Source organism: Rousettus aegyptiacus, unplaced genomic scaffold (genome assembly GCF_014176215.1).
Source record: "Rousettus aegyptiacus isolate mRouAeg1 unplaced genomic scaffold, mRouAeg1.p scaffold_m13_p_3, whole genome shotgun sequence".
NCBI classification, from domain to species: domain Eukaryota; kingdom Metazoa; phylum Chordata; class Mammalia; order Chiroptera; family Pteropodidae; genus Rousettus; species Rousettus aegyptiacus.
Genome location: NW_023416306.1, coordinates 86,963,459 through 87,107,637, shown reverse-complemented (window position 1 = coordinate 87,107,637; position 144,179 = coordinate 86,963,459).

The window sequence follows — 144,179 nt, the reverse complement described above, 5'->3', positions numbered from 1 at the left end:
GCTTTACTTAATAAAATCTTGCACAATAAATAATATTTAAATTAGCATCTGTGTTTTTCTGAAAGTATAAGCTTTTGTAATTTTTTTCAGAAAAGATGAAATCTTACTCTTTTTCTTTTAGCTGAAAGTACATAACATATACATTATAAGTATGCTATATTCTCTCTTTTAAAGAGATTGAGAATTTTCTTCTCATTTAAGTCAATAGTTTCGGCCATAAAAATAAAAGGAGGAAACCTTACTATTTGTGACAACTGGGCAGACCTTGAGGACATTATGCTAAGTGAAATAAGTCAGAGAAAGACAAATACCAAAGGATCTCACATATGGAATCTAACCTACCTCCCCCACCCCAATCAAAAAATAAATGCTTCTTAGAACAGATCGGTGGTTGCCAGAAGAATGGGGTATGAAGAGTGGGCAAACAATTATAATGTTATGTCATTTATATCCCAGTTTTTTTAAAAAAATGAACAGTTTCTAGTTGTCCACTCGATTTTTCTACTAGGAAGTATTAATCACAACTTAGACATAACATGTTCCAAAGGTGAATCCATCATCTTCTCAACAAGCATGTCTTTCTCCAACATTTTAATATGGTTTTCTATTTCCCTTGAAGTTAAAAACAAAGCTTGTCACATTGCCATGTTACTCCTTAAGATTTATCTCCTCTAATCACAATATTTCTTAAATTTCTCAAGCAATATTATATACTTTCTTGTGCAAGCTCACCACAATTCCTGTAGCTTCAGGAATTAAAACTTTGCAAAGGCTCTTTCCTTAGTCTCCTTTTTCCTGCCTTCTACCCATTGACTTAGTGAACTTGTACTAATCCTTTGGATCTCTGTTCAAAATTTATGTTTTCATTATTTAAAACTTCTATGCCAAATCAAATACTTGGATTTTTTTTCATGGCAATTATCAGTTTTAATTAAATATTTCATAATGTTTTTTCTCCTTGTAAAATCTCCTTGAAGGCTGTTTATGTAATAAATCTCAATAAACTAGTACAGTTAATAATAGTTAATAAAAGATTAAATGACTCAAAAGTTCATAAATAATGTGTATTATTGAGTCAAAAATTTCTGGTCTTTGGTTGACATAGCAAAATAATAAATGGTCTTTGTAACAATTTTTTTCCCATTCATTTTTTAAATTTTTTTTGGGGGGGAGTTAATTTTTTCAATTATAGTTGACATTGAACATTATTTTATATTAGTTTCAGGTGTACATTCATTTTTTATTTGTTATAAACACCTGAAATTATTTCAAATAGTTAAGTTTGCTTGGATTTGGATTCCATGAGTTCAAAATATACTCATAAATGTCTAAATCATTATCTTGCTAAATACTATAATAGCATAATAGCCTATTTCTTGAATTGCAAATCAACCCAGGTTAGCATAATGAATGAGAATCCTTGGCTGTATAAATATTCACAGTAGTCCCTCCCTATTTATAGTTTCACTTTTTACAGTTTCTATTACCTTAGGTCAAGGGCTATCCAAAAATATTAAATGGAAAATTCCAGAAATAAACAATTCCTAAGTTTTAAATTGCAAGCCGTTCTAAGTAGTGTGAAGAAATCCCATGCTGTTCCATCCAGGATGTGAAGCATCCCTTTGTCCAGTGTATCCATGCTGTATGTGTTATCTATCCATTAGTCACTTAGTCGCTGTCTTGATTATTAGATCGGTTGTCAGATATTTTGATAGAGAGGGAGATTGCATTCACATAATCTGTATTACAGTATATTGTTATAATTGTTCCATTTCATTATTACTTATTGTTGTTATTCTCTTACTGTTTCTCTTACTGTTTCTAATTTATAAATTAAACTGTATCATAAGTATTATGTATAGAAAAAATAGTATATATAGTATATATAGAATTCTATATGTTACATATATATATATATATATATATATATATATATATATATATATATATTACACATAGAATTCATTACTACTTGCAGTTTCAGGTATCCACTAGGGGTCTTGGAACATATTCCCTGCAAATAAGGAGAACTACTGTATATTAATCATTAGATTCATTTATTTATTTTTTATGGGCAAATAAAAGAGGTCCCTCTTTATAAGTCTAATATACTTATTATTCAATGTTATGCTTCTATATAACTACCACTCGATTACATAATGAAAGCCATTGTTATAAAGTGTGCAACTAAATTATAAAATCAATTTCTATCTAAGTGAAACAAAGATTTGGAAATATTTGTCATATAATTCATAAACCAATAAACTTTGAATTTAGAAGGCATGTTATAGATACATTGCCTGTTACCTTATTGATGAGGAAATGAAATCTGTGAGTAGTTAAAGGCTTCCCTAAAGTCACCCAATTGTCTAATAATACATTTCTAGATCCAAGACTTATAATTTTAAGTCTTTTGTTCTTTCTACTGGATATTATCTTTTATCTAAAATTTTAGTTGTCCCAGAACATTATAGATACTTGTTTTAATTCACTTTTCTGGTTCATGACATCATGATAATTGCCATCCTTACACCTAGGGTCAAGATTTAATCACAGCATACAAAATTGTAATCAGCAATTGTCGAAAACATCTTAATTTCAGAATTTATTTTATAAAAATAATTAACTGATCTCTCCATTTTCAGCATACTTGATTTTTAGAGTAGATTTTAAAGTGTGGATCTACTACTTAATGAGGGAAAAAAACACACAAGTTTCCATTCTTCAAGTACAAAACTCTTGAAAGAATTGCACATCAGCTACATTTCAGCTAATAAGATAACTATGCAAAGTATGAGGAGACATGAGTGGTACATAATGGATGTAGATAAGAGAAGAATAGAATAGGGTATGAAATGACAGAAGCATATAGTATGAGAGAAGAAATAAGAAAAATCAGAAAAACAACACATTTTTATAATATTGATAAAATTATTAGAATAACAATTTATCTTCTGGCGGTCAGTTTGCCTTGTGTAATGAAACAGATCAGCAGGTAACATCTAGAGCCTTGGTTTTCTCTAAACTCATGTTTTCTTTTTTCTGTGCATTATTTTTAAGTAGATGGAAGGGTATCTGAAAAACTAGAAATAGATTGGAAATTCTAGAATGAGACATCATTAAATATTAGCTTTAAAATATTTTTATTTTTACTTAATCTTTTATAGCTCTGTCATATAATTGAACCACTAAATCCAATGACAATGGCATTCTTCAGCTATAGAGAAATAAGTCTGGTGATTGGATTACTTTACTGCACTAGAGTTTATTTATTTACCGATAATGAAAACAGTAGGCATGAGTTTGTTAAGTTATACCACATAGTGATTAAAGAGACATTGGTACCTATAAAGAATGAAAACAAGCATATTTTCTACTTCCTATAGGTAAAAACCAATAACAAGTGATTCAGTGCTAATAGACGTCTCTTTCCCTAAGCCTTGTTAGATACTCAGTAATTCACAACTGAATTTTCTGAGAAACAGGCAGGAAGACTGAAACAGCAAGTACTTCATTCATTTTCTAGCCTGAGTCGAACTAAGTAGCTCCATGCTGGCACAGCTTTGTGAAAAAACTTGTAACTTATATCGCTTTCCAAAGAGTTTGGAACTCCCTATGGAATACTGAGTTGCTGATACAAAAAAAGAAAGGCCTCATTAGCTAAGCTGGAGAGACAAGTCTGCATTTTAGAAATCAAGTAAACATTTTCAGTTTTTTGTGGCATTTCCTGAATATACTGTAATTTTATTTTAAGAAGAGTTCTGTAGTGTTCTCTGGACTATTCTATAAGTTTTCCTTATAGGCAACCTTACAGGCTCAGAGAGGGAGGGAGGGAGGGAGGAAGGGAGGGAGGGAGAGAGAGAGAGAGAGAGAGAGAGAGAGAGAGAGAGAGAGAGAGAGAGAGTGTGTGTGTGTGTGTGTGTGTGTAGATAGACAGAGAGACAGACAGATAGATAGATATAGAGGGAGGGGCTCACATAGGCTTTAGAATTTGACCCCATGTGATGATGGTGAGTGTTAACAGTCTCTTTGTATCTTGCAATATTTATGCCTATGTTGGATTTCAGACTCCCAGTGCCGTTTGAGCTGCCCAGGAGCACTATCTGTAATAGAGCAGGCATTTGGGGAGACAAGGCTCAGTGGAATCATGGAAGATATCTCTCAAACATAATAGATATAGGTTTTCCGATTCCAGTTTGTGCATTGTTGTTTCTATCTGTGTGATCTTAGACACATTACTTAACTTTCTTTGCCTCTGTTTCTTCAGACTCCAGGTTAAGTGACTGCCCTGGGAGAAAGAATAATGTAACTATATGAAGGACTTTGTTGGTGTTTGACAGAAAATATTTCCTATGGGATGCACTCCATAGGAATACATTCTAAAGTTTTCGGAGAGACAAATATCTCAAAAATACCAGAAGGTACATATTTTTCATGTACAGTTGGGATTTTAAATCCAAATACAGAATAATTAAGTGTTTATTTTAGAAAATCTTGAGATAGTATTTTCCAAATACCTCCCATTACATTGACCAGGATTCTTTCATCAAAGTCTAAAGTGACCATAAGGAAAAAACAATTGCCATATATCCTGTGATTCTAAGGGTCAATTCTGACAATGCATTTTAGACTTTACTATGTCTATTTATTGCTGCCATTTCCTCCTTATAGGACTCAGAATCAGCCTTTGTTTAAGTAGACGAAGCACTTAGTAATGCCATAAAACACAACTTCTTTTCCCACACTCCAATTCTTTTATTAAATTATTTTATCTTTCGATTTTTGTCTGCTTCCTTGCTCCCACCTCACTGACAGCAAGGTTGCTATACAGTTATACAGTTTGTGCACTGCACAAAGGGACCTGCCCAAGGGAGTAGCTATACTCCTCTAACCAAGCAATGTTCCCAGGAATGAAGACATGTTTTTTAAACAATTAAATAGAGTAGAAAATAGCTCACAAAACACTCTAAATACCTTTTTACATTGTAGTGGGAGAGAATGACCAATTAATAAGATCTCAAAATGAAAATTAAAAGGAAATCCTAAAATTCCACAGGATAAAAGAGGACTAATTTATGTGTGTATACATATATACATATATATGTTATATATATATATATATTATGTAATTTTCCATTCTATGGAATTATAGATCTTCATCATCCCTTATTTTATTCTCTTTCCCATGAAAAACCAAATGAGGCCTAGGAAAAGACTAAAATTCACAGGCTTATTTTAGCTAAAACCCAATCTCCCAGGGCCTCTGAAAAATGTTAGTTTTTATGCATGTCTAGTGTTTGATGAACACCAGCAATACTTTAGCAAAGTTTCCTGTCAGACTTATGTATATACTATAATGAAAGTAAAATATTTAAATCTTTAGCTGTATGGTGAGCTCTCTTTTTAAATTAACTGGTAGAAATCCCATAAAGATATTTCATCTATTCATAAAAGATGAAAAGTAGGCTTGGGCCATTTGATATTCTGAAATGTGGTATTTGGCTTGCAAATAAGATTCTTTTAATTCAAGCCATGAAACCACTCACATAGAGTCAAAGACTAATATCTTAAATTTCTTATCTTTGGCTGCATTTTTAGAATTTTTGGAGCAGCAGAGGAAAGCACTCCAAAACTAACAGTTCCAAAACTTGGGAGTCATCATTTCTCCCTCACTCATTGGTTTACAGGGCACATACCTCCAGCTGCAAGTAGAAAAAGGAATTTGAACCATGAAACATTGAAAGTCAGACTCCAGTGCTTAAATTCTTAACAATTTAATAAAGATTTTCTCCTCGTGCATCATTGCACCTTCGTGGTTCTCACGCAGTGACTTCAGAAAGAACGGGTGATACTGTTGAAGAAAATATTCTGGCCAAACTACAGGGGCCCTTTTATTTCATAATCACTGATTGGCTTGTTCAAAGTGGAGATTTCACTTTTTGCTCTGAAACTTTTTTATGCTTTGTGATATAGGTGCAGCAGAAATGATTTTTGACATTATCTGCCATTTATCGTGGCATTTTAAGACCCGAAAGATATCAAATGCTAAGACATTGATTACAGCACAATGCTTGACACTGGACTACTTAGATGATTTACACCTATCCACATAGCTTTGAAAATCGAGATAACTAAATAGGTAAATGTATCAAAATATTTCCTTTCAAAGAAAAAGTTAACTTTGAAAGAGGAGAGGAGAAACCTCTCATTAATCATCTATGTCAAACTACTCATTATGTTATTGCACCAAACCTTATAGCCTTTTACATTTGTACTGTTAATCATAGGTTGTACTGCCAGTATAGCATGGATATATATTTCATGGATGTAAAGAAAAATATTTTTACTTTTCTTGGCATATTCCTGAAAACTGAAAATTAAAATTATCTAGATGGCTTTGTTTTTTTTTTCATGTATATTCCAGGGGAAAATAATTGATACTTTTAAAGAATCATTCACATGGGTGCTATTTCATAAAGTGTAAACATTGTTTTATTTGTCTAGAATTATATTGTTTCCAGTTGAAATTGTATTATTTCTTGAGAAAACTCAAAAACATTTGAAATTGTCACATAATTAGGATTGGGTATTTCCCAAAATTATTTCATGAGAGCAATAAATGCTTTATATTTTTTGAAAAAGCATTTAATATTAATATTGGTATTCATTTAAAACATTGCAATATTAATAGGTACTGTGAAGCAAATGACAGTGTTCAATTATGAAAAGTAAATATTTTATTAATAGCAATCAAGCTGCCTACTTATTCCTAGAAATCTGCTGTAATCCTTTAAAAAAAAACAACCTTGGGTTGTGAGTAAATGTACAACTGATGATAAAGATATCTGGCACAAAAGAAAATGAAGTCATTAGAGTGGTCAAGGTTCGTAAATATATCAAATATATTGAACTTATTTCATTGCTATCAATTATCTACAGTCCTCTCTTACTAAAAGATTTTATGTAAAACGTCATCTCCTCTCTCTACATTACAAAAAAAAAAAAAAAAAAATCCAAGAGTCTATACTCAATTTTCCAAAGTTTATGGAATACACTCTCTGACAGTTATTAAATCAGTGAATTTCAAATGAAACTTCTGAGGAATGAGCAATTCAACTGTACAAAAAAACATGGCCTGATCAACTCTATTATGCTCTGATACAAAGATGGAATTTGTGACCCATGAACTTCCTTTGAAACAGAATACCTCAATTTCTATAATTAAACTAGAATATTCTGATGGCTATCTATTTTCAAGTCTTCTGTGAACACAATTTAGAATTAAAATGCTGAATTTCAATTGAGCTTTTTAAGAAGGGAAAACTAAAATGTTAATATGTACCCACCTATGAACTGACTTGAATATCTAAATTTGGCAGGTCGAGAATCAAATGCAAATTTAATCACAAGTAACCTGAGTAATTTGTTCCCACACATATACAGTATGAATAAAAGTCATGATTTAATGAAGTCAGATAAATTTTGTATGCCAATTTTAATTTTTGTTGAACAAATATCTAGTGAGTGCTAACTATGTTCCTAGAAGATTAGAAGATTCAGAAGCAGAATAAAACAAAATCCAAACTTTAAAAAAAATTAGAGTTTTATTGTTGGAAGTTTATAGGAGTATTTCTGAATTGTATGCAGACATGTATGCTAATTGAGCACTCTCAGAGTCAGTATTGACAGTCCCAGAAATCATAATTTGCTTGTGATCATTAAAGGCATTGAATTTCAAGGATATCAGCCCCGTGAAATATAGTGGAACAAGTGTGTCTACTTTTTAGTGAAGGGAGTAAACTAATTTACATGTTGATTCCGAAGTTGTCATCCATCGTGTAATAATTTTATGTCTCAACTTGACTGGCCCCTAGGTGCCCAGATTAAACATTATTTCTGGGTACATCTCTGAGAGTGTCCCCAGATAAGGTTAGCCTTTGAATCAGTGGGCTCAGTAAAGTGGATTGCCCTCCCCGATGTTGGCACACCTTATCCAATCCATTGAGAGCCTGAATAGAACAAAAGGTGGAGAGAGGAGAAATTTGCCATTTCATCTCATCTTCTCCAGTTCTTAAACTGGGGGTTACACCCTTGGTTTCGCTGATTCTCGGGTCTTCAGATTCAGATTTAATTATACCGCTAGCTTTCCTGGATCTTCTGCTCATAACGATAAATTTTCTCATTTATAATCAATTACTATACCTCTCTTTTCTGTCCTCTTTCTCTAGATATAGATATAAATATAGATATAGACCTTCCTACTGGTTCTATTTCTCTGGAGAATACTAAAACATATGCTGAAACTCATCAGTTGAACCTGGGCCAAAAATTTCATGCCACCTGTTTTCTAAAAAGCCCATGCTTGTACTGTCCTAAATGAATCCCACCTGTAAAAAACTGCAGTTAATATTCACTGTCTTTTCTAATTTACTTAGCTGCTTGTTCTGGTAGAAACTAGATAGGATATCATGTAGATTTTTCCTGGGAGGTCCATAGTGAAAAAAGTTCTATTCAGGCCTAAAACAGTACCTAGTCTAGGGGCTCAATACATATTTGTTGAATAGGCCAATATTTTTCACTTCCCTATCAAAATTGAGCTCACAAAAGAATTTTATTAGTGAGATTAGGGAATACAAATTTAAGGAGAACAGAATAATAATTACATTATTAGCTACATTCTTGTCCTTGTGTATAAACATTTATTTAATTGGTGTATGATTTCCTCCTTCCCTTCCTTCTTTAAAGCATAGGTTGTATTTATTCAGTGAATAAAATATATTTCAGCTAGTTATTAAAAACAATAGACTCATTGTATTATAGCTGTGTGCTACACTTAACACTGTCTTTTTGGGTGATTGCCTTCCTTTATTAGTTTCTTTGGAAACTAATTTATGGATCATTTGCATTAGGCTGTGAAAATAGAGTTGCCAGGATTTGACCCAGAGTTTTGATTGACATATGTTACTTAGTGCATGAGGGCAGCTGCCTATATATAAAACAAACACGTACACCTGAGGTTGGTTTCAGTGTAAAAATGACATCGAAACTTGAGTGCTATAAATGATATGCACTGTAAAGACTTGTTAATCTCTTCAGAATACCTGTCCTGATTTAATTAAATAGGAACTCTTCCTGCTTAATGGAGCTTTTGTTGTTTCAAGAACTCAGTCTTCTACCTCTGAAATCTCTGAGTGACTACCAGATACAGACCCAGGTTTGCTTCTTGGCCTTGCTGTGGAGTCACTGGATGAATTGGTCAAATCTGAGCTTGTGCCTGTGTTCTTCAACCCAAAACAAAACATGGTTATCTAAACATTAATGACTAAGTAATTAAACATGAGACTATTTTCAGATATTAAGGAGCTCAGTAAAGCAAATGTTATTTTAACCCATTTCTCATTTAAAAAAAAAAAAAAAGTGCAGCTCTCTCCCAGTGTTAACTTAATTTTACATAAACGCACTTTTTGAGGCTGAAGGAAATTTGACTGGTTTCAATGTGAAAATAAAATATAAAAACTTCTTGGAGTTATTTCAAAACAGAACTTGCCTCTAATCCTAATATAACAGAATTGTATATGTAGATACGACTCATCAAATGAATCCTTGGCTAATAACCATTCGAGAATGAGTTAACATCATACGTAGGAATGCTACCTTTTCTAGGATTTGACATTTTCAGTGATCAAGAATTACTATATTTTGTAAATAGAATTACCACTACTAAAAACAGAATGCTACAAATAGAATGATGTCACCTGTTTCCAAAGACTATTGACATACTAGAGCAATGCAAAACTAATAAAAGTGTGATATTTCATGGCAAATTTGGGAGGTAAGGTTAGGACTACAATACACGAGTTATTTTGGGGTAAATGCGTGGCCACAAGAGCTACTACTGAGTATTCCCTGGGCAAATGGGAAATGGTTTAATAAATATTTCTAAAATTAAAGGCTTTAAAAGCAAATTTATTTTTACTATAGAAATTTATAAGCACAAGTTGCAGTCCTCTTTGCAGAAAGATATGTTGTAGCTGCCTCTTTCTACTAACAAGAAATTGTTAAATTTTCAGGAATTTTATCCGGTGGTAAAACAATTTGCAGCTTGAATTTTGCCAGGAAGGCCGTATTTCCACCATGGAATCTGGCAAACACTACCAATCAGGGCTTTCTTTCTTCCCTTCCTTCTTTCCTTCCTTCTTTTTCCTTTTTTTGGTTGGGGGAGGAGGTTGTTTTGTTTTGTTTCCTTTGTTCCTATAAAGTTGGTTGGTAAACATTTACCAGCATTGTACTGGGCTTAAGTCAGCAATTTAGTAACAGTTTCTTGAAAACTGAAATCAATTTCTATATACAACCAATACTCATTTGGGTGTCTTCTAAATGCTTGACATAGCCAATTGTTCTTGCCTTGAATTCTAAACGTCATGTTTTTATTTCGCTCAGTTCAAAAGAGAAATGGAAAGGAAAGTGTATGTTCTCTCCCTTTTAAGGACATTTCTCACAAATTCCTCTGCATAATTCTCATTGATCAGAACTTGGTCACTTGCACACTTAGCCAGAAGTTAAGGAAGTACAGTATTTTAGCTAGTGGCAATACATAAAGGGATTAAGAAGTAGCTTTCTGTTAAGAAAGAAGAGAATAACTATATAGTATTTTTAGGGGATTGGCTATATGTAGGAAATAGGAGACCAGTTACCTGAGAAAATCACAGTGTTGTAGCACCTGAGGCATGGACATTCAGTCATGGAGTAACAGTGCTGAAAGTAATACTGAAGAAAGGAGTGTTTTCTGTCAGCCTCTGAGGACACACAGTTGTCCGGGACAGTGAACCAGAACCTGAACCAGTGGCTGTAACAGAAGAGTAGGTCCTGGGAATAGCTGGAGCAAATGGCATGATAAAGGCCACATCTCAGCAGGTTCTTGGGTTTCAGCAAGAGCAACACAGAGCCTCTAGGGCCCAGGAGGAAGTAAGTGGGACACCACATCAATAAGGTAATCAAAGAATTCTTAAATACATTAGAGAAGGCAGTAGACAACCACCCTCTTCCAGAGGGTCCATGCTAATGACAGCATTTGAGGACTCTCTTGGCTGTGAGGAACAGATCCAGTCCTGCTCCTCTTGCAAACAGGTGAGAATCTCTGGCAGGTGCCTGGAGGTTACAGAAATCTAGGGGTGAGAGGTTAGGGGAGGATTGGACCTTTCTTCATTTGGCAAGTAAGGGCTCAGAGTGAGATAATTTGGATTACCAAAGTAAATGTTATTTTGCTTCTTCCTGATTTGGTGAAATTTGTATCAGTTTCAGTAAATAGAAACTCTAAATGCTCGACTCTCAGAGAACAGCAAGAGATTATGGGTTTTTTTCACCCCTACTATCTCTGAATTTCTTCTCCTTTTTTTTTTTTTCTTATTATAAATGGAAAATATTGCCAATTGAATGAGAGGCGAATCTAGTCTTTGTTTCAACCAACATCAATGAAAATATAAGAATTTCAGATTGTATCATTTTCTTATTTAGTAAACTGTTAACCAAATACCATGAACTTTAGAGAAATAATTTGAAAGTTTTCTGTTTTTTCCTCAAATAAAAAATTCTGTGAAAAAAAATCAAATGTCTGGTCTGAATATAAAATCAATCATCCATGTACTAATGTGCTGAAATTCAAAGCACAGTAAAATACAATACAGTATTTTATATAGGTATATGTATACCCTAGTGGTTAACTTTGAGGGAAGATGGCACTTATCTTGAAATCCAACTTTTGCATTCATTAGCAGTGTGATTAGAGACAAGCTTGCTTGTCTTTTCTGTTTCCATGTCTATAAATGAGAATTATACTAGTAGTAGTTTGGTAATTTTATGTATGAATTCATTCATTTGCTTATTCAGAAATATTTATTGAGATCCTACTATATTCAAGACATACTTCTAGGTTATTAAAACACACCAGCAAACAAGAGAGCATGAAACACCTGCCCTCATGGAGCCTACTATCTAGGTGGAGATTCGCTGAGATAATATGTTTAAAGCATATTTCCTGGAATATGGTAAACATTCTCTAAGACCATAGCTGCCATTTTTTCCATTACTTATGAAATAGCTGGATGACTCAGAATGTTGTTTCATTAGTCTTATAGCAGTCAAGACTGCTATTCTTCAGCTAGCTCTAGTCATAATACTTCTTAATAAAATGTGAGGTGCATTGAACTTAATTCACTCAAAGTTCATTAGTATTTGTTACCTTATTTTTTATTTCTAGGACACAAATATGTAGTACATATTTTAATTTTTCAGCTGAAAAGCTTGAGTGGCATGTACTTTCCCATCAGAATTACTTGGTACTAAATGCTTAACTCAAGTACCCTACTGCATGATTTTGATTGAGGAGACATTTTTCATTTGTTTCTGTTTGCAGAAATTATATACTTTATTACTTCTAAACTACTTTTCCTTATTATCAGAATTAGATTATACTTTATTAAATCAAGTTTATGTTAATTTGATCTAAGTAGAGTATATTAAAATTATACTATATCACATGAGCTAATTTGGTTTATTTAAAACAAATATTGCCAATATTTATTCAATTTTTCTCTTTTGAGATTTAAGAAGTAATATTTATTTGCCATGTATATGACTCTTTATATGTTGAAAATGATATATCTGTTTTGTACCATGGTATAATAATACATGGATAAATCTTGTAGGAGAAACAAAAATGGACACAATATTATATGTGGTTTATGACCCGCTGTTTAGAAAAATGTTTTGTTAGGAAATAATCAGTGGTATCTTTGTATAGTAACCACACAAAAGGAAGTAAATCCAAGTAACCAGTATCCATCAGGCCTATAAGAATCAAAATTTAGTAGTGGAAGCCTGTCTCTTCTTATAATTACCTCAGATCCTTTTGAGATGGTTGGATGAGAATCTTAAGAAAATTAAAGGTCTGCTAAAGCATATCATCAAAGCCAAGAGCTCCTGGGCCCTTTTGAAAGCTGCCCCTTATCACTGACAGTTATGTCAGGCAGTATGCAGGAAAGAGGCAATTCAACAGGGTTTGGATGCTCGCTGTGCAGTAAAGAGTTAACGTAATGGAATTAGGTTGTTCATTCCAAAGAAAGGACTGGCCTTTGACCAGCTACTGGGAGATAATCATTAAACTATTGGACTATCCTACCTAATAAGAATGTCTTTGTATACCTGAGCCATGCCAGAGAGTTTATATTAACAATCGTGGGGACCTAGGGCCATGATGTATTAATTTGATTGCTGGAGGGGTGAGAGATTAAGTAACTCAGATCAATCATGCTGTTGTTCCATGTCGACATGACTATGCCACTCCACTGCTGTGAAAATCTCTCTCTGTACAGATTCAGTGAGCTTCCTTTGTTTGGCAGTACTTCATGCATATTGTTGCATGTCTTTGCCAGGAGAAATTAAGCACTGTCTATATGACTTGTCTAGTTGAGGACAGCTGAAAGCTCATGGCTGGTCTCTCTTGGATTGTGCCCTGTTACCTTTTTCTTTGGTGATTTGATTCCATATCCTTTCACTGTAATAAATTGTAATTGTGATTTTTTTTAATTCTAATGAATCACTGAATCTGAGGGTGGTCCTGTGGACTCTTGACACAAGCGATGTTCAGAGGAGAATAGTGACCTGGAAGTCAGGGATCCTTGAGTCTATTTCACCACGTACTCCCTTTGCTAGATTCTAGTGTCTTTATCTACTGTATAAGTTTAACCTATGTGATTTCTATATTCAATTCCATGTCTGATATTCTGTGATTCTAAATATACGATTTACTATTATGCTTCTGTCTAGGACTTCAAAGACAGTAACACACTCAAGTCCTGGATTTTTGAAGAGAACCACGTGAGAATACTTAGTGCCAATGGTAGGTTGGTTTGTCTGTTTGTTTTCATCTCCTGCCTATTATTTGCTATTCAGAGGTGGCACTGCTTAAGAAATCAACAATATTTGGAGCCTCCTATTAGTATAACAATGTGTTAGGCACTGTGGACAATGTATATTTTTACATGAAATCATAACTATATCCTTCATTGTCATTGGGAAACATAAATTTTAAAATAGTGAATTATTTTTCTCAAAGATGAAGACTATAAAGCTTTCAAGGAAATAGAAAATATCTTCTAGTTAAACTTTGAACAATCTCAAAAACATATTTATTAGAGTAACTGCACTTGATGGGTAGTGAATCTCCTTAGAATATAGTGTCTGTTTTCTAGGTTCCATATTAACCAATTCTTATATTCTCCGTAAAGGTTGGAGGAACAGGTACTTGCTTGTTACATAGCCATAAGTCTTTTTAATGATTATTAGCTTTTCACCTACAGATGCTTTTCAGATTCAAAGAAATAGAATAAGTTTCAACCCCAAGGGGCTTGAAACAATATAACAACATAGAAAGATTAAATAAACATAGTTATCTAAATCCTTAAATATACTTTTTAAAAATTGTTCAGTTGTATGAAAGGAGGGCAAGAATAAATAGAAACATCAAAAGTTAAAACAGGAAGTTAATTATACTCATTGTTCTTGTGATAATAAGGTCACACATTTAAAAAGGTAGGATTTCTTGGAGCTTCAATTATTTAACTATTTTTTGAGTAGTGACTATTTCTGACTACTTTTTTTTTGTATTTTTCTTTGAAATTAATAATGATTTTATTTAACTCTGTGGATAATCTTAATCAGAATTAGCAATTTGGATTTAAAGCCAAGGAGGATAGAATGAATTGAAGCCTTTGCCTAGTGCAAACTATTTCATCTGGCCTTAAATGTATTTTCCTCATCTTTTGAAGAACTTATGTGGATATCACAAAAGATATCCAAGTGCTCCTTTTTTTAAGATAAGAGAATAAGGAAACGTTTCTTTGTTTTACAAATACAGGACATTTTCTTTTCTCTTGCCTCTTCTTCACCTATGCATTCCTGTTCCAGTTACAACTCATTAGTCAATTCCTCATGAGACACTTCTACGTCATCCTTGTCTACACTCAGCTAAAGTTGTTGGCCATCTCAACCACAGCTTTGTTGATTTTTGCAAACTTTGCACTATGATGTCACTAGGCAAAAAAATTTTTTCAGCTCCATTGTATCTTTTAGGACCACCATCTTACATATGGTCATTCGTTGACCCAAAACATTGAGATATATATGTAGAAAGAGATGCATATATGATAAATATATATATATATATCTTTAAAAATAAATTCTGAGGCCTCAGAATAAATTTTAAAACAATAAATATCAAGATCTTTTTTCTATTTTTCTTAGGAAATATTTAATTTTCCTGAATTAATTTAACAAAAAGATAAGATAAATTTAATTAGTACATATTTAAAAGTGTTTTGTTAAAACAGTTGCATTTTATTTTAATTCATAAAATGGATTTTTAATGATCTAAAAAGTTAAATATTTGTCAAATATGAGTGAGAACAGGCAAAAATTGTTCCCTACTCCATTTTCATCTGAGCTGAATGGGAAATCGATATATCTCAGTTACAGAATACTGTATTAACAGGCTGATATAGAATGTGGTAAGCATGATTTTTAAAATAAATTTTTTTAAGTATGAAAGAAATTATTGCAATGGGCCTGTTTCTTTAATAGTTACTATTTCTGTTATAATAACCATATGTTAAATTCTCAAAATAATTATTTCTCCTTTTTGTTTGTTTTTCTCAGAACTTATTTCAAGGGCCTCTTAGAGGTTCAAAATAGACATCATATTTTCCCAAGAATCACAAAGAAAAAGAAAGAAATCTTTATAGAATTTTAGAGAATAAAGAAGGAAAATTATATTTAAATGAAAAGTCATAAAGCACATTTTTTATCTCTTAGAGAATTAAAGAACAATAGGTCAAAGAATACTAATTTTAAAATCTTTAATAGACTTTACTTGTCGAAGTTACCGAGTGACTTATAATTTCTTTCATTTCCTTTTTCAAATTCTTTTTGTATAAGAAGTTTGTGTAGAAAGACCATACCTTCATATTAGTATTACCCAATGGAAAATTAGAACAGTAGTCATTTAATGGGGCATGAACAAAGCAAGTAATTACACACTTGGTCTCTGCCTTTCAGTAAAATCACTCTCAAACATGAAAAAACACAGAAGAGTCAACTCATGGCTATGATTATCTATACATAGATGCAATTGACAGGCCTACATATAGAATAAATTACAAAATTTTGAGTGCAATTAGATTCAAAGTACTCCCTCACCAAAATACATAATGTTTTATTCTAAGCATATAATTATGAAATTGAGATAAATTTACAGTATTGGCATATGAATTAAAGTCCTTTATTGAAGTGAGAAATTCCAAGAGCCCTATAACTCAGTATTTTAATGTCAATTTCAATGAGTATGCCTGATGCATTTAATTTATACTATTTTTAATCATCTCCTTTTTTCCTTATTTACTTTCTATAAAATAATATTTTTTTAAAAAAAGAAACATTTTCTCCCAAATCATGGGATCTCTGTTCAAGGGTTGCTATACAAAGTCTGGTGATGTTTTAACAATATGAAACAGAAAAACGTGGTTAGAAGCAATGTGGTGTTCAAACTGTGAATACCCAAGCTGGTAAATAATGTTTCCAATGACATATCAGATAACTCATGAATGCTGGTCTACACTGTTTTGGAACAAATTATTTTTGATCTTAGAGGACAATAATTGAATCAAAAAAAGGTAATGTGTTGGAAATAGTTTTCCTAGTTAAGCTTCACACATTAAACAGAACAATGCCATTGGAGCTAGATAGTTAGGATATGCCACTTCTTGTCTTTGCAATTTTTACTACAGCCGTTATCTATTTGTTTGTTTTGTACCCTTGTAGCCACTCATTACTCCATTATTTGAATGATACAATTAAAAAGAGTATTCTGTGTGTCTCTTAAGTAGATTATGCCGATTGTACTTTGAATTCTAGTTATAAAATTTAAGCATTATTATATGAACTGTTTGCAAAAAAAAAAAAATGTTTATAAAGGCAAGTTGGGCATTTTGAAAAAAAAAAGAGCTGATATAGATAATTGTCTTAATTACATCACACTGCAAATACCATAATTGTGTGACTTAAACAGTAATTTGTTTCTTGTCATTTTGTAGTCTGGGAAGTCCAAGAGCAAGGTTCTGGCATATCCAGTATCTGGTGAGTACATTCTTCCTGGTTTGCAGAATACCATCTTCCAATTGTATCCTCACATCAGAGAGAGAGAAAGAGAGAGAAATGAAAGGAGGAGGGAAAGAGTGAGAGGGAGGTGGAGAGGGGGATGGAAAGAGGGGGAGAAGAGGGAAGGAAAGGGAAAGGTGAAGGAGAGACAGCTCTGGTCACTTCATCCTCTTATAAAGACTAATCCTATTCATAAGGGCTCCAGCCTCATAGCTCCACCCTACTGATCTAATTATTTCCAAAAAGTTCTACCTCTTAATATAACATTGGGGATTAGGATTTCAACATGTGAATTTGGGGGAACATAAACATTCGGTCCATAGCATATGTTATACTAATGGATGGATGAGACTAACATAAGTGATTGTAAATAAAGGTTAACCTCTAAAAGAATTCTGCCTCTAGTCTGCACAGTAATTACGTTTCTGTATTTAAAAAAGAGAATAAAAATTAGTATAATTAATATAAACCATATTTTCCTAAAATATATAACTAGTATAAGATAATATACTTTAGATTTTAGGTTAAAATAAAATGTTTATATTACATACCTATTAGTTTTTTATGATTCACTGCTTTGGGTTTTAAACAAACTGGCCAACAGAATTTCTATTGTCTCTATGTTTTCATTTCATGACTAAACAAGTGTATAAATAATGCCCTCATGTATGGGGAAGTTAAGATATTAAGGTAGCTAGAAACGTATGTTTAAGATGACATGTTTCTGTCATTTTTACTTTTCTAAACTACAAAGCTCTCATAGATGTAGTTAATTTTTCAGTCCCTCATCAAATGTATACTGGAATGACAAAAAAAAAGTAATCATTCTTTGACCATAGAAGCATTCTGGCCTTATTAAATAAACATTATATTTTATTAATTTTCATTGTCAATTCAAATAATAATATAACAATACAGAGAACAACAACAATAATAATCTGGTTTTAGTTGGTCCATTTACCTACAAATGTATCTGCAATATTCTCAAATAGCATTAGCAGTAGACCTTCTTAAATAGATCAGTTATTCGAATAACATTGTTTTATTCAAAATCATTTTATTATAACATTGATAAGGTGCCTTAGAAACTGAACCCTCATTAAATCAATTAGCCTATGGTCAAAGTTGTTTTATATGTTGTTTCACTTAAAGTCATGGAATCTATCGCTGTTAAGTGAGGACTACTGTATAAGAAATTAAATTTATGTATAGGTAAGTGCTTTCCTTCTGCATTCATGTAGGAATCAGGTACAGAATCTTTGTCAGGTGCAATGAAAGTTTTGTCTACATTCTACCCGAGGCAGTAGTGGAAATATATTATCATGATCAAGAGTCAGACTGCGTGACTTGTGCTCTGCATATGGGTGCTGGGCAGATGTGTGTTGCAGAACCATGCCCCTGGGGCTAAGTCCGCTCCAAGGAAGGAAAGTTTGTTTTGTTTTGTTTTCTAATTTTTACAGAGAGGACTGATAAGTTAGCAATGTCCCAGCAGGAGGCAATGATTCTATTATTTCTTAGAGATTGGAAACCTATTTGAACTGCTTATAATTATAATCATCTTAGTAGTATCATTATTTGTCAGTGAAATGAATCCTTGGGGTTCTTCATGCATTCGCCTACTACAACATATTGCTTACATGCCCTGGTGTAACAATAACTTATAAAAGAGTATTTCTCTTCATTAAATTCTACAGTAGAAATGCAATTATTTATCTTTTATTGTATTTATTCTGCTATGATTTTATATTGAAATACTCTTTTCAAACTTGGATTAATGGCTTGAAAACAGAACTGCATCTCAGCATTTGCCTTTACTTCTTTTAATTATCTAGAGATACCATTTAAGGATGGCTACATTTAACTAATGGATATTTGCAAGATCTAATCCTCAACTTTTCCTAAACTGGTAATAGATTGGGTGAACAGATTATTTTAGCAGTCTTTCTGACCTTTTCAAAACCTATGTCCTTTGTTTATTTTGGTTCTTATTTATTGTTTTACTGTGTAAAATTTTGATCTTTACTTGAAACTCTTAGTTCCCAATTGCCTATTTTTAGAGTACTCATACAAACAGAAAACTAACAATCACACTAGAGTGGAAAAATTCTGCAAGGGTCATAAGACAGAATATATTTCTCTAAAAAGTAAAATGGAATGTATGTGCGGATGATGCTTTGTCTGATGATTTGTTCTACCAGAATCTGGTTTAAATTATATGTCCCTCAGGAGGCAGTTTTTCCTTCCCCTTTTACCTCTCTGATTTTCAATTTCACTTTTGTTTGTCCTTGTTTGCACATATGGCTCCTAGACTCTTAATATTCTAACTGACTTGGTTTATGTAGAAAGATTAAAAACCATGCATACACAAAAATGCATACAGACTCACTGGGAGGAAGTTGCTTGTGCATTGTATATTTTATCTTTGCTTATGTAAGGCTTTATGTCAGAGCCCATTTTGCCTCAGGTCCCGTAGAACAACAGCACTGGCATCTCAATATTCTCAGATCAGCCCAGGTATAAGCATAAAACATAACTGAATATGCAGCAGATATGTCAATTAAGCCACTCACTGGTGCTAAAATCTTTGAAATTCAATTACTTTGTCACTGGGAGTGAGTCCAGGAAGAAATAACACCTTTTTTTTTTTTTTTTTTATCTTGACTCTTTAGACCTTTTGTTGTATTTTAAAATCATTTTCTATTGTGGAGTATTGTCTACTCTAAATTATTCTTTACCTGATGATTTTTTTTAAGGAAATTTGGTTTTCTGATTGATTTCTTTAAGGAACCAATAAACATATATATACATATATGTTTTTTATATATACACCACATAATTCAGGTTTTGATTCTAGAAAAGTATTGATTAGAAAAGAGTGAACAGAGAGACTTTTTGTTTTGAATAATTCTATGTCAACAGTGATTCTGTTGATGATTTTTGCTGTTTTTATTCCCTTCACATTTATATATTCACTAGACAGGAGGTTTGATATTCTTCAGAAGAGACAGCAAGGCTAAGAAACATACTGAATTCATTTATCCAGTAAATTTTTACTGAGTATCTACTCTGTATATACTATGAAAATACTGATAAGACAATGGTGAGGAAACTCTAAGTTGTTACCTTACAATCCAGTGCAAGGCTTAAACATTAATATTTGCAATGTCTAATCATCGTCTCGATGAAATAAAGGGTTTCTGTGGAGGTGTGAGTGCCAACTCTTCTGAGGTCAGGAAAAGCTTTCTAAGGAATTTGAAGAAGGGATTTACAGTTAGTAGGATAAAAGGATCATTCTAAGAAGAGCATATGCAACAGTTCTGACGAAGGAAGAATGTGACTTCTTATAAAAAAAAAAACAGGATAAAATTCAAAAATTACTTAAAGAAATAACTTTTTATTCCAACACCAAGTTGTAAGAAAATGTTAATTTTTGTTTTTCAGTTAGAGTTGACATTCAATATTAGTTTACATTAGTTTCAGGTGTACAGCATAGTGGTGAGACATTTTTATAATTTATGAAGTGATCCTCTGATTAGTCTAGTGCCCACCAGGCACTACACATAGTTATTACAATATTATTGACTATATTCCCCATGCTGTAGTTCACATCTCTGTGACTATTTTGTAACTACTTATTTGTACTTCTTCATTCCTTCACCTTTTTCTCCCAGCCTCCTGCCTCTCCTCCCATCCAATAATCACCAATTTGTTCTGTGTCTGAGTCACTTTTTATTTTGTTGGTTTGTTTATTTTGTTCTTTACATGCCATATATAAGTGAAATTATGCAAAATTTATCTTTGACTAATTTTACTCAGCATAATACCTTCTAGGTCCATCCATCCATGTCATTGCAAATTGTAAGATTTCATTCTTTTTTATGGCTGAAAAATATTCCATTGTATATATGAACCACAACTTCTTTACGTAATCATCTATTGACAGACACTTAGATTTATTCCTTATCTTGGCTATTATAAATTACACCGTAGTGAATATAGGGGTGCATATATCTTTTTGAATTAGTGTTTTAGTTTTCTTTGGGTTAAACACCCAGAAGTGCAATTGCTGAGTCATATGGTAGTTTTATTTTTAATTTTTAGAGGAAACTCCAAACTGTTTTCCATAGCAGCTGTACCAATTTGCTATCTCACCAACAGTGCATGAGAATTCCCTTTTCTCCACATCCTTGCTAACACTTTTTCGTTGATTTATTGATGATGGCCATTTTGACAGGTGTGAGGTGATATCTTATTGTGGTTTTAATTTGCATTTCTCTGATGTTGAGAATCTTTTCATTCATCTATCGGCCATCTGTATGTCCTCTTTGGAGAAATGCCTATTCAGGTCATATCCTACTTTTTAATTGGATTTTTTTTTTCTGATGTTGAGTTTTATAAGTTCTTTATAAATTTTGGATATTAACCCCTTACCAGATGTATCATAGGCAAATATCCTCTCCCATTTAATAGGTGCCTCTTTGTTTTGTTGATGGTGTTCTTTGTTGTGCAAAGACTTAACTTGATGTCAATCCATTTGTTTATTTTTTCTTGTAAGAAATTTTTTATAGAAAAAATTATGAGAGAAAGAAACATGTTAAATTTTATAAACTTTCAATTACAGGATCAGGTATCCATTTGTAAAAGCCTTGTAAATTTTGATTTGTTCAAATGCTGCATCAATTTGATTTAGTAAACCTTTTATTTCAATAGACCTTGTTGCTTTGACTTTCCCAGTTGATAAAGTGTATTTCAACTCTCACATTTAGCAATCTGAAGTTGTTACTCTTAATAGCTTCTCATACAGTTCAATCTATAGCAAACTAAAAGCTAAATCAATTTTATCTTATCTATTTGTTCAAGAATTTGCTATTAAAATAAAATGGGAAAGTTTTGTCTCCATATCCTCTCATGTTCTATTGTGTTCTTTTTTATTACCTTCCACTAAATATTCTCCTCTATCAACATTGTCTTTAGTTTTACATCATGTTTCTGCTATTGGTTCTTTACTTTTTTGAGTCTGCTGCTTATTTATGACTATATTCTATTAGCTTCTCATATCATCCTGGAGGAAAGTAATTTTTCCAAATGATTTTGTTCCAGATGCTTAATACAGTGCTTAGAACATGTTAGATGTTTAAAAAATATACTCATGTAATTTCCAGAAATGTCAATGTGAACCCTTCTCCCTTCTTCCTATTTTCTTTTGAGGGGGTTGTTTAAAGGAGGCTCCATGACGGCAGGAAATTTTTTGTTTTAATTTTTCTTTGTGCCTATTCAGGCTAGTATCTGGCATATAGTAGGCATTAAATACTCATTCGATTAAGTAATAATTTCATTAATTAAATGTTAATATTTTAAAGCATTATATATTAATTCAGAAAAATTGAATATTGATGGTAGTGCAAAAAATTATATCAAAAAATTTAAGGCAAATGCTAAAATGACACACAATTTACTTTCAAATACTTTCCTATCATATAGCAAACTCTATGTACTGTGCAACTTTATAGCATCACTACACAAAACTTATATAGTGAAGGATACTGTTGAGTAATTAAAATATACCTGAAAAAAAAAAACATTTCAATTCAAGATTAGACTGCTATGAGATATTTAAGTGACTACATTTACTGATGATGTTGAGTATGGTCCTAATGTAAAATATTAGGGTTATTAAATATACTTGTTAGCATCTGATATGCAAATTATTGTTTAAAGAAAAAGTTCTTGACATTGCAAGAGTTATTTCAATCATTGCTGTTACAGTGTGCCAAACTTCTTTCCTTGCCATAAATAAATAAATATTACATAATGCTATGACAGCAGAAATTGAATAAATATTATCATTTAAATATGATAACTGCCTATGGAATAACAGCTCATGCTGGTAAAAAGGCAGCTCAAAAACTCTTATGTCAAGAGAATCACTCACTATTACTTTAGTAAGGGGTCTGTGCACTCTTGGAGGTAATACAATCAGGATAACCACTGCAATGTAAGAGAAAGTGATTGATAATAATTCTAGGCTACTTAGTTCAAGCTGTCATCTATAAACAACTAAAGAATGATTCCTTGCAGAAATCATACTCTGATATCTCAATTTTCTAGCTTTAGAAATTCAACACATAGTAATAAAATACTCTTAGGGAGATAGTCAGTTATATATCTAAAGAAATTTTTTGTATTTTGATTCAAATAAAAAATACCATAAAAATAAGGCAACTGGACTTAGAAAAATACAACCTTCCTAGACAGAATCAAGAAGAACTAGAAAATCTAAGTAGACCGATCAGCAGTATGGAAATTGAAACAATCATCAAAAAACTACCAAAAAGTAAAAGTCCAGGACCAGGTAGTTTCACCAGTGAATTCTAACAAACATTCTAAGAAGATTTAATACATATTCTCCTTAAACTCTCCCAAAAAATCAAAGAGGAAGCAATACTTCCCAACTCATTTTATGAGGCCAATATTACCCTGATACCAAAAACCTTGTAAAGGTAACACACAAAAAAAAACTACAGACTGATATCTCTCATGAACATAGATGCAAAAATCCTAAATAAGATACTAGCTAACTAAATAAAGCAACATATTAAAAAGATTATATACCACAATCAAGTGAGCTTCATCCCAGGGGCACAAGGATGGTTCAACATATGCAAATCAATTAATGTGATACACCACATAAACAAATTAAAAAATAAGAATCATATGATAATATCAATAGATGCAGAAAAAGCATTCAACAAGATACAGCACCCATTTATGATCAAAACACTTAACAAATAAGTATAGGAGGAAAGTACCTTAAAATAATAACAGCCATCTATGACAAGCCCTCAGCCAACATTATAGTTAATGGTGAAAAATTAAAAACTTCCTTCTAAGATCAAGAACAAGGCAAGGCTGTACACTATCACCACTGTTATTCAACATAACATTGGAGGTCCTAGTGAGTGCAATCAGACAAGAGAAAGATATAAAAAGCATCCAGATAGGAAACAAAGAAGCTAAACTGTCACTATTTTCAGATGACCTGATTCTCTATATAGAAAACCCTAAAGACTCTATAAGAACACTACTAGAAACTATAAGCAAATTCAGTAAAGTCTCTGGATACAAAATCAACATTCAAAAATTCATAGCATTCTTTTACTCTAATAATGAAGTGTCAGAAAAAGAAGTGAAAAAAATAATTCTTTTTGCAATTGCAACAACAAAAAAAATACTTAAAAATAAGTTTAACAGAACTAGTGAAGAACCTATATAATGAAAATTATAAGACCCTATTAAAAGAAATCAAAGAAGATACAAAGAAATGGAAAGATATTCCATGTTGTTGGATTGGAAGAATCAACATAGTTTAAATGACCATATTACCTAAACCATTATACAGATTTAATGCAATCTCCATCAAAATCCCATCACCATTTTTTAAAGAATTAGAACAAAAAATCATTAGATTTGTATGGAAACACAAAAGATTTTGATTTGCCAAAGCCATCCTGAGAAAAAAGAACAAGACTGGAGACATCACTCTGCCCAACTTCAAATTATACTACAAAGTATACTACAAACCATTATGGTATTGGCAGAAAAACAGACACATGGACCAGTGGGACAGAATCGAGAGTCCAGAAGTAAACTCATATTAATATGGGCAAATAATTTTTGACAAAGAAGCCAAAAACATACAGTAGAGAAAGGGAAGCCTCTTTATTACATGGTACTGGGAAAACTGGAAGCCACCTGCAAAAGAATGAAACTAGGCTGTTGTCTGTTACCACACACCAAAATTAACTCAAAATGGAACTAAACTCAAGGACCTTGGACTTAAAGAAGATTTTATGAATTTGACCTGAAAAGCAAGGGAATTAAACGCTAAAATAAATGAATGGAACTACATCAAACTAAAAAGCTTTTGCACAGCAAAAGAAATCATCAACAAAGTAAAGAGACAACCATCCAAATGGAAAACTATATTTGCAAGCAACATGTTCGATAAAGGCCTAATATCCAAAATATACAAAGAACTCATACAACTCAATAACAACAACAACAACAAAAACCCAAATGATCTATTCAAAAAATGGGCAGAGGACTTAAACAGACACTTCTCCCTAGAGGACATAGAAATGGCCAACAAACATGAAAAGATGCTTAACGTCACTAGCTATTAGGGAAATGCAAATCAAAACCACAATGAGATATCATGTCACACCTGTTAGAATAGCTATAGTCAACAGGACAAGTAATAACAAATGTTGGAGAGGATGCGGAGAAAAAGGAACCCTCATGCACTGCTGGTGGGACTGCAAATTGGTACGGCCACGATGGAAACTGTATGGAGTTTCCTCTAAAAACTAAGAATTGATCAACCATATGATCCAGCAATCCCTCTAGTGGGTATTTTCCCCAAAGACTTGAAAATCCATATGCGAAAAGATATTTGCACACTGATGCTCATAGCAGCATTATTCACGGTGGCCAGGACATGGAAGCAACTGAAGTGTCCTACGATAGATGATTGGCTAAAGAAGCTGTGGTACATATATACAATAGAATATTACTCAGCCATAAAATGAGATGAAATACTGCAATTTGCTACAACATGGATAGACCTCGAGATAATCATGCTAAGCAAAATAAGCCAGACAGAAAAAGTGGAAAATCACATGATATCACTTATATGGGCTATAAAAGCCTAAAAGCAACAAATGAACAGGACAAACAAACAGAGACTCATGGACACGGACTATAGGCTAGTAGTTACCAGAGGACTACAGACCAGTGGTTACTAGTGGGATGGGGGAGGAGGGAGGTGGTAGACCAAGTAAAGAGGGTCAAATATAGGGTTTAAGGGGAGGGTGAAGTGAGTAAAGGAGATAAAATATATGGTAGCCGAAGGACACTGGACTTTGGGTGGTAAACACACAATAGAATATACAGATGTCAAATGATAATGTATACCTGAAAATTATATAATTATATTAACCAATGTTACCCAATAAACATCATTTAAAAAAAATGGAAAATAAGGCTTCTGGGAAAATGTGAATACTGAGTAGATTTACATATTAAATTATTGTTTTCTTTATATAAATGTGATAATGACATTCTCACTATGTTCTTAAAATGATTCACTTGTTTAGTAATTCACACTGACATATTTACAAATTAAACTTATGATGTTTAGGATATGCTTCACGGTGATCCAGTAAGGGAATGGCGAGAATAGATATGTATATAAATGAAACATGATTGGTGTTGAGGCAATAATTATTAAAACTAGGTGATGAGTTCATAAGGTTCATTTTAGTAACCTTTTTTCTTTTGTGTTTTACTTTTCTATGATAATAATTTAAAACAAAAAAGAGAAGCAAAATCATCTTACATAGGAAAGAAATGACTAAGGAGATAAATATGTCTTTCAATGTAAAGACAAATTAATTCTGCCTACATAGAGCTTTCTCTTCTTAACCTATGTTGCTTACAGTAAGGAAATTATCTGTTTAAGGCAAATATTTTAATATTTTTTTAGTTAATTGAAGGAACCTACTTTCTCTTAAAATGCTTTTGTATCCTCTACGATATAGAAAAGCAAAAACCATATACTTAATTTTGAAAGTGTGCTGTTTATTATAATTTTTAACTAAGAAAATTAAAGTAAAATGGAAATTTTTTGTCTTCAGTAACCATAGTATTCAAATTAAAACTGAGGACAATGTCAATGAATGACTAGATTAAGCAGATAAAAATTCAGGAAAGATTTTATTTTAGCAAACTACCCCAAACCATAAAGCGGTAAACAAAACAGAAAAATGTCTCAAAAAGAAGGGTAGGTGGTCAAAGGAAGACATGTAAGCATAGTAAGAGAAAATTAAGTGGAGGACACCGAAAGTTGACAAAATACGATTGGAGAAATGGAAGAAAATATTTATTCAATTTCTACTATGTGTCAGGCACTATTATAAGAAATAGGTCTAAAGCAGCCAATAAAACAAAATCCCTGTCTTCATGGAACCTTTTCTTTTCAGCTTTATTAAGATGTAATTTACAAAGTTGTAAGATTTTTAAAAGATATGACATGATGATTGGAAAGGATTCCCCCCATCATGTTAACACATCCATCACCTCACATATTTACCTTATTTTCTCCCTTGGTAAGAACATTTAAGTTCTATTCTCTTAACACACTTCAACTATATAATACACTGTTATCAAACTTAGTCACCATGTTTTATACATGACATCCTCAGACCTCATTCATCTTATAGCTAAAAGTTTGCATCCTTTTACAACCTCTCCCTTCTTTCCCATCTTCCAGCCCCTAGCAACCACTTTTCTACTTTCAGTTTCTATGTTTGATTTTTTAAAAAACATTCCATATACAAATGATACCAGTCAGTATTTGCCTTTCCCTGTCTGGCTTATTTTACTTGGCATAATGCCCTCTGAGTTCATCCATCTTGTTACAAATGACAAGATTTCCTTCTTAATAAAAGCTGAATATTTCAGTGATATGTGTATGTGTGTATACATACATACGTAACAGTTATATATAAACACATAAACACACACATATAATTACATTTTCTTGATCCATTTAGTGCTTTGATGACACCTACGTTGTGTCCATACCTTGGCTATTGTGAATGATGCTGTAATAAACATGGGAGCACAGGAATCTCTGAAATAATGGTGTCATTTTCTTTGATATATACCCAGAAGTTGGATTGCTGAATCATACTGTAGTTCTATTTTTAATTTCTTGAGAAATCTCCATATTGCTTTTCTTATTGACTGTATCAGTTTACCTTCAAACCAACCGTGTATGACAGTTTCTTTTTCCCCGTATCTTCACCAGTATTTTTAATTCTCTTTTTAATAAAAGCCATCCTAATAGATATAAGGTGGTATATCTCATTGTGATTTTGATTTGCATTTCCCTGGTGATTAGTGATGTTGAGCAATTTTTCATGTACCTGTTGGCCATTTGCATGTGTTCTTTGGAAAAATGTCAATTCAGGTCCTTTACTATTTTTTAACTGAGTTATTTTTGTTGTTGTTTTTTATTATTAAGTATATGAATTCTTTGTATATTTTAAATATTAACTCCTCATTGCCTATGTGGTTCAAAAGTATTTTCTCCCATTCCATAGGTTATCTTTTCTTTTTGTTAATGGTTTTCTTTGCTGAGCAGAAGCTTTTTACCTTGATGTTGTTGCACTTGTTTATTTTTGCTCTCAGTCTCAAATAAAAAAATATTGTGAAAACCAAAGTCAGAAAGCTCATCTCCTATGTTTTTTTCTCAGAGTTTTACAGTTTCAGGCCCTACATTCCAGTCTTTAATCTATTTCTAGTTGATTCTTGTGTATGGTACAAGATAGGAGTCCAGTTTCATTCTTTTGCATGTGTATGTCCACCATTTATTCAAGAGACTATCATTTCCCCACCGTATATATTGACTCCTTTGTCCATAATTAATTTCCCATATATAGTGAGTAAATTTCTTGGATCTCTATTCTGTTTCATTGATCTGTGTGTCTGTTTTTATGCCAAAACAGCACTATTTTGATTACCATAGCTTTGTGTTATAGTTTAAAATCAGGAAGTGTGATGCATTCAGCTTTGTTCTTTCTCAAGATTGTTTACCTCTCAAATATCACATAACTAATAAGTGTAGGAGTAAGGATCAGCATTGTATCTTCAATACCAATGACATTCCCTTTTCTCCTTTGAGGTTCTTTTTCTTTGAAGGCGGCTCTTTTGTCCATATGCTACATGCTAACATGTGCACATGATTTTTATGCCTTCCTTCTGTGTGAGCCTGGGTGAGAGAGGCAAGAGGAGCAAAGCTGAAAAAGTAGACCCAGTAACAGAGGGCCACACACACAAAAACATTTTTCAATAGTGGTGGTGCTACTCGGTGCTTTATTATTGGTGAGCATTGCTTGCTATTCAGCTATGAAGCCATGGCCTATTCACTGCACCCTTTTATTACTTGTCTATAAGATGAGTGATCTTCCAGTTCTGGATTCTTTGAATTCTGGATACCATTTCCCACAATCCCCTGTTTCAGGCCTGCTCACGTAATTTCAACATATATTTGGTCTGTCTTTTATCTATTCAATTTTGCCAAGATTGATAAGCTCTCTGTTTAAATGAAGTGATGATAATCAATTTACCAATTATAGGATACCTTACATCATAACAATTGAGTATCTCTCTGAAGACGGACTTCTTGATGGGGAGTATACACTAGCATATGAAAGTGGATAGGAAGTAGTTCTTTGTGGAAATAGTTTAAGCTTTCTCCTGGCTTGACTGATTTAAAGACAGTATATAATATCAATAAAATACATCAGATAACCTATTTGCTTCTCTTTGAGGTATAACTGGAATATCTCTGTAGTGTCTAAGGAAATTGGTTAATTTACTGGGAAGGAAAATAATGATGATGAAGAAGTAAAGGAAAGAGGAGATGATTTTTGAAACTATGTAGAGCTCGACTATATATTAGATCTAAAGATAAAAACCTGATGCCCTGGGACTACCTCAGATGAATTATATTAGAGTTTCTTATGGCAGAACTCAGGCACTTTGTGCAGTCAAGTTAGAGAACAAATAATGTAAACAGCCCAGTCATTTACTGGAGTTTCCACTTCTCGGTAAGCTTTAAATAGTGTATTTGGATCAATTAAAATACTATGATTCTTATTTGTTCTCTTACCACCATTTAGAATCTATACGAACTTGGTCAATTTATCTCTCCATTCCGAGAATCGGTTTTCCAGTCTAAAAGTCTAAAAGCTTGAGATGCTGCCATGTTTCTTCAGGGTGGTTTGGGGCATCAAATGAGTTAATGTATGTGTAGTACATGTCACACTATTCAGAACATACTAATCACAAATAAATAGAGACTAATAAATTAACTCCTCTTCTTTAAATCTACACTAGTCTAATTTTGTACTTTAGAAAAAGTGAAAAAATGGTCACTCGAATAATTTTTTGAATTCAGATGATGAGTCTAGGTTGAGAACTTTTACTGTTATAGACAATTTTTCCAGGTTTTGAAATCAGAGAGTCTTACATTTAAACTGAACTATCCATTTACTAGCTTTGTGTCCTTGAAAATGTTACTTCCTTTTTCTAAGCTTCAGTTAGTTCATCTACAAACTAGAGATAATAAGACCTTTGGGGTTGTAAGAAATCAAATTAATGTATGGTAACTATATAACATAATAAATAGCATGTAGCAAGTTCTTATGACATATGGCTATTATTTTATAATAATTATTACTTGTATACTTTTAGAATTTTTTTGTCCAATACAACTGATGAAGCTAGTGTTATAGTATTAAAAGATTTGGCAAAAGCATAATAGCAGTACAAAAAAAAGAAAGATAGTATAACTCGTGGCTTTATCTTTGTTTTTTGACACTCAACATTTTGATTTTCCTATATTTTAATAAGTAAAGATGATTTGAATTATGAAATTAACAAATTAGACAAAAGAAATATCTAACACCATTATAACTGATGAGGTATAAAAATCATTTAAGAAATTCTCCACCTCATAATAACATAAGTGCATAATCCTGAATACTGAATTTGTAAAACTGATATTTATAGATATAAAAATAAATGTTCCTAGTAGATATAGACATGACTGCTTATTTTTAATTTTTATAATTTACTGAGACATTGCCCTTTCTGATAGTTCACAAAACACTAAAATTTTTTCTCTTCCTTTGGAGCTCAATATAGTTGTTTTTAACATAAAAAGTTGATTACAAGCTATTATAAGCTTCTCTAATTTTAAATTATGGATAATATCTCATATAATTTTTGTCATATTAACAATGACATAAATATTTTTTGCCTTTATAAATAACAGATTTGCTGAATTCGCTAAATATTCATTGCATAATGCATTATTTTCCAATTTGCTAATCAAATATAATTTCTCATTTTTTTGAAAATTTAATTGCATCTTGATTGGTCAGAAGATAGAGTAAAACATTTTCTATTATAGTGCTAAGAGCTAAGAGTTACACAGTTCTAAAAGATTTTAGTAATTGTACTTTTAAATTTTTTTTGTTTTTAATTTTTTCATTACAGTCGACATACAATATTATATCAGATTCAGATGTACAATATATTGATTAGATATTTATATACCTTATGAAGTGATAACCCTGATAAGTCTAACACCCATCTGACACAAAACATACTTATTACAATATTATTGATTATATTCTCTAAGCTCTACTTTACATCCCCATGGCTATTTTTATAACTGGCAATTTGTACTCTTAATCCTTCTCACCTTTTTCACTCATCCCCTCAAATCCCTCCCATCTGGTGACCATTAATTTATTCTCCATATCTATGAGTTTTTCTTTGTTCATATATTTTGTGTTTTAGATTTCACATATAAGTGAAATCACAAAGTATTTGTCTTTTTCTAATTTATTTCACTTAACATAATATCTTCTATGTCCATCTATGTTGTTGCAAATAGCAAAATTTCATTTTTCATTCCATTACATATATGTACCACCTCTTCTTTATCCTTTTGCCTATCAGTGGATACTTAAGTTACTTCCATATCTTGGCTGTTGTAAATAATGCTGCAATAAACATGGGGGTACATATATCTTTTCAAATTAGTGTTTTAGATTTTTTCAGGTACCCAGAAGTGGGATTTTTGGGTTATATGGTAGTCTATTTTTAATTTTCTGAGGAACATCTATACTGTTTTCCACAGAGGCTGTACCAAATTACAATCTCACTCACAGTTAACAAAGATTCCTTTTTTTCCACATCCTCTTCAACATTTGTTTGTTGATTTATTGGTGATAGCCATTCTGACAGGTGTGAGGCAATATCTCATTGTGGTTTTAATTTGCACTTCTCTGATGATTAGTAATGTTGGGCATCTTCTCATATGTCTGTTGGCCATCTGTATGTCCTCTCTGGAGAAATGTCTATTTAGGTTCTCTTCCCATTTTTTAATTGGATTTTTTTTTTTTTTGGTGTTAAGTTTTATGAGTTTCTTATATATTTTTGGATATTAACCCTTTATCAGATATATCATTGGTGAATATCTTCTCCCACTCAGTAGGTTTTTTCATTTTAGTCATGTTGTCCTTCACCGTGCAAAAATTTTTGTTGATGTAGTCCCGTTTTTCATTTTTTCATTTCCCTTGCCCAAGGAGACATATCTAAAAAAAAAAAAAAAAAAAAAAAAGTATTGCTAAGAGATGTCAAGTTTATTGCATATGTTTCCTTCTAAGAATTTTATGGTTTTGGGTCTTACATTTAAGTCTTTAATCTATTTGAGTTTATTTTTATATATGGTACAAGAAAGTGGTTGTTTTATATTTTTTGCATATATCTGTCCAGTTTCCCAACATTTATTGAAGAGATTATTTTTACCCCATTGTATATTCTCATCTCCTTTGTCATAGATTAACTGACCATGTAGGTATGGGTTTATATCTGGTCTCTCTATTCTCTTCCATTTTTTATAATATTGACTTATTGGTAATGAACTTCTTTCACTTTTTCTTGTTTGTGGAAATTCATTATCTCTTTTTCTATTCTAAATGATAGCCTTGCTGGCTAGAGTAATTTTGCCTTTTACCTTTCATCACTGAATATTTGGTGCCAATCCTTTCTGGCCTGCAAAATTTCTGTTGAAAAGTCAGCTGACAGTCTTATGGGAGCTCCTTTGTAGGTAACTAACTGCTTTTCTCTTGCTACATTTAAATTTTTCTTATTGTCTTTAACCTTTGGCACTTTAATTATGATATGTCTTGGTGTGGGCCTCTTTGGGTTCATTTCGTTTATGACTCTGGGCTACCTGGGCTTGTATGGCTATTTCCTTCACCAGATTAGGAAAGTTTTTAGTTATTATTTCTTTAAATAGGATCTTAATCTTCTGCTCTTCTTTCTCCTTCCATTACCCCTTTGATGCGAATGTTGATATACTTGATATTATCCCAGAAGCCCCTTAAACTATATTCATTTTTGGTAGGGGTTCTTTTTTCTTTTTGCTCTTCCAATTGTTTTCTGCAATCTTTTCTTCCAGATCACTGATTTGATCTTCTGGTTCAGTTAATCTTTTGTCGATTCCCTTTATTCTTCTTTGCAGTTATTGTATTCTTCATTCCTGAATGGTTCTTTGTTTTCTATCTTTTTGCATAAGTTCTCTCAGTTTATTTTCCCCCTAAGTTTGTTGAGCATCCTTATAACTAGTGTTTTGAACATTGTATATGGTACATCGTTTGTCTCCTTTAATTTAGTCCTTTTTGGGGGGAATTTTATCCTATTCTTTCATTTGGGACATGATTCCTTGCCTCCTCACTTTGGCCAACTCCTGATGTTAATTTTTATGTATTAAGTAGATCTACATCTCCCAGTCTTGATAGAGTGGCTTTATGAAGAAGGTGTGCTATGGGGCCCAGTGGTGCAGTCTCCCTAGTCAGATGAGCTGAATGCTCTGGAGGGTCCCCCTATGTAGGTTTTGTATGCCCTCCCATTGTAGTTGGGCCTCAGACTGAGAGGGTGTGAAGGCTGACTGTGACTACAGTGAATAAGCATTTGTGGGGCAGCTGACAAGAGAAGTTGTCTTAGCAGGGCTCTGGTGCCAGCCAAGCTGTCCTCTGGATATTTGAGTTATAGAGCTGGTTGGGTGGTGTTCTGATGTAGTCTAAAGCTGGTCACCAAGTGTGTTGGGTCTGGGGCCTTTGGGGAAGGGCCTCTAGTACAAGCAAATGTCAGGAGCCATTTGTACCAGTTTGGGGAAACTTGGTAGGAGCTACAAAGTTATTTGTAGTTTGTTGTCACTTGTGCTAAGCCTAGAGGTGCTTGAGAAAGGCTATGCTATAAACTGAGCTCTGCTGCCACTTGTGCCAAGCTTTGGACACTGGTGAACTGAGGCCAGCTGCTATTTTTGCCAGATTTATGGCTGCTTCATTGGACCTACTTTCCAGGCCAATTCTGGCCACCACTCAGGCCAGGTTTGGGGTTACTTAGCAAGAGCTACAAGGCAAACCAAGGCTGGCCACTCTTGGAGGAGCTGTTAGAAGAGGCTCAGGCAGACAACTGAGTTGAGTGGGGTGAGGTTTTAAGGAATCACCAGACCAGAGCAAGCAAGTTTTAGCCAGAGTAATGGAGAACAGAATTTGATACCCTTCTTCACCTGACTGTCTGTGTGAGATGAGAGCTCCACAAAGAAACAATCATGCTTGCCAGTGCTTTCAGCTAGGAGAGAGTTGTCCCAATCCCTTCCCCACCAGCTTTTGCCCTGTAGTCAATTTAGTTTCTGTTCCTGTGCTGGAGCTTAGAGCCAGTGAGTTCGTGATCGTCAGTTTATGCGCCTGCTTTTTAAGGGCAGTGTGTCTTGGTCTCCTACAGCCCTTTGTTTTTCTCAGATGCAATCCCTGCTGGATATTACAACCAAATATTATACAAATTCCTCTTCCTGGCATTGGTTCCCTGGTCTGATGCTGTGACTCCTTGCTCCTCAGGAGAAATCTCTACAGCTGAGATATCCTTCCTATTTCTTAATCACCACACTGGGTATGGGAATTGCCCATCCTACATTTCTGCTCCTCCTACCAGTCTCAACATGGCTTCCTTATATCCTTAGTTATAGGACTTCTATTCACCTAGTCTCCAGGTGATTCTCAGTGATGGTTGTTCTATAATTTTGTTGTGGTCATGGGTATAGATGAGTTCAGAGTTTACCTATTCTACCTTCTTGACTGGAAGTATTCCTGCTCTATTAATTGTTCTTAAGTGGTAAACTGTCAAGGTAGGTAATTCTGCTATAGACCAGGTCTGAGACTTCATTAGTGGTGACTAGCAGAACAAAACTGAAAAAGGTGATAAGGCTCCAGACTTCCCAAATAAAACTATCCAAAACTGGTGAGTTTCATGCTCAGTACTTTTCCTGTACTCTTGTGTTATTTACTCCATTTTATTTATTCTTGACATTTACCTTTTTATTTTTACATATTGGATTTTTAGAAGAGGTGAAAAAACAGTAAAAAAATTCCCTATAATCTTTAAATTCCCCTAATGTTAATATTTTATCACATTTGCTAATCTTTTACTCCTTATCTTTCTCCTTTTTTCCTTCTCTCTCTTCCTTAAGCTCTCTCCCTTTCTCTGCTGTTGAGGAAATATAATTTCAAGCAATATCTCCCTCCAACCCAGAAAACTCTCTTCACGAAGGTTGAAGAGGAAAGTATTATTATTCTTATTAAGTTAGCATAGTGCCCTGTGATACTCTTCACAGGGAATCTGCTAAGAGATTGCCTAGACAGAAATATAATTCTTATATATCCAAGCAGATGCAATCCATTTGCAACTTGGATCCTTGGACTCACCCAAGTAGGTTTTTCCCTTCCCTCAGAAAGTTGGAAATAGGGGCACTATCTTTATAGATGATTACAATTCAAAGAGATGGCTCCCAGGTCTTTGAGAAAGACATTTCTGCATTTAAAGCTGTCAAAAGGCCTATTTAGCTTTTAAAATGTTTTTATGTATTTCAAAGATAACGAGACCGAACATATAATACAAGTTGTCTAAAGTACATGCTCTAAGCAAAGGAAGGAGAGAAATCTTTTCCCTTATTTTCAACATGGAGAATTAAGCTTTTATTTTTAATTTGTATTTGCTCTTATAACACACACAAATACAATTTTTGTTCTGAACATTTTGAGATTAAGTTCAGACATCTATAATATATTTACTAATTAACTTACTCCTAAAATATACAGAAAGTAATTTGAGAATTCCTAACCTATTCCACTAACAAAGCATATCTACTAACTGGGGTTCAATATTTACTAATGGTTCTATAAATATTATTCAAAAGTTAGGGTTTTTTCCTCCTCTCTTCATTGAGGATTCATGTAAAATATGGCTTGATTCATTTGTTTTCGCTTTTATAGTTTTTACCTACTTGGCTTTTAACAATTATTTTCAGTGTGTGAAACATTAACATGGCTCCAAAAGTCAAACTGTAGAAAAGGTACATTTAGAGAACTGTCTTCAGCCTCTCCTCACGTTTCTTCTTTTACACCTTGTTCTCACCCTCTAAGCAACAACTTCCTAGTCTCTAGTTTTTTTTTCATATATTTCTATGAAAATGAGCAGGTATCTGTACATTTTTCTATTTCCTCTTGTTTCTTACAAAAAGATAGCATACTAAAAATACTCTTTCTTATTTTGCTTTTCAACAACACTTAGTGTATCCTAGGTATCACTCTATATTGGTTTGTAGAATCTTTTCCATCTTTTAAAAAAAGAAATGTAGTAGTGTTTCATTGTGTGTTTATAATAGATTTTTTTACTCTCCCCCCAACATAAGGTCATATAGGAGATTACAAACCAGTATAAATAATGCTGTGATGAATAGCTGTACATGTATAATTTTGTATTGTTGGGTGTTTCTTAGAGTAAATTTGTAGAAATGGCATTGCTGGATGAAAAGGTAAACATGTATGTAGTTAAATCAAATATTGCCATATTTACCTCTATAGATTTTGTACAAATTTGAATTCTCACCAGCGTCGTATGAGAGAACTTATTTCTTTATAGCTTTGACAAAATTTGTACTTTTAAATGTTGTCACTCTGATTTTAGATTTTGTCAATATGATTAATGAAAGTAAAAGAGAAATTTTTATTAGGATAGTCTAAAACTTTACTTCCTGGTACGATATTACAAAACTTCAAACTACTTTTAGGCATTAAATGCTTAAAATATAATTTGATATATAATGAATGAAATATTTAAAAGCAAATTTACAATTATGTATCATTTTCTACTCTAAAAAATCTAACCATATGCCATTGTTTTGTTCTATTTACTCTCCAACTGGATAGTATCGCATTTTTTGTATGCTGTATCTTTGAGTTTGCTAATGATTTTTTTTTTCCTTTGTGAATATTTGTACTCTGTGTTAAAAATTCTGCCTGGAAATCTATTTAGTTTTGTAGAACACTATTAAGACTATGATTGGAAAGACTAGCATTTGTGTTTTTGCTGTGTTCTTTGAAATGTAAATAGCATAGTATCCTTCTCCTGGTTACAGAGTTAATGGGAAAACCAGGACTTTTCTTGTTTGCCACATATATTCTTGTCTAAATTTTTAAGCCACATTTAGAAAATATAATAACTTCTAATATTTCATTGCTAGATATTTTGCTAAATTCTTTATGATCTCATTTAAATCCTCACCATTATTCTAAAATGTATGTTTCTTTCTTGAAGATAGAAAAAATTAAATGCCCTTCTAAGAGTTAGAGCTGAGATTTCAACAGAACTCTTTCTGACCTTGGAATGAAGTATTAACGATGCTATTAAGCAGTTTTATATACCCACCCTTGTTGGTTGGGAGTAGTTAATCTATTTAAAAGAAAATAGCAATAAACTCCTAGTTAACTGAAGGTGTACCTTTGTTTTAAAATCACATGTCAATGACAGTAAACCTTTCAGGGGTAAAATGTCAGTAAACCCCAATGTTGAATGTTTAAAGATGGGGGTAAACTAAACTTATGGGAAATAAAAGCCAAACTAAGAAAAACTCAGAAGAATTTTCCAGTACAAAGCTTTTCAACATACAACTGGATAGAACCGAAGGCACTGAACTCTTCTCCCCATGCTATGCTCATATTAACCAAATGTAATGTATATCCAGGCTTCATATTTACTGACATCATTGAAAAAATCATAGTGCAAGTATTGCAAGAGTAAAATTAAAAACCTTAGGAATAATTTTATTAGCAAACAAATGACACCTGTGTGACAATAATATTGCAGTGAAATAAATGTGCCTCTGAATCATCCTCCGTGATTGATTCTGCTACCCTTCAATGGAGCTGAAACAGAGTGGGCTATTTTAATCTTTCCCATGGCTGCCTTCCCAGGCATGTCAAGTACTCTCAAATTTCAGATTCATCAGTACGAATTTCTTCTGCAGTAGTTGTTCATTTTAGGCCTCATAAGCTAACAGAGATGTGCCTGTCACAAAATATGAATGGATGCTCCTTTTCCTTTTTTTTCCCCCTCGCTGCAGCTGTTATTTCTGAAACCTTGATGCATTCAGGATATCTATTGCAGTGATTCACCTCCTACATAAGCTGGTTTCATGCATGAAAAAGCAAAATGCTTTGTTTAAAATATTGTAAGTAGAATGAAATTACAGTAAGTACTAAATGCTTTCATTATAGAAAAGGTATATATACCTTCTTGAATCTCAAAAATAAAATCCCCAATCTTCTCTTTTCTTTTTTAAACAATACAAATTGCTCACGAAATAAGACAGGTACAAAAAATGCAATCTCATTTCTACAGAATAAAATTAAACAGAATATTTTTATAGTGGATTTTTCACCCATCATAAGACACCACAATCTACCTCTCTTGGGAGTTTAAATTTTCATTGTCATTGTTTTGAAAAAAAAAATGATAACCTTGTAAATCTTATAATAAGAGATAGAATACTAACACTTATATAAGAAAATTCAGAGACTATTCATTCTGTCCTTGAAATTCTGTTATCTAAACATTTGATACTGTAAAACTTACATGGCTAAGAATCAAGTAAATTTGAATTTTCTTAATATCAACAAATACTTATTGGGAACCTACTTTGGAGTAGTAGCATAGTGATTTATATGTTTACTGTATAAATATTTCTTTTATATAAGCTTCATTTTAGACAAATACAAACTCTCCGTGAAGTGATACCTACCCTATTTTGTCCTAGGTAAGCAAAAGATTCTGATTTCTCCCTCATGATTAAGCAGTTGATGGGCAGATTTCTATAAGGTTATGGCTTTATTAGTGAGTAAAACATTGATATGGGAAGTCACAATTTAGAAGGAAATATAAAATAGAAGTAGTTATTGTTGGTTTTCATTAGAACACAAATGGAACATTATTAGCCATTGTGTCAACTCATGTCTCTATTACTTTTAGTCATTTATTCCTTCTGAGTTCTTAGTTGTATGTAGTCATTCTTTAGAATTTAACAGTTATTGGTTTAGTTTCTTCCATGACTCAATTTGCTGCCTTCTATAACGTCAGGTGCTGACAGAGAAAAATATGATTGTTTCTACTCCATAATCAATACCAAAACTAGGCCATATTAGGTATATTGAAATTCACCTACAGTTCCTTTTGGAAAACAATTTTACTTAGTTCATTCTTTGAAGTAAATGCCTATCTGTGACATTTCTAAATGTTTTATGGCAGCCAGTTTTCTGAAACTCATATTAAATAAAATTATATATATCTATATATATCTACACACACATGTGTGTAGATATATATGTGTATATATACATTATTATATATAATATATATAATATACATAATTATATATATACATATATATAAAAGATATGATTGTATGAGTCTTCAACCTTTAGAGTGGGATTGGAGACAAAAATATAATCCAAAAATGATAATCTTAATTAGGTTTCTGTAGTAGAAATGCTGAATCTTCAGTTATAGGAACACACAGACTGAAAGGCAAGAGATTGAAAAAGAGAGTCTATACATGTGTAAACCAAAAAAAACTATACTTATATCAGAAAAAAAAAAGCAGATTTAATAACATGGTTATAAACAAATGAGTCAAAGAAGAAATCAAAAAACAAATTAAAAAATACATTGAGACAAATTAAAATGGAAAACCAACATATTAAAACTTATGGGGTACAACAAAAGCAGTCCTAAAAGGGAAAGTTCATAACAATAAATGCCTTTATAAAAAAAAAATCTCAAATATAGAAACTAACTTTACAACTCAAAGAATTAGAAAAAGAATAAAGACCATAGTAGAAAGGAAATAGAGACCAGAGCAGAAATAAATGAATAGAGACTAAAAAATCAATAGAAAAGGTCAATGAAACTCAGAGTTGGTAGTTTGAAAAGATAAACAAAATTGACAAACAATTAGCTACACTCACCAAAGAAAAAAGAGAAAGGATTCAAATAAAATTAGAAATGAAAGAGAAGATATTACAACAGATATACAAAGGATCATAAGAGATTACCATGAAGAATCATACACAAATTAGAAAACATATAAATGGATAAATTCCTAGAAACACACAAGCTACCAAGATTAAATCATCAATAAATAGAAAATCTAAACAGGTTGATGACTACTAAGAAGATTGAATCAGTATTCAAAAACGAAAACCTCTCAACAAACAAAAGTTCAAGATCAGATGACTTCACTGGTGAATTCTACCAAACTTTTAAAGAAGAATTAACACCAACCCTTCTCAAACTCCTCCAAGAAATAGTGTAGGAGGAAACAGTTCCAAACTTGTTTTACAAGGCTAGTATTAACCTGACTAAAAAACAAAAAACAAAAACAGATAACACTACAATAAAAGAAAATTACGGGCCAATATTCCTGATAAACATAGGTGCAAAAATCCTCAAACCAAATTCAACAAGATGTTAAAAGGATCATATGCTATAATCAAATGATATTTATTCCAAGATTAAAGAATGGTTTGACACCTGCAGACCAGTGTGATATACCACATTAATTTAGGTGGACAAAAATCATATAATTATCTCAATGCATACATAAAAAGCTTTAGACAAAATTCAACATCAATTTATGATAAAAATCTTCATGATGCTGGTATAGAGGGAACATAGCTCAATAATACTTTTACAATTAAGTCCTAGGACTGGTCCTCAGGTTTTTCTGTCTCCAAAGTATAGAAAATGAAAATTCTTCTGTATGCAATCAAGAGGTTCTCTTTGCTTTTTTGCAACTTAGTTTTTAACTGATTAACTACTTCTAGCTTCCTAAATAAAAATATTTTAAAGTATCCATTGAGATTAATATTAACCTCCCAATTTCATTTTTCTTATACATTTTTCTCCAAATTTCTCAAAGGTCTAATCTATATTGTCAGCAATAGCATTACCTTCTACCAGGATACCACTGCAGTTCAACACCTGTGATAGTTTAACAATGGGACTGCTACCTTGTAGAATCCATCTGACCTTCACCTACCTCCTATACCAAGGATGGATCACTGTTAGATGAGTGGCAGATGATCCAGATACAAAATTCCATCCCCATGGCTACTTTTTTGGGCCATTCCTCACACCAGCCAGGTTGGGTTCTTTGGAAACAGGTACTGAGCTGGAGATTATCATACAGCAGATTTGTTAAGGAATGCTCCTGGGGTCAGAAAAACTGGCCAGAAAGAAGCAAAACAGGTCAGAAAGAAGAGTTAAGATCTAATGCAGTCTCTACAGAAGCCTTAGCCTACTCTTTTGAGAGTTCTGAAAATGAGACGATCCTTTGAGTCTTTTCCAAATGGCAATAAAAAAGCCAGGCCTTTATATCCCTAAATGAATCAGTTATTGGATATAGGCAACTCCAGGAAGGTCTCTGAAGAGGGCTGTCAGCTAAGAGCTGTCTATAGCCCTCTTGGCAGCTGTGATATTAAATCCTCATTTCTGAAGATAAATTTGTGTGGCAGCATCTACCATAGTGTTATATCAGAAAATAATAAAACAAGTAACAAACACAAGCATAAAGATATAAATAATTAAAAGATAACACTATAGATTTGATATGAATAGATTACTGTACATAACAATGGCAGAATATTTATCCATGTTGATTTAACTAGATTGTTTAAATACTGGGTAATAAGGCACATTTCTACAGATTTCACAGAATTATAGAATATATTCTCTGATTACAGTATAATTAGCTAGAAATTAATAAACAAAACCATGACCAGAAAAAATCTACATTTGTTAGGCTAAATGCATCTAAATAATCCAAGGGTCAAATAATGGGTTGGATAAAAAGTACAAGTTGGTCATATTTTGAACTGAATATAATGAAAACATGACCTATCCCAACCACTGTTAAATGTTGCTAAAACGACTCTTATGAGAAAATGTTCAATCTTAAATGTAAATATTAGAAGAAAGTCTGACCACTCATTTCAAGTTTAAAAAAAGAGAAAATTAAACTTATTTTTAGAGATGAAAACATTGTGATTATGTTTGTCTTTTAGAGATATGTAGTGAAATATTTAAAAATAAAGTGATATGATTCCTTGGACTTGCTTTATATAACTCTAAGTGGAGATAGGAGGAGTAGTTTTATTAGAAATATGCATAAGGAGATATAAATGATACAAGATGGCCCATATTTATTAAGCTGGTTGATGAGTATCTGGGATTTATTATACTGTTCTCTATACTATGCTTAAAATGTTTTACAATATATAGGTTAAAAAATAGTGCAAATCTAATTCTTAAATTCCAATAATAAAAAAAAACATTAATAGAAAAATTGGCGAAGAGTACAAATATGTAGAATTATAAGGCAGTGTAATAATCAATAAAAATTATACTTGAGGTGAAATATTTTTAAAGAATAGGTTATAAATTAAAGACATTTTTGCCAGAAACTAGCTATAAAGCAATTTCACTAAAATTAACAGGAACTTTAATAAGTAGTTTATGGTAGATAGCATTTTCACTTTGAACATATTCTTATGGCCCTTAAAAGTGATATCAGGACTTTTTATGGAAATGACATTCCAAAGCTGGTTAATTCTCATGCTTCATGAGCATGTATTAAAGATCCATGTGGTAGATTTGACTCAGGTACATGCAGATTTGAAACAAACAAACCTATTATAATAGTTTATGTCTAATTTCTTTTAATGCCATAATAAAATTTATACTCAGAAAAATAGGTAGAAAAAGTTTAAGAAATTTCCAGGAAATAAATACATCATTACAGTCATTTGCTGCATAACTATGTTTCAGTCAACAATGGACCACATATATGATGGTGGTCCCATAAGATGATAATGGAACTGAAAATTTTCTGTTGCCTAATAATATTATAATGTCACAGCATAACATATTACATGTTTGTGATGATTCTGGTGAACAGTGTCTACGAAGTCTACAGTAGTGTATGGTAATGTTCTAGGCCTTCACATTCACCCACAGACTCACTCAGAGCAATTTCCAGTCCCGCAGACTTTATTCATGGTAAGTGCCCTAGACAGCTGTACCATTTTTTGTCTTTTGTACCATATTTTCACCGTATCTCTTTTATGTCTAGATGTGTTTTGATACACAATTACTATTATGTTACAATTGCTTACAGTAACATTCTCCAACCTTTTTGGCACCAAGGACAACTGCTCTTATGAGAATCTAATGCCTATTGATCTAAAGTGGAGCTGAGGCAGTGATGCTAGCACTGGGGAGTGGCTGAAAATACAGACAAAGCTTTACTCATTCATTCACTGCTTACCTTCTGCTGTGCGGCCCAGTTCCTAACAGAGGTTGGGGATCCCTGGCCTACAGTACTCAGTATAGCAACATGCTGTATAGGCTTTCATATAGCCTTGGTGTGTAATAGGCTATGCCATCTAGGTTTGTGTAAGCACACTCTATGTTGCTCGCACAATGACAAAATTACCCTGTTGATGAGTGATACACCACTGTGTTCACAAATGACATGTTTGTGATTATAGGAAATCAAAAATAGCTACGAATTATTACTATTTAGCAAGGTCCATGGACACAAGATCAACATGCAAAAGTAAATTGTATTTAAATATAACAGAAACGAAAATTTAGAAAATGAAATTTAAAATGAACAATCTTTTATGATTTATCAAGAAACATTAAGATAGGTAAAAACTGAATAAGATTTCACAGAAACTATGAAATATTGAGAAAAATCAAAGACCACATGCAGGTAAGTAATGATGTGCAGTTTGCAAAGAACGGCTTATAAGGCAGCAAGAGTGGGAAGAGAGATACCAGTTAGTTCAAAGAGATACGAATTTGGCCTAGCGCAATGATAGTGGAGATGGAGAAAAATTAACTAATTTAAGACACAATTTAGAAATAGAACTATCATGATTTATTGATGAACTAAATATGAGGGCAAGGAAGAAACAAAGTAAAATCCAGGTTTTGGGCTTGGGAAGAACAATATTACTGTATGTTACCAGACGGTCGTCAAGACACCAAATTTCTTTCCAGTAATTATATTGCACAAATAGTTTCCTGACAGTGCAGAGACAATAAAACACAACATAACAAGCAATTAATTATGAGTTAAAATTTTGGTAGCTAATTGCTATACAAGGCTTTTTTCAAACCAAAACTTATAAAAATAACAACCAAATAATTGTGAAAATTAAATGAGATAACATAGGCAAAAATAACCAGCACACTACTACCACATAGTATTCAATAAGTATTGGTTAAATCTTAATATAGATACATTCTGATTACCTTGATAAATGATGGAGGATATCCTAGACCCTTTGGCTATTTTTTTTTTACCCTTTTTTAATCTCAGAGTTAGAGACAGAGAAACACTGTATTCTAAAAATGTATATACTTATTTATGTCTTCAAGAAGTTTACTTCTTCAGATATTAACCTTCTCCAGTTTAATATCAAATGTATTTAGCTTTACTTAAAGAGGTTAATTTGTAAATACTACAATGAAAACAGAGTTCCAGAGATAATAGCATATGTAAATTCCTAAGCTGGGAATAAGCTTAAATTTCTGGAGGAAAATAAAAAAGTTAAAGTGTACAGAAAAGAGGAAACAGGGTAGAGAATACTATGGGAAGAGGTATAAGAGTAGGCAGGGGTCAGATCATTTATGATTGCATAAGCTATGGAAAGTAATTTGTATTTTCTTTTAGCATGATATTAAATGGTTAGACGATTTTAAGCAATAGAGCTACATACTTTAAAATAACCAACTGGTAAAGAAGCAAAAGATAAACAGATTATTTAGAAGCTAGTAATCATGGAGGCAGTAATCATGGAAAAGGTGAAAAGCAAAATAATTTGGAAAATATATTATATTTTGAATGTTGACAGAAATTGCTAATGGATTAGATGTACAGAAAAGGGAAGACAATGGTGACTCCTATATAGATTTTCAGTAATTGGGTGAAAAGCAGCATCATTTATTGAGATGTAGAAGGCTAGGACAGGAGCCAGATGATGGAAGTGAGGGATGAAGCCAAAATTGAGAGTACTGTTTCAGAAAAATGAAGTTTAGACTACCTATTATACATCTATATATAGTTGTTGCAAAGGTAAGATTGTCAGGTATGTCATTCTTAACCTCAAAGATTGGAGCTGATATATACTCAATAGCCATAAGCATAAAATAGTGTTAAAAGTCACGTCTACATCAGATTGTATAAGGAGAGGGTGTGAACACAAAAATACTGCTGAGAATTTCTAACTTGAGAAACAAGAATTGACCACTGTACTTATAAGATGGAAGTTTTTGGTGACTTCGACAAAACAGTTTCAGTAGGTTGATGACCAAAAAGTTTAACCTCAATGTATTGAAAAGAGAATGGGAGGAGAGAAAAGTAAAAGCAGTGTATCAAATAGGTTTGTTTGAAAAGAGTAGAAAAATGGGGTGGGAGCTAGAGGAATATGTGAGGACTATGATTTATTTTTGAGAGAGATAATACATTTTTTTATGATGATGGAAATTTTCAGGTAGAAGAAATGAAATTGATTATGAAAAGAACTAAGCTATAACTATAGAAGCAAAATTCTTCAGTAGATTATGGGCAAGAGATCTAATTACCAAGTAGAAAAAATTGACTTCTCATGGGCACAGTGTTTCACTAATTTCAACAGAAAAAAAAGGAAGGTACATGGGTACAGATGGTAAGTGTATCAATGTCTATTCGCAAATATCTGTCTCAACCTCCTCCCTCTACAAGAGTTAGCTGAGTATAGTGTAAAAGTGTTGGCTGTGGAGTCCTATTGACTTAGTTCAAATCTTGGCTCAGTGTGACCATGAAAGAGCTATTTATCTGTGTCTCAGACTCATCTATAAAATGGTATAAAAATAGTACCTACTGAAGGTACTGTTGAGGTAACTCAAATAAAGCTTTAAAATCCACAGTTGAGAGAGAGTACAAAATACGTGTCACTATTGCCATTCCTATTATTGTGGTGTTGTTATCTTACTACATACGACTGCTTATTCTAGATCTCTATTTAGATTTCTAGATATCTATATACCAAGCACCTCAAGCACAGCAGATTTAAAGCTAAATATGTAATATCCTAAACTTGCTGATACAAAGCAAAAAAACAAGAGTATTCTGAACCAGCATCTAGGTTTTATTTGTCTGAATTTATTTCCTTCATCTTTCCTCTTTTATCTTCTCTTTCAGTAGCAATAATAAATATTACTTCTAAAATGTGTTTTACAATTTAAGGCACTATTTTAATACTGTAAATTAATGTGTTGTCAAAATATAAAGTAATAACAATTCAGAAAACATTTTGATTTTCCACCTTTTTTTTCCATTCATAGTTAATCCAAATATCCTAATAGCTGCTCAATAAACTTTTAGTCATACTAAAATTATATTTATGCTCATAGTTTGGAACAGAGCAATTTATAAACTTTAAATTAAAATTGGTCAATTTCAAATTTGGTCCATTTCAAGTTATTTTAATTGATTTTATCAAAAAAATCCTTTAAATATTATGTGGGAAATATTCTAAGGTTTCTTTTAGCTGTCAGAACATAAACTGATTCTTGTTTTTTTCTATTTAATAAAATATAATTAAAATTGGAATATTCTCAATTGAGGGAAAAAGACATTCAATTATAAAAACAATCTACTTTATTAAGGTAAAATTTAATTTCTGGTTTCATTACATGCAACCACATTAAAGCACACTTCAGCATTTATATCTGTTTTCAAGATATTTACAAAAATATTTTAATTTGTCAGAGATGTCACACTGCTTTAGTGAAAAGAGTAAATATTCTTAGGAAATGAAATCTTACCACTAAAATTGTAAAATATAACAGTCCCTATCAGAAATTAATGATCTGGAACCAAAATGAACATATAAAAGAATTGATGTTATAATTAAATATCTATTACGGAAAACATTAGGAAAATATACTTAGAGCTTATTAAGTCAGTATATAATTGGGTAGTTACTGTGCCACGTAATTTTATATTTCTTTTAAAAAAGTGCTGGAGAAATAGTTTCCCAGGATTTGATAGTCTTTTAGTCAAAAAACCAAATAGAATCTAACGGTTTATATACAATAAATATGCTGTACACTGAACTGTATTTTAAACAAAATCCTAAAATGATTTCACTAATTTTAATTATTGAGTATCACATTGAGTTTTGGAAATAGAAAGTGCATCAGATCTATTTAACCCAGAGTATTTCATATATTCAAAACACTAGAAGTTAGCAAAAATGAATTCTCTTTCCTCACCACCGATATAAACCTCCTTTTATATATATAGCAGACTTTTCAGGGAACCAAGTAAAAATAATTAAAAAGTACTCAGAGACCTAAGTATACTGATTACATATAGAGATAATATATAATGCTCATTGTACTATATGTCAAGAAGAATGATATCTTTCTCAAAACAAGATTAGAGCGCAAAAGAAATATACTAGGTTGAACCATATGAAACTCCCAAGATTTAATCACTTTTTATTGCAAAATAATTTATATAATTCAACTTAATATTTGACAGCAAGAGAGTAGTAGAAATGTTAATTAGTGTTATATGTTTGGGATGCCTAGAAAAAGTTAATTTTCTAGTTGTGGTTAAGAAGTAGTTTGTTTATTTGACCTATCTAAACTTATACCTAAAGGAACTAGAAAAAGAACAAAGCCAAAAATGAGTAGGAAGAAGAAAATAATAAAAATCAGAGCAGAAATAAAGAAAATAGAGACTAAATAAATAATAGAAAAGATTAATAAAACCAAGAGCTGGTTTTTTAAAAAGAAAAACAAGATTAATAAATCTTTAGCCAGACTCATGACAAAAAGAGGGCCAAAATAAAATCAGAAATGAAAGAGAAGTAACAACTGACACCACAGAAATACAAATAATCTTAAGAAAATATTACAATTATATGCCAAAAAATTGGACAACCTGGAACAAGTGGATAAATTCCTAGAAATATGCAATCTTTCAAGACTGAATTGAGAAGAAACAGAAAATCTGAACAGACTAATAAATATTAACAAAATTGAATCAGTACTCAAAATACTCCCAACAAACAAAAGTCCTGGATCAGATGGCTTCACAGGTTTGAATGTTATCAAACACCCAAACAATAATTGATACCAATTATACTCAAACTATTCCAAAAAATTGAAGCAAAGGGAAGATTTCAAACTTATTTTATGAGGCCAGCATTACCCTGATATCAAAACCAGACATTTTGAAAAAGGATAAATATAAGCCAATATCGCTGATGAACATACATGCAAAAACCATCAATTAAATATTAGCAGACCAAATTCAGCAATACATTAAGATATCATACACTATGATCAAGTGGCACTTATTCCGAGATGTAAGATTGGTTTAATATCCATAAATTAATGTGATACATCACATAAAGGATAAATCTATATGATTATATCAATAGATGTAGAAAAAGCATTTGACAAAATCCAACATCCATTTATGATAAAAACTTTCAGCAAAGTGAGGATAATACAAACGTACCTTGACATAATATGACATATATGACAAACCCACAGCGAACAGCATACTCAAAGGTGAAAAGCTGAGGGCTTTTTCTTTGAGATCAGGAATGAGACAAGGGTATCTACCATCACCACTATTATTCAGCATAATCTTGAAAGTCCTAGCAACAGCAATTAGACAAGAAAAAATATAAAACACATCCAAATTAAAAAGAAGTAAAACTGTCATTATTTGCAGATGACATGATACCATAAAAAGAAAACCCTAAAGATTCAACAAAAAACTATTAGAATTAATAAAAGAATTCAGTAAAGTAGCAAGATGCAAAATTAATATTCCAAAATCAGTTGAATTTTTAGACACCAATAACAAACTATCAGAATGAGAAATCTAGAAAATAATCCTATTTACAATTGCATCAAAAATAATAAAATAGGAATAAATTTAAGGAAATAAAAGCTTGTGCTCACAAAACTAAAGACACTGAAGAAATTTAAGAAGATACAAATAAATGGAAGCCTTTACCATGCTCATGGATAAGAATACTACTAAAATGTCCATACTACCTCAATCTATCTACATAGTGTAATCCCTATCAAAATATTTATGGCATTTTTCACAGAATTAGAACAAATAATCCTAAAATTTATATAGAATCACAAGAGACCCCAAATAGCCAAAGCAATCTGGAAAAAGAAGGATAAAGTTGGCGGTATCATACTACCTGATATTAACTATACTATAAGGCTATAGTAATAAAAACAGCATGGCACTGGCATAAAAATTGATACAGAATAGAGAGCCCAGAAATAAACCCACACCATATGATCAACTAATCCATGACATAGGAGGTAAGAATATACAATGGAGTAAAGACAGTCTCTTCAATAAATGGTGTTGGGAAAACTAGATAGATACATGCAAAAGAATAAAGCAGGATCACTTTCTTACACTGCATATTAAACTCAAAATAGATTAAAGGCTTAAATACTAGACACGAAACTGTAAAACTCCTAGAAGAAGACATAGACAAACTCCTTGTCAGTCCTCTTAGCAATATCTTTTTAAATGTATCTCTTCAAGGAAGGGAAACACAGTGAAGGAAACCACCAACAAGGTGAAGACAACCTATTGAATGAGAAAAGTTATTCCCAAATAACACATCCAATAAAGGGTCAATATATAAAATATATAAAAAATTCATACAACTTAATACCCTAGCTAACTAAATAAATAAATAAAATTTAAAATTTAAAAAAGACCTTTCAAACAATTCAATTAAAAAATGGGCAGAAGATCTGAATATATATTTCTCCAGAGAGGACATACAGGTAGCCAATAGACATATATATAATAAGATGGTCAATATCACAAATCATTAGGGAAATGCAAGTTAAAACCACAATGAGATATCTCCTCACACCTATCAATAAATCAACAAACAATCATTGGCAAAAAGCGAATCCTCATGCATTGTTGGTGGGATTTTAAATTTGTACAGCGACTATGGAAAATATTATGGAGGTTCTTCAAAAAATTTAAAATAGAACTACTGTATGACCCAGCAATATAACTTCTGAGTATTTATTTGAAGAAATTCAAAACACTAATTCAAAAAGATATATGCACTCATGCTCATTGCAGTATTATTTGCAGTAGCCAAGATATGGAAATTTCAACTATTGCAAATAATAGCCGAGATTATATTGGTACCACATCTTTTTCACCTATTCTTTTAATGTCCACTGATAAAAGAATAGGTGAAAAAGATGTGGTACCAATATACAGTGAAATATTACTCAACTATAAAAAAGAATAAAATCTTGCCATTTGCAAAAACACAAATGGACCTAGAGGGTGTTATGCTAAGTGAAATAAGTCAGAGAAAGATAAATATCATGATTTCACTCATCTGTGGAATCTAAAAAACAAAACAAATGAACAAAACAGAAACGAACTCACAGAGAATAAATTGATGAACACCAGAATGAAGAAGGTTGGGTGCATGGGTGAAAAGGTGAAAGGGATTAAGAAGTACAAATTGCAAGTTATAAAAATAGTCATGAGGATGTAAAGTACAGCATAGGGAGTATGTTTGATTATATTGCAATGAGTACATATAGTGTCAGATGGGTATAAGACTTATCTGGGTGATTGCTTCATAAATTATATAAATATCTAATCACTCTGTTGTACACCTGAAACTAATAATATTGTGTATCAACTGTAATTGGAAAATAATTTTTTTAAAGTACAATTCAATTTTTTAAAATCTTTTAAACAGCTCCAAATGCACATAACTTTTAACTTTATTAATTCACTTTTAGGAAACATAAAAAAAGGATAAAGAAATTTTTATATTAAGATAAAGGAATTGAACATTCAATTTTGGTCTCATTATCTAAGAAATAACAATTTGTAATTACTTTAAAATTGTGTCTTTTTTAAAAGTTTTTTTTTCTACTTTCACCTAACCACATCTTCAGAACTTTCCAAAGCCCATATGCTACCTCAGAAGCTTCACATTAAATGTCAGATCATCTATTGCCTACCATATTGGCTTTTAATACAAGCTTGATATTATCTAATTAGTAAGAACTTTAACTTATGGGAAATAAAATTTTTAAAGCTGCTGCCTAATACATTCTCAGACTCAAGGAACTTGTAAAGTAAACTATCCTACCGCTTGATGATTTCTTCCCACCTTTCCCAGTGCCCCGTCTATGGTCTCAGGAAATAAAAAGAATCTATGTACAGTGAGACCAGCAATTGTGGTTTAACAAGAATCAGTAAACTACAGCAGCTTCAGTCCAATCTTTCTATTAGACTTCCATATATTAAGTATGCAAGTCTTCATAGATTCAATACTTAAGGCTAAGTAGAGAAAAGAGAGTTGAGGACATATTTAACAATGCCACCACCACAAATTTTCTGTTTTTAGTAGTTTAGCTGGCAGGTCTTATCTATCCTTTAATTACTGAATACATGTGGAATATTTTTGACCTAAAATTCATAAGAAACATACCAATTTACAAATTTGCTTTTTTGTTTGTTTGTTTGTTTTGGTTCATTAAAATTAGAAAAATCTCAGATTATGATTCTATAACAAATGTATGCCCGACATTGAGTTCATTATCATCTCAAAGGCAAAGCAGAGCCTATTCACAAATAGATAATGATTTTCTGTTTATAAAATGCTTTTATGTCTGATTTCATTTTACCATTAGTAACATCTAAGGCACATAAAAGTCCACTTTACTGTAGAGGAAAAAGGAAGCCTAAATGGATTAGGTTTTCCCAAGTTGACAAAGCAAGTAGCAAAAATAAAACTAAAATTCTTATTATCTGACTATATGCACATCTCTTTCATTTATATCATGGAATATTTTAATAGAATATGCTAAACATATTATGGGATAGACAAAGAGATCCTCATTAAAGCTTAGACATGATTGGCATTATGCAGTCCTTTATTCCTTGACTTTTGGAGACCCGTGCACAATTTGTTGCTATTTGATGTTTTATTGCTTACAATCATGGTCACTGAAGTATCAGTGACATCACTGAACTCACAACATCAGTCTAATAACTCTTAGTTGTATTTAAGTCCTAGGAGAGGAGCTTGGAGAAGATCTTGCATGGAACAAAACAAACCAAAACCAACCACTACCAACAAAATAAAGTAAAAATAAAATAATAAGTAAAATAAGATGAAACAAACAAAAATAAATAAAACAATAAAATAGCCAGAAGAAAATAACAAAAAAAAAAAAACTGTTCAATAAATCCAGTTTTTGCATAGTTATTCTAATCTGTAGTAAAAAAAATAAATACTAAAATTTTTCTGCATTCCTCTGTGCCCCATGCTATTTTGATTAATGGAGTACTGGTTTGGAGAAGAAAAGATGACACGAAGTTTAATTTTTCTTTATATAGTTCTCTCCTACCAGTGTAAGAATAAATATTCTTTAGCTTTAAAAGTTGTTATAAATTTCGGTGTTAATTTAAGAAAAATATAGAATGAGTTAAAAATATAAAGAGTTTGGATATTTTGTATTTTCACATACAATTACATTGCATTCTTGTATGTGAATCTTAAAAAACTAAGCCCTGAAAACAAAATTTTTTGATGATTATATTCCAGCTTTATCAGTACTTGCTTTCCTGTTCAAGCATGTTTTGAGAAAATTATTACCATTGATGACTTAGCTAATTTTGCTCGACTTTGTTTTGTTTTGTTATATCAATATAGTGGTAGCATTAGGAATTCAATGCACTTTAAAATTCTCTTTGGGTAGAAGAAAACAAATGTAAATTGCAATCAAATTGTTATTGTGTGTGTGTGTGTGTGTGTGTGTGTGTGTGTGTGTGTCAGTTATTACCAAATAAAGATGTCAGTCTATGCATGGAAATAATAGAAAGAAATTGGTCAACTGTAATACGTAGGGTCAATTAATTTTGTCTCCCTCACTATGAAGACATTTGTAGACAATTCCAAGAATGTTAAAACTTTATGTAATGCTAAAGATGTAAAAGTTGATATTCCTGAAGCAATGTACCATTTAGCCTTCATTGAGAAGACAAGAATATTGTTGTGCAATGGACTGGAGGGAATTTGAATTAGCTCAGTCAATTAAGTCATGATTAATTTATGTTAGATCCTGCTCTCTCGAGTCCATAAAAGCCAAGACTTTAGTTAACTGGCAGTATTTAGTTTAATAAAAGTAAAGTCTTTAAAAATGAATTCTAGAGAGAGAAAAAAAATTCTGCTAGTGACACAATCAACAGACAGCAAGATTCTATGTGCCAATGAAAGTTAAAATAAATTTAGAAACTAATAAGAAGATTGCTCCCTTCAAATAGATAACCAAATTTCCCAGAAAGTTATTAACATGGCTTATACAGCATCTTTGCCTGGACCTGTGACAAATCATAGGCATGTATAAGAGCAAAGGCTTTCTTTGCAGCAATTGCTGACACTGTTGTTAAGTTCATGTTCTCTCTGGGTCTAACAAGAAACACTCAATTACTAGTACCTTCAGTCAAAAATGATTCTGCAGAGACCGTGAGTAGATATTGATTACTCTAATTATTCATCTGAACATAATATATGAGCCTAATGGGACTTCGTGTATTTGGGGCATATCAAGAGAGCATGTTTTTGTAGACATAGCTAGGTTCCTAAACCCCAGAGAAAATAATAGAGGCTTATTCATTCTATTCAAAGGAAAAAGCAAAAATGAATCTTCAAGGAAAATGCCTCATCTCCATTCACACAGTGAGTCATATAGTCTAAATATTGTGCAAAATATTTGATTGAAGACAAGGGTAGCACTTAGGATAGAACTTTCTTTAAAAGAAACCAATGAAGGAGTTATAGATTTTTAGTAAAATCTTATTGGCAGATGAAGAAAATTTATGTAGTAGAACTGACTCACCTTGTTTTTCTAAAACATGTAAATAAATTGTGTAATCTGAGTTCTAGAAAAGGCATGAATGACATCATATAAGATTAACTTTGATAAAACAATTACTGCGTATGATGCAAAGAATGTATTATATAAGTATTATACTCCCCAAAAAACCATGTGTGGATCTTGCTAGACCAAATACCAAAATGACTGAGAATGTAGAATTTGGATTCAGTCCTATGATCTACTGAGTTTCAATTCCTATTCTGTCATCTACTAGTTGTGCAATCTTGAATAATTTATTTAACCTTTGACTTCAATTTTTTATATATGTAATAAAGATAATAGTCTCCACTATATAGATTATTATGAGGATGAAATGTGTATATAACACACTTAGCACTTTGCCTGACATGTAGTAGAAGCTCAGGAAATATTCACTATTATTTGTTGCTTTAATGTCACTTACCAACTTACTTGCAGAGTGGCTGAAGTGACATCTGGCAGGGCCATTGTTAATTTCTAGGCTGAAACACACAGTTCCATTGTTCTAAGCCCTTTGTTTGGTTTTCAAAAAGAAGAAAGAGAACAGGATGAATTAGAACCATCTGTTTACCTAACCAAGAGGAATCTAGCGCTCTATTCCTCTCTCCTCTTTTGAGGCATAGTCCAGGGCAAGCAGCAGTATCTTATATGAAAAAAAGTAGTTAAACAGATCTTTCTAATATGCTCCTATATTTCTCCTGAATTTAAAGTATTAGCTACTTCCTATCATTATTTTTTAAATGTATCAACATAATGCACTTAAACTCTGTGTCGTTACATAAAATGTCTGAGATATAACATTTAATTTTCCCTTTTTAATTTATGCTTTCGATTTTTAAACATATATTTACATTGGAGAGGATCATATTTGAATTGTTTTATTAACGGAATATTTTTATGTGTTTCTTAAGAATTCTGGCTAAGGCCATCAGTGTTAGAATGAAGAAGCTGTGCGAAAAATAACAATAAGAGAGACACACTCTCTGTGATTGTAAACATCTAAGTGCTCACATTATCCTTCATGACCACATTCTTTAAGTAGTGATCAAGCACAACCATCTGTCCTTCTCACGGACAATGTGGAATAAAGAAGAGTAACATCTTGGTGACACACCATGTTCCACTGCCAGCATGAAAGTTGCTTTTTGTTTTTGTTGTTGTTGTTTTGCCAAAGTCAGTAGATAATGATATAGTAGGTCAAATGTGTCATTTTTCAGCAGAAACTATCTGTTTCTATTGGTCCAGAATATCAACAATGGCTTGTTCACATTGACTAATATATTAACCACACAATGGAATGAGAGTGTTTTTGACAACTGGCAATTGTTGTATTAGGGTCTTGAAAACAAAACCAAGGAAGAAGAATATGAAAAGTGTTCTGTTTTTGATAGTGGATATGAAGATGCCCTTATGTAATGTTAAACTGATGTCTCCAAAAAGGAAAAAGAAAAAGTGAACTATTTTCTAGGCCTGGCAAAGAATAGATCCCTAGAAATAACTTTTAATAATTGGTTTTAAAAAAATAAAACACAGAGACTTCATATGTCTGTACAAAAATCAGACCCTTTTGAAAAGCAGAGAAAATGGTAAAAATGATTATGCCATGTGCCTAATTGTTACCTAAAACATAAATTTAAAAAATTAACAAGCTAATTTTCTTATAATGGAATACCTGTCCATTGTAAGCAACTTGGAAAATATAAAAAAACAAAGAGAGGATCATTTAAATAATCCATTATCCCACTAACTACTTTTGCACCAGCAACTACTGTGATTGTTCTAAATTGTTAATCTGCTCAGAGCTCTCTAATGACTCCCTGGTTTATCTAAAAGACTAAATTACTTCCCAGGCCTTTACAACCCAAACCAACCTGGCCCCAGGCCCTCCCTCTTCCTCCCTGATTTTCCATTATTCTCCTTCTAGCTCATTCTGCTCCAACACTGCATTGAGTTGGGACTTCCCAAACATGCCAAACACATTCCTACCACAAGACATTTCTGTCTGTCACTTGATCGGAACATTCTTCACCCAGATATTCACAGCCTTTACTTTGCACCCTATCCATTTCTTGGCTCAAACATCACCCCTCAAACAGGCTCTCTGTGACACCCCATCTAAAGCTGCACCCCTCCCACAGCCCCACTCTTAATCTCTACAACATTTACCACCATCTGACTTTGTATTGCATATACATTCGCTAACATCCATGTTATATAAACTTATTATCCCAACAATCAGATAAGAAAGGTATTTTTTGCCCATATTATGAATGAGGAAATTGTGACACAGGGATTTGAATAACTAGTCCAAGACAGTGTTAGGAAATGACAGAACTAGCATACAAACAAAAGCAGTCTGGCCTCAGAGACTAACTCTCAATCACTGGTTCACTCTCTTTGTCTCACACACACATACTCATATGTACAAATACACACACACAGTCATACCTAACACAGTGTTTTGAGATACTTTTCGCATAATTAAATATCCTCTGACGACATCATTTTAGGCCTGTACACTATTTCACTCTGAGTTTGCCAGAGATATTTTTAAACCAGTCTTATATTGTGGATGTTGATAGAGGTTTTTTTCTCTTAATACTGTTATAATTAATGTTTATTTTTAAATTAAATTATTAGGTTAAAAAAATGCATGTTCTCAAGGGTATTTTTCATTTATATCACCTAGGTTTTCTCCAGAAAAATTTACTTAATGTCGAATTTTTATATTCTTGCAAGCCTAGGTATATATATTTCAAATTTGTTTTGATAACATTTTTGATTTGAATTTTAACTATTTAATGTTTGCTTTTTGGTGGGGTTAAATATTTATAAATTTATTCATTTATAGGCTTCTATTTTTTATTGAATAAAATTTTGTTTTACAGAATTTAATATTCATGTATTAAAAATAGTAGTACATTCTGAAATATTTTTCTTATATATAATTGCCTTGAACATTACCTCATGATATCTTATGCCCCAAAGAAATTTTAGTTATATAATATTTATATGTGTGTGTGTGTATCTTTTATTCTGTTGCCCCAACTCATTTTATATATTACTAAACAAATACCCTAATGTATACCATATTCAAGCCACTTCAAGGTCCTTGGTTTTATTCACATGCTTTTATTCTAGAACTGAAACCAGGTTTGTAAGTACGGTGTTTTGACAAATGTTTATCTTTGATACTAAACCAGTCATTGGCACACCTGGTATTTCCTCTAAAAGTGAAGAATTAGTCAAAAGGAAGCAAATCAAGAGAGGCTAAATTTTGGTCTGCGTTTCACCTACCTATTAACTTGGCCTTCTCTCTGAGACTACCAAAGGAAAACAGATGTAGGTAAAGGCATGTGTGTAAAAAAGAAATGGTGCCAGAGGCATTTTATGATTTTACATTTTACCTTCACTTATCTGGCTACCAAGTAATTTATTGCAAAACTGTGCCACGTCACAAAGGAAAAGCCTTTTTTATTTGTTTGCTTTTTGCAGTGAGATGGTGAACTCAGTCAACTTGTACCAGGTACTATGCTAAGCGATTTACAGATACACAAATCCCACATCCCACTTATATTACATATATATATACATATATATGTCAGAAATATTGATAGATGATAGATAGGTAAATAAATCAGCCAATCACAAAGCTATTATTTCTCGTCTAATTTTATGGAGGTTTTCTATATAACCTCTCCCACCTCAGGCAGACATTTAGTTAAAAGGAATGCACAAACTTTTTTAGTGCATTTTACCAGTACCCAATAGTAACTAAGAAAACTTAGGAGCAAAAATTCAATTAAAATATTCTGAAGACCAAACATTGAACAACTGTAAGAGATGCAGAACTTTTTGCATCCACAGTGATATAAAGAAGTCAGCAAGGCATGAATCAATACAACACTGACTGTCATGGGTCACTGAAGCAGCCTAGAGAAAAACACAGAATCAGAAGACAAAAGAAGAGTATGCATAGACCAGATCAAAGACAGAATTTTCTAAGAGCCTTTCCTGAAGAAGGGTATCTCTGGTTTCCTAAAGAAAAGTGATAGAGCCAAATTGGATGATAACTATGGAAAATATGCAATTATACTGTACTGTGGCTAAGTCATTTTAAAATGACTTTTTTGGTATAATACGGGCAACATGTTCTGAAGAGTAATTTAACTCATCAATAAATAATATTTTATTAAGTATTGTGGTAAAAGAATTCCTTTTGGTGCTGAAACTACTAAACCCAATTGGCATTAGGATAAATCACATTTATTCCAAGTTGACTAGTACAGTTGGGGTCCAGCTCTTTAGAATGTCACTATTATCCTAGCCCAAGCCACCATCATCTCTGACCTGGGACCCTGCAATGGCCTCCTAATGGGCTTCCCTGAGTCCACTTAGTGCTCTCTCTACTTTACTCTCCACACAGCAGCCAAAGGAAGGCTTCCTTTTATCAAAAAATGTAATGCTACTATTTATAGTTATGCCTTTTTAATGAATGACTCAGGCATCTTCAGGAAAATTTATTATTTTTCTAACAAAGTGGAGAAACAAACGCCATCCATCTCCATGTCTGTCCATGAACCCAGGACACAAGGTCTAGGTATACAAAATTAACCCTTTGCTTCTGTGAGCAAAGCATTCTTTTTCTGTGTCTTAGGAAGAGATTACTCAAAGAAAAGATTATTACTGCAACCAGTATTGATCATTTTATTTCAGGTTATAACTATTAAACTTTATTTTTCTTATCTCATTGGCCAGTTGTAGATTTCATAGATCATTTCTATTCCTCTTCCCAATTTTGGAGTAGTTCTGCCCACCATTTTCTACTCTTCTATTCTGAAATTACATCATATCTGAACTCACCCAGCCCTATGGCTTTATATAGCATTTAAACGCTGATGAACTGAAAATATATTTCTGGCATTGGTCTCTTCCTTGAGTGATCATTTTAAAAATGCAGCCACATTCACATCTCCTTTTGAATGTCAAATGGACAACTCAAACATAAGTCTGAGACAACTCTGAAATCACCCCTCTGTCTCTGACGTGTACCCTACAGAGGAGGGAGCAAAATTCACTCTGTTGTATTGCTCTAAAACTGTGGAGTCATTCTTAACTCTTGCCTTTCCCTCATCTACTCATCCATGACCATATCTACTGATAAATTCTATCATCTCCACAATCAAAATATGACAAAATATAATTCAGAACCCAACTACTTTTTACTGCAGCTACCACACTGGTCCAAATACCAGCTCCTCTTTCTTGGATTACTGCAACAATTTCCTGTCTGGTTTTGCCTTTTCCGCCCTTGTTCCACCTACACTCTCCTTTTCACACTGTACCTAGAGTGTTGTGTTTAAAACCCAAATCTGATCATTTCACTCTCCTGCTCAAAGTGACCACAACCGCATTTAGAAGAAAGTCAGTTTTACTCTTTTTTTCATGCCCTGGCCCATTCTCTGATCCCTGATCTTAATCTTCCCCACTCTTCTCTTCACTTGTTCTGTTCTTGTCTTTCTGTTTTGTGGTTTCTACAACAAGCCAGAAACATTCTCAACTCACAGCCTTTGCTCTTATGCCACTATGAATAAGAGGCTCATCCACAACTCCCACCACCTTCCTACTCATACACAAACTTTCATGTGACCTACTCTGATTACATTCAGGCTCTACCATAACCCTCCGAGAGGTGTTCACTGTTCACAACACTGTCTACGCCACAGTTCACAACCATCTCCCATTATTCTAGATGCTCTCATGCTATTTATCTTCCTAGTCTATTATATATGTATGTGTTCATTTGCATATTGTCTGTCTTCTACACTAGAATGTAAACTAATTCCATGAGGTCAGGGATGTTGTTGCTTTACTTCACCACCATATCCCCAGTGTCGAGAATGGTACCCAGCACATAATAGGTGTTCTATAAGTACTTTAGATGAGTTAATGTATTAACTAGCATTGAAAATTGTCATTTAGCATAACCTTGCTTTAAAATGGCTGTAGGACTGATTAAAATATATGCCAATATTAGTTCCAAAATTATCAAAGTGACTCTTTAAAAATAAATTGTTAGATATAAAAAGAGATTATATAGCTGTATTTCCCTTAAATAAATTAGCTGAAAAAAAGGGGAGGAAGTCACTAAACCAAAATTCTAAATATATAATACAATTTGTTACTCCAGTACCACCACTCCACCAAAAATATTTTTGTCCACTAAAGAAATAATTTCTTGTAGATTACTATCATGTTCATTTTACCTGCAAATATGAATACATACTATTTACTACCAATGTATGATTGTTTAAATTATATTTTAAATTTTATTTTTTCTATATTTATTTTGTCTCCCCCATTTACTGTAGAGTACATTGTATTGATTTATGACAAATGTATACCTTGGGCGTATGGCTTGAAATCTCTAGATCTATATAGCTTATGGTACAAATTTGATTGTGAGAAATCGCCCTCCCTTGGATGGTTCTCTTTATAAGAAAAGAAATTTTTTTTAAAATATATAAAATGAAAGATATTTCCTTAATACAAATAATTCTTGATAGTTAAAAAAAAATGTTTTGGAGTGACATCAGCATCATCACAGAGTGAGATGATCCTTTGGTCATTCCCTTCAATCCACAACTATTGGGACATCTAAAACCCAACAGCCCATCTCACTGGGATACTTGAAAGATCTACACATTGGTGCATCTGAAGGTGGGCATACTAGAATGCCTAGGGGAGCAGAATGAGGAGGACTGGGATGGTGCCAGCAGCCAACAAACACAATAGCAACAGGGAAATTGGAGTGTGGTCCCCACACCACAGCCCAGTAAAGGGTAGAAAAAGCAGCAACAGCGTCAGAACTCGACAATCCAGCTCCTTCTCCCAGTAGGGCAGTACTTGTAAAACTGGAGAGCCCAGTAGCAGCAGAGGACATAGATTTCTGGCCTCATGGACATAGCACAGCCAGCTTAAAGTGGCAGGCTTAAGAATTTAGCCTTCCACCTGCTCCATTTCCCTGCCACAGTAGTGATGCCTCAGTACCCAGGTGACTTAGACACAGTGGGGTGCCCACTGCCCCTGTCACCCAAGCAGCAACTTCCACAACCACAGCAGCACCTCCCCAACTCAAAGGACAAAGGCAACAGGGCCCACTTCCTCCCTACCCCCTCCACCCCCAAATCATGGAAGTGCAAATAGCATAGGTAAAAGAAAACAAATACTTTTACTATAGCACCATCTACTGGAAAACAAATGAAAGACCTCAAATTATCATCCTCTGAATTGTTAAAATCAAAATGATACCTAAATAAGAAAAGTGTTCACTACTTCAAATGCACCAGCAAAGGAACAACCCATCAAGCATAAATAATAACCAAGGTAATATGGTATTACAAATAGAAAATTACAATTCTCTAAAAACCGAACTCAAAGTCATGGAAGATGGTAATCTAAATGATAGAGAATTCAAAAGAACAGTCATGAAGAAATTCAATGAGATACAAAAACAAACAAACAAACAAATAAAAGAAACTTAGAAAGATAGTTTAATGAACTCAGGAATAAAATAAATGAACGTAAGTACTTTATCAAAGAGATTGGTAAACTAAACAGAAATTCTGGAGCTGAATAACTCAACAGATGAATTGAAGAATGCATTTAAAAACATTGGAAATAGAGCAGACCACATAGAAGAGAATATTAGCAAGCTTGAAGACGGAAATCTAGAAATGATTCAGGTAAAAGAAGAATAAGAACTAGATTTTTAAAAATGAAAGAATGCTGTGAGAACTACCTGACTTCATAAGAAAGGGCAAAATAAGGATTAGATGTACCCCAGAAGGAGGAAAAAGGGAGAAGGGAACAGAGAGCCTATTCAAAGAAGTAATATGTGAGAACTTCCCAAACCTGGGAAAGAACAGAACATACAAATACTAGAAGCTAACAGAATACATAATTATATTAATGCAAAAGACCTTCTACGGAACACATTGTATTAAAACTGTCAAAAGTCAAATGATAAAGAATTCTTAAGGCATCCAGGGGGTAAAAGACAGTAATCTACAATTGAAACTCCATTAGGCTATCATAAATTTCTTAGCAGAAACTCTATAGACCTGGAGAGAGTGAAATAATATACTCAAAATATTGAAAGATTAAATACTATGCAAAGTTACTCTTTAGAAATGAAGGAAGAATAAAGGCTTTTCCACATGATACTGAGGGAATTCACCACCATAAGACCTGCTTTACAGGAAATATTGTAAGGAGTTCTCTCCGAAACAAAAAAGACAAAAGCACAAAAAATTTTGAGTAAGGTGACAAACAGAAGCAGAAAATTGAAACTATATTAGACTAGAATATTAAACACTTAATTATAACATAAAGGTTAAATGGAGAAAGCATTAAAAATAACTATAGCTTCTTCAATTTAGTAACAAACACAACATAAAAAGAGATAATTTGTGACAATAAAAACAAAAGAAGGGGAGGAAAATAACAGAATTTGTATAGTCAAATGAACATAAGATACTATCAAAGAAAAAAAGGACTATTTTATTTATTGGACATTTTATATAGACCTAGTGGTAACTACAAAACAAAAATCCAGAGCTGAGACACAAAACATAAAAAAAAGAAGAAACAGTAAAACATCATAGAACAGCACTAAGCTAAAATAGCATACAAAAATACAAGGAAAAAGAAACAATAAAGATATAGAGCAATCAGAAAACACGACAAAAGGACAGTAGTAATTCCTCATATAACAATAATCACACCAAATTTAAATGGACTGAACTCATTAATCAACAGGCACAGAGTAGCTTAATGAATTAAAAACAATACCCAACTATATGCTGCCTTCAAGAGACCCAACCATACTTAGACAGAATAGTCAAGCCAAAAAAAAAAAAAAAAAGGTAACGAGAGACAAAGGTGGACATTATGTGATGATGATCTATGGAAATCTATGAAGAAGACATAACATTTATTAACATATACGCACCCAATAGAGGAGAACCAAAATATAAAGCAATTATTAACAGACTTAAAGACAGAAATAAACAGCAACACAATAATAGAATTTAATGCCATATATGGACCAATGCATAATCATCCAGACAGAATATCAACAAGGAAATATCAGCCTTAAATGACACATGAGACCAGAAGAAATTATTAGATATTTCTAGAACATTCTATCCAAAAGTAACAGAATACACATTCTTTTCAAGTACACATGGAACATTATTAAGGATATACAATATGTTGGGACCCAAAACAAATCTCAATAAACTTAAGAAGACTGAATTTATATCAAGCATCTTTTCTGAACACAACAGTACAAAACTATAAATCAGCTATGAGCGAAGATAAAACAACATACTTCTGAACTATTGGGTCAATAAAGAAATAAAAGAAGACATCAAAAAATAAGGTCAAATGAAAATGAAAATACGACATACTAGTAAAAGCAGTATCAAGAGGGAAGTATATAGCCATACAAACCTACCTCCAAAAAACAAGAAAAATCTCAAACAATTTAACCTTACACCTACGGAACAAGAAAAAGAAGAACAAACAAAGCACAAAGTCACTAAAGGAAAGAAATGATAAAAATAAGTGGAAATAAATGACCTAGAATCTAAAAAAATAGAAAAGATCAATGAAACAGAGTTGGTTCATTGAAAATAGGAACAGAATTGCAAACATTTACCTAAGTTCATTAAGGAGACAAGAGAGAAACTCAAATTAAAAAATCAGAAATGAAAGAGGAATAGTTACAATGGATGCCATAAAAATACAATGGATTATGAAAGAATACAATGAAAGCCTATACACCACCAAATTGGACAATCTAGAAGAAATGGATAAATTCTTAGAATCATACAACCTTCTAAGACTGAATCATGAAGAAATAGAAAGTCTGAATAGACCAATCACTAGAAAGGAAATTGAAATAGTAATCAAAAACCTCCCCAAAAAGCAGAAGTCTAGAACCAGATGCTGTCACTGGTTAATTTTCATAAATATTCAGAGATTTAACAACATCTATTCATCTCAAACTTTTCCAAAAAGTTGAAGAAGAGGGAATACTTCCTAACTCATTTTATGAGGCTAACATTACCGTGATACCAAAACGAGGCAAGGACAACAAACACACACACAAAAAATTACAGGCCAATATCCTTGATGAACATTGATACAAAAATCCACACATACACAAAAATATCAGCAAATGAAATACAATACATTAAAAGTATCATGTACTATGATCAAGTGAATTTTATTCCAGGGATACAAGGATGGTTCAACATTTATTAATCAATGTGCTATACCACATTAACAAAATGAAGGATAAAAATTATATGATTATCTCAATAGATGCAGAAAAAGCATTTGAAAAAATTCAATATTTTTTCATGATAAAAATTCAAAACTCTATGTAAATAGGAAATTTACTTCAAAATAATAAAGACTATAGATAACAAACCCAGAGTTAACATCATACTCAATGGTGAAAAACTGATAAGAGTTTCCTTTAAGACAGGAAAAAGACAAGGATGCCACTTTTACCACTTTTATTCAACATAGTACTGGAATTCTTAGCCAGAGCAATTAGGCATAATAATAATACTAATAATAATAGGCATCCAAATTGAAAAGGAAGAAGTAAAACTGTCATTTTTGTGGATGACATGATTTTATATGTAGAAAACCCTAAATATGCCACCAAAAAATTTGAATAAAATAAATAAAGCTGGAAGATACAAAATCAATGTACAAAAATCTGTTGTTTCATGTACTAATAATAAACTATGAAAAAGAGAAAGAAAATCTCATTTACAAAATGCTTATGAATAAACTTAACAAAGGAGGTGACAAATCACACTGAAAACTTTAAGACATTCAAAGAAATTGAAGACAACATAAAGATACAAAAAGACATTTTGTGCTCATGGACTAGAAGCATTAGCATTGTTAAGATATCCAAATTACCTAAAGCAAGCTACAGACTCAATGCAATACCTATCAAAATCCCTATGATATTTTTCACAGAAATAGAAAAAACATCCCAAACTTTGTATGGAAACACAAAAGACTACTGATTGCTAAAGCAATCTTGAGAAAAAAGAATAAAGCCAGAGTTATCACACTAATTTGCAAACTGTACTACAAAGTTATAGTAATCAAAGTACCCCTATGTTCAGGGCAGCACAATTTACAATTGTCAAGATACAGAAGCAACCTACATGTCCATCAATAGACAGTTGGATAAAGAAGTTATGAGATTATATGTATGCATGTATGTATGTATGTATACATACACACACACACACATAATGGAATATTACTCAGCCATTAAAAAAATTAAAACCTACCATTTGCAATGGCGTGGATGGGCCTAGAGGTTATTATGCTGAGTGAAATAAGTCAGATAGAGAAAGATGAATACCAAATTATTTCAAGTATATACAGAATCTAAGGAACAAAAAGAACAAACTAATCAAAACAGATATAGAGAACAACCTGGTGTCAGTCATAAGGGAGGATATTAGGGGGCTGAGAGAATGGGATGAAGGGTTAAAGAAGTACAAATTAGTAGTCGATAGCTGGTTACCAGGATGGGGAGCACAGCACAGAGAATGCAGTTAGCACTAATGTGCTGGCTAAATGGAGAGCCGTAGGATAGAAAGAGCAATTGGGGAGATCATTTTATAAACTACATAAATGTCTAACAAATGTACCATATACATGAAACTAATAAAATTAAAAAAACAAACAGTATACTACTGGCAGAAAAACAGAGACACAGACCAATGGAACTAAACTGAGAGCCCATAAGGAAACCCAAATATATATGTACAGCTAATTTATGTCAAAGGAGCCAAGACTATGCAATGGAGAAGGGAAAATCTCTTCAGTAAATGGTTTTGAGAAAACTAGACAGCCACGTGCAAAAGAATGAAACTAGAACACTGTCTTACATTGTACACAAAAGTTAACTCAAATGGATTAAATTTTTGAATGTAAGACCTGAAACAATATATAGAAGAAAACTTTGGACATTGGTCTTAGTGGTGTTTCTGTGAATTTGACTCCAAAGGCCAGGGGGAAAAAAAAATAAACAAATGGACTACATCAAACTAAAAGGATTCTACACAGCAATGGAAACTATCAATAAAACAACCAACTGAAAGGCAACCAACTGAGTGGAAGAATATATTTCTAAAAGCTATTTTCAATAAGTGGTTAATATCCAAAATATATAAAAAGTCATACAAAAAAAAAAATCAAAACAGGGCATAGGATCTGAATAAACATTTCTCCAAGAAACATATACAAATGGCCAATAGGCACATGAAATATGTTCACATCACTAATCAGGGAAATATAAATCAAAAATACAATGAAATATCAGCTCACATCTGTGAGAATGGCTATCAAAAGATAAGAAATAACAAGTATTGCTGAGGATGTGGAAACAACCAAAACCTTGCTGGTGATGGGAATGTAAATTGGTACAGCCACTTTGGGAAACAGTATAAAGGTTCCTCAAAAAATCAAGAACAACAATATGATCCAGCAATTACTCTTCTGGGTATTTATCCAAAGAAATCTGAAACACTAATTCACAAAGATATACCTACTCCTATGTTCATTGCAATATCATTTACTATACCCAATACGTGAAAACAACCTAAGTGTCTATTGACACATTGACAAATGAATGGATACATATACACACACATATACATGTACAATGGAATACTACTCAGCCATAAAAAAGATGATGCATCGCCATTTGTGACAACAGAATGGATCTTGAGGGTATTATGCTAAGTGAAATAAGTCAGACAGAAAAGGACAAAACCATATGATTTTACTCATGTGTGAAATTTTTTTTAAAAGTAAGAAATGAACAAGCAAAACAAAACAAAAACAAACTCACAACTACAGAGAACAGATCAATGCTTACCAGAAAGGAAGGGTGGTGGGAAAGGGCAAAATGGATAAAGAGTGTCAAATATGTGATAACAGAAGGAAACTAGATTATTGGTGGTGAGCACACTACAGTGTATACAGATATTTAATTATAATATTTTACACCTGAAATATGTTATTAACCAGTTACCTCAATAATAAATCTTTTAGACATCTAAAAAAGTAATGTCTTCAATTCCATTTATACTCTCAATACTTACTGATAACAAAGAAAAATGTTACTTTAATTATGCTTTTATTATGACTTTAAAATAATTTAAATGGTATAAATTCATTTAACATTTAAAATTTTTCCCTCCAGACTGATATGTATTAGTTGTCTTTTTTACTGTCCCTCAAAGTCACCAATGTCAAAGATCATAATATTTGCAATTATTCACATATTTTCCAGAATTCTTTCTTTATTCCAGTTTTAAGTTGCCTGAATATTCCAGATAGATAAAGCTGTTTTCTTTATGCACAAGTTATCAGAACTACATTTTTCATTCAATTAAATATTTTCTGAGGATTATTTATTTGTGGTTGTATCTCTAAAATTTAATTTGTGTTTTCTGCAAATTTCTGAGGTGCATTATATATGACTAGAGACTAAAGAGGTGGTGAGCACTCTACTCTCTCCTTCTTTCCAAGCTGAATCTTCTATCATAACACAGAGCCAATCTAAATGAGATTTAAAAGTTTTTGCCCAAGGGGATTGTTTGCTAGCAATGTATACAATTAAACTTAAAGCACAAGCATAGTGTTTTAATCAGGAAAGCTAAGAGCCATTTCTGTCCTATGGGGTAATAAATGAAGGCAAAAGCAATTGAACATGCTTTCTGGTGTGCTAAGTGATATATGGGCTCTCTTGAGTCACCAAATTGAAAGGGCCACATGCTTAGTTAATCAACATTGCACAGTCTTATTGGGAAAGAAGTGATAAGTTTAACAGATGTTACACTTGCAGGGGTCAGAGTAAAATGGACTTGATCCACCACCTCAGTAATTAAAGGAATGTCTTTAAATGCCTATTATCAAAAGCCCAACTATAAAAAAGAATGATTTTTTTATTCTCAGTTATTCACTGTTAAGTGGATTTAGTAATACTGCAACCACAGTGGTTGAAGCTAACCACAGACCAGTATGTATTGACTAACATGTTGACAGATTAGAAAATCAGATGCTGGGGGACCAGTTAATGTACTTCTTTCCAGAATTTTCATGGCCAATTAGAACAAAACCAATATCCAGAGAAAATCATTAAGACTACACTCAGGTGATAAATTGCTATTCCTCTAGACTTTTTCTACCTCAAGGGCTAGGTAGAAACATCATTTCCCTTACCACTAATCTAAGTGCAAAAGGACAAAAAGAATTCTTAGTCAAAATTTTGTAACCTTCCATTTCAAGTATATACCACAACTTCCAGTATTAGTATATTTGTTATAATGGGCAAGAGGTGTTTCTGGAATTAAAAGTTTGATGCCTGATTTCTGATGATAAACCTTTCCTGTTCTGAAATTCTCATTACTATTTTCAATGGAATACTTACCAAAATTCTAATGGCATTTTTCAATAGAAACAAACAATTCTAAAATGTATGTGGAACCACAAAAGACCCTAAATAGACAAAGCAATCTTGAAAAAATGAACAAAGATGAAGACATCATGCTTCTTGATTTTAAACTATATTACCAAGCTATAGTAACCCAAACGGTATAGTACTGTATAAAAACAGACACATAGATCAATGGAACAGAATAGCAAGCCAAAAAATAAACCCATATATATATATAGAGTCAATTAATTTATGACAAAGGATTAGAGAATATACATGGGGAAAGAACAGGCTCTTCAATAAATGACATTGGGAAAACTGGACAGCAACATGCAAAAGAATAAAACTGGACAGCTATTTTACAACACACACAAAGATTAACTTAGAATGGGTTACAGACTTGAATGTAAGACGATACCATAAAACAACTAGAAGACTACATAGGCAGTACTTTCCTTGACTTTGGCTGGTGATGATAGTTTGATTTTGACACTAAAAACAAAGATGACAAAAGCAAAAATAGACAAGGACTACCTCAAACTTAAAAGCTTCTGTACAGCAAAAAAAAAAAAAAAAAAAAAAAAAAAAAAAAAATCAGCAAACGAAAAGTAAACCTACCTACGAGAAAATATTTTATTTTCAAAGTATTTATGATAAGAGGTTAATATTCAAAATATATAAAGAATTCAACTAAATAGAAACGAACCATTCAATTTAAAAATGAGCAGAGGATCTGAATAGATATTTTTCCAAACAAGATGCACAAATGGCCAGCAAGTATAAGAAAAGGTGTTCAACATTACTAATCATCAGGGAATTGCAAATCAAAACCATACAGAGATATCACCTCATAATTGTTAGAGTGGCTATCCATCAATTAATGTACAAATGAGTATTGGCAAGGATGTGGAGAAAAGGGAACCTTCATGCAATATTGGTGGGACGGTAAACTGGTGCATCCACTGTACAAAACAATATGATGATCCCTCAAAAAAATTTAAAATAGAACTTTTATGAAATCCATCAATTCCACCTCTGATTATTTATCCAAAAATACTGAAAATCCTAATTCAGAATGATATATGCAAGCTCATGTTCATTGCAGCATTATTACAATAATCAAGATGTGGAAGCAGCCTAGGTTTTCTGATAAATAAATGGCTAAAGAAAGTGTGATACATATATATGATGGAATGTTATTCAGCCATAAATAAGAAGGAAATCTGGCCATTTGAGACAACATGGATAGAGCCTAAAGGAATTATGCTAAGTGAAATATGTCAGACAGAGAAAGAGGAAGATTGTATAATCTCAGTTATATCTGGAATCTAAAACAAAGCAAAACACCAAACTCATAGAGAACAGATTAGTGGTTGCCGGAGGCAGGTAGGGTATATGTTGGGGAGATGGGAAAAATGAAGGAAGGAGGTCAAAAGGTAAAATATTTTATTTATAAAAAAATAATAAGTCATGGGCATGTAATATACAGCATGGCAACTGTCAATAATACTATATTGTATATTTGAAAGTTGTTCAGAGTAAATCTTACAAGTTCTCATCATAAGAGAAAAAAATTATAACTGTGTAGTGATAGATGTTAACTATACTTACTATGGTGATCATTTCATAATATATACAAATATCAAATTGTTGTATACTTGAAACTAATATGTTATATCTCAAGTATCTCAATAAATAAATTAGTAGTCATTAATCTGCTCTCCTATATATCTATTTTGAGAATGTTATATAAATGTTTGCTTATATGTAGGATATAATTGTTTTCATTATTTTTATTAAATCTCATAGCCTTATGCCTTTTAATTGGTATGTTGATCCCATTTATATGTATGTGATAATGAATATTTGATGTTCAGTCTACATACTATGTTTCATTTTCAGCTTTTAATCAATCATTTATTGTTATCGATCTCTTACACTGTGGTCTGTACCTCTTTTCTCCTCCTAGTAATTATGACCACTTAAAATCTATTCTTAATTTTCAACTGGTTTACTTTCATAATTTTAAATAACAAAAGTTTAAAATCATTCTAAATTACAAAGTTTAGTATGTATCTATTATTTCCAGTGTAAAAGATTAGATAAACACTTTCAACTACTCTTAACAACTCTTCTCCCTAGTTCATTTTATTGCTTTTACATTTTAATCTTTATGTATTTATATTCTGATTTCCAAACATAGTATGCTTACAAGTTTTTACCCTTACTTCTATAGTGATATGAATTCAAAGTGTACAGGCAGTTTTTTATACTAGAGCTTCCCTGTTTTCTAATGTTGTTGTTTAGCTTTGTTTTAACTTTTACTTTTCAGTCGTATGATATATGGCAAAACTGTCCCCAGTACTTTTCAACTTCTCCCGTAAGAGGTAAGTCCTTATTGGAGCTGCTTTGACCAGTGGAATGCTGCAGAGTGATGCCATGTGGATTCTGAGCCAAGACCTCAGGGAGCCTTGTAATTTCTGCTCTTGTGATATTTTTGCTTTTGAGACCCCTGACACCTGCACTTGCAAAAACAAGTCTGGGGTAGCCTTGTGGATTATGAGAGCCCTGTGACCCAGTTACCCTTTTTGCCCTAGCAAACAGCCTACCAACCACCAGACATTTGAGGGAGGTCATCCTGTATTGTTCAACTTCCAGGGGACATGTAGCTAAAAGCAGATGCTTGGGAGCACAGAGAAATTGATCAAGTTGCCCGATTAGAAAAACTGCTCAGCTTACACATAGAATCATGAGCTTAATAAAGGGTTATGGTTTTAAGTCTCTAAGTTTTGGAGTGATCTGCTTCGTAGCAAAAGCTGACTGATACAGGTTGGTTCACAGAATTCATAAGTAAGATGTTTACCTTCTACAGTCTCTCTTGAGTTCTTATTTGTTTAAGAATGATTTCTTGTTGCCTTTATTTATGGATAAAAAGTTAGCTAGTTATTAAGAGTTTTATTGCTTTTTTTGTATTTATTTCCATCTCTAATTGAGACAACAATTATACAACTAGTATATCTTTATTCTCTAATCTTTATGGCTAATTGCTTTCATGCTTTTGTCTATGTAATTTCTTCAAACATGTTCTTGCTTCCACATTGTCTAGAAGCAAGATAAAAAGCTGAAAAGATTTTTTATATATGTAATTTTGTACAGTCTGGATTCCTAATAAATAAATATAGTTAGAGCATGATGTCTGAGTTTCAGTTTCCTCATCTGTAGAACATAGATAATGGTAATACTAACCAATGGAAATGTTCTAAGTATTTAATGAGCCTATAAGAACAAGATCCTCAGAAGAGTTTCTGGTATGTAGTTAGTAAACATTAGCTTTCATTACATCATATTTTTTTACTGCTTTCAATATGGTCTTAATTTTAGTAATAGCTTTATTGTTATCTTTAATTTCTTTCCTTAGCTCACCTACCTCATTTTTCAATTTTGTTTACCTTACTGTTCTCTTTGAACTTTTTTAAACTTCTCTGGTACTTTGTCTTTTTTTTTTCCCCCCCAGAGTCTACATTCTCTTTTATTTCTATACACTTTTTAGACTTAAGTTCTATTATGTGAACTAAGTTATCCCACAGGCATGCATCACTGTAAACCATTCTAACTTCCACTTTGGTGATCTGCTCACTCTGAAAAGAGAAATTTCAAAACACAAAGTAAGAAAGCCACCATGTAATTTAGAATTGATTGCTCAAAAACAACAAATCTAGTGTCTGCTTCTCATCTTTGCTCTCTCCTACCTCACCTCTACTGACCTTTTTGTGTTAGAACTCTAGGTTACATAAAGCCGTAATCTCATTTTAGACCAGATGCCGCTAGTGCCTCACATCCCTCCACTTCAGATTTCAGCTGTGGCTCTAGTGGACACTTCTGTGTGAGCTCGGTCTCATCTCATACCACTAACATCCAATCTCAAGTGAGAACTGTGTATCTTTCTGCTTTCTCCTTCCCAGGTGCTTTGGGAGCCTGACCATCTCTCACAAGTGCTGCTTGGAAGAATGGGGTAGTTAGGACCTCAAAAGCAACCTTCAACCAGTAAGATATTGGACCTTGTAGATAAATATTCCGCCTCCTGTTCTTTAAGTGGAAAATTCTGAGAAGCATTCCGTACACTTCTCAGAGGTCCCAGTGGAATCTAATGCTCATTACTCACCACAGAAACTTTGATAAAATACGTGCACATTGGCTTTCTTCTCTCTCCCTTCCTGATCCCTAAATCCTGTTTCTGGAATCACTGTCTAAATAATCTCTGCACCAAAATTCTTATCTCAGGTTCTGCTCTGAAGAAACCCAAGCTAAGACACGTATACCTACAATCTCTCTTTAAGCCCCTTTCTGCCATTTTTCTGCAATATGAAACCTAACCTCAAGTAATAGCCCCAAACATTCTGGTAGCTTATTACTGTCCCAAGTTCTTATGATTTGGACTAAAGTATTGTTCCTTTGGCATCTCAGGATCACCCAAATTTAAATATTTAAATTCAAATAAATATGTATCTGATTGAGATTTAGAGTTATATATGAGTTTGCCTCAAGCAAACAGACTTCCTCCTTTTTTGTTGTTTTCATTCACCTAAGATAATTTTGATGAGTAGATTTAAGTAAATTTTAAATTCCTACAGATAAAAAATTATTGTATCGATTATTATAGAACTTCCAAACATTATATGTCATTATGGCTCGACGTTGCCTTCTGGAAAATAAAAAGTTTGGAGTTTACACTAAATTCTCTTTGAAATTGGTAATGTTGTGCTTGATACTAAAGAGTAGTTTCATAATATATGAATTTGAAAAAGCAAAAAGCTTCCTTGTCTGGAAAGTTTAGAAACCCTTCATAATTAAAGCAGAAGTAAATAATCTAAATACTAAATAATAAAGGAAAAGGAAATTTACCTTTTCTTTCTCATCACCGTAAACACTATAATCAAAGAGAAGGGTTATATGAGCAGCAACAAACACAAAAATATAAACCAGATTTTAATAATTAGTTTCAAACTTCATTTTCATTCAATTTTAACTAGAATTATAAACAAATAAGTATAGCCACCTGCAAATTTATCTACAATTGACCCTTGAATAACATTTTTGAACTTGCAGGAATCTGTTTATATGCAGATTTTTTCAATAAATACTGTAAATGTGTTTTATGATTTTCTGAATTTTTTTCTCTAGCTTAGTTTATTGTAATAATACAGTATATAATACATATAACATACAAAATATCTGTTAATCAACTATGTTATCAGTAAGACTTCTGGTTAACAGTAGGCTATTAGTAAAGTTTTGGGGGAAGCAAAAGTTATACTCAGATTTTTTACTGTGCAAGTGTTGGCACCCCTAACTCCCATGTTGTTCAAAGGTCAACTATACTTTCCTTTCCTTTGATAATGCATTTACTATTGATATTTTCATACTTTGTTAGAATAGAAAAATGCTACAATAATTTTTCAATATGATAACTATAGGTAGTAATTTATGAGAGCAAAACAGTCTTAATATTCTGTTTTGAGTATTAGCATCACATGATGTTGAAAATATTTAATTTACTGGCCATAAAAAAGATCTTAATTAAAAAAAATAATAATTCCACTCAGTTTGCCCACTAAATGTAGAATTTACTTACATAATGTTTAAATGTATAATAGTTAAGTCACTACAATTCTAAATGACTTACTAATTTGACACCGTATAGTCTAGTTACTTAAAGCTAGATTAAAAACAGCATATTTTAAAATCATTCATTCATTCATTCATTAAGTAATAGTATTTTGGAATGCTTTCTCCCTTCTACACTGTGCCAGAAAGCAGGAAGGAGAGATGAGACCTTTGACCACAGAGAGATGACAGTCTAGAGAGGTTACCAACACATAAACAGGCAATCCCAACACAGAATGAGCAACACCAAGAAGAGAGAAAAACAGAGCTGTGGGAGTACCCAGGACTATTCTCTAATCCAGATTTAAGAGATAAAAATGATTTCTCGAAAGAAATCCCTATATAATTGCCTAATAATTAAAATAAAAATATTTTCTATTACAAAGCTGGTTCTCTAAAAGACACCAAAAGAAACTATTTACCCGAAAAATTCTATGCAAGTTAGAATTAGTTATCTTGCACTTTCACATCTTTAAATAGCCAGGGAGAGAATGCTTTCAATATAAATCTGCCTTGGAACAGATTTCTTCTGAAAGTGATTTATTGGCTGTGATTAGTTCTCTGCAAACATCCTAAAAGAACAAAGTTTTAATGGTTAAAATTATTCAGGAGAAAATAATGCAAATATCTTTCTTAAATGCATCTTGATAAAGGCCGAATGCTGTTGCTAATCCTAATTAAAGCTCTTTATAAAAGTTCTGCAGGACAAAGAACAGAAAACAGTAATCTAAAAGAGAGACATTGTGATAGCCTGAATGCATTATTTTGTTTCTTTAGAAGATAAATGTTATATGAAGGTAAATTAACACTGGGAAGAAAAGTTTTAGCCGACTTACCTATACTACCATTTAATATTTATTGAGTATTAACAATACATAGGAAACTGTTTAAAATTCCAAGTTAGTCATGGTCTCTGACAAAAGATGGTTATTTATTCCCAACTACAGATGTGTCCCAGCCATACCTCTTATAACACTATACATTCTCTGTTAGGGACCTAAATGTTAATTGTTATGGACGTGTTAAATTCGTCACAGGTGACCTGAATCAAAGCAACTGCTAAGTGCTCTTGGCCCCTAAACATCAAGCGTAGTGATAGATGAAGCTATTAGTATAAAATTATTTATATGTATAGAAAACTCAATGGAACATCAAAAAAAATTGACAGCAAGTTTGCAAGATACAAATCTATATACAAAAATCAATTTCATTTTCATAAAATCACAACAAGCAATTGGAAACTGAAGTTTTAAAAGATAATACCACTTACCATAATTACAAATATTTGACATACTCAGGTATATATCCAATAACATATTGCTAGGTCTAAACACTAAAAAAGTAATACTGAGAGAGATTTAACACTAAATAAATGGAGAAATATATCATGTTCATGAGTCAGAGGACTCAATATTGTTAAGATGTCAATTCTCTCAAATTGGTTGACAGATTTAATACAATCTCAATCCAAATCACAGTGGGTTTTGGGTAGAAATAGACCAACTGATGGAAATGCAAAGAACCTAGAATAGCCAAAACAACGTGGAGAAAAACAAAGTTGGAGAGCACCATCTGATTTCAAGGCTTCTTATAAGACTAGAGTAATCAAGACAATGTGGAATTATTGTAAAGAGAAAAATTACTCAATGGAACAGCATGGAGAGTTTAGAAATATACCCACACATATATGGACAACTGATTTTCAATAAAGTTACAAAGACAATTCAGTAAAGAAGAGAGAGCCTTTTCAACAAACAGTGCTAGGAAAATTGATTGTCCATGTAAAAATAATAATAATAATAATAAACTCTAATTTATACCTCACAGCTTGTACAAAAATTAACTCAAAATGGATCATGAACAAAAATGTAATGACTACCAACTATAAAAATAATTAGAAGAAAATACAAGAGAAAAATCTTTAGGATCTTAGGATAGGCAAAGGTTTCTAGGTACAGCACCAAAAGTGCAATCTATAAAAGAATAATAGATAAATTGGACTTTGTAAAAATTAAATGTGTGCTCTCTGAAAAATACTGTTTAAAAAAATGAGAAGACAAGCCACTAGTGTGAGAAAACATTTGCAAATCATACAGATGATAAAGAATTGTTTCTAGATATATAATACCTTAAAAATTATACTGTTTAAACATGCACAGCTTGTTGTGTGTCAGTTATACCTCAATAAAGCTGTTTTAAACCTTTACTGAAATATTTCTACTTCATTAGGTAAACTTCATTCTATAACATTACCTTCTGCTTTTCTAATATGAACTGTTCCCAATATTGCCTAGAATAAAATGGAAAGCAGCTTGCAAAATTCATTCCAAACTGGTTTCAGGAAGTCTTCTGGAGTCTGAGAAACTTTTCCAAACAGGAATGAAAATGTGTGGTGCCTTTTCATGAGTCTCTTCTGAGGAGCACTTATCCTCAAATGAGCATTAACCTAGGAAAGTGCAGTAATCAGACCCAGTTTTTAAACAAGTTCCAGAACAGTTTTCCCTAACTCATTTTCTTCTCTCAATTTTACTCAATGTGCTCTTAAGTAGAAATAATTTCCACATATTCAGGCTTTCTCTTATTAATACTACATTTTAAAGATTAGTCTTTCATACGCTATTTGGGGAATTAAGAGAATTTTGTTATTAAATGTGTAAACTTCCCTCGTGTCACCAAGGACATTTTACAATATTAAGTAAAGACTGTATACTTCAAAGTCATCACCTTATCTGAACTCCTGCACCAGCAAAGAAGAAACAGCATACCTGTATACTGAAAACTCTCCTTCAGCCAAGCACAAGAAAGAGTAGTGTCTACTGAGCACCAGGGAATTACAGATAAAATACAATTGTATGTAAATCATGGACACATTTGTAAATCTAACAAAATCAAATGACAAATTATGCAGTGAAATCGGGAGTCAAACCAGGTGGGAATTGGCTTTAAGTGTCATTGGATAAAAAGGATTATTGAAAGAATATATATGAGCTTTATTTCAAGATGATTGAGATTGAACCATTCTACATGCCAAATATGGCATTTAAACTCTGAATGTATTTACCCAGAATGACTTGCAAGACATTTGTAATACCAGTATCATTACTCAGCTTCTGTATCCAAAAATGAGAATCAAGAAAAAGGATCAAGAAAGAAAGTTTAATGAGTTTGCTTATCTAAATATAACTAAACTTCTATTTAAAATAAAAATACCAGTAGAATCTGTACCTTAGATCATGAAAAAATGGATAAAAATAGAAAAGATTTGTGTTGTGCTTTTAATTTTCTAAAGCATATAAGATTTTACCTCCATGTAATTTTGGGATCCTGTAGGACCATTTTTTAAATGTATCAAGACATTGTCTAATCTATTTAAAGTGGCAAGGCATTCTTAGCAGTAGGCCAGAGAGTTAACATCATCTCAAGAAAAGCCATAATAACTCAAGTACAATTTTTATGTGATTTATTCAAAGAAATTATTGCAATGAATGAGACACCACCATAAGTACTAGGGGGGCATTTTCAAATGAATAAAGATTTGACATTAAAACGAAATTAAATCCCAGACAAAATAAGTCAAAAAAAAGCTAATAACTTATACAGTTAGTTCATTTGTTCATTCAAGTGATCATAGTCCACAGAGCAAATGTAAGTGAGTCAGTCTAATGCAATGACAGCCTTATGACGAACACAGCTACCCATCAACTTCAGCTCATATCGTCTTTTCTCATAGAGACAATGACCGCAAGACATGTAAACCATCCTGTTTATTGATTAACACAAGGCAAGGCACTTTCTATATAAAAGTATGAAAAAGGTATTGAACTGAAAAGCCTAGTCATAGATACAACAACAAACAAGTCATAGCATTCTGAATTTCAGTTTTTCTTTGTGTGAAATAAAAACAGTCATGGATACTAGGTAAAAATATAAAATCTAAAATTCTTCATTACTCTAGTTTACTTTCTTAAAGACAAATTTTTAGAAACCAAAATCTAAATCGTTCTCTCCCCAACCAACTTCTTTACCACCTGGCAATAGATCATTTTTAAATCTTTGGCCTAAATATAGTTTAAACCCCTGGGAGTGGCTCCATAATGTAGTGGTTAGCACGTTTGCTTTACACATAGAAGATCCTGGGTTCGAGCCCAGGTAGAGCCATGGACCATACCCCAGTGGGTCGCCAGGGCCCTCTGCCCAGAGAATGTGTGGAGGAGATGCCTGTATTCAGAGATCCAGTTCTTAAGGGGAAACCACAACATCCTAGGTCAGGGGTAGAAGTGGGGTGGGGGATGAGGAGGAAATTAATGAGGGGAAAAAAAAAAACCCTGCTGATTTATAGTGCAGGCTAGAATTTAATAAATGACCTTTATAAACAAAGGTATACACAGTATGGCATTAATGGCTAAAATTTAAAACAAACGATCACTAAGTCCCCTTATAGTCCTAGTATTTTATTGTTCTACAAATCTTTGAATTATTTTGTTAAAATTATATTCACTATTTGATGTTCTTTCAGGTGAGGAAAAATATAGAACCCAATGTGTTACAGTAACATGTTCAAAAATTAGAACACTTAGACCGATTTCCCCAGAAGAACTTTCCACAGCTTTGTCTTTATTATTATCCTTTCAAAAAGCTGCATAAGATTTGAATAATCTGAATAAAATATTTATCTTAATATTTGAAAAATATTATGTAATAGCATGCTATTAAACTAATTATTTATCTTTCTAAAAATCTTTGTTTTAAATATTCTGTCCTAGAGAGAATACTTTTGTTCTTCCATCATTATTCTTGAGTACTAATTTTAATTGAGAACTAGATAGTCATGTTCTCTTTAAATAGCTCTTCCTTAATTTACTCTAAAAAATTGTGTATAGTGAAGAAATATTTAAAGCATTAGTTCATCCGTCTCTTTCTACCCTATAGTCCTTTTGTACCCCATCACCCTTATGTAACACTCATTGTCTTAAGATGGAGTTGTCACAACAAAAACATAGAACAAATTTTTGGTCTTCAAATTAATATACCAAAACCCAGGTATGACACAAATAAAACTGGAAAAATATTTGCTGGATAGGCTTTTTCCATTCAAGGGGATGTAGAATTTTCCTGGAAAGGATTAAAGAGGAAAGCCAGCTCATATTGATTCAAGTAGATTATGGTATCACTATTGAGTAATACTTAAGCTCATATGTAAATTTGACATCACAACAGGAAACCATGTGTCAAAACTCCTTGAAAATTTTACACTATCCTCATGTTAGCAGGGCAAACATAGGTACTTGAAATTATAATACTTGGCCATCAATCTTCCAGCTTTTTCTGTCTTAAGCTAATTCTATTCCTAATCATTTCTGGCATTACTTAAATCCTACACTTTTTTTTTTTACCTAAATCTGGAACTATCCAATTTTATCTATTTTCTTTAATTCGTGCCTAAGACTGTTGATTAGCAGTCTGGGACATCAAATGTCCTTATACATAAATTAGAGTCAGAGGGGAATATTAGTTTTCTCTCTCTAACCAATTTCTTTACCATATGGGTGATAAACCCAGGCGAGAGACCCAAGTCTCAGGGTTAGAAGTGCACCTGGGGAAAATTCAAAGAAGCAGCAGCATCCTTAACATTCCTCAAAAACTAAGGAGGGATAAGGAGACTAGAAGGTGCTTTGAAGAGGACTCTGGATTCCACTTCCTGTAAGAGTACTCTGATCTTTACAGACGAAAAGTGTTTCACTGTGAAATTGCTGCTTGCAAGAACCCTCCATTTTAACAGACAACTAAGAGCTAGTGTTCTGAGAATTACCATTTCCCCACACCCTGAAAAAAATAAAACAGAAAAGTGTCGAAGACCTCTACACTGAGAATACTTGCCTTAGAAATACAAACACAGAATTAATTTATACTAGAGTAGGATTTTTAAACGTTAAAGGGGTAAATTACAAATATAATTTGTCTGGTTTTGGGCTGTTGCTTTTACCTTACAAAACAGAGAATAAATCAAATCTTCATTAATATCTCTACTCAGGGATAGTTAAACACAACTATTACTTGTAATCATTCTAGTTCTGTGTATGATGCCAAGAGCTAGTTCCATGAACCAAAACAAATAACTAGTCTCCTTTAGGAATAAAAGGGGACTGAATAATTTGAAGAAAGACACTCTTCGATTAGCATAAGGCTCACCAAACAGCTTCTAAATTTATTCAACTCTCATTTTGTTTTTAAGAAGACTGAGCTATTTATTTTTATCCTATGGGCAAACTCTGAATATAATGGACAAAATGTCAGAGAGAATAAAGAAAAATGATGATATTCCCCAGAAGAATAAATGCATCTTTTGCAAAAAGAAAGTTACCAGAGTCACTCTCCACCCCAAGTGATTGGCTGCTGAGAGACACAGAACTGAATTAAAAGTATTCTTCAAAGAACTTGGGCAAATGAGGATTTATATTCATAATGAAGCAGCATCAGTAAAGACAGATAATCCTTCAAGAGTAGAGGTTTTAGTTCTCAAATCCATAGATGTTACCTCAATTTTCCTAAAGGTTTGGGCCACATTTTACTCTTGGGGATCTCAGAGACTCCTTACTGATAAAGTGTATGTATGAGCTCTGATACGGGGTGACAAATGGCCATCTCAGTGTGCATATGAAAGAACATTTGGAAATTCTGAACTGCTATGTGGACATCTGCCAGAGAATGGAGAATTTTGTTTTGTGGGTTTTGTTTCTTTCTTTTTTTTTTTAGAATGTTGCCTCACATTTAATAATTCATGCACAGCTAGTGTCAAAAAAAATTATTTGATATTAATCACAACAATAGATGAATATAGATTGTTCTGAGTAATATTTACCAGATCCTGCCTAAGAGACCTCTTTATTGTCCCCAAATTCATCTTAGACATTCCCAGCTCCAATATTCTGCTGACCCTTTCCCCAGAAAATCCTATACAGCCTTCCCAATGCACCTCAGATCCTACTTTCATGAAGCTTTCTCCCTAAACCTAAATCAAAATCTCTCCTTTCTCAATTCTAATAGCGATTTTTATCTGCACTATTCAGGTTGACGTGTTTCCGCTTCCCCAAGGCCTATAGCTCTCTCTTGATAAATCCCTGCAGTAGGTTGAATACGGCCAAAGATATCAGGTCCTAATCCCAGAAATTTGTAAATGTTACTTTATTTAGATAAAAGGTCTCTGCTGAGATCATAAAGTTAAGGATTCTGAGATGAGAAGATTGCCCTGGTTTATCCAGGAGTTCTCTGAATGCCAGCCATCACAAGTGTCTTTATAAAATAAAAGCAAAGGGAGGAAATACACACACACAGAAGAGAAGTAAATGTGAAAACTGAGGCAAAGATTGGAATGATGTGGCTACAAACCATTGATAGCTATCCGTCACTAGAAGATTCAAGAATCAATTCTTCCCTAGAGTTATTGATGGGAACACAGTCCTGCTGATCACAACTTCAATCTTCTGGCCTCCAGGACTTAGGGAGAATATACTTCTGTTGCTTTAAGCTCCTAGTTTGGGTGACTTGTTACAGTCCACTCATACCTGAAATACACTTCATTTTATTTCTTTCACGTACTTTACACTGATTTCTTATTTAACATCACTGCTTTCCCCATGTACTTAATATTTTCTTTCTAATATTTTCTTAACATTTTCATTAATTTCTTTTACCTACTCTTACATTTTTTCCTGTTCACTTTTAAATTCAGCTCTGTTTCTTCATGCTATTAATTATCACGTTCTATATTAGTTAGGTAATGTTAGCTGCTAATGTAAATAAACCCTAATATTTCAGTAGCTTAATATACAGGAATTTGTTCCTAAATCACACGAGCATTCCAGTGTAATTCCAGGCAGTAGTAGGATTTTGTTCTACTCAAATATTTTGGAAGTCCTGATAGAAATCTGCACCGAACTCTATACCTTTAACTGGATGTCAAATTCAAGCAAAGAGGGAAATAACAGTACAACACATTTCTGCTCACAATCCAGTCACATGGCAGGAAAGCTGGGAAATACACACCAGCCATGTACTACTCATAATCAGAAACATATGGCTCTCCTATTAGCAACAAGATATCAATTATATTGTGATACCTGACCAAGGGGACCCACAGGAAAAACAAGAAAACAGCCAGGACCAGCAGAGCAATGAATTTTTCACTCCAAATCATGCGCTTAGCTGTAAAATACCCCTTTTATTATTCTTAGAGGACTCACTGGTTTCTTTTCGTAAGCAAAATGTACCTCTTCTTTAACTGCACTTTGCAGAAGTCTAACTCTTTTTCCAATAAGTTTGAGTTGGGAGCTTTTACCTTGTAGCACAGCAGTATTAACGTCTAGTTGGTTCACCTAGAAACCAGAGGCTGGTCATGGGGCTCACGGAATAAATGCTGGTAACACTGATTACTGGAGGTGTTTTTATGTGATATGCTGGCTGAGGTGGAGACCTCAGTAGAGAAATATAAAGACTGATTTGAATTTTAAGCTAACATGAAATTTTGGCAGAGAACTTTTTAATAAATAAATGTCTAAAGAGTGTTTAAAATATGCTCCCATATTTCAAAATATAAAACGTAACCTGACAGATTTTGTGTGTTTGACCTTGTGTCTAGGAAGGAAGGGCCAGACCTTGGAGCCTTTGGAACCTGCTGTTCACAGGCCTTAGAGGGCTGTTTGAATATTCACAGGACTAACCTTGGCCCAGAAAGAAAGTTTAAAAATGTTGCTCTGTAAAGTCATTTAGTGTCCTTGACCAATTGCATGTCTGCTAAGAGGCAAGAGGCATTGTTGCCTGAATGAATAGAGGGTGTATTTCGCCCCTGAGATGTCTGAGTTGAATAGCTTGATTTTCATTGAGCATTTCTCTGACGATTTTGCCAATTACTCCTGAAATTTCTATGTATTGTGTTTTTAGGGAAATGAGGTGTGCTCAGTTTTTAAATCTAACTACTTTTAGAGACTTGCCCACATCTCTGGGATTTGAATGGGGATTGTGTCCCATTTTATGTCTTTTAAGTTTACATTTAACATGTTTTTCTTCTCTTCTCCAATGGAGCTTCCTCTTTGTCTCCTTAAATTTTGCTGCTTACAGTGGAAGTTCAGCAGGCAGAGATCACACTGCACATTCTTTCTGCGACTCTGGCAAAAGGAGTGATCAGCGAAGGCTATCACTAGCTTGGGATCTGCAAGGCTGGGTGTTGCTGGTACCTGCTATCCACAGCCTTCCACTGTTATCAGAATGCTTTACCAATACACTAATATCTCTGGAGATAAAATTAGGTAGTGTGTTACTAAATGTTAATTTTCTTTTGTAGAAAATATAGTAATGTGTCTGATTTAATTATTAATATTTAAAATATTTCATTCTGTTATGTATGCTAGGTAGCTAGGTACCCACGAGTGACAGGAGCGAAGGCCCAGCTCTGTAACCATAGAAATGACAACACTGATGGCCTAACACAAAAGGCCACCCCTAAGATCTCCCAGAAAAAAAAAGTAAAACTCATTTTTTAAATAACAATACCCCTACATCCTAGAGTACAAGGAAATAAATAACTATAGCATAGAAACCAGCTAAGGACAGCCACAAAAACTTGCAAAGTAAGGAGTACTCTGACCTTCTTTTCACCTTGGCCTCATTATACCATCATTATAATGTCATGAATATGCCCAGAAGTTCATGAATCTAATTATAACAGACAGAATTCTGGGAAGGTGCATGCACAGTTGATAGTAGATTATATAACAGCCAACTGTCAATTAACTCACACATTAATCAGCTAGCACCATCCTTATAACCAACCACCCACCACAACCCAGTTATAATACAGACCTCTCCACTTCTACAAGGCTACAGCCCTCTCTGGTGTAGCCCATTTCTCTTATTTTTCCTAATCTTTGTTGATCTATAATTATTTACTGCATCAGAGGAAAGGACCGAGCCTCTACCCATCCCCCAGTACCCCTGGGCAACTACAGATTTAGATTGCCCCCAACAGTGACAATTCCTTAACACTCCCTTATTTGTTTCCCCACAGCCCGGTCAGTTCCTTTGCTTGGCAGAAGTCTGCAAAACGTGTGTCACCAACTACTGAGATTGTTAAGCCCCTGATGTATTTGTAGTGATTTGTTTCCAGTGGTAGCTTGTCCTAAAATCTGTGTAGAAATCATATATTTCATGATAAATAGTTTTGTAGTGCATACTCTGTGTAGAATTCAGAAGTAAACCCAGATTCAGTGATTAGCTGTAACGAAAATGCAAGTAACTGACCATCATTCAAATAAGAGTGGTGCTATTTCTCTTCTGTGGCCTTTTAGACTTTCCTTGCCTAAAATTCCATTTTATTGGGAACCATCTTCCACCTGGTCTTTCTTGACAGAGTATTTTCTGCTTTAAACAGTTTCTAAATAAAATTCTACATTTCAAGAGTGTCATGTTTTCTAGGGGCACGAGGCGGGGGAGAGTACATGCAGAAGGAAAAATAAAATGGAAATTTGTAAATACGCTAGTTATCTTACCTGTTTTTATAATATGCATAATTTTACTCTCTAAAAGTAATCTAAAATACAATTCAAAATGTTTTCCAGTTTGGCTCTCCAAAATGCCCATGTTACTCAGAAACTAGCCACTTTCTCTGATTAGGTCTGAACACTTCCTCATACACTATACACTACACCCTGTGAAGCCAGCACAGTGCTCAGAAGGTTTAACAGGTTTCAACAACAATGTTGAGCTTTCATACAGCATTCATTGACATGATCTTAAAATGCCTCCCAAATAGTCCATGTAATCCTTTCTAAAAAGTTTTTATCAAAATAATTACAAATTTACTCAGACTGAGTTTTAATATGGCATATAGTTACAAATAATCTGCATTATTTTATCAAGGGAAAGAAAACTATTCAGGGAGAGAAGTAAAAGTTAAAATATAAAACACTCTAAGGTTCATCAGATTTCTTTATGGTTCATTTTGCCCCAAGAAAAAAAGCCTGGAATTAGTAAACGTGCATTGTTCAATTCAGTGACCCTCTGCTGAACGTGAACATAATTCTGTAGCAGGTCAGCTATAGTTGAGGATAAGGCTTGGGTTACAAAGGTTAGTTAAAGAACCCAACGAATGATTTAGAAGACAATTAGAATTCATCACAAAGCATGAGCACTACCTTGGACTTTATAAGACATTTTTTACAGCTGATCTTTGCTAAATGGGGAGTTCTTTTAATGTCACTATAAATTACATTTAATTGAAGTTGCTGTTGCATAATTTACTGTATCCGTGTCTTAAAATTTCTAATGTAGCTATTTTTTAGATGATGTCTTCCTCTGTCCTACTTCCTTCCATTAGCACTGTAGGCCTGTTTTTTTTTTTTTCCTAGTGTTGTCCCATATTAAGTAGTATGGATTTTATTTTTATTTCCAGTATTCTATAGTCTTCACTAAAAATGAACTTCAACCTGTACCTGTCTCATTTATTTTTTTAATTAAATTTATTGAGACGCCATTGGTTAACAAAATTATATAGGTTTCAAGTGTACCATTTTACAATATATCATCTGTATATTGCATTGTATGTTCACCACCCAAAGTCACATCTCCTTCCGTCACCATATATTTGACCCTTGACCCTTACCTACCTGCTCCTCTTCTCTTCTTTCCCTCTGGTAACCACCGTACTGTTATCTGTATCTATAAGTTTTGTTTGTCTTGTTTGTTGCTTTCAGTTTTATATCCTATAAATGAGTGAAATCATATAGTTCTCAACTTTTTCTGACTTATTTCACTTAGCATAAGCACGCAAGTAATGTGTCTGTCTCACTTCTAAACCTAAGTTTGTTGATGAGATAGTCAGATATCCCATAGACTTTTAAAATAAGTGTTCATCTTTGAAAAAAATATTACTATAGCTTAAAATTCTCTATGATCTTACTTTAATAAAGCTCCTTTTGTGTGAAATTGAGTATAAGGTAGGTTTATCCTGAACCCCACCTAAAAAGTTAATTATTAAAAGAGCTAGAAGAAACCCGTGATAGCAGCTTCATCTTAAAAGCTTCATTGCATGAATCAAAGCTTCATTGACACTGTTAGCACCAGAAGACATTAAATTTTATCTGAATGCCATACAAATAAAAATTAGTATCTGGTGTTAAACGTGAATGTCAAAAGTATGTTTTAAGATTTTTTTAATTACCTGAATGAGATTAAATAATATAATATAATCCACATAGAAAAATCAAAAGCCACAAAATACATTTTAGTTACTTCTCCATATGATAAATAAATCCATGTTGGGCCATAGATCACTTAGCCAGCCATGTTTATATTTATCATCAAAAGTTACGAGGGGATCAAACTGCCAGTTTAATTTTTGCATGTCTTAACGTATAGAGAAAATGCAGCTCATATTAGAAATTTTAGTAAGAGGATGAACTGAAATGTCTTCATTTCATTAAAGAATATTAGGACACTGTTTATAAAGCAGGACATACATCAATAAGGATTTATAGAGTCAAAGATAATTAACTTTTAAACTTTTTGTGTAGACATATGATATAGAAAATTTACAAAAATAGTACCGAAAATTCTCTTATATCTTACTGAATTATCAAATGTTAATATTTTAAGTTAATTTCTCTCTTCCTATTTTCCTACATTTTTCTGTCTGTCTCTTTCTCTCTCTATATATAAAATATATGTAAAATATGTATGTGAACACAATACATATTTACTTTTTTATGAACGATTGGGGAATAAGTTGAAGACACAATGTGCTTTATCCTTAAATAATTCAGTATGTATTTCCTAAAAACAAGGACAATCTGTTACATAATCACAGCTACAATTATCAATCAGAAAATGAACTGCAATCTAATGTAGAAACTATATTCAAATGTTGTCAATATCCCACTTAGGTCCTCATAGAAAAATAAACTTTTTTTTTTTTCTGATCCATGATCTAATTCAGGATCGAACATGGCATTTAATTGTCATGTTTCTTAGGTGAAGTCTAGAAGATTCCTCATTAGTTATATGTCTTTCAGGACCTTGACATTTTTTAAGAGTACAGGTCAATATAGTATCTCTTGGTTTGGATTTGTGTGATGTTTCCTCATGATGAGATGCAATTTTTGCCTTTGGGGAAAGAGTATTACCAAGCGTATATGCGTGTGCACTTCTCAGTGCATCATATCGGGAGATATATGAATATGTATATTTGTCCTATTATTGGTGATGTTAACTTTAATTATTTAGTTAAGATAGAGTCATCAGGTTTCTCCACTTTAAAATTATTCATTTTCCCTTTGTAATTATAAGTTTCTGTGAGACTATGTAAGCATCCTGTTTCTCATCACACTTTTACCTGCTAGTTTTAGCAATCATTAATGATTCTGTCTAAAATTCTCATTACTGACAATTGCCAAATGGTATTTTTTCTTATTCTTTCATTCCTCCAAATCTTGCTGTGTCAAAGCAGAAAAATGTGCTTTAAAAATGGTGGCAAATATCAAGAGAACAGAAGAGCTAGTGTAAAATGGCTTTCATTGGCAATCCAGGACAATTTAATGACAACAAATGACTATAACCCATAGTGGGGGGAAAAATCCCTAAGACTAAACTTATAAGAGAGAGAGACAGACAGACAGACAGACAGATAGACAGACAGATAGAGACATAGAGACAGAGAGATAGAGAGAGACAGAGACAGACAAAATTATTTCTTAGAATAGGAAGCAATTTCCTAGGCATTTTACAAAATGAATATTAAAAATTTTGAATGAATATAATTTTTAAAAAGTAATAACATGCTACCTTACCAACTTGTATCAATCAGCTCTAAACAGTAAGATTGGTATAGCAAGTGATGATAAGAAAGTAGGTAAAATGAGGATTCATATACAGTATTAATTTGCATTTATGTTAGTAAAAATCTTTCTGAACAGCAAATTTACAGTATGTGTGAAAATTTCAATGAATGCAATTCTGGCCAAGCAATTCCATTTAAAATAATAATAAAACAGACAACTAAATAAATATAAGTGTGTATTTTTATTACAGCATCATTAATGATAGAAAAAAATTTTAGCAATCTAAATATCTGCAAATAGAATTAGAATGTTAGGCAGCTGAAAGGGTGTTGATTTATCTCTACCGATTTGGAAAGATTTGTTTAACACACTGCTATGTGAATAATTCAGATTTTAAAATATGTAAATGTGATTATTTCATTGTACGCATGCATGTACATATACACCTACATGTATAAATTCATAAATGAACATATATACACATGTGCACGCATGCGCGCACACACACACATACACACACACACACACACCACACTATCCTAGTCTGATCATCTGCAAGTTGGGGATAATAATAGGAACTACTTCACAGTTCACAGAGCTGTTATGAGGGTAAAAGAATATTTCAGTCTGAGCAGTGTGTCTGACAAATGTAAACTTTAACTATTATTTTAATAACATTGACCATTTTATATCGATTATTTAAGTATATTATTTTAATTAATTATATTTTTAAATATTGAGCACTGTTCTTTGAACAATTTGTTATTATGGGTATTAGTTTTATAAACTAGAACATAGTTCGGGGCATTATATTGTAATTTTCCTCCTTCTGTTAAGAACTTCTATTATCCATCCATCTTAAACCAAATATAAAATTGACCTTTTTAAAAAGTATTTATGAACAGATTGAGCAATAGAAATTGAATTCTCATCTTTGCTTTGAAAAATATTCTTAGTATTGAGAATTTATCTTTTCTAAGAAATAAACAGGCACAAAAATATAGGAAAGAGTAATTAGAAATCTAGCACCTTGGTCATTTGGTCCAAGAACTATTAATATTTAATATTTACATACATCAAAGTTTCCTAAAAAACTACTTATGAATGTTTTTTATTTATAACACAGGCCCTTAAATTTTATATTAAAATATACCAATTACACTATTATTATCCCACTCTGACTTGTTTTAACATTGTTACTGCCACAAATCAACAGCAATCACATCAGCAAAATTCTTTAGACACAGTACAAATCAAAGAATATATTTGATTCCTCCTAAAATTTAATTAGAAAAGTGTGTCTTATAACCTTTGTGTTGGTGAATGAATGTTGAATGTTTTTCTTAACAAATGTTCCCAGGCAAGAAAAAAATTATCATAAAATGTGAGAAAGATACACTAAGGGACATAGCGAATAGGGTGTCTCACTGTTTGATATTATGAAATTTTTATTATTATGGAAATTTAATTTGCACCTTTGATTTTTTTGTGCTTCCCTTTAATTCATTTTAGCTGTTCAGTTACCTTTCATCACAATATTGCAGCTCTGATTCATTCCTTTATTCTAGGCAGACAAAATAGTCACGAAGATATCTGCCATTAAATGATCTGGAGAACACAGAGCAGTTCAAAATTTCTTTAGTATTCAAAGGCAATTTAATTGTGTTTACAACTGCAGTCCAAATAATTTGCAGGCACTTGGCTTGGTACTCAGCGTATGAGCATTCTACGAAGGAGCAGCAACTGCTCTAACATTCTAATTCTTTATTCTAATTGTCTAACCATTCTTTAAGTTTAATAGCACATGTAAATTATCTTATTTTGGGGGCAAACCATAAAACCCAGAACTAATAGATCTGTCAACCTGATTTGAGTTTAGGATCTAGGCCAGACATCTACTAGGGCGATTCCCTGGATTGAACTATAATTTTAGTGAAATATTTTCATTCATTTGCTGACATGAACTATTGAGTAATATTGCTTTTACACCTTCTTCAACTTCCTTGCTGAGGGGCCTAAATTCTTAAATTAAAATCGGCCTATAACTACAGTGCCAAAACGTGATGACTTAGTAAAACAAAATGAAAAGTTCTGGATAGTATCTTATGAAAAATACAGTGGGTAAGATGAGATTTGAAAATTCTTGTTGTTGACAAGCCTCAAGGCCACAGACTATGTTCACCTCTCAACTGAAACCCTGAATTGAAGAGCAGTATTAGTTTATTCTAGTCATCCCAGTGATCTCATGCCTTACCACATATTCTACTGGAAATGCCATTCTGAATCTGGTTTGATCTCACAGTTCAGATAATCTTATGAATGTCCAAAAGTTGTCAATCTAACTTTGTGGGACAGAAGCAGATGAGTTTAATTCAACAGCTATTTACTAAAAGACTATATGCTAAGTTAATTTTAAGACTGGATAATATAATTAAAAAATAGTTTTTATCCCCAAGAAAACTTCAATCTAATAAGTGTTTGACACATACAAAAAATATGCATGATATAAGACAAAGGTGGTAAATTCTACAAAAGTGCAAAGTAAAGTGGGAAGTTGGAGAAGGAAGGTGATTGTTTGAAGAACAGCTGTGCTGGTGTCTCTGATATGATTCTCAGTTTAGGGCAATGTAAAAGAATATCAGCCTCTTAAAGGCATGAGATAGATGGTTCTACATAAGTAACACTTACATCATCTATACAAAGTTAAGATGAAAAAAACAGAAATCTCATTCTCTATCCTATACACATTGTATCTCATGCCTCACTGAATTAATGAGAAAATAATATTCAAAATCGTGAGCCAATAGCTTATTAGAAGATTTACAGAAGCTTAGTTTAATTGGTTTCGCTTAGTAAAGGTAAATATTTAAGTTATGTACTCAATTCATTACTTTCTACTTTATTAACGGAAATATATACCATTCAAAAGAATGCAGGTATCTGATAATTTTAGAGTGAAAGATATGTTTGGAGCTATTATTTTTAACCCTCCTAACCTACAAAGAGGGAAAGAGTTAGTTGGAGTTTAATTGTCTCTCTGAATGTAGCTGAAATATGTAATGTTAAACAATTGACTTTTTTGTCTATATATGAAGACTTTCATCTTTTGCCGATTATCGTTTCTGATAATTCAATACCAATTTTGCCTCAAATCAAGTCCAGCCAGTAACTATTTAAGAATGCATCTTTATGTACTTGAACGTTTTAGGTTGAGAACATTTTAACTATTTTAGTTTAGTACTCTTTTTAAGATTTGTGGTTATTTCTTAAAGGATTTTATTGCATAGGAGCATTCTGTATATTTTAACTTCCAAAGATATAAGGACATAAGCAGTGAATGTTCTCTTTCTTTTAGTCCTAAAGTAGAACATTCCAGGAACATTCTGAAGCCGAAGCTCTTTGGAATGTGGGTCTACTGTATAACTGACCAACAGGTCTGAATTTTAACCCAGGCAACACAGAGTAGAAAATGATGTCTTTAAATTGCCCCACTCCACAGGCATTCTTCATTAGAATAATTCTAGAACTTGAGAATTTACAAAAGCTTTTGAGACAAAATAAGTTGTCAAAAGGAGAGAATTATTAGACTTCTCCAAATTCCAAATAATCAGTGATAAGCACACGATTAATAAAAAACAGAGAACCATCTGTGTTGCTTTTATCACAGTGCATCGGGCAAAAAATAGTGTGACAGGTTTTTCCCAATATTCTTCTCAGCAATATTTTGTCAACAACAATAAGCAAAAAGACAGTATCATGTATGTTGAGCGCTGGAAGAACGAGAAAAGACTTTTATAGGATGGTTGCCTGATTCTTTAGAAAATATGAAGAATTCTAACACTTAAAAAGCACAAATTGAAGAATATTCAGGCAGAAAAGAAATAGCATAAGCAAAGGCCTGCAGTCTTCCCTGAATTAAAGTGTTTCGTATTGTCATTCTTATGAATTAATCATATATTCCTTCTTAAACCACTACCCATTTATAGCTCATTTATCCAGTAAATTGGTTAATATTTTATACTGTCTTTTGTCACATAATAATACCCTGTTGCCAGATGTACAATAAATATTCATTCCAAGACAACTTTACCTCATATTTGCACATAAAACTTCTGACCTTCTCCTGGGCATAAGACCCAATAAAAACCCCTATATTACATTATAGAAGTGACTAAACTTATTAGTAGTATGAAGGAAAATGATGTTAGAATACAGGCCACTTCACTGGACAAAATCATAATTATATCTCGGATAATCCTTGACCCAGTAATTTTAAATTACACAACATGGTACAATATGCTGGAAGATTGGAAATTCTAGGAGACCTAACATCTAAAGCATCTATTAAAATATAAAGTTGCAAAATCATATTCTCAATCTACTGCTAAAGTATGGTGTGAGGATCAACCTCTTTTTAAAAAACTGGGATAGCATTTAACATAGTTATGTAGTATTAGACTGAACTGGACATTGTTCGATTCCATAATTTAGCAAGAGATTTTGACAATATCAACAATCTGGGCTGGGGGCAAGAATTTTATTCTTTTCAAAAATCTTCAAGAGGTATAAGAACTTCTAAAGAAATAAATTGGAAAAAAAAAGACACAGTTATTTATAATTCTTTGCAATACCACAACAAATACTAATTTGTATTTCCAAGAACTATCACCACGGATTATATGCAACCTACAATAAACAGAATTAGAAAAGCCACGAATTTCATAGTGTTTCTCACCTCCAGATTTACACAAAATTTACTTGGAAATACCTTAACCTGAATACCACATCATTTAACATGTAAAGACCTCCAAAATAGAAAAGTAAATTCTAACAGTCATTTTATTTTCATTCCAAGGGTATATTTTTACACTGCAAGTCAAGCCTCAATAATAACCCCCAGTAGGTTTAGAAAACTAGATATATGATAGAGAATTCTTTTTGAAATGCCAAGTAAACCAAAAACACATAGAAAACCTAATTTATTATTTATCTGGTAAAGAATAACAAACGTAGATCAATTTTCAACTAATTCTTATACAGTCATGAAGAGATTTGACTATTTTGTAGTCAGTTTACATTTAATAAAGATTATTTTTATAAATTATATAATGTGCTCTTTATTTATGGGGAAAAAAATATTGACATGGTCAATCACTACCAAAAAAAAGCCCTTATGTTCTACATAACATTTAATGAATACATGAAAACCTGGCTTTATGGCTTTATAAAGTAATATTAACTGTAAAGGCATTTTTCAAGCTTTAGAAGAGAAGTGAAATAATGCAAGGAAACAAGATGAGGTTTAAAAAATGTTTTTATATCTACAAAAATTTTAAATCAGCATTCCAAAGTTTTGTTTTAATTCATAAAACCACAGACTTTGAAGCATAATTCATAGTTCAATAAAAATAAACTAAAGCATTCTGAAAATATAGCAGGATTGTGTAGCAGTATACCTTACTTTGTGTGATAAATACGTAATTACTCTTTTTTGCCATAAACAGGCATTGTAATTCACTATCTTATAAATCTGAATAGAAATGTCTAAAAGACATGCTGTTAGATAATGACAATTACATTAGCTACCTTTGGATTTAACTGTTTTTGATATCACTTACACAGAGCCCACACTGATTCTTTGATAAAATTAGTTATCTTTAATTTTATCTGCAATTAATTCATTATGTAAGCTGTTTAAAAGGGCAGTAATTGTGTCTTTATTTAATATCATCTCCCCTGCTTCTCACATAGTGTCTGGTATGTACAGACACTCAGTAAATATTTGCTAGATTAATGAATTCGTTTAAAAGTTGGATCATGGTAAGAAAGTACATAATAAGCAATGAAAATAACTGTGTACAGCAGGAAAAAGAACCAGAATCTAGGTAATATAAAACAAACCTCACTATGCTATCTGTGAAGTTAAAGTCACATATTTAATTAAGGAAATTAAACTTTTCTTTACTATTTAGCATACTAAACCCATGGTATGCTAAATATTAAGAAAATTCAAAAGGAGCCTTCATAGTCATTAATAATGACTTATATGCTCCATATCTGAATATTTATGATGCTACATGGGTTTCTGTATCAAAGTAAAATTTGTTTTGGATTATAATTACATTTGAAATTATATTGTATAAACATTAAATTATGGCGCAGGTTGTGGCTAATGTAGAACTTTTGTGATAACATAGTAAGATGCAATGATCAACACACTGCAGAACATGTACCTTGGAGAACATCACAACCTCCTGCTCCAAAAGAAGAATTCAATGCCATTTTCTATAGGGTACATCACAGTGATTCCAGAGTCTAAACTTTTTCAAAACTACACCTTAACAAAGAGTTTTATTTACACTCCTGACCAAAGAAAGACATGGAAGCTAATCCACATATCCACCATTAGCCATCCTGTAGCTGCCACACAGATGACCTAACCACATTTACAAATCAGCTTCAGTGTTGCTACAGTGCCCTAATGTGGCATAAAATGTTTCTCTTTATAATACAGATTTGTATACATCTTAATAAGGATAAAAGAGAATGATATTTGAAACGTGGCATCTACCAGTCTTCCACTTAATTTCTTGGTCTAATTCTTATTTTAAGAAAAACTATCTTCATGTGTTCATTTAACACAAGATTTAATTTAAGACTATGTGGACAGCATTGTACCAATGGCTATGAAGAGTTCAAAACAAGTTTAAAGCCTGATTTTTGCCTCTAAAAATTTTAAATTCTAATCAGAGAAATAAGATTTATATACATAAAATGGTCATCTTGTCAAATGCACAAAAATAATAACATGAATTAAAACATAATGTACTGATTTTTTACTATGAAGTGTTTCACTAAGCATTTTTCTTGTTTTTTCTCATTTAATCCTCCTAAAAATATAATAAGTAAATTCTATTATTATCTCTATGGATGAGGAAACTTGTTCCAGGAAACTAAAAATATTATCCAAGGTCATATACCTGAAAGTGACAAAATTCAATCACAGTTCTGTCTTTGAAAGATGGTGCTGGGAAATACTATCCCTTCTAAGAATTTGTGGATTAAAGCAGGCAGTGGGATGGGCACACTGAGGTGAGTCAATACAAGATTTAGGTAGGTAAAGAGGAAGCATTAAGAAAAGACTTTGAATACTGGCCTGAGAAATTAGATTGACTAACCTAGGAAATGGAAGACTACCATATAAGTCCTAGAGAAGAAATGTGATATAAAAATGTGTTTAAAATACTATCCCAGCAACTATATTAAGCTAGATAATAAATTTTAAAGGTTGAAAGAGATTTATGAAAATCAAAGGACAAGAAGCATAGTTAGTATATTAGACCAGAGTAATCTTTGTGAAAATAGACATCCCCTCAAAAAAAAAAAAAAATTCAAGGACTATTAATCAAAGGTCAGAAGACTTTGCTGCCTGGTTAAACATGGGCATTTTATAGACTGCAAGTTCCTGGAAAGCAAGTAACAACAACAACAATAATAACTCATAAGGTTTTCACAAAGAAAAGGTATTATGCCAATAGAGTCAGCTCTAAAGGGAAGAATTATAATGAGCTTAGGTTAGTAGCTAAAAAGATAATTCTATCTCCTAGAATCAGTAAGAAAAAAACTTTCTAGCGAGCTTTCAAATGGGAAATGGGGAGTTTAATAGATATAGAGTTGCAGTTTTGCAAAATGAAAAAAAAAGTTCTCGTAAACTTTTTTTGAAATTGGTTTCACAACAATGTGAATACTTAATGCTACTTAACTATAGTTAAAATGGTTAAAATAGTAAATTTAATGTTATATGCATTAATCATAATTTCAAAATAGAAATTTAAAAAAATTTTAAGTGGACTGTACCACCCAGCAAAGTAGGGGCCGCTAATTTTTTTAGTACTCTGTTAGGGAACAACACATTATAAGTTTTTAGTTATGGCAGAAAGTATTGCATTAAAAGGAAAGTTGAATGAGAAACCCTAGAAGATACTTTTCAAATTCAAGAGTTTAGGATTTCATCACTGAATTTTTCTTCAGGAGAGTTTACATGGACTTAAGTAACCAAATTCTCATAGTAGTAAGTGACAACTTCAGGGAAACAATTTCTCCCAAAAGGTAATAACAAGTCAATAAAAACAAAGAAACCCTGTTGTATCAGTTTCCTATGTGTGCCATAATAAAGCACCACAAACTGGGTGGCTTAATAGAAATTTATTGTCTCACAGTTCTGAAGGCTACGAGTTTGAAATCAAGGTGTCAGTAGGGTCATGGTCCCTTTGAAACCTGTAGGCCCTCCTTCCTTACCTCTTTACAGCTTCTGGTGCTTTGCTGGTAATCTTTGATGGTCCTGGCCTTCCAGCTGCCAAACTCTAATCTCTGCCTTTGTCATCACAGATGTCCTCCCTATGTCTCTTTGTCTTCACATGGTCTTTTTAATAAGAACAACAATCATATTGAATTAGAGGCCCACCCTAATCCAATATGACCTCCTCTTAACTTGTTACATTTGGGATGTTCTATTTCCAAATAAGGTCCCATTCTGAGGTTCTGGGGGTTAACACTCCAATACATATCTTTGAGGGAATATAATTCAATCCATTACTTATATGTACAAGATACTGTCCAGGCTAAAATTACTAGATGATAGCTTTATGATAAATGATATTTTTGTCATTTTCTCCACTGAAACCCTAGAACCTGACCCCAAAAAAGTAATTAAGAAATATTTGTTGAATAAATAATTAAATATGGTGTGCCGGCTCAGGTGGAACTCATAAAGCTAGCACGTCCTTTCGAAGTCTAATGACATAGCCCCAACAGTAAGCTTCAGAACTAATCGAGTTGTGAATAGCCAGCATCCCTCATCTTCTTATCCAGCTGTGAGCACTGAACCTGCCACAGACAATATTTTAAGCATCTTGAACATTCTCTATCTTTCTGTGGAAAGACAAGATAAGCCGTAATGAGTTTCTGGAAAACAGCCCATTCCAGCAGTGAAGGCTGCAGATTATACTATACAGCTACCTTAAGATGTAATTGAGAATTTAGAAGAAAAACAACAGCCAGATTGTCTAAGACCTATTGTGTAAGTGAATCAAAGTGAGGTCATCACAAACAAGAGAGTTTGAAGAAAGGTTTTCTATAAGCCATTGATTACATTTTCAATCAACGTGGCACAATCATGTGAAACAGTGATAGACAAATCGAGATGACATCCACCTCTAAAGGAAATTCCTTAGCCACAGCTCGGAATAAACTGTAACAAGATACTGAAATTGCAGCTACCAGAATGAAGCAAATGAAAAATGTCAGGTGTACACACTGTAGAGGTGACAGGTAGTGCTATATTGTCTTTTCAGCCTCTTCCTCATACAGAAATACTATTGTCACCATTAGTAGCCTGTCTGGACAAGAATAATAACATGTTCAGAAAAGTGTTCCTCAGACATTTCTACAATGTATAAATTTTAAAGATTTTTATTTCCACAGATGCCTAACAAATCACAGACATTCACTCAATCTCACAGAAGCTGATTAACCCAGTTTATGAAAAGAAGATTCACACTCTATGTAAATTTATGTCAGCATGTGACTCAAAGAAAATTAGTATGACAAAAAAAAACTAATATTTTACTTAACCATCAGGATAGAGTGGATAGAAGAAACTAAGCTGAAGTCTCAAGACAAGTAAAGAGAAATATATCATAAAAACCTAGTTGTGTGACCTGGGACAGAGGACTTAGACTTTTGACCCTATCCATGTCAGAAATGAGGGACAGCAGCAGGCTGGTCAGTGCTTCATCCTGGTTTTGTGCAGAAATGAAGGGATCGTCCTAGATTTGTCAGTTTGTAAATCGCCCCTCATGAGAAATACTGTCTCTGGATATTGTGAACAGACAACAAATGTTCTTCCTTTTTGCCAAGCAGAGACCTTGAGACATTTTGCCCCCTCCACATAGTACAGATATCATCAAACACAAGACTACTCCAAGGATAATAGTATAATACATGTAATCTTAATGATTTGCAAACACTTGTCTAGGATATCTTCATATGTAAAACACTTTTGAACTCCAAAAGAAAGAAATGTTAATTTAAAGTACAAATAGCGATGCAACATATCCTCAAATCATTTTATTCATTATGTCAGATTGCCAGCTGTCTTCAATTTTGTTTGTTTTAGAGGTATTTTGGTTTAGTGTTACTTGTTAGAAAAGGATTAAGCTAAAATAATATAGATAGTACCTTATACAGTTGACTCAGCACAAGATCACATAAAATGACAACTACTGACTAGTAATTGAAAATAAATCTTCAGAGAAAATACTCAAATAAAAGTTAAGGAACATGATTCTTTGTTAGCATTTTGTATTAAAGTATAATTTACCCTTGATGATAATTGGTATGTACTTCAAGCATACCATCTAAAGGGTTTTGACTTATTTACATATCCATAAAACCATTACCATAACAAGATAACGAACATATCCTTCATGCCTCCTCTGCAAAGTTTCTTCATACTCCTTTGTAACTCTTTCCTCATTCCTGCCTCCTCCCTTCACCCAGCAAACATTGATTTGCTTTTCACCACAATAGACTAGTTTGCATTTTTTAGAATTTTATATAAATGAAATTACACAGCATGTACTCTTTCATTTTGGTGGATATTTGAATTGTTTCCAGTTTGGGGCTATTATGAAAAAAGCTGCTATGAATATTCATGTAAAAATATTTGTATGGATGTATGGTTTCTGTTTTTGGGAGGTAAAAGCTAGAGTAGAATGATTGCATCATATGTAGGCATATTTTTAATCTCTTAGGATTAACTGCCAAACTTTTCCAAATTGGTTACATCATTTTACATGCCCACGAACTGTGTGTGAACATTCCTCTACATCCTCACCAACACTTTGTATGATCAGTCTTTTTAATTTTAGCCATTTAATAAGTGTTAATGGTATCTCAATGTGGTTCAATTTTCATTTATCTAGTACTAATGATGTTGAGCATTTTTTCATATGACAATAGCCACTGTATTACATATTATGTAAAATGTATGTTCATCTTTGCCCATTTAAATTGTTTTTCTTTTATTACTGAATTTTGAGAGTTTTCTATATACTCTGCATACAAATTCTTTATCCAATATATGGAATTTTACAAATATTTTCTCCCAATCTTGCTTTTTAATTCCTTTGATTCAGTTCAAAGAACAGAAATTTCTAATTTTATGAAGCATAATGTCAGTTTGTTCTTTTATGGATCATGATTTCTGTGTCTTATATATAAAGTTCACCTAATCCAAAGTGACAAAAGTTTACTCTTGTGATTTCTTTTAATAGTTTTATAGTTTTAGGTTTATGTTTAATTTTGATTTTTTTTTCATTCAGAATTACAATTTTCCAGCATTATTTGTTGAAAGTACTAATCTTTATCCACTGATTTTTTGTTAAAAATCGATTTTATCTTCATTATTTCACTCTTCTTAGTGTTCTGGAAGAGTTCAAATAGAATTGGTATTATTTCTTTCTTAAATGTTTGGTAGAATTCACCAATGAAACCATCTGGTCCTGAAGTTTCCTTTGTGAGCTGTTTTTTTGTTTTTGTTTTTGTTTTTTTGTTTGTTTTTTTAACTATAATAAGGCTACTCAGATTATCTATTTCTTTTTGAGTGAGCTTTGGCAGTTTCTATCTTTTGTGGACAATATAAGACAGTTAAATAGATATGTTGGAAAGTTGGACAAGGAGTAGACAGGGGAATCTAATATCATAATTTGGTAGTATATGTTATTTTTCAACATTGCCTGTACAGATATATTTAAAATTTTGAGAATTTATCAGTTATCAGAAGTTATCACTGCTTGTAATAGTTTAAATTAGTATCTTTTTCCCTGGATATGCATATATTTAATACAAAAAATATATTATTAGGATTTTAGTTAAGGTAATGACAATGGATATACATGATTTTTTTCAGAGATAATATTCTTTAAAACCATATTTTCAACAACAAATATATTAGAAATAGATTAAACTTCTGGGGTGGATTATTGATTAAAGAAACTATTACATCCATAAATTAGAATACCACTACATAGCTGATAAACTAATAAATACTTAATGTTATGGAAAAGTATTTACAACATACTCTTAACTAAATGCAAATTGTATTAAAAATGGCCTATATAATGATTTAATTTTTTAAAATATATGTAGTAATGAGAATTCTGAAATACATAGAACAAAATAAGTGAAATAGATGTATTAACATAAGTGGTTATCTTGATATTGAAATTGTGAATGCTCTTTATTCTTTTGTGTATATATACTATATCATTACTCTCAAAATTTTTGACAAGGAAAATATAGATTTTATAACAAGATAAAAATGTATGTCATTTACAATTCATAAAAGATATACAAGACTTTCATTTTTGTTGATGAAACATTTATTGGGAAATGACTTGATGTGCATCGTGAGTTATACCAGTGTAAAAAATATATATATGGCCCCTACCTTCAAGCTACTTAAATAAAAATCAATCCCGGCACACTGTGGTTCAGGAAGAACAAACACATGTTTTAAACAAAGCTAAAATAGTAAAAACTGAAATCAAACTCCCTTTGTGATTAATTCACATAATATTGCACCCAGCTGCTTCAGAAATATCAAAGATATTCTCTCTTTAACAAACCTGTAACTCGAATTATGCCCTTTAGAATTTCGTAATCTCTTTCTAGTTTTTGCCAAGTGTTACCTTACACATGATTACTGCAATAGTCATTAATCTATTCAGGTTTTCCCATATGTGGAGCATTGAAAAGGAAAAATTTAAACATGTGTTTATGTATATATGTTTATATACAGTGTGCGTATGTATATTTGCATATATATACACATATAAATATGCATATATTGGCAGAGAGAGAGAGAATGAGAGTTTTGATACTTGCTTTGACTAAGAAATTATGTGAACTGTTGCTGGCTGAGCTCAGATAACAAATATGAGTGAAACAATGACTAAACTCCAATAACTTTGGAATCTTGGGAGGATGATAAAGTTTTACATAATATAAATTAGAAGTCATATACTGAAAGCTATAGTACAAAACAATAAATTATAAGTTTCCAAACTTTAGATTCATAGATAGGGTGCTATAGATATTCCTGAAAGCAATAAATATTTCTGACTTTGTTGATATAGAAAGATTCCCTGATCGAAGTATCATCTGAGCTGCAAATGTGATGAACATTTATTCTATCTAAAGTCAGCAGAAACTATACATAACAAAGGAATTTTAAATAATATAGATATATTTTCCAACAGAAGAACCATACAGTGCCCACTGCTCTATGCCTGCCTCTCACTCATACAAATGACAGTTTTCCTCATGACCTTTGAACTCTAACAAAGATTCTCCTTAGCCAAACTTTATTAGGCTCCTCTAAACTCTTTTCAACTAGGCCTCAACCTTAGCCCCAGTCCTGTCTTTGACCTGCCTGCCTCAGTCTTAGTAAGAATTCTGCTATGTCGCTTTAGTGAGAATTCCCTCAACTTTGATATTTCATCATCCTTGATAACTGATCAAATTTCTCATCTCTTACTCCTGGCCTGCCTCCAGCAAGAATCCTGTTAAGTCAGTTTAGCAAGTATTACCCTATCTTTGATGTCTCATCTTAGTAAATTTTCATCTACTGACCCCTTACTCTGCTCATTGACTATAAATGACCAGCTGTCTTTGATGTATTTGAAGTTGAGCCCAATCTTTTTTTTCTATTGCAGACTATTACAAGAGTCTTAAATAAACTCTTTCTTATCATTTTAAGAAGTGTCAGAATGATTTCTCCCTTTCAATTCTGAGGGACAATTCTGAATTCAATTAGTATAGATACACCATGTTCTATTCAGTATGCACATTTTTAAAATTGCAATTCAACCTAATATAAGTCAAGTTCTATTTTTATTTTACCGAGAAATCTGTTCAGTTACTCAACAGGTGTTTACTGAAAACCTATCTATAATAACTGTAAAAGGTCTGAATTCACAGTACTAGCAAACTAGCAAGTTAGCCTGCCACTTTTATGGATGCTGCCAGAAGACGAAAGACCCCTGGGTCAGAAACAAAGGACTTTTATTAATGGCACAGCAAGCAGTATAGCCATCATTATATTTGTGCAGTTCCCTTTTCCCCCAAGTCCCAAAGAAGGTGAAACACATAGATTCGAATAAATGCCTACACACACAGTGAGTAGCATTACAAAAAAGAAAGCCAAGCTTAGGGAACTGTATCTCTTATGGTGTGCAGTAAGCATGCCTGATCTTTCCTCTGGAGGGAGACTCTCTCTGTTTTTTAAAGACCTTCACTATTCAGAGATCTTTGAAGAGACAGCCTAGAATAAAGATCCCCTAGTGCTTCACTCACAAAATGTTTAGTAATGTGACAGACACTTGGAGAACTGACTCCCAGTACCATTATGAGCCTACCATTACAGGAATCCCGTTAAGCATGTGAGAATAAGATAATTTATCAAAATGTGCCTTTCCATATATGATTTTTGCAAAGCCTGAGAGACTTATGCATAGAGATAATTTCCTTACTTAACCAAAGAATATCAAATATCAGTCCCTTTTTGATATAAATTCTTGATGGTTGGTTTGTGAAATAAAGAGAGACAAGACAAAGTATATTCCATTTCTTTTGTAAGCTTTAATTCTGCTCTTTGCCCTAGCTTCTCCAGAACTTTCTCCCTCTTCTCTAACTGCTTAAGAGAGAAAAAGAAAGCATGTACTTGGTGTCAACTTCTGTGCCAGGCATTGTGATGGGTGATCTTTCTTCTTTTTTTCTTAATGGTCTAACCACTCTTTCCAGCTCCAAATCCTATATTTAACATATAAACTTGGATATTATGCAGAACCTTAGATATAGCAAGACAAATATCACTCCTCTATCCCATAACATAAAACCTCTGACTCAAGCAGCTTTGAATTTTATTGATTAGACAATGAGAACAATGAAAGTTTAGCCAAGCATTATCTTTCTGGTTGGCAAACATTCTCACAAATGAGATTCAAAAAGAAAAGGAAAGATGGAAGTAATTTATATTCATTTTCTCTCTCCCCTCTCTCCTTTCTTCTCTCTTTATTTTGTGATAAATACATCAATGGGAACCTTTAAAATCCATCTGTATTTATTTTCTTGAAATATAGATACAAACAACCCCTCTAAATACATCTTAAATCTTATATTTTAAATCAAATAAATTTTAGAAAAGCAGCCTAATGGATTGACAAGAACATAAACTTTATAAATAAGGGTAGCTTCTAATTGTTTGAGACTATTGCAAACTTTAGCATTCTCTTCCTTTCAGCCTATTTTCCAAGTCTAGGATAGAATATATTTTTCAATAACTGAGCTTAGATAAATCTAACAATGCTAAAATAAATATTTGTAAGGAAGACTAGTTATCTAAACTCTCTACCTAACTTTTTAAAATCAAATTGAACAACTTTGAGGTTTTAGCATTGTTTAGGCATCCATCTCCTATAGTATTTATTAAATATTCAAAATATTATGTAAATCTTTTTCTTCAAATATATGTCTTTTTCCTTTGTCTGCCTCTAGTCAATGTAAAGGGATTATTTTCGTACAACATGTCTGATATTTTGAATATTTCTTTTTGACATTGCTCCCTGGGAATTATACCAAGGTCGGATGTCAGATTTACAAGATTTTAACAACCACATATACTCCTCATGCTAGACCAAAAATAAAAACCTATATGCTTCACCCCAGGAGAATGATATTTTAAAATAAATTTCAACTACATACTTTCTAAATAAGTCCTAAAGTTAAAGAGTGGAAGAATGCAGACCATAGTGTCTTTGCCAGGAAGCATCAGGAGCATGATGAATGGGCACGGTCTACCCTTCTCAAATGTTTAGACTTCCCAACGCCCTGAAACATATTATCAGGGCTCAGGTATTTAGCAGCAAGCCAGCACCATCTTGAAAGTCAAAACACAATTTTGAGGGGGAAAAACATGAAAGACGGTGTAAGAGTTGCCTAATTAAGAGAGATTACAGCTGATACAAGCTGTAAGTTTGAGAATCCTAGGAAGCCCTGAAAGCTTGGTGAGTTCTCAGGGCATAATGGATAAGAGCCTTGCTCTAAAGTCTGACAGCCCTGGGCTTGACTTTCAACTTGTTCTGCCACTTACCGTGAGATGTTAGAAACTTAATATATTTTAGACTGCTTTTTCCTATCCAAAATGGATGTGGTAATAACTTCTACATAGTGCTACTGAAAGGACTTATTAAAATAATACAGAAAGCACTGATTGCAGTATTTTACAAATGTTAGTTATTATAATAATGATAATGACAATAATGAGAAAATGGTGCTTTCTGCCCAGGTTGGGGTCAAGGCAACCAAAGGCCTTGTCTATCAAACACTAAAACAAGAAGCCTGATATTTGGCTTTCATATATTATAAATTTATTGGCTATTTAATCACAACTTCATTTTTCATTGAATTTAGTGAAAAGAATTTCTATGGGAAAATGCATCCAAAGTCAGATTTCTTGGATTTTATTTTTTATATATTAGTCACCCAGAAGTAAGTTTCATGTGGTCTATAAACAACTCAAACTTCCATGAATTTATGAAAATAATCAGACTCGCAAAGAATAATATTCAAGAATATTCACACCATGCTTTTTAATGCTTTAACAAGGTAAATGTATAAAAATATGAGATTGGTTACTATATTATGGAAATATAAACATGTGGACACATATTTGAAGTTATTAAGTCTTATATTCTTGATAAATAATGATTATACTCATATTCAGAATATAAAAGTTTTTAAAGAAAAAATATTTTAAAAATTTGGACAGACTGAGCCATATTTATATATTTATTTTTATTTGTACACATATATGTATATATGCTATATATACTATATTTAACACACGTACACATATAAGGATACACATCAAGAAGTTAGAGATTTTTTTTAATCTATCACTATTGTGATAAAGAGTAATTTTTATTTTCTTTTTTATATTTTCTAAATTTCTAAAATAAGAAAGCATGACTTTTATTATTGAAAAAATGATGTGCTTAGGTTAACTGTTATCTCACTGTAATAGTTTACATATATGCAGTAAAACGTCCTGGGACATGAAGAAAAAGATTTTATGAGTAGAATATTATAGACTGGAAATGTTTGATTTGGTGAACCTGCTTTCTGGGATGAGTCAATGCTGCACTGAATTGTAGATAAACTAAAGTATTTAAAAGTTAAATCATTTTATTTACAAAGCCACAAAGTCCATCTACCAATATACTGCCTGGCGAAGCACCGAATGATACATCCATTATTCTCTTCTAGCCATCAAATCAAGTAGTTTTGCAAGATTGTCATATCTAGTAGAAGGGGGAAAATGGGAATAATAAAACTAGTTTTCCTCCTTTTTTGTAGGGGAACTAGGCTCAACTCTAATTGAGGGATAAAAATTATAATAGATATAAATGAGAGTTTTCATGTGTTAAACACTTCCATGGTACATAGCACAGTCTAAAGTGTTTTGTTTTCAGATATTTTCTCTTTCCATCCCCTAAACTATATGAGGTAGACATTTACTCTCATTACTACTCAATAGATGAGAACACCAAGACTCAGGGAGGTTAATGTGTTGTAGATGACACAGCAGAGCTGGATTTTGGACCCAAGTCTTTCTAATACTAAAGCCCATTTTTCATAAACAATATTGTTTCTCTAACTATTAACTTACTTCCCAATTATTCCTCCACTTTCAGAATATTTCTGGGCAACTAAACCTTAGTATATCTGTTAATTCTGTGTGATAATAGTATAGAAGCCTAATCAAGAATTTTGGAAAAGATTATTATCTTCCCTCTCCACTTATTAGTTATTAGTTTGCTAAGCATGCCATAACAAAGTACCATAAACTGAGTGGCTTAAACAACAGAAATGTATTGTCTCACAGTTTTTGAAACTAGAAGTCTGAGATCAAGGTGTCAGCAGAGCCATGTTGTCTCTAAAAGTACTAGGGAAGAAGCTGTTCCAGGCCTTTCCAGGTAGCTCCTTAGTTTGTGGCAACATAACTTCATCTTCACATACTGTTCTCCCCATGCCTGTGTCCCTTTTTATAGGGACTACAGTAATGCTGGATAGAAATCTACTCTACTTCAGGATGTCCTCATCCAAACTAATGGCATCTAAAGCAACTCTATTTCCAAATAAGGTCAAGTTCTGGGTTACTGGAAGTTAGGACCTCAAAATATGAATTTTGGGGGAACAGCATTCAACTTACAACATTCACCATACTATGTCTCATCTCTGCTGAGTATTTTTGGAACATATATCTACAGATAGGCCTCAGTAGACTGCCAAAGGGAGGGATGCCCCCATACAAAAATATTAAGAGCACTACTGCATAATGTGACACACAACAAAAATAATTCAAGATTAATGTCTTCATAGTTCTCAAAATTAAGCGAGCCTAAAAATCACCTACGAAGCTGTACTTAACTCTAATAAGTACTTCATGGGAGGCATGACTAGCTCTGTGCTTTACCTTTGGGAACTATTAAGACTTGTTGTCTATGTTAGCAATACCATGATCCCAATCATAAGGCAAAATTCTAGGAATACCCTAACACTTTTATGTTTGTTCAAACATAAAATTCCATTTTTAATAGGGACCATAGGAAACAGGTCATATTTTATATTTTGTATATTTCACCATGTTTAGTGTTGGAACTTATAGATAGTCTATGATAAAGAGTTTAAGGAATATTCATAAAATTGATAGAATAATGGACAAATGGACATGTGTTTGGAGAAGCCCCATTTGATTCCAACTATAAGGTCTCACCTTGAAGTGTAAACCTGTTCACCATCCCATGGAATCTCTGATTGTTTATGCTAAGTTTGCCATGTTCAGATGATTTGTTCCACTTCAAAGTGAAAAATTCCTCTTATTAGTCTATTAATAGGAATATTTATATTTAATCTCATAACAATAAGTAGTTAAGTGCTCAGACTCTGAAGTCAGTTTACCTGGACACAAACTCCAGATCCATTACTTACTAGCCATGTTAACTTATTATAAGTTCTCTAAGCCCCTTGAGATTTATTTTCCTTGGTTGTAAAATAGTATAACAATATACTTCATAGGGGTTTTGTGAGAATTATATGAGTTAATTCATTAAACATTCAAGTTAGCATCTTACAGCACATAGTAAGGCTTTATAAGATTTGCAATTCTTTATAATTAAAGAAAATACCTGTAGTGAGAATAAACTTACTGTATGAAAGTAGTCCTCAATACCTGAATTACCTCTCTTCATCTAAATAACTTAGAAAATACTAACCCAATTCATAAGAGTACAATTGATAAATGTTTAAAAAAGAAAATATAATTAAGACTTTAAAAGTTTAAAGTCTAATTCTTTTTTAAAAATGTCTATATAAGAAACAGTAATGTTTTTTAGAGTTAGTTCTTCATAGACTAATACATTGCTGGGTGTGTATGCCAATTCATATGCTTCAGTAATGTGACACCCATTTTCCATACAAGAGTAGGTCTTTTCTAAAAATAAAAAAATGTATTGTGCTGAAAACTATCTTCCTTTCTTGAGGGGGAAAAAAGTTACATGGAATATATGAAGAATTAACTAAGACCTTACCATTTTAAGAGCTTAATTTCTTACAAATGCCTTACTTCGCGTATTCTCATAACAACACAATAACATTGCTAACGGAGTGTGGTATGGCCATCTCAAGAGGTTTAAAGACAAGACAAATGTTGTCCGATGTAGTTAAAGTTCAGACTGGAAACACACAGATAGCCTTTACAAGTCCTAGAAGTGTCTATGATTGATCAACCCAGAATTACATATTATAGCTCAAATTTATTTTATTTCTTACCTGACCAGTTGTTTTTGAACACATAAAAAAATCATAATCCTAGAGACTATTTATAATTCAACAAATCAATTCATCATATACTCACTAAAGGCTTATTATACACTATATAGAGTACATAGAGTAGCCCCGTCCTTATGGAATTTCAGTTGAATTAGGCATAAGGTAAAGTAAACAGAGGAGTAAAACATGATGAGATGAGTGTCATAACTGCAGTAAGCACAAAGTGCTATAGAAGTAGCTAGAATGCATGACGCACAACCCAGATGTCAATGGTCCAGGAGCTGCTTTCTGCCACTAGAGTAACTACCACTTAATTAAGTGAAGGGTGAGGTGGGAGGCACAGGATAAGAGAATATCCCAGCAGGACATGTTTGTTGACCCAAGCCTGTAGAAGAGAGCGTGGTTTGAAGAAACTTTTAAGTTTACTATGACAAGGGGAGTTAAGATTGAGAGAGAAGTATAACAAAATGAACCTGAAGAGATAAGTAGGGGAAGGATCATGAATGTCCTGAATTGCTTTGTAATCCATATTACACATTTGAACTTTATTCTAAGGGTAAATATGAAGCCTTTGAAGGGTTTTACTAAAATAAAACTGTACAGTAAAACTAAAACTAGGAAAGAACATTTTATCCCTTTCTCAGCTTCTGTAAGATACTAGGGCAGATGAAAAAAAAGCTACTGAAAGTCTTCTGGAAAATGATTATAAAGTAGTATATAATTATTCACAAATAGTTATACTGGAACAAGTATAAACTGAGATGTACGGTTACCCTAATTTTAAATCTCTTCAAAAGTTAATAAGTTCCCTTCTACATTTTTGTCCATCCCATCAATTAAAAAAAAAATCCTATTTAAAATGCAGATATCAAATCCAGACTTTTTAATAGTCAGCAAGACTGTGTTCATTTGTAAGGCTAAAGGATTACCATTTTCTTCATAATTAATCAAATCCTCTTTGCTTTTCTAGATACAACCTCCTGTTGCTGACTCATTTGTAATTTGTGTCTCATTATAATTTCTAAGTGTTTTTATATTATACTTGGACTTAGAAACTCTTTACTTACTTTGTAATGTTCTGTCTCAGAATTTTCCTGCTATAATGTATCTTGGTTTCAATGGATCATTTCTCTAATGTATAGAGATCATTTTCAATTATTCCCATCTTTGAGCTGTTAGTCACAGAATTATCAGCCATTAGGTCATAAAACACGAGAACTATGCCTCCCTAGATGGAAAAGGGTACATTTCTGAGTACTTTTTAGACAGAGAAACCAAATTATGTTATTTTTATTGTTTCTTTTGATTCTGTAACATATATAAGTACTGTTATCACTGCATTAACCTAGAGGAAAATGAAGAATTGGATGCTGGTAGAAGGACTGAAATTTTTATTTATTCCCAAAATGTTCTTATTATTAGCTACCAAATGAAGTTGCTGTTTGGAAATGATTATTTTTCTTAATAAAAGTAGTATTATAACAAAAAAAAAGACATTCATTGCAAAAACTGATTTAAAATGCTAAAGTTTCTTTAAGTTCTCACAAATTTCTAAGGACAAATAGTGATTTTCTTATTAGTTAAAATATTACATTGACCTTGAAGTGGAAGTTAGATAAGCAGAAAGGAGCTTTATTGTTGCAAAAAAGTAAATAGGGTTTAAATTGTATGAAACGCATCTGATATATCCTAATGTTATATTTCTTTCTAAACAGAACTATTATTTTAATTATTAATTAAAACATAACTGACATATCTACATCTATTGACCCTTAAATAAAATTTTTAAGGCTTTTTTTTCCTGCTGAATTTTAGTATTCTGGCTACTAGTGGCATTTCCCTTAATATTTTTTAAAGATTGATACATGGGAAACATCCTTCATCTGAGTTTAAGACCAAAATGCATATAAATATCTAGTTACATGTAATTAATTTTGATTTCTATTTTAAATGTTTTTTCTTACATGTAAAGCCTCTACTGTGAGTCCTTCCACTTCCTTAGAAACCGATGACTTCTACTCCGCTCTGCTTCAGCCATCATGTCTATGTCCACAGTCTAAACTTTGGTGGCCCTGGAAACTGAAATAATAAATGCAAACATTTTTCTAAGTTCAATGTCTTCTTTCAGCTCTCTCATTCAGTTACTTATATTTCACTCCATATTCAACCTCGTAGACAACCCTGAGTATTTTTCTGCTGACGGCTTTATCACCTAATAGTGGTTTGGGTTGCTTTTTTTCATCTCCCTGTGTGTGTGTTGATGTGTGTACATGTATACACATGGAGTTTGGCTCTCTCTCAAAATTCTTTATTAAGTGATGTGCACAGAGTAAAAAGAACAGTTCCATTGGCACAAGAAATGTCCATCATTCGTCCAGCCCAACTTAAGAGCCATAGTGCTGTAGACTGAAGTCTACACTGTGGTTGCAACATGAATGACAACTCATGCGCAGGAGTCAGTGATGCCCTGTGCCTAGCCCTGAGCCTTAGGCCCATTTTTGTCCAATGCGATACCGAGTCACCCAAAGTCAACCTTAATCTGACAGTCCAATCTCACATGATCCTTAAAAAAAAAAAAATACAACACAGGCTGGCAGGAGTGAATTGCTCATCAAGCTGTCCCCTTAGAAAAAGGGCTTGGTCACAAAATTTCTAGACAGACACACCTCCTCCACAGGCACAACTCCTGTTTTCTGGTCAACCTCACGTGTAGCATAGAAGATTAGAGAAACAAGTATGGGGTCCACACAGGATTCAGTACAGCCCAAAGGATCCTGTCCAGGTAGTATTGCCAGTCCCAACCAGTCTGGTCCCAGGTACCAGAGTGGATCTTAGAAAATTCTAAGGAAAGCATTCAAAAGCACAGCAACACCCTGAGACACAGGGCTTGGAGCAGCTTCTCTTGCCCAGGTCACAAGGTGCTGAATTCAAAGTGGGAACATTCTAAGAGGGCATAGCCAGAAAACGAGGGTTCCACGAATCCACGGCAGAAGCTGTCACACTTCTTTTGCCCTCACCTCAGAAATCCTGTAGTAGTACTTCTGTTTCATTTTACTGGATACAGGAGTGTCGCTGTTGCCAGACCATAATCAAAGGAAAGAGAACTAGACTCCACCTCTTAATGGGGGAGGGGTCAGTGCCACTGCAGAAAAGCAAAGCACGGAGGATGGAATATATTGCTGCTGCCATCTTTGGAAAATATGGTCTGCCACGACCACCATAACTAACTCTTCTCCGTAGTCCTTACAGTGTTTTACTGTAATTACCCATTCACTTTTCTATATTCTCCACCAGACTATTAAATAATTGAATGACTAAACACTAACATTTGTCTCCTTCACTCCCCTGATCCCATTGATAGAGGAGGTTAATATCAGAAAATAAAAAACTAATGTCTGAAAACTAAGAAGAAACAATAAATTCTGCTGACTGAGAGACAGTCGTGTATTTATTAAATGATTAAGAAGTCCATAGCAAAATTGTTTTTTACTCTCTTATGAGAAAACCCAACTTCTGTGGGGTGTTTATCAAATGCATCAAATAACTATTCGGCCCTTTGCCATAAAGTGTTTGCATAATATGTAAAAACTCTTCTATGCTTAGTTCAACATAGCACAATGAGGAGAACACAGAAGATTAACCTTTGAACAGAGCAGTATGTACGCCAAAGCTGCTATTGCTTCCCAGCGCCCACGGAAGGAACATGAAGGCATCCTGAGTAAGAATTGAGCTGCTTTCATAAGAAAGGTGCAATTCAGAGTTTTAGCCTGTGTATCTATTCTCATTCCAGTCGGCTCCAGCTTTCCATGCTGGGGAGTGTTCACCCTCAAAAACAGTGCAGTACTTTATGAGTCTGTCATTTTTTGCTAATCTTCAGATGCTGAAAATCATTTTAAATCCATTCTTGTCATTTTGGATTTGCATAAGTGTCTTAAAAGGAAAGTGTAAAAAGCAAAGGCTGATTTAGTGCGAATGAACATGCCATAACACATTTCAAACCTTACATTATTCATGTAAATCCTTTATGATTTAAAAGTTTTCAACTTGCCAATAACAAGTATTCCAGTGTTGGGCTGGATGCAATAGCTAATTCTGAGAAGATGCTTTTGTTAAAATGCTCCCTCTTGAGACATTTCTAAGTTTCAGGGAAGGTTGTGGGGGGGGGATACTTCAGCCTAGAATGTGCAATCTTAGTCTAGACATATGATATGCTAGTTGAGGGAGGAGAAAAGTTCTACAGGCCTTCATTAAGATACCCCAGGGTAAATCTATTATTCAACAGTGAGATGGGGATGTCTTTGATCTTCAAATTCTGTCTATATCCAAATCAGTTTGCTAAAAAAAAAAAAAAAATTAAAAAAAGTTTAATTTAGTCAACAGATGAAAAATTACTTATATATTAGGAATTTGGTTTAAATAAATTGGTCTTATTTTTCACACTGAGCACTTTTATAGATCGTGAAATAGAGATTTGACAAATCTCTAACTGGTTTGTCAACACATGGCACAAAAATAGCTCTTAACTACCAATTTTTATTAAACACTGGTTATCTAGTCATAAGTTAATCTAATTCAGACCATACCAAAATCTTCACTTGAATTTGTGCCATAAAAACAACCATTCAAATTTCAACCATATTTTTCCAAATCCCAAATTTTTAGTGGTTTAAGGTCATCAGTCTATGACTTTTCCATTTTACTGGCTTGGCCTATTTGTTGTTACAACTTTTAAAATGAGAAATTCCATGAAAGGAAATAATTAAAAACCCACAGAAACTTGGCAGAAACTAAGAAGCAACTAATTCCTCAAATACATATGAAAACAATATTCTTTAAGTTCTACAAAAACTATATAAACTAGTATCATTGAGAGCTGAGGGTGAGAATTTCATTTTTAATGCCTGTGACTTAACGCAGCATTATTCTGTGCTTTCAGAGCTCTTATTGATGAAAGTTGTTCAGTTCCATTAAGTGAAGAGGCTATTAGCTAATGTCTTACACCTGTCTACAGAGAACGTGGTCGGCACTTGAGAGACTGAGCCTAATAAGGTCCATTTTTACTTTTGATGATATAGAAAGCGGTCTTCTACACAGTTTATATTAGGGATTGCAAGAAGGAAAGTATCCAAAGCAATTTTTTCACCTGAGAGCCACAAGGACTGCCATTTAGAAGTATATTGTTTTGGATAAATCATTCTTTTCTAAAGTTTTTTAATGTAAACACCACACACGTGCACAACAAAGATACTACGCTGAGGACTCATCTTGTAAATTAGGAACAATTCAAATCTTCTGCTCCCACTCCCAGCCCCACCCCCACCATGTATTTTCCCCTAGTAAGACTGTAAATGTTAACTATTGAAAATTATGAAACATACACTATCTGTAACATTTAGCAATTAGTCTAATCATTTTAATTTATCTTTTGTTGACTCTCCCACATAACTGAATTCTCCATAGGACTTGCCTCAAATCTTTTTTGGCAAATGGTGATAGTTATATAACCTTGTAAATATACTAAAAACTGCTGACTTATACCCACTTTAAAACTGTGAATTTTATGATATACAAATTCTATCTTAATTTCTAAAAAGAGAAAGAGCTAGGACCCCAAGATATAGATCAACAAATAGGTCTGTAACTTTTTAGGAAATATAAAAATATTTCAGTGCATGTTTCACACTATTGCCCCTAGAGACTCTAATACAACAGGCCTGGCAGGGGCCCTAGCAGTTTGCACTTTAGCAAGCACCAGAAGTGATTCTGATGTATGTGATCTGCAGGGCACCTTAGAAAGTACTAATATTTTGTAGGAGTGAAAAAAAAAATGCTTAAGCATAAGAAATAGTTTGGAAAGAGGGAAGGACCAAGGATGGAATTCTAGGGTACAGGCTCACAATGCTGATGTTAGGAATTTTATAATCTTATAAACTAATCTATGCTTATGAAGTAATTGATGCTTGTTGATTAATTGGAATTGACTATCGTGGGTTTAATATTTGTATTAAAACTGAGTCTATTAGAAGGGTTATTTTAATTCAAAATAAATGATAATAATGAGAAATTTTAGACATCAGTTTAGGTTAATGAGGAACACATGTGTTGGCAGACAGACCTTATTTTTTCCCCTCAAATCATATCCCATAGGTGACTTCCTACTCTCTTATGCTTAAAGCCATTTTATTCTCATATATTAGCATTTTGAGGTATCAAAGACACAGATCTGATGTTCAGAGTTCTGCAAGATATGGATTATAAAGTCTTAATTGAGTAACTAAAAAAGACATTACATGCGTACTAGACTTTTGTGTGGTCTTCATTCCCTGAAGAATAAAACAATTTATACAGATTAATGTGCACCAGGCCTGGAAGATTTGAAGCCAGTAACAAGACTTTCATTGAAGAATTGGTATGACTAAGTGGGGTTATTTGAATTATATGTTCTGTAAATTTGTCCTAAGAGACACTTAGATAAGTAATAGAACTGCTTTCCTCTATTCTTCTGCAATGTAGGTGAATTTTAATTTACTACTTTAATATCATTACAAAAGCAAAAAATATATACATATTTCTGCTAATGTTAGACCTATTAAGTTATTAATTACATATCTGGAGTACATTTAAATTGTTGCTAGCTTGCTTATGTATGGTAAAGATATAATTCTATATAAAATATGTAACAATGCTTAATATAAAACTGGAGCATAATTTGGAGTCACCCTTAACATATTACCTTTATAAAACAGTCATAGCTGTTTGCCCCTTGAAGTTTCCATTGTAAAAAAAAAAAAAAAAAAAAAAAAAAAAGTTAGGAACCAATTTCAGGAAGAAGGCAAAGCTTACACCTTTCTGAACAGCACTGGAACTGGAAGATCAATATTCTAGCACAAAATTTTGCTAATAATAAGTTAGTTTTGTTCATTATTTTAAAAGAACTGTATGTAGTTATTTATTAAAGTTCACTTGGGATGGAAATTTTTAATATTGCCTACTCCAACTCTTTACTGTATTGTTTCCCTCCTCTTTTCCTTTTGCTGTTAACTGTCCCACTGTACATTAGTCCCACAGTCTGAAACCAGAGAGTTAACCTGGCCTATTTTCTTTGTTCTCCTTAACTATACTGTAGCACTGAGTCATATCAGTTATCACCTTCTTAGGAAAAGTGCTAATTCACTCAAATTCCTAAGATCAGCATTGTGAGCCTGAATTTAAGGTTTTGGCAATCATGATAAAAATAAAAACATCTGGAATGCATATGGCACTTGATATTTTTCATTCAACCATTAATAAGCAGCCTCTAAGAGTCAACATTGTATTTGGTATTATAAATACCAAGATAAGACACAAGCCCTCAAGGACATAGTCTACTAAAAATTATTGATACTTTAGCACCAAGATGAAATAAAGTATTATAAGAGCTATGATAGATATATTTAAGAAACATGGAAACAACAAAGAAAAGAGCAGTTAAGCCTGCCTGGAGGTGGAAAGAGGGGTTCCTAAAAAGTTATACCAGAAAAAACAATGCTGAATGTTATAAATAATAAGCAATCTTTTGTCTGATGAACAAAGAGGAATATATAAGTCAGGATTCCAAAAAGAAACAGATCGCATTTTCCAAATAAGCTAATGTGTGGAGAGTTTATTTACAAAGATCGTTTATTTTTACATGTTTAAAAATGTTATTTTTAAATGCTCTTACAAGAGCAAATACTGTAATAAGAATAAATACCATCATTTAAACATCTACCCTGCATCAAGTGCTTCACTTACAACATCCTGATAAAAATGGGCATTCATTCATTCATTCATTTATCCACTGAATAACTATTCAATGAACCCCTTCATTTATTAGGCATAGTTTGAGCACTGGAGATACAGCTGTGAAGAAAGCAGTCAAGGTCCTTTTCTTCAAGCAATTTCATGAGAGAAGGCAAACAATAAACAAATAAATATGATAATTCTATCTAGTTATTGATATTATAAAGAAAAATAACAGGCTTATACTAATCAAAGTGGCTGGGTAAAGGTGTGGTGGGAGAGCTATTTTGGAGAAGACATTAGTGGTGAGAAAGAGCCTGGCTTACAAGACCAGGAGAGAGCATCACAGGCAGAAGGAAATTCAAAACCAAAGACTAAGACTGTAAAACAAGTTTGGCATGATCAAGAAATAGGTAGTATGCTTCAGTAATAGCTCACGGGAGTCCCAGGGAGTGGGGTGCCATCAGATGAGGTCTGAGAGGTCAGCAAAAGCCAAGACATAAAAGCTAGCCTTTATGGCCATGGTTTAGTTTTATCCCCTTTAAAGTAGTCACTTACTCTGTTCACACAGGTAGTAAGTGGCAGAGTCTACATACAAACCATACCTGTCTAACTCAACCTATTTACTAGATTAAGAAAAAGAAATTGTCATTTTATTGAGTTTCATCCCAAAAAGTCAATTAGGAAGAGTAGGCTGAAATTCTTTAATGAAGACAGTAAAAATGAAAGACCACATAGGCTATTGATTTTTGTATTGACATACATAACTGTTGTATCATGTTCTTAACACTCAAATTCTGAAAATGGAAGTTATTTCACTATTTTTATGAAATAGTGAGAGATCATGCCTAAGGAAGTTCAAATCATATTCCAAAATAAATAAGGAAGTTTTCTAATGAAACATATGATCACCTAGTTCATAGCAGAACTCAATTAAATTCTCTTTAATTCAAGTTTACAAAGATACATTAAAAGCCTAAGGTATCATTCATGTTATGAGAATTTCTTCTGCTTAACCTGTTGGAATCTGTAGTCTCTAAAATACACTTATCTACTTGGTGAATTTCGATGCTATATCTGAATTAGGTGATTACACTGAGAAAAAGTGTGATTGCTACATTTTGAAAGTAAGAAACATGTTGGGGGATGGATTGGAACAGGGTGGATGTGGAATGAAAAGATGTAAAAGGTAGGAAATTAGAGGGTATTAAGCAATTGGATTCATCTGTGTAAAAGCAAAAGCAGCTTTAGTGAATCATTAAGTCGGCATTAAACGTCACTGGTTACTGTAGGAACTTGTGTAACAGAAAATGAAAACAGCTGGATTTATGACTCCCAAACATGTGTTAAACAGCTACCTACTTACTGCCAATGAAGACTATTAAGAGTTGTAAATGGTGACTTTTACATACAAATATGTGAGAAGAAAAATGAATAAATTGACAAGCCTTTAAGTTTAGGACACAGAGTAAATATTTTTTAGTTTTTTTGAGGTCATTCCTTAATAAATCACTGGTTATCCTGAGTTGAAAATCACAAAGCTCCTATATATGTTAAAATAAATTGTATTTACTTGAAATTGGTCTTCCACAAAAGAAACCTGCAAGTTTATTGTCAGCTAGCCACACTCCAATAATTGTCTCAAATAACTACAAGAATTCATAGTAGTTGTATATAATATTAATTATACTTTAGAAAAGCTAAAGTATTCATTCTAAACCACAATAAGAAAATATTAGTGTAATCTTATAACTAACAAGAGAGTGTTTATCTCAAATGTGTTATTCTCTTGATTTCCTTTTTCTAGTCTCAGGATCACTGCTGAATTCAAGATCTCATTTGCTGACACATGGACAATTGTAATAACCACCCAAACTATTTTCTTCAAGTGTTCTCCTCCAGTGCAGTCTCCACGCTGCCATTTGAGCCATCTTTCTAAAACCTAGGTTTCCCAAACCCCATAGGATATAAATCAAACTGCTTACGAGTGTACATATGTTTCGGTAAACTGGATCCAAACATTTTTAGTCTTATCCTTTAAGAGTAGGATGACCTAATGAGTGTGAGGTACATTCCAGGATACTTTTGTGTGTGTGTGTGTAAAAGACAGAGCTTAATAATTACCCTGGGACAACAAGCATCAAGAGACCATCATGGCAAATCAGGAAATACAATTACCTTATTTAAGAGCCAACACAGAAGACTCTTTAGCAATTCTTTTACTTTCCTAGGATAAATCAGTTGTTCTCTCCTCTGTGCTCCTATAGCACTTGGAATGTCCCTTTACTTAGAAATTTCTTGAGAATTTTGGGTATCCTTATCATATATGTTTCCTCCTCTAGGTTCATATGCCCAAGAAGTCAAAGATTCATCTTTGCATCCTGAGTACTAAGTACGAACTATATCCTTAAAATATGGTTAGTAATTGTTTCTTGATCGTAAATTAGTAATTGTTTCTTGATCGCAGAAGACTGACAGACCTAAGTGGAAGAAATAAATATCCAAGAAATGGGACAAAGATCAAATAGTGATCTGACCACCCAGGTGACTCTATAAAACCATGTTGCATAGGAATTCTATATGAGTATTCATCACAAAAGAGAGGAATACCATATATAAATAAATGATCAACACTGTCTATCCAAAAATACTGCATAAGATTTGATCTTTGCACTGATTCTTGGAGATGAAAGAATAACTTTTCATTCTTCTTTTAAATGACAATGTACAAAAGCAAAAGCCAAAAGATAAACTGAAAAAAACCCACTTTAAAAATGCTTTGTAACACATTAAATAGTATTTGTGACCAGTCACACCAGGACTCTAGCACTCCTTCTCAAATTCTTGCTGAGGTATGGTCCCACAGTTATTCTGCTCAATTGATTAAGACAGTTCCCACCTTACTTCTTACAAACATTTCTCTCTTGTGAAAAGTTTGCCTCACTGAATGTCACAGCTGATTCTGTTTAATCATCACAGCAGAAGTAAGTGAACAAACAGGTGTAACCAAAATGGAATCATCTGTGCTCCCAAATGGTTAATTGCCAGGCATATTGATGAAAAATACTCAAAGCTATTATTATGCAAAATTATATATATAATTTTAAAAACATTTGATTTAGAATGATATAAAGCACAATGTTTTAAAATGAGAATGAATACATGGGCATGCCTTTATGAGTTCCAGAACTTTAGCAATCTTCATGAAACTATCTTTACTAGTAAAATATGAGTGGGCCCTCCTTCAAAGTCCTGCAGACTCTCACCCTATGTAGGGCTCTGGTCACTTTCTAGAATTCTTAAGACAGTTTCATCGGTTCTCTGAGATTCAGTCAGTCATCGTCCAGGATCCTCAGACCTAGTCACAAATTTTATCTTACATACTTGAAGTCAATTATGTCTGCTCTATCTATACCCCCAACATTCTTGGTCACATTTCCTTGTTGCTCTGTACTTTTTCCTATACTCTTTCACATTTTCCCCTTTTATAAAATTTCATTATTAAAAAAAATGTATTTAATGTAGACAATTTAGAAAATATTTTAATATCAGAAAGAATAAAAGTCATCCATAGGAATACTAATATCCAAGTATATGGAGATTACATATATGAGGCACTCACTGCCTGCCTTACCCAGAATCATGCCCTCTAGAAACTTCCCCTACCCACAGCCCTGGGCCTTGGGAAAGAATCAGAGGCATTGCTTTAAAACATGACCTCATATTCCTTGTCACAGCTGACTAGATTAGAAAGCCAATTCTTGACTAGCTAAAGATCAGTTTCATTCTCTCCATACACTGTCTCAAAAATTTAAGACTCAGGGAGACTGATGATGATTACACTTACCACTGATATTTATGTGTTATATAAGCAGGTAAAGAGAGGTAGAGAAGACAGGAACATAGAAGCCAGCAATAAGAAAGGCCATAGAGTCCTGGAGAGGCAGAGTGATTAGGACATGAATTCCTAGCTGCTCCTCGATGCTGATCCCCAGGAGATATGACAATAATTTAGTCCCTATACAATAATTCCCCACTCCCCTTTATCAAGTGAGCTTTTATTTCTTCTGTCATTGTTAGAATGTTATAAGCATAACCAGAGTTATGCATATAACTTCTTTGTTATAAAATTATGCTACAGAATTTTGCTTTGAGATCAACTTTTTTAGTGAATACATCCTGAGCATTTCTATATCATTAAATATTCTATATTTTCCTGACTGCAGAATTTTCTACTGTGGGATTATACCATAGGTCATTTACCCAATGTCTTGCTGAAAGACATTTAAATTATAACGAAAGTTTCACTGTTGGAATTCCACCCCTTCTTCCCCAGCCTTTCCAGAGTCCTTTCTCTGTTATAAATGACCCCCATTATGCTGTCAGCCTTTACAACAAATATTCTCCATGGCTGTGCTTAAGTATCCAGGGAACTGTATAAATTTCAGAGTGCTGATGGTAGAGTCTCCCATTGCCACCTTCAGACCATAACTCTTCCATTCCGTAAAGGCAAAGTGGCAAAATGATAAGAGATCAGGCTTTGGAGCAAGACTGCATACCTGGGTTCAAGTCTCAGCTCCACCATATACTAGCTGTCTACTCTTATACAAGTTGTATACCCTCTCTAGGACTCAGTTACCTTATCTGAATAAGTGGAAATAACAATAAACCTGCTTCATAGAGCTGTAAATGATTAAATAAGTCAACGGATATCAAACAATTAGAGTACTTTCTGGCTCACTCCAATGATAGCTATTAATATGATGAGAAAGTTTATTCAACTCTGAGACATTCATCTGTTATATACAGCCTTTTCCTTCTCATTCATTGACTTCTTTAGCTTCTGTCACAGTTTCCTTTCCCACTCTATATTCACTATAATCCCAGGGAAACTTAATTTCTATTGAACTCATTATTAAGATTAAACCAAATTTAACTTCCAACAATCTAATTTTCCATCCTGTATTTATTATAATCCTAGAAAAATTTAACTTATATGAAGCTTTCAACAACCTCAAAATTTTCTGAGCTGCCTTACTCCATTAATTCTCAATTTGGTTCACATCAGTCACTTCTTCTCAAGGTTACACCAAAGCTCTTGTGATCACCAAAAAATATGCCACCTAAGAAACTGTCGGCTTCTAAGACCACATCTTTCACAGCTGTCAACCTTCTTATTTAGTCAAGAAAATTAAGGGCACCACACAAGATCACTTTCAATTGAAACCCTCCTTATTTATACCCATAGCCATTCTTGCTTCTTTTATTCTTTTTTCAGATTAACTAGTCCCCTTCCTGCTCAAGGCCAAATTTCCTACCAAAATCTTGTCCTTTTCTCCTCCTTCTTTAGTATTTTTCCCTGTTTATCATTATTCGGAATCTTTTATATAAAACTTTTTTTTCTCTTTGCCTTTCTCCTCATCTGAAAATAAACTCATGTTTTTGTCAGAGGGGAATAAAACTCTTTCTGGGAACTTTTATCTATCTCTAGATACTGTTCAGATAATTTTTCCATGTCTTATCTAACCTTCTCAAAAAACAAAATCTGCAAATTATGTTTCAACTTCCTCACCTCCTAGCCACTAATGTTGCATTCACTCAACAAAATGTATCACATGCTCCCTAAGTGCTTGGCAGTTAATCTATTCCTAATTACCCAGAAATTCTTAACTGTCAAATTCATTAACATTTTGCAGCCTGTCCCTTTCTGGATTTTCTCTGCTCTTTTGACAGTGTTGATCATTTCATCAATCTCCACTCCACTATATCTCTGTGAACATCCTGTTTGGGTTTTTCTATGTTGTTCTCTTCTCAAAGAAAAACAGGTAAGGAAGACTTTCTTCAAGATTACTGCAGTAGGGGAGAGAGACTGAACTCAACTCCATTGAAACAGGGCAGAAAGAGTTTTATATGCTTATATGAACTAATGGAAAAGTACTGGAGTACTTAGTGGGGGAGGTTGGTCAATGTGATTAGGTTATCTGTTTGCTAATTGGTGCTTAGGGAAATTAGCCTCCTATCTTCCCACAAAGATTGAGAGAGAGAAGCATTACTTTTCTTGATAATTACATTTCAAAAGGATGGTTCCCAGTTCCTTAAGAAAGAGTTCCTAAGTTATAAAACTGGCAAGAGGCTAGGAGAAGATTCACTTCTCAAAGGGACAAAGAAAAAAATGTACAATTGCAAGTATTGTAAGTGGAAAAAAAGAAAGGTCAGGAGCCTATAGTCAGGAAGAAACTTATATAAACTTTAGCCAAACTAGGGGAAATGGTAAGGCCTTATTAGTCACTCTCTACTGTGCGTTTCCCTCTTCCCTTGCTCTTCTGTCACATCGTCAATATAAAGGTCCTTAGTAATTATCCAACTGCTCATTTTACTCAACACTTCCATCTGGGAAATCTTAACCATCTCATGGTTTCAGTTACTACCTGCTAAACATTCTCAACAACTCTTTTCATTCCATCACTACCCCAAATCACAAATTTTATCTTTTAAAAATTTATCAATCTCATCCCTTCCTATTAATCCCTACTGTAATTTCTTGCCTTAGTCATTTCAACAACTTCTTAAATCAGTGCCCCTCTATGAGTCTCCCTTTGCACAGCTGTCAAATAACAAAGGAATAAATCTAACAACATATGATTTCAGCTTAAAACTCTTTAGATGTTACATAGAATTCAAAGATAAAGTGCAGATTCCATTACAAAGACAGTACACAAGCCTCCATGACCAGGCCCCAGCCCATTTCTACAGCCTCATCTCTCGAAATTTTGCCATGTGCATACCATGCTGTCTCTCATGTCCAATCTTTGGCTCATGTTTTTTCTTCTACCTATTTTATTCCTATTCCTTCAACAAGCCAAGTTTGACCTGTTCAGTATGATTGGCTTAATTGTCACTTTCACCAGAAATCTCTGAGTCTTTTTAACTGGGTAAAGTGGCCTCTATAATGCTTCACAGGTGACATTCTGCACCTATCCATAAGTATCCATGTTTGTGTATTTCCTACTAAACAAGAACTCCTTATGAGAGCTTCATCTTTTCCATTTTTATATACCTAGGAAAGTACAATGCCTGGTACATAATAGCTGTTTAATATTTGTTTTTTGAGTATTCATTAAATGAATAAGTATGCTCACAGTATATTTTGTAAATGGTAAATTTGTAAATGGAAGAATGAGTAACTTTGACATTTTTTATATCTACAACAAGATAATAAAGAAAGCAAATACTTCCATGCATAGACGTATACCCATTAATAAGCAGGCATAAAATGATCTTAAAATCTGTACCATACACAGTACAAAAACTTCACTTGGATGGGGGCGGGCATATGTGAACATATTCTAGAGGCAGAATTCAGTTAACCTAGTAGTGAACTTCATATGATCAGAATTCTCCAAAATCATGACAACACACCAGACCATTTCATCAGTAAGCCTCAGGAGCCATTCCTGAAGACGAAGGGTGAAATGCTCACTATAATTTTGTAAGCTGTTTAGGGAAGCTAAAGATGCTTCTAAAATATTCTAACTAATCTAATATTTTTAAACCACTACTTTCACCCCTATAGCTCATTTATATCATCCGTTATGCTAATTAACAAGCCATTACTTCTGCCAATGAAAACCTATTGCTAATGTGCTGATTAGCTAATCTTTGGTGCTAGGGATATGGAAAGCTAAATCACTTATAATAGTGCCTCTGGAGTGTGCCTTGCTAATTAAAGGCTAGTTGACCACCCCTTGAGTGTGAATACTGGATTAGGGCAACTGACTGCCCCTCCAGTGGTAATTAAAGCTAACTAAAGCACATTTACATCAAACTACTTACTGAAGTATTATAAATAGATTATAGTCATCATAACAGCCACCATCTAACATGACTATAAACTCTGACTATGAATAAAAGAACTCCCAGACTCTGGTTTAGCTCTTCATGAAATGAGAAAATTACAGCCCTAAATATATTTAAAAACTGATTCTGTATGCATCTTATAAATGTGGTCTCTACAATCAATATTTAAGAAGAGAGGAAAGAAAATATATTTGATGTACCTGTCCAAATGTTTGGCACTATACCTCAGAGGAAAATGTTTCTTCATGTTTTTATTATGTCATCAGCTTATGACCTGAGGTATAAAGATAAATTTCTCCAAAGTACTCCTTTTTATTAACAAGAGAAAATAAATAGGAACTTTCAGCACTCCGAGATATAATGCTATCTTCCTTAATATCATCATATTAATCTTTACCTCTGCAATGGTGATGAAAAACATGTGGCATTATTGTTGTTTAGTCTTGAATAAGACATATTAGCAATGTTAATCCAGGAGAGATGTACTGTATCATGCATCTGAAACATGCAGTATTAATACAGTTCTCAAACCTGTAGGATAAAGATATAATTTTCTTTAGACAGTCAAAACATCATAGATCAACACATGGTGCAGCTTATTGAAATCCATTTTGATATATTTTCCTTCCATTTATCTGAGATATGAATGGTATTCAATTTCATGCCTCAAATATGGTTTTCTGCAATACAAGCTTGAATTACTATAGGTGACAAGGAGACTCCTGAATGTTAAATACTAAATCTTTGGTCAATTCTTATAAAGGTAAAAATGACCAAAAAAATGAACTCAAAACAAGGGAAAATATTGATATATTAAAGTACATTTAATTCTTCTTGTCAGTGTTACAGAGAACAGTACATAGACACACACACACAAACATAATAGATAGGTGTTAATCATGTTTCTTCTTTTATAAAATAGAAATATTATAAATTAATTACTTCATCTCCACTTTGTATAACTTAAATAGTCTGCTCAAAAACACTGAGTTCTACTTTCATGTTACCTAAGACCTCCTTTACTATGTGGAGTATATTTACTCTAGAATAAAATTTTTATAGTGCTCTAAGTTTATCAAGCTGGTAAATAGGATTTTTTAATTGTATGCTGTCATTAGTATGCTGTCTAACATACCAATACCAAAAATGCAGCTAATCTATTCAGAGGCAAATTATGACAGCAAGTATTTTAGGTAGGATTTACCCAAAGCAAACTTGTGAAAAAAGCCTAGATTTGTTTTATAAATGTTAGAACTCTTGCTCTTAGCACTACCTCTTCTCTTCCACTTCCCCCTTGCTATACTTTATACCACTTATGGATCCTCACAAGTGAAATGTTAGGATAGAGCAAAAAAGGTGGCATCTAGGACATGAGCCTCGCCAAACATCTGCCAGAGCCATGATCTTAAACTTCCCAGCCTCCTGAATTGTAAGAAATGAATTTCTATTGTTTATAAGTCATTCAGTCTATGGCATTTGTTATAGCAGCCCAAGTGGACTAAGACACTATTACTATAAGATAATGGCTTAATAAGGAATTCCCTAAGAAACATATTTGAATATTAGTATATTTATTATTTAACAAATGTTCACTGAATGTCTCCAATGCCCTAACCAGTGTTCTGTTCTATACTATTAGGGATACATCAGCAAAACATTTCAGTGACGAAAACAGGCAATGATCACAGCTCTCATAAAAGTTTACATTCTAGCAGAGAGATAATAAACCACAGAAAGAGGTATATTCAAATATTAAAAGTCAATTAGTGCTATGGAAAAAAGAAAAGAAAAGAAAACAGGGTAAGGGATAAGTAGTGCAGGAAGGGGGAAATGATCGCAATCAATGGGAAGGTGACGTATGACCAAAGACTGGAAGGAGGTGAGGAATAAGTCATTAAGATATATGAGGAAAATGCATTCCTGGCAGAGGGAACAGCCACTGCCAAATCCCTAAGGCAGGAGCATGTCTGGTGTGCTAGGAAGGACAGACAAGACAGTGTGGCTGAGCAGAGTGAGCCAAAAGGTGAGTCATAAGACAGGTGATCAGAAAGAAAAGGGAAAAGAAGGAGAGAAGAAACACTAAGATTATCTAGGGCATTGTTAATAAAAACCTGATTAACTTAGCCTGTCATAGTCGAACACACTGTAGGAATTCCCATTACGACTATATATTTTATTCCCTTTTTTGTTCAATAATTTTTGAGTGCTCAATAAGCATCAAACATTATGTGAACAGATGGAGATTCAAAAATGAAAAAACTGCCTTTGGAGAGTTTATAATTTAGCAAGAATTACAGTAAAAAATGGAAAGTTCTATAATGAGAATATTTATAAGACACATTCAGACTATAGGAGAAATGGCTCAATAGGGATTATGGCAGATAAAATGGGAAGTGGTGAGTCTGGAAAGAGAAAGCAGTACTTGAGCTGAGATGAGCTAAGCAGAAATTTTGGTGTCTTATTAATGGAAGGGACATTCTAGACAAAAGAAATAGATGAGCAAAGTCAGAAAGTAATGAAAAGCATAATGTTTTCTGGGTATTACAAATAGTTCTGTAGCTTCACAGCAAGAGAATGTATTATCTTGTAAGCATCAGAGTAGAATGAACTGTGTGTCCTGGTGCAGTGTCCTGTCTAGACGGGCAAATTGGTTGGGGTCCTTAATAAGAGAGTGGTACCACTAGCCACCAACAAATTCTTTCATTCCAGTTGAAGATCACAATCTGCATGATCACTTATGGAGTTCTTGCAATGACAAAAACGTCTCTACCCAATGAAGAGAACTGTGCAAGACATTGCTGAGCCCACCCCCATCTACAATCATAGGATGTGGTGATTCATTAGCATAGCAGAGAAGCAGAACTACTTTCATTTCCATCCTCCTCCTCAAGCTATTGTTACTAACATAACCTTTAATCCTAACAATTCTGCTAGATAGGTATTATCTGCTCCCAACTGATGTAACATTAGTGAGGAAACGCTTTTAAATTACTGCAACAGCTGTTTCTGTGTTTTAGGTGATCCCTGACATTCATCTCTGGGATAGATAGATAGATATTTAGTTTAAGAAAATTCAGTAATGGGTCATTTTAGTATTCATCAGAGGTAGCCATCAGAGTCTAGGCTGGGATGGGAGCTGTTAAGACAAAGAAGAGCCCCTGGAAATGTCAGCAGAGTGAAGCCTCAGAGGGAGGGTATCAGCAAAGGAGCACTTGTGACCAAATAACCAAAGGCTTCTAAGAACTGTAATGTCTAATATTCAATTATAGGCAGTTCCCTTGAAATTATAGTAATCCTTACCTTCCAACCTTTATTATGTCCTAGAAGAAAAAAAAAGAAAGTAGCATCTATTTATAGAGCAAAGCTGTAGGGAAAGAGCAAATTTAACAAGAAGGTAAAACGGTAATTAGGGTTTCAAGAATAGAGCAAAATAAGGAATTTTCTGAATGTGTCTGCTACTCCTCTTCCCCTCTGTCATCATCTCGGTCCAAGTAATTGTCATCCTTGGGCTAAACTACTGATAAAGCCTCCCAAATAATTTGACACTGATGCCTCCTTGGCTCCAACCCTCAATCCACCCACTCATCTTCTTAAAATATTAACCATCTCCTCTCTTTATTCATCTGCACAAAATCTTCCCATTGCACTCAGACTGAAATCCAAAATCCTTCCCCCTAACCTCCACTGCTTGCCCTGATTTAATACCTGTTTACCTCTCCAATCACGTCTCACACCTTTTTTAAGACATGTTAGCTCTCCTAGTCTTGAACAGAAGGCTACAGGTCTTGGCACATGCTGTGAAAATCCCTGGCATGAAAATCTCATTATTCTGCCTGGTACCTACTCACACTTTGGGCATCAGCTAGTCTTACCTTTCAGAATAGTTCTTTCCAACTCCATCTCTCATTCACATCATTATCTCTATATCAAATTCATGATTTGCAATCACATAATTATTTTGTTTGTTGTCCTCCTAACTCACTAGTTTGTAAATTCCATGAGGGTAATCATTACACCTCTTTCCTACTGTAGTCTGAGTTTAGCAGAAGGCCTGTACATAGTAACTATAACACAGTCACAAAATTGTCCATACTTTTCTTCAATGAAGGAAAAAATCCAGATCCTTAATTTCACTCTAATTTTTGTCCTCACTATTCCCCACAGCAGCATATACCAAGAATAAAACAAACAAAATAGAAAAGCTAAGAAACAAAATACACTAAATGTCCACTTTGATAAACTCAGCCAGATGTGATGCTCGGATATCTCCTTTTAGGTAATGCTCTGACTTTTTAGGCAAAACTGCTTATTTTCACATTTCTGCCCTTATCTCATAGTAATTTTTAATATAGCTTCAGGGTATAGGCATGGCATATGTGATCCAGAAGCAAAAGAGATGTGGGGCATTACTCTGGCTCCTCGGGTACCTGGGGCGATGGTTCCTACCTCATGATTTGCTGCTTAGCATGCTGGTCCTAAAGTTAAAAGCTGGTAGATCCCATAATGGGATCTCTCTGGTCTTGGTCAGGATCCTGTAGTGCTCTTTTTTCATCTCTGGGTACCCTGTCTGGTCCCTCTGAACCTCTGTGACATGGAGCTAACTACTAGCATGTATTTTCCTCCCTACGTGCCTCTGATTTCCCATGACAGAACAGACCCCATGACAGACATCTTAGTATCCAAACCATATATAACCATAAAACATTAACAAAAAAAAAATTTAAAAACACTCTGTCTCAAAAATGTTTGATTTTCAGCCAATTTCCATGCTGCAAAATCCTTTTTGACTGTCAGAAGTTGGTAATTAACACTTTTTTTTATCTTTTCATTACTGCTGTCATCATCTTAATCTTTTAGGGGCAGATGAATGCTTCAGGGAGACTATGGAGTTTATGTACACACAAAAAATGAAAAAATTGTTAAATATTTTTGTACACTATTTCTCTTGCTTAATGAGATCTCACTCAATAAATATTTGTTGTATAAAATAAATGCATGTTATTTTTAATTGTCACAGGCAAAATATAGAAAACGACCACAGACTGACCAGACCTAACTATCCACAGAGTTGGTAATAAAACTCTGCAAAAAATAAATGTCTGATATAGTCTTTCCTCACCTTATTACATTTTTATCTTGCAGAAATAAAAAAAAAAAAAAAACAGGCTCTACAAACATAATTATAACAAAAAAATTACTGCTATAGGAGTTTATGGTTGAAGTTTATGGTAGGAGTTGAAGTTCGTAAGCCTAGAACTGTAGGCTTAAAACAAACAAAAAGACCATTATTTTGCTCCTCTCTTCTCCAAGAAAAATAGTCTTCAATAGATAAAATAAAAAAACAAGAAAGACACTGGAAACCTACATGCTGTAAATAAAAATAATTTCCAAGGCTTATAAAAATTTTATACCAAGACATGGGAAAATGCCACAGTTGTAATTTGAATTTGCTACCATATTTTGAGAAATTTTAACTAATGGGAGAGATAATAGAGAGGCTTTAAGAATAAGACTATTTTGGAGCTGTTCCTTAAAAAATAAAAGTAAGTGAAAATGATCTTCAAAGGAAAAGGAGCAAAAGATGGGAAAACACAAAGTAAACTTTATAGTATTGATAAAAGAGGCAGTTAAAGAGAAGCATAGAAAGTGTTGACATCAAATCCTAGGGAAACTTGTAGTCAGGTTAAGTGATTTAGCGATTTATATTTATTCTCCAATCCTAGGAACACAACTCGAAATTTACATTTTCATTGTGATTTATTTAAAAAAAAAATAAATATTGCCTACCATAAGCACACTTTTTGAGATTCCATGCCTATGTGTAGTCAACTGTGATTACTTCAGCCCTTTCAACTACACGCACAATCATTTCCATCAATTATTCTTTCCCAGAGACTTTAAATCAAGGGAAGAAGATCCAAGTGGACATGCCCTAGAAAAGCTTTCATAAGAGATATGGTCATAATGCTGTTTGAAGTAAGCAAGACAAAATTTGTCAGAGAAGCAGAAAAAAAAAATTCCAAAGATGAAAAATAGTGAGATGGCTAAAAAACAAAAATGCCTAGAGACAGAAGATCTGTTAGGCTAATAAAGAGAAGTGTGAAGGTATATTGTATAAGATAAAGTTATAGTTTACATCACCTACTTCCACTTACTGCATAGTGCCCAAGGACAGAGAGTATGGCTTACTACCTACAAAAATATTATTTTCAAAGATTTGATAGATTTTCCTGCCATGGCCAGTCACACTGGTGCTCTTTCTCTCCTTTGTATGACTCAGGATGCTTTCTGTCTTTTTCCAAGGTAAGATATCAGAATGTGTCTGTCTGACAATATATCTTTTCCATTGCTTTCTAAATTTTACAATCATAAGTGGAAATAGATTTCTCTGGTTTAGATTTCCTATTCCAAAAACAGTAGAAATTCACACTCAGTGATCACTCCTGCTTTTTCCCCCTTCAAAGGTCAGAAGTGATGGTTCTTGTGTATGAAATAAGAATGAGTAAGATGGCAATATGAAAGTTTAAAATTTAAACAGAAAAATAAATCTCAGAATCAGGTTTGCTCAATAAAAAGTTTTCATAATATCTCTTAGAAAACATATTATGAGTAAATACTACGCTGCTCAAACACACTGGAAACTACACTGGGCATACTCCAGTATGTGTTTATTAAATGATTAATGGATAAAGACAGGCCCTGAAGAACAAGTAGATAAGAACTGAACACTGTATTAGTTAGTGTATCCAACAGGGACCAACAATTAAGAGATTGTTTACAGTCTACAATTAAGGGTAAATATAAATAAAAATAATTCACTTCATAGTATTTATACCTAAATTAAAAACTATCTTTAGCTTCTGATTCTATTTGTGATGATATAAAAGGGATAGGATTTATAACCACAAAACCGGACAACAGGCAGTACAAGACTTCAATACCTGGGGGGGGAAAAAAAAAAAGGAGAAGAGCAAGAGGAGCCCTGTGACTACCTGTCTAATGCCTGGAGACAGTTTCTAGGCCACGATGCAAAGAAAGAGAACCCAATCAGGGTCTAGAATTCCACTAAGTTTAAGAAAGAGAAACTAGAGTGTGAGGAGGTCAAGGCAGCTAGAATTTACCAACTATGATACTGGAAAGGAGGAAACTGAACAGAGAGAACTCTGGAAAATCTTTGGATAACTATCGATATGCTTGCATACAAGAGGAAACTATACAAGACCAGGGAAATAACCACTGAAAGTGGTAGACAGAGTTGAAACAGGGCTAGAAATTGTTCATATTTTTACCAGAGTGAAATACCTCATAATACAAATGGTATTAGATAAAGTTCTGAGAAAGATATCTCCTTAGCAGTAGGACTAAATTAGCCCTAGATTAATTAATGCTCTAAATTCATCCTAACAAAGTTTAAAATAATGCTTCAAATTATCCAATTGCTTTCAAATAACATAACTTTATGCTAGAATAAAGTACAATACAAATTAAAATAATACAATGGAATACAACCCAGAAAATATAATTTATGATGACCATCACCCAATAAAAGCATTACTAGGTATGTGGAGAAAAGGGAACATACAACTTATGACTAAAAGAAATATTAATCAATAGAACTGGCCACAGAAATAACAAAGACAATATAATTACCATTACAGTACATTTAAATGGTTATTATAAACACTTTCCATGGTTCAATAAGGGAGAGAAAAATCTGAACATGAGGAGAGAAATGAGTGATATACAAAATACATACTGACTTTCTAAAGACAAAATAATCTCATCTAGTGTTGTCTTCAGGAAATGACATCAGAATAATTCCAAAAAAAATAAAGATGCGTGAACTTGAAGACACCAGAAATTATTCAAAATAAAGCGTAGAGAGAAAAAATACTAAGAAAAAAATGAACAGAGCATCAACAATTTGGGAGATAATGTCAAATAATCTCACATAATTATAATTTGAGTCCTACAAGGAGAGAAAGGAACAGAAAAGAAATTAAATAATCTGAAAAAAATCTTTAAATCTGATGAAAATATAAAACCTCAGATATAAGAATATCAGCAAATCTGAAGTAAAAGAAATAAAAAGGCCACATCATAATAAAATTGCTGAATACCAGCAGTAAGAGAAAAATCTTCAAAGCAGCCTAATAAAGAGATAGATTATGAATAATAATGAAATGGTGCCAAATGTTTAAAAACACGCTTTCTTAGAAAAAACACAAGTTGTAATATTTTCTCATTCCTGTGATATAAATACTCCCACTTGGCCTATTTTAATTTGTTGATCTGATGTCCCTGAATGCTGAGTTTGGAATCAAGGCACATGATCAGCTCTCACAAGGTGATACAAACTGGACCCAGCATACCACTGCATGTAGAAAGACAAATATAAGAATAGCAGACTTTTGTCAGAAGCAATCCAAGCAAAAGGACAAAAACACAGTCTAAAGTAGTCATAGAAAAAAAAGTCAACTTGGAATTTTGTCTGAGCAAAATATCTTTCAGAAATAAACACAAACTATTTTTTGTACTTAATAACAAGGTTAACTTAAATAAAAAGAATAAACTACCATCAGACTTGTGAAATAAATATTGAAATCAGTTCTTAAGGCAGAAGAAAAATGACATCAGATGGAAATTTGAAGAGTGACAGAAATGATTAATATGTCAATAAGCATAAAAGGTATGTATTTCTCATTTTAAAACTCTTTAAATGATAACTGATTATTCAAAGCAGAAATTATAAAAATATACATGGGCATCTATTTCATATGTAGAAGTAAAATGCTGCATGCCAACAACAGCACAAAGAACAAGAAATGAAGCTATATAGTTTTAAGGTTCTTATTTTCCAGATGAAGTTGCATAATATTATTTGAAGATAAACTATAATAACTTAAAGATATATATTATAAAATATTTTTTTAATTAAGATAAAATGACATAGATTTTAAGCCAAGGGTTGAAATTAAAAGAGAATTAAAAAATTCATCTAAAACTCAGGGAAAAGAAAAAAAGAATTTAAAAAGTTCGGGCAAGTGAAAAAAAATATCAAGATAGTAAAGTAAATCCACAATATGGATATTGTATTAAACGTTAACAATTTACAAACTCCTATTAAAAGACTGAAAGATTGTATAAAAAGCAAGACCCTAATATATGTTCTCATCAAGAGAACATATACAAACATAAAGGCAGATAATTTAAAATAAAAGAATGGAAAACAACATTCCCTGCAAACAATAATTGTAAAAAAGCCCAAGCAACTCTATTTATATCAGACAAATGAAATTTCAGGACACTAAAAGCATGACTGGTCAAAGAAAAAATCAATATACTGAACTTCATCGAAATTTAAAACTTTTGTTCTTCAAAAGACATTCTTCAGAAGCTTTAAAAAAAAGCAAGCCATTTCTTTAAGAATATATTATAAAATAAATATTAGATAAAGGATTTGTAACCAGAAAATAAGAAAAACAACTCAGTTTTTTTAAAAAAAAAGATTCTGATGAACACTTTATGGAAGCTAGACAAATGATCAATAAATATAAAAAAAGAAACTCAATATCTACAGTCATTAGGGAAATGAAAATTAAAACCTCAGTGAGATAACACTAAACACCCAGTAAACACCACTACAAAATTATAAAGGTCGGCAATAATCGAGTGCCAGTAAAATCACGAAGCCACTGTAATGCTCACATATTTCTGGTGGAAATGCAAAATGGTACAGCAAGTTCATAAAGCAGTTTAGCAGTATCTTATAAGGTTTAGCATTCACTTATATACAACCCAGACACCTGATTTCTAAGTATTTACCCAAGAGAATGAAAACATTTGTCCACACAAACTTATATTTGAATATATGAAGTTTTATTCATGTTGGAAAAATACTGGAAACTATCCAAATGCCTATTGCTTGATGACTAGATGAACAAATCATGTTATATCCTTATGATGGAATACTTTTCAGTAATAAAAAGGAATAAATGACTGACATATGCAACAATACGGATGGATTTTTAAAACATTATGCTAAAAGAAGCCAAACAAAATGGTTATCTTTTTTTTCATTCCCTTTAAATTAAGTTCTAAAAAAGACAAAACTATAGTTACTGAAAGCAAATCAGGGATTGCACAAGCCAGGAATAAGTTTGGAGCCTGACTACAAAGGTACACGGAGAAACCTATGGGGTGGCAGATTCTCAATCATTCCTAGTTAGATCAGTGTATACTTCTGTTTAAGCTAAGTGAAAATTGCTTAATTTTATCATATTTAAATTAACCTTTAAAAAGCTGATTATAACAACAGTGACAACAACAAAACCTACTTTAATTCAATTCTCATCAAGACCCAAACTCAGTTAAAACTTTAACTCACTGAAACTTAACGTTCAAGATGTAAGCCTTAATTGAAGTCTAGACTTAACAATAATTTTAAAGATGAGAGTCTTATTTTAGAAGTGAGAAAACTAAGGCCCTTTTCACTATCCATCCTATCACCAGGACCATCTATGACCCTTAAATCTGCATTTTCAACAATCAGGGAGACTCAACAACTTACAGCCTTGATATGTGGATGTCTCTGTCCATGCAGGCTGGTGGCTTATAAACAACAATTTCTTTCTCACATCTCTGTAGTCCAAGATCATGGTATTAGCAGATTTCAGTGTCTGGTGAGAGCCCACTTCCTGGATCACAGTTGGTGATTCATCTTTTTCCTACATCCTCACATGGTGAAAGGGGCTAGGAAGCTCTGTCTGGCCTATCTATAAGGGCACTAATTCCATTCATGAGTTCCGCCCTCATGACCTAATTACCCCCCAAAGGCTCCACTTCCTAGAACCATTGCCCTGGGGATTAGGATTTCAACATATAAACTTTAGAGGGACACAATGAATTTATAGCAGTGGATGTAATGAAATAAGAGTCAGGAGGATGTCATAGGAATAGATAGAAAGAGAATCCTGAGTTCTTTCCCCTTGACTTTTGTACACCTTTCCGTGAGAAAGCCTTTCAAAGTCTATCTGGTGATTACTCTTGCACTTTCCTGGCATTTCATGGTATGTAGCACCAGTCAAATAGCATTAAATATATTTTATATGAGACAGTGAACCATAAGCTCAATTGCCTCTTAAAATCTTATGTTTTCCACAAAGTCCAAGAAAAGTCCAAAATTGGAACATGGCAATCATCAAAATAATGTATGTTCTATATTATGCCATAGATAAGTGATTTTCAGTTAAGAAGTTCCCTCTCTCTCTTAGTAAATCGGAATCACTGATGTGGCTCTAACATCACACACCTTCTCCTGATCATTTATTTGAAAATGACTACCTAAAGGAAACTCCTTATAAAGGTGCCTCAAAACTCTCAAGTATATTGAAGTAAATAAAAAAGAGAATGATTGTTATAGATGTTCAGCTGTCACGTTCATTTATTGACCTTGGAATAGGTTTAAAACAAGTAACTTTTTAGAATAGATGTTTCCAAATACTTTGTATAATATGTTCATAAATGTAAACTGTGAAGTCGTCAACCAACAATTGCCTATTCCTCCCTCTTCCAGAATGATATTATTTTTTGTAACAAAAGCTTGGAAGCATATATAACAACTGTCTTAAAATGTTGATTTTATTTGATTAACATTTACTAAATATTTCTTCAACTCTAATTTTGTGCATCTCCCAAAATGGGTAACTGGATTAAAGGACTTTTAAAAACTATTTTGAACCTCCTGGAGTAAATGATTATGTATCATTGTATGTATCGCCTTAGAAATAGCACCTGGTACTACTAACATATTGATGTTAATCAGTACTATCACTTATTTTGTTAATCTTCTATTTTTCCTACAGTGAATTATTATTTTTATACTCAAAATAATGGTTACTATGAAGTTTTTAATAACAGGAGGCCCATAAAGTCACTATAAAATATGTAAAGAATTCCTATCCAAAACATAAAATATTTTTAAATGAAAATAAAAATATATGAAGATACATAAGCAAACCTATTAATAGAACTGTCCCAAAATACTATATGAAAAAAGGATCTACCCAGGGAAGTAGAGCACAGGCCAAACCAGGAGCAAGAATTTTGGTGTGCTGGGCATGGGTTTCACAACTTTTCAGAATGTTTCTCAACAGTCAGGTTCCAAAGGTTTCTCTAGGGTCTACCCATTATGCTCCTGCTTCATCCCTTGCCTGATTTCTTTTAGCCGTGACTCATTTCAATTCAATCATGGGGCCTAAGCTAATTTCTTCAGCTACATAAAGGAGTATAATAGCACAAATCCTGATTAGGAACTTCCAAAAATGCAGGATTTCCTATGTGCACAGCCAAGTAGGGTTTAGTTCTGCCAGGAAGGTAAGGCTATATTTTCTCTTTCATTTGTTCTTCAAACATTTTCTGTCTCAATACTGTATAGTACTATGTACATTACCCTCATTTACTGCTGCTCTGAATGTGAGGGTTTGATAGTCAGTGGAGCAAAGCTTATATTCTCAATAGATCCCTCTTCAATACGTGTAAATGACTCCAACTCCAAAATGTAGCTCTTTATGCGGAAAGGTGTTGAATACAGCCATTTGTGTCATCTACGCTAGTTATACAGTCTCAGTTTTATCGCTAAATTTTAAGACTGCTCAGAAAGTCACTAAATTATGTGTTCTGCTTACTAGAGGAGAAGGATATGTCATCAGGGTCTTACACTTTAACACTTTGGGGTCTTAATGTCTATTCAGTCCTTTTTAGTGACTAATCCAGACCACATTTGCATTAATGGCCTTAACCTCAGTCACAAGTTTAATTTGTTTAAAACTGTATTTAGGCCTTTGGGAGCTTCTATAATGAATTTCATTAAACAGAAAGATTATATAATGTACTCTTTTATGATTAATTAACTCTGTATAAAGATGGTAATTATAATTAAACTCATAATTTGACTCATGTGTCATTATCATAATAATTTATCAAGTCATTTTACCCTACAAGCATTCAAAAACTGCAATGTATGTAAAACAGAAACAATCCTAAATCATAAAAAAAAATGCAATTTTCACATATATTTCAGAAACTCTATAATCTTTTTTCAGTCCTTTCAGCTAATGGCCACTTCTCTGACTCCCCACCAAATACTTTTATTATTCAAAACATGACAATACTTTTATCTGTGATATTCTCATTTCAGATCAGAATGACTGTACAACATAGGCATATACGATGCTTTTGCTTTTAAAATATAGATTTGCTACTTCCTTTGAGTTACTCAACTTTGTATGTGTGGTCTTTGGCCACAATGTTAAATAAATGAGCAGCACTATTTTGAAACATCATAAAGCACACTTTCAGAAGTATGACCGCAGTAACCTGGTAAAAGCATTGGTATTAGACTGTATAGAACAGTCCCATTTTAAGATGAAAAGGAAGACACAGGATTTTGGCTCCTCACAGCCACCCAGAAGACCCATACAAATGCTTACCAGGAATTTAATTCATGTCAATGACTGCCACGTTCTAGGCTTTGAAAGGACTTATCCTAAAACATCACTTATCTTCATAGTGCGCCCCTGAATTTAGAGAAGTATACAATAACAGCTGTGAGAAAATGCTGCAAGCAAAACAAACAGCATCATCATTTTGACTATTTTCAGCTTGAAGAACAGAGTCCACCCAGGGCTGCTGGCCGGGCTCACAGTTGACGTACTCAAGTGAGAGCATTCTACAGTGTAAAGGAGCAAGATCATTTACGTAACAAGTCAGAGTCCTTCAGAAAAATCCTGACTGAGCACAGAATTTTCTCTGAAAATATTATACTCATGGAAATGTCTTAAGGAAACAGTGCAAGACACAGCGTGACTTGCGTCATGCCATAAGCTCCCCCCATCCAATATGATACTCCTTAGAGGTAGCAGATTAAAGTGAATACACATAATGACAGTTGGGCTCTTTTTTAAAAAAAATTCTTTAATCCTACTTATCTTTCAAAATTTAGTTCAGGCATTGTCTTCTGTAAGCAGCCTTTTATGCTCACCTATACCAAGCATATATTGTGCCGAGGTGTGATCCATGATTGTAAATGCCTTTCAAGCAAGAAAATAACCATCATTCATCCTTGTAGCCCCAACACCTAGCACAACACCTGGAAATAGGACCTAAAAATAATTGTTTATGAATGAATAAAGAAGTGCCCTTTCAAGCTCTTGACATCCAATAAGATTGAAATAGACTAGTCAGATACCAAAACAGCCTTCACGAATGAGGCAAAGACAGCTAATTCTGGTGGAGGTGGGAAGGCTGTGGAAAGTGCAGAAATATCCACTTGCTTCCATAGGACAGGTCTGGGACGGGTACCGGCTAATAAAGAAAAGGACAAAAAAACACTTCACTTACCAGTTTTGCCTAGTAATAACCTGGGGAGTTGTACAGTAAGTTAAATGAGACCAAGATTGAATTTGGTAGAACAAGCAGAATTATCTGACACCAATCAAGATTTCTGCAGTGTTTTATACTTATTCTAAGAAGCAGCAAAAGGGGCATAAAATCTTAAAAACATATTTTAAAAAATACCTACATTTACAGTTTCCTTTAGTCACATGGTGCTTCGGTGTCCACAGTTGGGGATTACCGCCCCACCTTTGGAATATTTTGGAAGTCTGTGGGTTGTTTTTCATTTAATCTTTTTAAATTTTTCTATGTATTATATACTAAAATGTATACTTTGTTATGAGTTACTTTCTTTTCCTATTTCCTGGAACTTATTAGTTTCTGCTTGAAAATTAAGTGTACATAGATTTTACTGTCTCTAATTTTGTATAAGGACAGTAAAGAGGGCATTACGTAATATTTGCTATTTAAAAGCTTCATCTCACATCCAGGCATCCTAAAGAATAGACCAAGAAACGGGAAAAAACTTTATCAACTAGAGTACAGAGCTTATGTACATTTCAATTTGCCATTAGTCTCACAGTCTCCATTCATTTTCAAAGTTACTTAAGTCAGAAGCTTTTCCTCCCACCTCCATCAGCAAGGTTATTTCCTACACTTTTAATAGTTAGATTTTTTTCATCACACTGAATTCTGTCATGGGATCCCCCAACCTCTTAAATAATTTTTAATTTGCATACAGTAAAGTTCACTCTTTGCTGTTTAAAATCCTATGGGTCTTGAGAAATACCATAGGTTAATGTATCCACCATTACAATATTCTATAGAATATAGTTTTATCACCCTGTACTTCACACACTTAATCCTCCTTCCTTTCCCAAATTTTTGGTAACCATTCATCTGTCTACCCACTCCAAAATTTTGCCTTTCCAGAATGTCACAGAAATGGAATCATATAATATAAAGCTTTTTCAGACTGGCATCTTTCACCTAGAAATATACAGTTAAGATTCATTCATGTTTTTGCACAGCTTGACAGTTCTTTCCTTTTTATTGCTGAATACTATTCCATAGTATGAATGTATCACTGTTTGTTTATCCATTCATCTGTTAGAAAACAGATGGTTGGTTCTGGTTTGGGTGATTATGAATAAAACTGCTAGAAACACTTACATGCAAGTTTTTATGTATACATAAATTTTCAAATCAATTGGATAAATACCGAGGAGCACAACTACTGGATTGCATGGCAAAACTATCTTTGGCTTTGTAAGAGATTTTAAAAAACCATAATCCAAAAGTCCAGAAATGAATGAGAGTTCCTGTTGCTCTGCATCTTTGCCAGCAGTTGATATGGTCAGGTTTTTAGACTTTATCCATTCTAATATATGTGTAGTCATATCTTCTTGTTCTTTTAACCCACAAATAATGTTGAGCATCTTTGCACAATGTCATTTACCATCATTATATCTTCTTTGGTGAGGTATCCAGGTATTTTGCCAATTTTTTAATTGCATTTTTGTTTTCTTCTCATTGAATTTTAGAAGTTTTGTATATTTTGGATATAAGTCTTTTATGATATGCTATTTGTAAATATTTTCTCCTAATCACTGATTTCTCTTTTTGTTCTCTTAACAGTGTGCTTCACAGAACAGATTTAATTTTACTAATGTCTAATTTATCCGTTTTTCTTTCATGGAGCAAGCTTTTAGTCTTCTATCTAAAAATTCATTTGCAAACCCAAAGTCATATAGACATTGCTCCTATATTTTCTTCTAGAAGTTGTATAGTTTTATATTTTATATTTAGGTCTATTATTCATTTTGCTTAAATTTTGTGTGGCTAGGTTTTGGGATTTGGGTTTTTTGTTTGGTTTGGATTTTGCATATGGATGCCCAAGTGTTCCATATTCCATGTTGTTTTAAGTGTGCATGTTGGAGCAGAAGTGTGAGGTTGTGGAGAGAGTTGTGGTAGTAGAGTCAGAAACTACGGCCAGTATCTGAATTGAGTAAATAAATGATGTTTCTCTACTGTGTTCACGATGAGGACATTTTATCTCTCTCTTTTCACAATTCCTCCAGGGAAGCAGGGTAGTACAGTAAACAAGCTTCAGAAGACCTACTTTGGTGTTTTAGAGTTCTCATTTGCCTCTGAGAAAAATGCCTCCCTGAACTACTTCACGGGGTTGTTTTGGAGGACAAAAGAGATTATGAAAAATTAAGGCGCTTTGAAAAATCCAAAGGCCAGTACAAATGTAATTTAACAAGCACCACTTATAATGAATAATCTTCCTTTAAGCTTCCTTTCCACACTGTGCTGAGAGTAAGAATCATTCCCTTACTTACTGGAGAAATTTTCATTGTATAAACATTCAATCTAGAGAGCATTTCTATGTCATGCTGAGGCTTCATGTGCTCTGATTGGCATTCTCTGCAGAGCAATTGTATAAGATCAAACATTCTTCAATCTCACATCTTTCTCCCTTCTCCCAACTTCCCTGTTCTACAAAGGGTTGTGTGACTCCAAAGGGAAATGATACATTTTGTCAAAGGATAAACTGAGGCATATTGGTTTTTTTTTTCAGTTTATTGGAACCAAAATTAATTCAAGTAGGGAAGCACCAAACCAGAAATTATTGGGATTGTTCCATCAAGAGCTTGAGAAAAGGCAGAAGCAAAACAATAGCTTAATTCTTTTCCTTAGGTTTTTGATTTCTTAACCTTGAGGCATTCATAGGCTTAATTTTTGGTTTGTTTACACAGACTACTAAGGTGTTAAAATTTTCTAATGGCCTCTTTGTCTAATTAACAATTTGCACACCTATTTAGCAAACAGCCTGGCTACCTGTGCTTGATAGTGAGCAAGATCTCATTTCGAACCCTCTTCAACACACTCTGCTCTACCTGGAGGAAACCGAAATCATCCTTTGCTTCCTTCCACCATTATAAATTGAATGTCAGCCACAATCCCAGCCACAGAGCTACCTACCAAGTAGATACCAGCTCAACAGCATTGGTGGCTGATAGCATGAAGCAGCATTAGACCTCAAAAGTCTGGCAATGGTAAACTAACCACTAAGTGAAAACTGGCCAATTTTCAGCTTCTGTCTTCTGAGTTTCTCTCAGCACCAAATTCTCTTTCAATAAAAAGAGGAAAGTTGAAGTCCTAGTCCACCTGTGTCTTTAATAGATTGTCAAATCACTCTAGCTTTGAAATGAATTACCTAATGCTTCCAAGATGTGAAACCTTTCTATGCCTTCTCAAACAGAAATGGAAAGGAAAAGACTTCAGATTGAAGATTTCAAATATAAAATCTGAATAATGACGGTTCTCTCCTTTCTTAAGCAAAATGAAAGTTTTAATGCATAAAATATTCCCTAATGTGCAAAAGGAATGACTTTTCTGGAAAAAAAATGCAGGTGAATAGTGATATAGTCAATATTGGTATTTCCATTAGCCTGAGATTCCATTACAGACATTTGTAATTAATTGCAAATATATTTTGAACCCAGAAGATTTAACAAGAATACCATGTTCACGTTATATTCTAATTCTGTTTATCTAGGTTTTTCTATCTCTGGAAACAACTTATGTAATGACTACCTAACCTTTGGAATGAGAAATGAAGGACTAAATGAAGCTAACATTTAAATGTAACTGAAAATGTGTCAAATTAGTTGTAAGTGAATAAAGCATGTCAGAATGATTATTTTCTAAAGGTGACAGACACTTTAGCTGTATTTCTAGATATGTGGAGAAGCTATTAAAATTCTAGCAAGGTCTATCAGGTTCAGAGAATGACATTGGAAATTTATTACAGGTGCCAAATTCAATCGTATTCTGAAGTGTGTTAATGTTTCCTACTGCAGACTCCTATAAAATTCATTTCAAGATATTTGTGGGGGTGGTGGGGTGGGGGGAGAGGGAATTTGCTTATGAAAATTGCAGAGGCTCCAAAGGGGAAATAGAAGAATGAGTGTGTGTGTTTTGGGGCAGGGAGTTTTTGTTTGTGTAAGTTTGTGAGTGTGTGTGTGTGTGTGTGTGTGTGTGTGTGTGTGTGTAAACTGCTATATCATCAAAAAAGAAAAACTGAAAAATCCAAAATAGCTCTATGTTCCTTGCTTTTCAGAGGGCCATATATGTAATGCATCCAATAAACCTTCCACAAATAGCTATAGCGTTAGCCTTTCTTACTTTTATATGCACTATCACCATGCTCTTATCTGCTCCCAAAGTAACCACACTTCCAAACAAGCCTTTTCTTAACTATATTCCAAATACCCCTTAAACATGCAAACCCTCCACCATAAAACCAATGCTGAACAGAAAAGAATCTTGGAAGAAATTAATTTCTTTTCTACTTCTTTCTCTAATTTCTCTCCCTTTTCCATGTTCTTTTGCTGGTTGGTTGGTTTATATAGTTGGTCAGGTAACTGGATAGTTGTTTGTTTATGGCAAGTCTGGTCATTTATCTTTATGACTTAACATGTTGTATTATAAATTGTGTTTAAAGTCATTAACCCTATCCACAGTTAGCATAATTTAAGAAATATTTCTCACAGTAGCACACTTGTCACTTTACATAACTGATTCTGGACTAACTTGGCATAAATATGCTGGGACAAAAGCACTAAAATTTCATTCATTTTGTTAGAGATTTTCATCACAATAAGGAGGGTGAATTCTGATGGGAAAGAGCCATAGGACAGATATGGTTGTGAAGTACAATTAGTAAAGTATGTAAAATAAATCTGGAGTCACAGCGTACTACAACACTCCAGCAAAAAGTTCAAACTCTTCTGTGGACTGGCCAATTTGTCTAAACTATACTGCCACACTTATTGATTGCATCACTCACTGATTTGACCACTTATTTGACAGTACATAATTGACATAAAGAAGGATGTATCTCTCTGTGAGTCGATCCCAAAACATTGAAAGTCCATCGGAAATTTGAGAGAAAGAGAGGATATTATAGTTCAGGTCTTCACTTAATCCAAATCTTGCAAGATATTCAAGCCATTTTCTACATTCCACTTACGCAGATAAATTGTCAGGCAAACCAGACAGCTATTTAAAAAAACAAAAACAAAAACAAACAAAAACAAACAGCTAGCAAACTGCTTAGCATCCATCATCTCAGGAATATAGGCTGAAGGGCCAATTCTGAACTACGCCATTATACTCCTGGCATGTTATACCCCTGGTTTGGAGAAACTTTGTGTAAATGTTCTTCTCACGGGTATCAGAGATTTTTTCATTGTGCTAGTGTCTAAGATTACTAATCACTCTAAAGCAAGATAGGAAAGTAAACACAAAGGCTCTGATATATGATTAAGCTTTTCAAGTCAACATTACTTCACCATGTCTCACTGACCATGAGCTCACACTTTTGGTTCATACCGCTCTCATTGCTCACCTTCCCCTTATTAAAATCTTCCATTCTCATCCCAGGGCTACTTTCCCTTCTAAAGCCTTAAAGAAAAAGTAAAGAACAGATAAGAACAATGAAAACCAGATAATCAAATGCATAGATTTATAGATTTGTCCACTGATGTAAAATTATGTCACAGAAAACAATTATATCACCTAAAAAGTATAGAATATACCACCCCCAAAAAGGCAAAATAAGCTGGAAAGGAAAAAGTGAACAATTCTCTCAAACCCTTAGAGGTTTTCTTCCTACTTTCCTGGGTAATTTATCATCTGAAAGATAGTGATAATTGATGGTGATTTGCTGATAACATCTATGTGAATGTGCTTGTATCTGAATGGCTGAAGGCCCCTCACAATACTATATCTTATTTCTCTGTCCCAGGTCTATGACTTATATCAAGAACACATCAACATGTTCCTTGATCATTTACCACAGGATGTCTTTCATATATGCCTCCAACAGTATTGCT